Below are 126,793 nucleotides of genomic sequence, written 5' to 3' on the forward strand. Positions count from 1 at the left end.
AAGTTGTGTCTTGAGCTTCTGGTTTGGTTTTTACTCCTCCCCCTGCAATCAACCAATTGACAAATCAACAATGTAATGAAAACATAAATAATATATTTACACAATGAAGCATAATAAAATACCTTTACAAGTTACAGAGAAATGTGCTCGTTTTCATGATAGTAATAAAAATGCAAGTTTTATGGATATGGTAGAAAAGAAGTATTAATCATCATAATGTATAAGAAATACATACTTTGGGTGAAATTAGAAGGCGGCAAAGAAAGAGAAGGTTCCTCAATTTTGACATGGATGAGAATTACAGTTGCATTTTTTGTGAGGAGATTATCAATAGCCCATTTGAAAGCACGATGGCTTCCCTTTTCATTATCTATTGCCACTGCTACTAATCCATTTACACCATTAGTCTCTTCTATATATGCTTATTTTTAGCTTATAAAAAAATCGCTAGATCATAAAATTTTGTTCGAACACAAAACGTGAGCATGCCTTTTTTATGGCCATGGTAAGGTGGGGGAAAACATACCTATAATAGTAGAGGTGATATAAAAACCGACCAATTGATTAATTCTATAAGGGTATCCGTGTATCAAATCATTGGTTTAATCGTTGATCATCAGTCGAACTGTATAACTGAAACAAATTGAACTGATTTACCCGACTCTGTAAAACTATTATTTCCATAGTGTAGACAATCCAACCAGTCGATTTATCTGTAAATATCATTGGTTCTAATTGGACTGATTAATATGTCGGTTTCTAAAACTGTGGTTGTTTTAGAGGAGGCGATATAATATAGTAATAGATTGAAAAGAAAAAAAAAACAAACACTAAAAGGAACATATGCAAAAATTTAAAATGTACAAATACAAGAAACAATGTATTGCAACGTGCAATGACGTATTATTATTAGTGTTTATCTATACCGTGACAATTATAATTATTGAATGTTATGTGAAATGTGTATTTGATTGTGTGATCTTGTGAAATTATCGTGAATAGAACTTATTGTGCCTTAGTTTAGACTTAAGAGTGGAGTTTGTGGAGGAGGCCAAGGTAATCTCGTGGAGGTGGATTCTCAGGAGAACCTCTATCCCGGCTTGCATGTTTTATGAGTGGAGTTGGTGTCCCCGTCAAGTTCTGGTGCGTTAATCTGCTGCTGTTTGGTGGTCAGGCTCGTCCCAGCCGTGCTGTTATTCTGCTGACAGCGCTGATGTGCTGCTATGGTTGTGACAGTTCAGCAGCAGCTTCTGCTGTATTGCAATGTTTTAGGGGATTTGTTGGTTGCTGGCCTGTTGTTTATAAGGCTTGGCTATGGGATTGAATTTTGGTGTGGATCGCTAGATTTCAAAGACATAGCTTTCGCAATCTTAGATTCTTGGGGTGCTTGCCTGGTTTTAGTTCTTATATTTGTTGGGTGATGTTACGCTAAAAGGCGGCATCTTTGTAGTTTCCTTCTTTCTCCGGCTCGTCGCATCTTGCGTGAGTTTTGGTTCAATAATATTTGCCGTTTCAAAAAAAAAAGTTTAGACTTAAGAGTGTAGGGTAATTCGTAAAAACATTAGACTATGTTTGGATTGATGGAATATGGTGGAACGAGAAGAAATGGAATGAAATATGTTAATGCTTTATTATCTGTATTATGCATTTCACCGCAATCTAAATGGTAGGGTGCTCGCACCATTACACGATTTGAGAGGAGTGAAATAAGTAGAAACAACATCAGCTGAAGCTGAAACAACGGTAGCAGCAACAACAACAGAAATTCATACATTAGCAGTAGCAGACACATTATGCGTATGCAGTGCAGTGTCGATGCAAGCTTTTTTCGTGGACAGAATCACACACGCGTTGGTTGTTGTATTTGAGGCATAAAATGTATGTTTGTTCGAGCATTTAAAGGTTGGTCTCAGCATAACATGTTGGTGCATGAGGGAGAAGCTATTACGTTGTTGAATGCCATGAATTGGGTGCAAAAAATGGGATTGCAACGTGTGATGTTTCCAAGTGACTCATAGGTTCTTATAGATGTCGTGTGTGCTAATAGAGATGGTTTGATGTATTTAATGTCATTGTTGACAACATTGGGCATATTAGCCTATACAGAATGGATGCACAAACTCTACAAAATTTTAATGGATATACATGCAATATATGTTTGTAAAGTGAAAAAAATTGGATGTACATCTTTACAAGATTTTATTGACTTATTAGTGTTTTAAGAAATATATGTTTATCAGTTCTTTTATAAATACGTCAAATATTCTATTTAATTTTTTTAGCACAAATTAGAGTTTTAGACATGTTAATAGACTAGACGAGATTTTTAAAAAGGTTAGATCATACTTAAAATAAAGTCTTTGACGAACTAATAAGTTAAATTTATGTTTTTTTTTCTTCAACTAAGTATAACCTATTTAAGCAAAAACTATTTCGACCCGGCCAATTTCCGCCCCTACTTGTCGTGTCTTTACTCTTAGACATGTTAGACCACTGCTTCAATTAGTTTTTTCACAAACACAAATACAACAATGAAATAATGGGTTAAATATTAGTAGTACCTATAAAATCTATTTCGTACAAAATATACCGTGTGCTGGGTTAAATATTTTGTGCTAGAAAAAATCCAATTCAACTAACAACACTGATATTTTAAGATTTCCTTCAAAAAACAATGCTATTTTAAGATTCAAAATCTTCTTTTGACTTCAAAAATTCACAGCTGTTTTTATGAGTTTCAATCGTGTTTGTCAATTCGTTTTTTTATAATACTCTTAATGTTTTATCATTTCATACAATCTATTCCTCTCTTTGTAATAAATAATTATGAGTAATATTAATAGAAAAATAATTAATGTTTCATTGAGTTTTAAAATCAACAAGTAAATAAACCCAGAAAAATATATAAAAGCGACAATAAAAAATTAATCGAGGATGAAAGTATTATTTTCGATCTTTATTATAAGAAAATAAACCACGTTTATTTAATATTTGATGCATGTTGTCTATATTATAAATAAAATATATCAATTATTAAATAAACATAATTTTCTTTTCCTATAATAGTGATTGATAGTAGTAAGTAACGGTAATAATCCCTGTCGTTATTTTTTTTATTTTTTATTTTATAAAATACAACTCCCTTTAGTTTATTTTTATTTTTATAAAAGACAAATAAATCAATAAAAATTAATGAATTAAATACATCAACATTTGTTGATCCATTCATTTACCTCTTATAAAAAGAATTAGAGAGAGTACAAAAGTAGACAAATTTATAGAGTTTAAGAAGGGGACAAATATTGTTGGATTACATTTTTCATAACTTATTTATTCTTTAAGTAATAGTTTCCTATAAAAAAATAGAGTGAAATGTGTTTTTTTTTTTTAAGGATAAGAAGAAATTCTACATAATTCCAAAACAAAATCAATGCATTTTTAAAAAAAGATTGATGCTGGGTGTGTTATTAGTTGAGTTACATGCTGTATAGACATGTCTTAAATTTTATAGTAACAAAGGCTACGTCAACGTTATTTGTAAGAGTGATTGTTTGGAAGCAGTTGACCTGATTATTGCTGATCGTGATCATACCTTGTACACTTATGTCACTGACATCCTTCATACTAGAGATGATTTACACGGAAATGAAAATACAACATTTGTGCATATTTTTAAGGAACAAAATATGTATGCATATTTTATGGCCAAGGAAGGATCACATGCAATGTGCTTTGCTCACTGGAACTGCCATCCGTCTGACATTGAATCTCTCACCTTGAGAAATAAGTTTGGAACTTAATTTCAACTCTCCCTCTTTTTTCCTTTTTCTTTTTGCCTCGTTACATTATAACACTATAAAAAAAAAACTAAAAAGATAAGAGATTGAACAAGACATGTACGACACAAGAGATTGAGCAAAAATTAAAATATGTGTCCATTAAACAACATGAAAACTTTTTGTACCAAATATAGTATGTTTAAAATACAAAATAACATTTTTTTATGGTAGTTGAGGTTTAAACCTCGGACGTTACATATATTTTCTTTATCAACTTAAACTCGCACCAAAATAACATTTTATAAGACAAAAAGTTGTTGAACAATATTTATACCTTTAAAAGTTAAAAATGGGTTAAATAATCATCTACTGAATATCCCATCCACGCCAACATGATTAAAAAAGATTGGAGCAGGACAGGAGTAATACCGACCCACCCACAGACCCGGGTCCGATCCAGTTTGAGTTAGAGAGTGGGGGAGTGGATGGAGATGGATTGAGGGGAGAGAGAGAGATTGACATACATTGGAAAATGGGGATTTGGGCGTGAGACTATACGAGAAGAGAGGAGTTAGAGAGAGAGAGTGCAAATTTCCACACACCATTTGGGAACGAACCAACGAACGTCGAGCAGCAATTACCCAATCACCAACAACCACTTCTCCATCCATCCAGGTTATTCAATTTTCCCCCTTTTCTTTCCACTCCAGATTTCATTCACCGATTCGCGATTTTCATTTTCATTTCCATGATTTCGAGCTAATTACACGCGTTTTGATTCGATTCGATTCCTCTTTCTTCTTCAGAAATCAATTGATCGAGTATTAAATTAAATTAATATGCAACAGAGGCTAAAGTTGCAGCAACAACAACAACAACAAGCACTCATGCAGCAAGCTTTGCTTCAACAACAACAGATGTATCACCATCCTGGCATGCTCGCTGCTGCCGCCATGACCCAGGTACGCACTCAATCTTCTTTTCCATTTCGTTCCTCTTTGAGAGGACCTCCAATTGTACCTTCAACTCATTTTTAGCTAGAATCAATTTTACAAATTCAATTCACTTAAAATCTATTGTCAACTCTATCTATGCTTCTTATTTTTTTTTTTTTGTATTCAATTTTACACTTAATTTTTTAGTCTACTTCCGGTGTTGAACCATTCACTTAGGAATTGTGTGGTAATTTCATCCCAATTACTAGTATATTCTATGCATCACCTATAAAATCAATAGTAGATTTTGGCAACTTCATATCTGTAATACTCGTTTCTGTTTTATTTAACATTGTACATGATTTTATACAACTTTCCATTAGAAAGAACACATAACTTGCCAGCCCTTTTAGGTCTTCACATTTCAATATACCAATAGAAACAACTCAACATTTGCCAAAAGTTTCTTTAATCCATTGTAGTCTATTAAACAAATGTCAAGAATAGTTAAGCTATGGACACACAAATGGTCATTTTACAATGGATGAACTGTTACAGAATTATTTTCGTTGGTCATTATATGGTATACTAAAATTGTTTTACACAATTAATTGGTTTACAATTTGTATTATTAGTCAGATAATTTGTTTTGTTTAGAGGCGTGTGAGAAATAGTCTAGTGTTTTACTATCAATGAAAGATTGGAAGTTATTATTTTTTCCTTCTACGATTCTATTTAGGGTATCTTCCTACTGTTGCCTGGATCTTATCTTTTCCCCAATTTTTAATATTTGTTATTTTGGAAATTTTTTAGATGGAGCCTGTACCAAGTGGAAATCTGCCTCCTGGTTTTGATGCTTCTGCATGCCGTAGCGTGTGAGTGTTGGATTTCTTTTTGCGTTTACATGTTTTTTGTCCTCAGTTTTGTTGTGTTTGTTCCCAAGTATGTTGAATTTTCCTTTTGGTACATAATTTCTACCTGTAGAAGCAAATTTCTTTTTAAATATGATGCTTTTAATTGGTCTGAATTTGTGAGAGATAAGTTTGATGGTACTGATTACCAGAAGTAGTGTAGTTTTCCACTTTGATACCTAATTAATCTGAACTTTTGTGCTTTCAGTTATGTAGGAAATATTCATGTAAACGTCACCGATAAACTTCTCGCAGAAGTTTTTCAGAGTGCCGGCCCTCTTGCTGGGTGCAAGCTCATACGAAAAGAAAAGGTTTGATTTATAATTCAATCCAATGTTCTTTGCTGATGAATGATGATCATATATATTATTAGTTATTACTATTTTTAGCTCATTGCTTTCCTATTTCTAAATACCCTTGTCTTAAACAACTATAAGGACTCCTAAATTTTTCACAAAATATGGTTATTAGTACTGATGAGCAAGTTTATTTATTTTTTTTTAATGTTTATTTTGGATATTTCACTCAAATTTTCTTTCTGGGGACTCCTTGTATAACTCGTCCTTACAAAACTAACTTGAAAGGTTTGTATACAAGATTTTGCTTCAACCCCTTCTCCAACTAAAAATGGAATTATATTCTCACTCCGACCTATCCCTATTAATCTAATTCAAGACCCAATCCGTAGATGGACATCACACTAGTAGTGGAGTGAGACTACCATTTCAAGAATGATCTATTCCTTTTCACTGTAATGAATTTTTCATTGAATCCAAGACGAAAAAATTTATAGCATTTTAGAGAGCAAACCTCCCAACGCTTAGAATTTTGAATCAAACAAGTCTCAAGAGCCCTTTCCCTACACTTGCTTCCACCTAATCTTTATAAACTATTTTCAGACCTAATCTCTTTTCAACGAGGGACATGGGTAATTCCCAATATACCCTCTTATGCCTAGTATACTATTGGGCCCAGTCTGCCTATCAATATACTCTAATGTCATGTTAGATTTTTGGATTAAGAATTTAAGCCTAACTCATCCTTACAAAACCGGCTGCCAAGGTGAGGGTTTAGGGACATCTTTCTTTATTAAGTTTTTTCAGACCTTATTTCTTTTCAATGCTAGATTTGGTTTTTTCAAATACCTTGAGATCTTTATCTTGTAGAGGTGATAGGTTGTCATGGAATTCTGAATTGACATGCATCATATTCCAATAAAGAAAAATATGTCAGTACTTGGCACAAAATTTGTTTGGTGAAGGTGGCCTGACCTGTGCCAACGAAGAGTGTTCGCTGTTTCCCTTCTAGAGAACTCTACTGCTTGATGAATGAGGTGGTAGTGTCTCGTCTTTGTTGTCTAAATTACTGACCACTTATCTGTCATGATACCAGCCTTGATAGTGTAAACCCGTAAGATAGGCTTCTCTAACTTGGAATTATGCGTTGAAAGCCGAGAGCTTGAGAGAGAGAAAATACAGCTGCTAAGAAGGCTATATACTACTTAGATCCTGCTTGTGTGTTATAACTTATCAGTCAATTGGCATAGTTATCAGCCTTGCTGTGGGGTACACAGTTAAATTTCCCCAGACAGTTGCTTAGTTTAGTATCTATGTGTACTATGTTCTTTTTCTAGTCCTTATTTCTACTCCCATTCTTTACTTTTTGGTTTCTGCTGACGTGTTTGTCTTTTTTTTTGTTGGTGAAATTACTGTTTCAGTCCTCTTATGGTTTTGTGGACTACCATGATCGAGCATCCGCAGCGCTTGCAATAATGACATTACATGGACGGCAACTGTAAGCATTATGTTCAATTTGTGTTTATTTTGGTTCTGTTGCATATTTTCTTAACATGTGAATTGTGAATGCATTCTCCATCCGGCTTTTCTAGAGATAGATGAATAAAATTATAATTTTTCACATACTTGAGAATGCAAATATCATTCTAATGGCTCTACAGCTGTTCATTAATTCATTCTATCTTGACAGACTTCACCGATATTGTTTTAATTATGCAGTCTTGACTCTTGACAAGGGTCTTTAAGTTTTCCTTAATACATAGCAACAAGGTAGTCAAAATCGAGATCTTAGGCAAGATCGGAGAGGGGTCACAAGATCGTGAATCGAGGGATCGTAACACGGATCGTAAGATCCTACCAAATTCACATATTGACATATGTATGCATACAAACTCATGTAGAAGCATAAAAAATGAAAAATATATTATATATAAGTAAAAAAAAACACTGTAATTACTTGATCAATAAACAAACAAATTGTATACTTGTTAATTAAAACTTAATATAACATAAAGTATTTTCTTTTATCATTAATATTATTGTGTTTGTGTGCATGTATTTTTAAAATCACATTATTGAAAGGAAAAAAAAACAGATTAATCATTGATAAAACAAAGTATTAAAAGGTTATTTAAACTAAGGTGAGAGAGGGAGTAGTGCTATGAACCTGGGTGAAAGTTTGTCAAAAAAAAAATGAACCTGGGTGAATTGCATTGGTAAGTTTCCTCAAATTATGGGTGTATTGATAAGTTTCCACAATTATTGCTTAGTGGGTTTATTGGGATGATTTTCTATAATAAATTGAGTTATTATTTTGACTAAATAATTAATGGGTTTAAGGAAACTAACCGTTTCAGGGAATAAGAAATGAAAAAACTTGCACCAAAAAAAAAAAAAAAAGAGGCACAAAACACGTTTGGGTCAACCCGGGTCGGGTCATCAACCTCTGAACCGGGTCGGACCGATTCTGCGATCTTCCGATTTTCCTCTGCGCGCCGTCCGCTCCGCTGTCGTTTCCGATCTCCTAACCGCTCCAGATCGGTGATGGCCATCGAAATCGCAAGATCGTACGATCTTGGGTGTTAGATCGCGATTTTAACAACCTTGCATAGCAACATCACAAAAGTTAACTTTCTCATTATTTCCATTTGCAGATATGGTCAAGCACTAAAGGTGAATTGGGCATATGCTAACAGCAGCAGGGAGGATACCTCAGGTTACCTTTAAATGCAACCCATCTATTGTTGGTTTTGATGATTTTGTTTCTCCGGGACATTCTTTTTCTTTATTATTTTCAGTTGTATATTCCTTTAATTTCTAGTTCAAAATCATCAGGGCACTTCAATGTTTTTGTTGGTGATTTGAGTCCAGAGGTTACTGATGCAACTTTATTTGCATGCTTCTCAGTCTATACTACTTGTTCGTGAGTTCCTCGTTGCTTTTTTCCCCCTTTATTACATTTTTTTGGGTCACTGGAATAGGTATATTCTTTTTGATGGTGAATATTGTAGTCCTTGTTAGTGGTGAGAAGTTGAAGAAAGATAGATGATATGGGGGATTGACTTCAGAGCGAGTTACTCAGTCTTGCAAGACATTTTGGTTTTTGGAACTTACTTTTCCATCATCTCTCTTATTATCTGCAGTGATGCTAGGGTTATGTGGGATCACAAAACTGGTCGCTCAAAAGGATATGGTTTTGTTTCTTTCCGTGATCATCAGGTATTGTTTATTCTGTACGCTAGAATTTACAGGAGAGACCAACCAATGAACTGAGTAGATCATGAATATTTTCCTTAAAGACCATTATCTTTGCTCTGAAAATTTATTTTTCCATGTTTTGCTACATGAATTAGTACAAACATAAACTTATCCTTACAAAAAAAAATCATCGAACTGCACTAATAATTTGCTGAACTGGTGAATTAATGTCTTTATGCAATTAATATGCAGGATGCCCAAAGTGCCATAAATGATATGACAGGTTAGACATTTTATTGTTTACTCTCATACTGTTCGTTCATGCCTCTGTTGTTATCCTTCTATTCTTATATGAGACCATTTCTTCTAACTTGTTGCGTTTCATGTGCCGTGCAGGTAAATGGCTGGGAAATAGGCAAATAAGATGCAATTGGGCAACTAAAGGAGCTGGTGGCAGCTCAAATGAAGAGAAGATCAATGACAGCCAAAATGCTGTTGTACTCACAAATGGATCTTCAGGTATGATGCACCTTTCTAAATATCTGTGATCCCACATCTATATTTATTAATCCATGAAAATATAGATGAAGGCAACAACAACCAAAGCCTTTTACTCACTAGGTGGGGTTGGAAACAAGAATATATGTATTATAGATAAAGGTTGCAGTTTGAATTTGTTTAATTTTCCATATTTAAACTATTATATTGGCTGGAAATTGCTATAAATTCATTGTGCTGAACGATGTCATACTAATTAAAATATATGAAGGATATCATGCGAAATTTGGTTCTTCATATTTGTTATGCACAAACATTACCTTTATATAGTAAATGGAGTGGATTTCTTATTGCTTGATGTTTTAGACGCCAGTTTTGATGCATACTCTCTCCGGAATGAATTATTATAAGCAAAAGTGATCATATTACACATACGGATTCAGGACTCAAAAATGCACACCAGTAAAACTTAGATGTGTGGAGCAAATATCAATGGCAACCAACAACCAAACAGTCAGTCACAAGCAACAATAATAGATCTAGATCCAATCTAGCAACGAAGTGGAAAGCAAAACCACAATCAAACCAAAGACAACAAGATAAAGAGAGTAGAGAATAGAGAACAACACACCTAGAATTTGTTCACCCAGTTTGTCCAACAATGACCTACGTCTGTAGGAGAGAGAGATCTCTCCACTTAACAATCAATGAGTTTTTTTTTTTTTTGCAAAGAGATACAAAAGATTTGCAAGAAATTAACTTCAACACGCTCTCCAAGAGCAGACCTAATTTCTACCCTTTTCCCGAATCTCATCCTGTGACCAAGAGACTCAATGATTTCACTAAGGATCTCCTTTTTTGGTCTCTCAAGATTCAACCAAGTTGCTCACAAAGACACCACCTCACGTGTTTCCCATCCCATGAACCTCTCCCCAATAGCCCCCTCTTTTGGTTCCAAGATTCACCTCTTGACCCTTTGAATCTCACTCAAAGACCCTCAAAACTTAGCCTAAGTTCCCTAAAAGTTCCCTCCTTTGGTTTCATGAGAGTCCCCAACAAATGGGTCAAAAATTGCACTTTATATCTCCTATACCTGTTCCAATTGCGCCAGGATTAAACAAGTACTACCTCCGTCCCTAATTATAAGGCCCTTTTGAAAAAATAACGGGAATTAAGATAGTGGATATTTGTATTAAATATGTTTGTAATTACTATTGTTTTTACAATTTTATCCTTTAAGAAAGAGAGTTGGCTTATGTTTTCAACATTTTATTTATTGCTGATTGAAGAAAAAGATGTATAATAAATAGGGGCATGTATGTAAAGAAATAATTAATGTAGTTGGAAATAGAATAGGGGTCTTATAAAAAGGGACAAAAAAAATTCTCACAAGGGTCTTATAATTAGGGACGGAGGTAGTATAAATGACCGTTGCCCAAATCATGCCATGATTAGAGGCCATCATGCCACGATTTTGGACGTGAGTTCAACACTCAATTTTGAGTCAAATCTCAACAATAATTGGTCAAATTTAATCTATGCAATCCCAATTTAAAAAAGCTAGTCTATTGCCTAAATTATCCTCCATGACTAAAAAATGGAGTCCTTAGCAATAGAAAAGTTAAGTTAAATTAGGGGTAGTTTAGAGATACTTTCATTAAATATGGGAGAAGTTCTTAACTTATGCTTATAAGTTAAATTAGGGGTAGTTTAGAGATACTTCCATTAAATATGGGAGAAGTTCTTAACTTTTTCTTATATTTCATTCTAAAAAATACGAGCTAGTTTTTGCTTATATTTCATTCTAGAATTCTAGAGTAGTAGTTTAGCATATTGTGCCTGTTGTATTAATATTATGCACCTTCATTAGTGTGTTTAAAGGGCATGTGTAGAGCCAGCCAATCAGTTAATGCTTAATATAGACAACAAACAAACTTTAGTTTGAGTGAGACTTTTGTAAGTCTTGTTTATTTACATGCCGAGTATTCTAAATTTCTAATATTATTTTTGGCAATATGCGCCGTACATTACTTCTTTTGAATATTATTGTTTATAGATTTATTGAATGATGGTTGGAATTGAGACCCTATTAAGCTCTATGACTTCATTTGCTACTCTGTTTCTTGTGCACTTCTTTAAACAGGCTGAGAATTTTGGGATTGCTGAGAGATAAGTATTGCTTTTTTGTTGTATGTTTTACAGATGGAGGTCAAGATAACAGCAACGAGGATGCTCCTGAAAACAATCCTTCATACACCACAGTTTATGTTGGCAACCTTCCCCATGATGTAAGTTATATGAATTGAAGAATGAGATATTATGGGTTATTGTTTTTGTTAGAGATGCAAGTTTATGCAATTTCAGCTTGTATTTGCATAGAAACAAGAATGGGCTGTGCGCCTGTGCCCCTATTATGTTTGCGGCCTCAAGCCCATTAGTTTCTGTTGTAACAAGATTACTACAGCTTAACTGTAGATAAACGCCAAATCCACCCTGTAACTAATTTAGTTTTAACAATAATAATCAGAATATTCTGATAGATCAGAGTAATAACATGACAAAATTGGAAACTACATGTAAGTGCATTGTAATTTGAAAGAAATTCAAGAGATTGATCTCACCACAATATTTAACCAGAGCAACTGCTCTTCAGAGAAATATACCCTCTCTCTGCCTCTCCTTTTCTCTCAATTGTAAGAGAAGTTACAGAATACTCATGACATGAGTGTTAATAATTCCCTTCTCCTCTCATATAATCTTCCATAATCTAACTAACTGCCAGCTAGGCGGCTCCCCTATTCACCCCTCTTTTTCTTACACTCATACACTGTTCAAATAATGGGCTTATCACTCTTTGTGCCTACTATCCTCTGTGTAATTTCTCTTTTCCTGCATCTTAAGAAATTCAACAGTTCGTATGTTTGTAAGTACAAAACTTAATTTTTATTCACAAATATGAAAAAACATTGAAGTATTATGTGGGATTGGTTTGGTTTGTTTAGTTAGTTTAAGCTTTAAACATAGTTTTGGAGAAATTGTCAAGACATGCATTCTTATAGATGTGTTGTTTTTTCTATCAATGTTTTAGTCCATTCAAATGGTGGGTTGATACAACTTGATTGCTTGTTTTGCTGGACGACGGATTTTGGGGTTTTACTTTTTGTACATTCTGACGAACAGAGTGTCTTTAAATTTGCCAATGATGTTTCAGCTTTCTTACGAAGTACCTGAGTCTCAATGCCTCACTTAACCCACCTTCGTCTTCACTTGTTCTTAGGTCTCTTTGAACCGAAAGAATAAGCTTTTTTTGCTCTGATGAACAGAGTTATCTGTAGTGGTGTATTTTCATTTTCATCCGTCTCTTTTACCCTTATTCATTGGCCTTGTTTTGGATCTAGCCTTGATTGAAAAAAGGCACTCCAGTGGTTTGTATTGAAATCCAGCTGCAGTGTGTGATGTAATTTCAAAAGTCACTTCCGCTGTAGTATTACCATGGCAGACAGCACTAGGTGGACAGTTGCAGTGTGGCATGGCTGCAGTACTTGCAGTTACGGCAGCGTGCCTCGTATGATGCAGTATACAATTCAAAACCATGCTGAGACTAATAACCTTTTCTGACTTTATTTACAAAATCTTTTTTGGTGTGCAAATTGTAATAACTCCCTTCCTTGCATCTCTACTCTTTGATGAATTTCTGTCAAAGTATATCTAATCACTCTTTGATGAATGCCTGTCAAAGTATATCTAATCTGATCTGTGAATGACATTTAGTTCACAATCTTCTGGATATATAACTTACAACTGTGCTTGAGATCACAGGTAACACAAGCTGAACTCCATTGTCAATTCCATGCATTGGGGGCTGGGGTACTTGAGGAGGTCCGAGTTCAGAGCGGCAAGGGTTTTGGATTTGTCAGATACAATACTCACGAGGAAGCAGCAATGGCCATTCAGATGGCTAATGGAAGACCGGTTCGTGGGAAGACTATGAAGGTAAGAATCCTTTCACCTGTTGCTGGTCTTGTCAATTAATCACTTGCTGTTTCTGTGCTGGGGCTACTGTTTGCCCTATATAATAGTGCCTGGTAAAGTCCTTTTAAAAGAAGGCTTAAATAGATTGTTTGGTCCCCCTATTTTACCTGAAACTAGATTTTAGTCCGTCATTTCAAAATCCAGGTTTTGGTCTCCCAGTTCCACATATTGTTGCAATCTTGGTCCCTGCATAGTTTTTAGCCCCAATTTCGTATATGAACAGAAAATATCAGAAGTTATCACTTTTGGCCCCAAAAATTACCACTGGGTGACCAAAACCCGGATTTTGAAATGGGGGGGGGCTAAAATTCTATTTCAAGTAAAATAGGGAGACCAAGAGTGAACAGGAATGGAACTCTTTTGTTCCACCCGCCAGTAGCCGTATAATGTTGATACAAACATGCTTGCACCTATCCATGGTCCATATCACATAATTGTTCTGCAATACGCTATTTACTATAGTGGCGTTATAGCAGCACTGTAGCATACTTGGATCCTTACAAACCTCTATTTTCCACGATCCACGTTTGACAGCGTTGGTGATGACTCAATTACAGGATCACCTTTTCCACTTTGAGTATTTTCTAAAGGCTCTTGGTGAATACAATTTATTTTACTTGATTTGTGCAGTGTTCATGGGGTAGCAAACCAACTCCTCCTGGAACAGCTTCAAATCCATTACCTCCTCCTGCTGCACAACCATATCAAATACTTCCTACTGCAGGGATGAACCAAGGCTATACTGCCGCTGAGTTGTTGGCTTATCAGCGCCAGCTGGCCTTGAGTCAGGCCGCTGTTTCTGGCCTTTCAGGACAAGCTCTTCTTCAAATGTCTGGACAGCATGGCCTAGCTCCTGCTTCAATGGGTATAAACTCTGCGGCATCTCAAGCCATGTATGACGGATATGCTGGTAATTCGTCAAGACAGCAGCTTATGTACTATCGTTAATGGCTTCACCAGTCGCGTTGTTGCCTTCGGTGGCAAGTTGCGTTGTGCACCACATTTCTCTTTCCTTTTTTTTTTTAATTGCGGTATTCTGGCTTGATTTTTACTTAATTTTTAATTTGTGTTGTAATTTATGTTGTTTGGTCTAAGAGGGTTTAATGACTCGGATCTATGTTTTGCTAGAACGAGCTGCGAGTTTTATGTTTGGGTAGTTTTTATTATCGTTTAATGTATCTTTTTTATTATCATTACTGTATATTTATAAATTATTGACTCAAGTTCATCTTAATCTTAAGTAGTTTTATACCTGTTTTCCTTTCGTGCCGTGACAAGATAAAGTTTTGGAAAATTTAGTGTTAATTATGGTACGTATTAATCTTTCGTTTGTCGTTTTTTACTTTCTATGTTTTTTGGTTGATGGACACATTTTTCGCAGATTAGCATAGGCCCTTCAACCGTTTTCATTTAACTCGACTTATCACTTGGCTTTTTTTGATCTGTCAAAAATATTCTCTAGATAATTATTTAGTAACAAAAAAAAACTAAGATAATTATTTATTGACAAGTACTTTTTTGATGGGTGGAATGCATGGATGGACTTCCTGTCATGTTACCATCTATCAGTTCATGCAACCAGATGCTCATTGCATTTCGTTTTTCTTGTGTAGTTCCTGTAGAGTAATGTTATTTTGAATATTTAACACTATACTAATACATCTTTAATCTTTTCCTCTAAAAAAATACATCATTTATGATTTTTAATGTGATTAGGAGAGGTAAAAAATAATTAAAAAATCGAATGGTACATGTTTCATATAAATATAGAATTTTGGATAACTGAAAAATTGTCAAAATAACATAGGTGGTACCTGTACGCCCAAGGTTTCTTTTTGATTGTTTGCAATGTTTGTGTTGGTTTGAATTTGATTTTGGGAGAAGAAAAAAAAAAAATCAAACTGATTAATTTTTATTGAATTTGGTTTGTATTTTTATTTTTAAAGAAAACTATATTTAAATCAAAGAATCAAATTGACCCAATTTGGAAAGCTGTAAAAATCTTGTACCAAAAAAAGTTGTAAAATCAGTCTCAGTCGATTTTTTATTTATTTTTTTGTTGACAAAAGTCTCAGTTGAGTTGTCAATGCTGTATTTATTTCTTCATATAATATGTATAGCTGAAAAATCTTCCCCAACTCCTTAAGATTCCGTGTCTGTTTTAATTCACATATCTTAGTTTTGATTGTTTTAGAAGTCATTTCCTTATTCTTTCTATTTCTTTTCTTGACGCCACCTCTCTCTACTGCATCGAGGTTTCATAGATTCACATCAATACAAGTTATAAATCTGGTTATAAAATTCCTTCCACAAGAGCCACCAATGGATTCTCTTATGTGCAATTTACATATGAGAGAGTAGAATGTGCTCTCTCATCTTTCATCAAAGAGAGAAATACATGAAGAATTTAGATGAACTAAGTTTGAAGGGTCGTTAATTATAAAAACTACAAGTAATAGATTAACTTTTCTTATTGCAATTTATCAATAAGGAAAGAAATGTAAACATATTTACATGTATATCCATACAAATACATTGAGACCCTGAAGTTGTACCTTTAAAAAGGCTACGCTTTCGATGCAGGAAAGAATTAAAGAATCAAACATTCTACAAAATGAATCCTCCACCTAAGTAATTTACATTTTTACGCATTGCACATATTTATTTGGTCAACGGAATCTCTTGTTTTGACTTTGTTAGAAACCAATTGTTGTGTTTCTTCTAATCTCATCAGACCTGATTGGTGTGTTTCTTCTAATCTCATCAGTCTCAGAGTGAGGAAATAGAGGACAACTTTCATCCTGCAACATGGCATAAGCTCATCATACCAATTTGTTGAGAGTGTAAAAGATTATTGCATTGACAATGTGTATGAATTAGGTCCTATTGCTTTAAGAGTTTATTGAAAATCTTATCATATACTGGAAAAACAGTGTAGAGACCTACCAGAAGCAGTGAAACTTGTCTCTCATGGGACATATTTATAGAGCTGCTGCTACTGCCACTACCATCTGTTGAATTTTGCTCAGCAAGTTCTCTCAATCTGTCAAGTTCTGGCAGTACAACCTTACCAAGGTCAGGTCTATCTCTTCGCCTTAACTCGGCACACTGGACCGCAATTTTTGCTAATCTCAAAACATCCTCCATTGGCCAATCAGTCACTGTAGGATCCAACATCTCAGTAAATGTTCCTTTCTCAATAGCTCTGTCAACGTTATGTGCCAAACCCATTGGTGATTTTGCTGTCAAAATTTGAAGGAAAATGATTCCAAGTGAATATACATCTGATTTCACACCTAACATTCCTGTTTGCTGATACTCAGGATCTATATAACAGAATGTTCCTGCTGTTGCCGTCATGCGATATTGCGTCACACTGTCGGCCACAGATGGCGGAACAAGTCTTGCCAAACCAACATCACTAATTTTGGCTACATAGTTTCTGTCTAGCAAGATGTTTCCTGGTTTCAAGTCTCTATGTACTATAGGTTCTGGTTTTGTTTGGTGAAGGAATAACAAGCCGGTTCCGATTTCGGCTGCAATTTTGAACCTTAGCTGCCAAGAAAGTGAAGGACTGTTGCCTCGACGAAATAGGCAATCTTCCAAGCTTCCATTTGACATGTACTCATACACTAGACATCCATATTCCGGACAGGCTCCTAAGAGGAGAACCATGTTTGGATGCCGTATGCAGCTCAGTACCTCAACCTGTGAGGAGATCGTGTCAACTAGGGTGTATTTGGATAAACAGATTAATTAAAATTTTATTAAATACATTTTCTCATATAAGTGTTAAATGTATAAGTTATTTCTATAGTAAAATAGTGAATATGGTTAAACTGTTTTCGTATAAGTTGTAACCTATGCTGGAGAGATTATTGCAATAAGATGAAACCAACTTAAAGACATCATAAGCTATTCTCATTAGCTATTGCAAATACTTCTGCAAGCGCTTAGACAAATGTCTTAGAATAATAAAATTTATAGAAATCGCTTAGACAACTTAAGTTTTTGGTAATTGTTGTTATTTTATAGTTTAAAAGATATTTTTTTTATAGAATAATAAAATTTAATTTCAATAATGAAAAAGAAAGATAAAATTATAAAAGGTCTTTTACTTAATTGGAGAAACTCCTCTCAACTACTTTTTAGAAAGTTTCATATATCTAGTTTTTATACATAAAAGATAAGTTTTTTTTTTATTTATTTTTAATCATTTTAAAATTATTTTTTGAAAGAACTTGTATCTACTGTGTCTGTGTGCTTACCTCGCGTTGAAACTGCGATCGTCCTTGTGCTGCATCGGGGCGTAGAACCTTGACTGCAACAGGTGTATGGTCCAGAAGGCACTTAAAAACTGGACCATATCCTCCTTCTCCAATCTTGAGGGATTGTGAAAAAAAATTTGTTGCAGCTTCAATTTCCTCAATTGTATACTTTCTATACCTGACATCTACATTTACTAAAGCATCCATTACTTTTTTTTTCTCTTCTGCTTCTCTAACTGCTTTCATCTCTGCATGAAGTCTCTTCTGTGCTTCTAGTTCTGCTATCCTTTTTTGTGCTTCAGCGGCCTCAATGGCTGCTTTAGATTTTTCTTTCTCCTTTTCTGCAATTGCCAATGCAGATTCCTCGGCCATCCTTGCCTCTTCCAATCTCCTTTCTTCTTCTAATTTCCATTTTTGAAGTTCTACTGCCTGTCATGCAAATTTCAAAGCATGTCTCAGATTTATATACTATTTAGCTCTTCCAGGATAAAGCCAGATATACAACGGGGGTCTAGCGCAAATGGTTGGTTGGTGCGCAGGGTGCGAGAGTGCTTCTTAGTGATAAAAAAAATGATTCAAGCCAAATGTTTGATTCATACCTTCTGTTGTGCTGTGAGTGCTTCTTTACATGCTGTGTTGTACATTTCCATTGTTTGCTTGAGCTCCAACTTTAATCTTCTCATTTCAGCCTCCATGTCATCCTATAATTGCAGCACAAGACTATATTATCAAAATGGTAATTAAATCTTGAATTTAAAAATTTCCCTTGAAAAGGGAAAATATAACTAACTTAAGTCTACGAGATGTCAACTCAGTTTTAAGAGTTTGACCTTGTAACCTCAAGGGACAAAGTTTAAATTCTCCATAACAAATTGTAAAATGATCATTAGTACTACTACTAATACATGCACAGGTAATGCAAAACATATAAATTTTCAATGCAATGTTGGTTTCCTTACCACGGCCTGTGACGAAGAAGATGAAAGCCTTTCGCTATCAAATGAGAGTGATGTAAATTCGGTAGGGATGGTTGATTCCAAAGACATCCTTCCGTGAATGATAGACTCAAAGCTGTAGTTTACATCTGATTCTGAGCTACATGATATCCAAGGGCCTGGCTCTGAGTTGTTATGCAATGGAGGCAACATGCGGTCCGTACTCGACCTTCCAGAGCTTACAAAAGATATGTCACCATCTGGCTTATAATTTTCCATATATTGTTTGGTATTGTAACCTTTCCTAGTGAATGGTGACCTGCATTCAATAATTTTTTTTTTTTTGATTCAGATGACAATTACAAATTAATAGAAACTAATTAGTGCATCAAGAATAAAACATTTGCCATGTTATGTTACTAACCTGAATGAATCTGTTCCATCTTGCAATTTGCGTTGTGCAGCATCATAGGAATTCCTTGCTTGTTCTACAAGAAACCACATTTCTTAGTGAGCAAGCAACATGGTGATATTACACATAATAGAACTAGATGTGTAAAGGTGTATGAATCTAACCTTTTTCACTTTGCTCCAACACCAAATTTATGTCTGATTGGTCTTGTTCGATAGTAGTTTGACTAACTTGTAGAGGGGAAATGTTCGGAGCAGGACGAGAAGCAGATCGCATCGATTGAATCTTTCCTTTGCCAATGACATAGACTGTACAAAAATCTGGTGCCCCTTTTGACACTGTTCCAGGAATATCTGATACCTTGAATCTTCTGATATGAAAAAAAAAAAAAATTCCTTAAGAAATTGAATACATACTGATAAAAATCTCTTAACCAAGCTAGAAATTTAAACTTTTATTAATGTTTGGCGATATAAAGTTGAAACAGTGCAATCTAAAGTTACATATTGATTATTTTTCATGTTAATTATCAGAATGGATGGACGGTACAAAACTAGAAGCTAGAAGTAAAATTTGTAAAATGTGATGTTACTTAGAGAAATGGATGTATACTTGAGCAAACTAGTTTTTGTTGAAGAGCCAAGAATCAGATGCTCAATTCCTGCCTGCGAAGCATATTCAATCAACGCTTTTGACACATCTGCATCTTCTAGTAGTACATCCTTGCATTGTATCTTTGCCACCAAAAGAAACACAAAAAACAAAGAGATTATAAGATTCTATATAATGCATGGAGTTCTAAATTTACCACTATTGCAAAATATACCTGTATTTCAGTTTTATATTTTCTTTTAAGAAAAATGCAACTTACATCTTTGCGTGTACAGAAGACGCGATATGGGAGGAAAATGTTTTTGTTTTGAGCTTCTGGTTCTTTACATATTGTTAAGCCATTAGCATTTATCCCTGACCCTGCAATCAAACAATTGAGAAATCAAATCAATATTGTAGCTATTATAAATAACGTACTTAAATGCTGCCAGGAGGCAAAAAATCATAGTAAAATATTTATAAAAAGAAATGTAGTAAAATCTAAACGCACGTTGACACAAATAAAAAGAAGACAATATATCAATCTGCATGCTAGCAATAATAATGTTTACACAAAGAAACATTGTAAAATATTTATACACGTTAGAACAATAAAAAAAGCTAAGAGACGTGTCCGTCTGCAAGCCAATAATAATAATGTAAGCTTTATGCATATGGTAGAAAGAGCGTAATAATCATAATATGTACAAGGCTTACTTACTTATGGTGAAAAAAGAAGGTGATGAAGGAAGAGAAGGTGCCGAAACCCTGACATGGATGAGAATTACAGTTGCATTTCTTGTGAGGAGATTGTCAACAACCCATTTGAGTGCATTTTGGCTTCCCTTTTCTTTGTCAATTGCCACTGCTATTAACCCCTTTACCCCTTCCTTGTTCTCTGATGAATTCTTTGGCAACCACATTCCTCTTTTTCTACCAAAACTCTTAGTGTTCTTTCAATGAACACAAACCAAACTATAGAAACCAGAAAAAATAATCTCTTATCTCCCTTTTGCAACAAACCATTAAAACTCTCTTGTTTTTTGCATTTTTGAAAAATGAAAATAAAATGATAACATAACTTGTTGATTTTTGTTTTGAATCTCCTCTGTACCTCTTCTAGCAAAAGACTTTTTCGGTATGTGATTGATTTGTTTACTAATTTTCAGGTTCTTTTGTGTTAAGAACAAAATAATAGTAAATGTTCAATTTTCCTCATACAACAAATAGCAACCATTTTTGGGCTTTTTTTTAAATTACTATTTTGAGCAATTTTCACTAATGTGGCAACCACAAAGATTGTTTCATTCAAACTCTTGTCTTAGAATAACCAAACTTTGCGGGCTATCTTTGACTTCGTCCTTCGTGGAATTATAAGACCGGAGTATTATATTTGAACCATATGTAAAAAAAAAAAAAGTTTTTTTTAACCATGATATTGATACGAACTTTCCACCGCCGTTTAACATTCCGTTGGGGAAACTGTGGGGCATGCAAGATGGATTCTTTCCCTTCCAACCAGATTTAATCTTTTCTATATAAATTTATTTTAAGTTTATAAAGAATTCATTAGACTTTAAAATTGTTTTAACACATAATGTGAGCATGTATTTGTTTTGTTATGGTTATGATCAGGTGGGCATACATAGGGAAATGGATTTCTTGTTGTAAATGCATCACATATTTACATATCTCAGACATTGATTTAAATCAATGGTCCGAATCATTTAAAATTAATCTAAAAATTTCGTAATTTGAACCGTTCAATCTCTAATAAACGATTGAATTCAATACTTGATAGCTACGATGATATCACAATATTTTTAATTATTGTATTTAGAGAGAGTTGCATGATATTTTATACGTTAAACAATCTCTATAGTTCCAAAGTAGTGTTTTGGTAGGTTCATTTGTTCATAAACTAAAACAAAGTAAAATTGATAAAATTAACATATAAGTAAACTTGCTACGATTAGACTTCCTTAACTACTTTTCTAATGTATCATCGTGATCAATTATATACATTCAAGTTATCATCCATATCTTCACATGTCGTTCTTTGTACCTATTCATTTTCGACAAACGACAAGTTATCTATTGTATTGTTTAACTGTTAACCAATATGAAATCATTAACGACCCGACAATGTTATGTGACTATAAACCTATGACTGTTCCTCATATTTTGCCTTCACATATGAATTATCCAGATCCATATTTTAAAATTCCTTTCCAAGCACTAATTAAATCAAAATATTGTTTTCACGAGTTGTCAATTCAGAAATGCATTAAGAACAAGGAGAAAACATCAATATATTGAGTAACAAGAATATATATGATCGTCAAATCAAAAGTAATACATAAGAGTCATAGTTAACTACTTCTAATCTCAACAAAAGAGAAATTAGTTATTCATACTCAATACTCATGGAGTGTTGGTAGCTTTACACAAAGAGAAGAAATCATGAAGATGAAATAAACATCCAAGACGATTCATCACTCTTGAATAACGTCTCCTCCACCTTGCTAGCTTCATTTTAGTCTTGTCTCTCTGTATTTCTCCACAACATCCTCCAATGAATGAAGCTTGAGTTCTATTTACAGATGAAAGGTAAGTGGGAAATCGCTAATTGATGTAATGTTCGCTAAGCAAATTGACTTTTTCTTCATTGTGAAGTCTTTGTCAGACATACTCCAAGTTACTAAACCCACTGCAAATCGCTAAGCCGCCTGATTAGATCGCTTAGCGATTTTGCTTTTTAAGACTTCTTTAAATCTCTGACTTGAATTTGCTAAGCCACTAGTAAAACAGACTGAATTAAAATAAAGATTTTAGATAAAGAGAAGATGAACATCAAAAATATAAACAGGTTCACTATCAACCTGATAGTTAATTCAGTCATTTCAACCTGAAGAATTTTCTACTAAACAGTCCTATAGACCAAAACCATGAGAGTATACCTTTGTTGTACTACCTTACTCCCATAGAGTCAGCTAAAATTAAGGTAGGTGGTGTTGAGATGATTTGCTGAATATGTCACTTCTCACCCTAACCTTTCACATTCTTATACTTTTACTTCCTTTATTTAATGTCACTTGTCGAGTAAGCCTTAATTTAGGATTTAATTTGGGGAGATGTGATGATGACTCTAACACTAATAAATGGACGCACAACGTCTTGAAATGTGATGAGTTATACCATACAATTTCACTGCATGAAGTTATACTAGAATGTGTAGTTGCTCCAGCCTATAGTTATATCAGAGTGTCTCTCTTCGATAAGAGTAACTATTCTCTTCGGAGCGCATTTATCCATAATAATGATCTTGCTTCATAGCAAGTATTTCTTTCAGTGTGCTTCCATACGATCTTCAATAATTGCCTTTACAAAGTGTTTTACCAGAGGATCACCTTGATGTTCTTGATAGAGTACAACCATTAGTTCTTCATGTTCTTGACTGCGCACATTAAAAGACAATTTGTTCTCTTTGAGTGTTCTTCAAACCAACATGGTTTTTACAATCTCTCCATTTTTGTTGATGATAAACATGAACAATTTTCCTTTCTCAAAACAAATGTTCCTAAGTCGTTTCCGAGGCTCCCCTTAAATCCAGTATTACTCAGAATATATGTTTCATAAACACAAACATTTCAGATAATATTTGATGCAAAGAAATTATTATCATAAAGTAAGAAAGCATGCAAATTTCTAAGTCTATCATGATTTGATTGGCATTCTTAGTTTACACATGTTTCTTTTTGTTTGATTTTATTAATTTTAGTTCCTATAGTATTCTCAATAGTATTCTCTTCCTTTTGTCCCCGGACAAAGAAGTGTGGAGAATAAAAAAATAATAGAGACATAGTAAATATTTAATCATAGAAAATTACATAGGAATGAAAGATAAGCGGGCAACAACCTGCGCTGCTAATCCTTTTTGGATGACAAAACCAATCCTTCTAAAAACTACATCCATAGACCTAGGAGATACAACATTACTATGTAATTTTTTTATTAAACACAACAAAAAATAGATTACTTAAAAAATGTCACACAAACCAGCAAAATAAAAAAAAGAAAACTTCAAGAAAATTCTAAGGTTTTAACACTCCTGGGGGTTTAGAATTTTGGCCAAGATGGTGTCCAAGACTTGCTGCATCTTTGCTCTATCTGCTTCTTCCTTCTCATGTTTCTTCTTGATCACTTCGACAAGTTCGGAGAATGCCTCCTTTGTCACAAATTCCGTTTGTGAAGCAGGTTGACTTGTTGACACATGTTCTTGACCTGATGCACTTTCTAGATACTCCTTTCTGATGCGATTCTATCTAGTATTGTAACCTGTCCCAGTGAATGCCAATGGTGACCTTAACCTACATCCAGTAGCATTTTTTTTGTTGTTGCTTTAGATGACTATTTAAAATGCATCATGAATAAAACATTTGCTAAGTAATGTTGCTTACCCGAATGGATATATTCCATCCCAGGATCTACCTGGTGCATCGACATCAAAAGAATACCTTTCTTGTTCTAAAATAAATCACATTTCTTTGTGAGCAATAAACATTTTGATATTACACATAATAGAACTAGATTTGTGTCTAATTGGTCTATTGATAGTAGTTTAATTGGCTTGTAGAGGGGAAATTTTTGGAACAGAACTAGAAGCAGGTCGCATTGATTGAATCTTTCCATTGCCAATGACATAGACTGTACAGAAATCTGGTGCCCCTTTTGACACCGTTCCAGAAATATCTGTTGCCTTGAATATTCTGATAAGAAAAAATAATCCCTCGGTAATGGAATATCTTGAATTTACATGTTGATTATTGTTTGTGTTAATTCTCAGAAGGGATGGTAAGAAACTATAAGCTAGAAGTAAAATTTGCAAAATGTGATGCTACTTAGGAAAATGGATGCATACTTGTGCAAACTAGTTTTTGCTGAAGAGCCAAGAATCAGATGCTCAATTCCTACTTGAGAAGCATATTCAATCAATGCCTTTGATACATCTGCATCTTCTAGTAGTACCCTCTTGCATTGTATCTTAGCCACCAAAAGAAACAAAATAAAACAAAGAGATAATAAGATTCTATATAATGCAGGTAGTTCTTAATTGACCACTATTGTCAAAAATACTTGTTGTATTTCATTTCCACAATCAAGTTTGATCCCCAAACTTAGAATTGTTGGTCATAGATAGCATTGATATTTTCACTTTTATTTTTTCTGTAAAAGAAATGCAACTTACATATTTGCGTGTACAAAAGACGCAATATGGGAGGAACATGTATAGAGCATCTGCATCTGGTTCTTTACATATTAATAAACTGTCATCGTCATTGTCATTAGCATTTATCTCTGCATCTGGTGGCAGAATTTTAACATGGATGAGAATCACATTTGCATTTCTTGTGAGGAGATTATCAATAGCCCATTTGAATGCACGGTGGCTCTCCTTTTCGTTGTTTACTGCCACTGCTATTAATCCATTTACACCATCCTTCTTCTTTGGTAACGACATTCCTCTCTTTGCACCAAAACTCTTGATGTTCTTTCAATAGACCCAAACCAAACTTTAAATTCAAAACCAAAAACATATTTCTTCTCTTTCCCTTTTGCAAAATAATAATAAGTAGAAAAAGTAATAGTAAATATCCAATGTGTTTGATTCGTTTACTTTGCTTTTGGTGTTCAAAAATCAAAACAAAATAATAGTAAATAACTAAATATCCAATGTTCCTTGTACAACAAGTAGCAACCGTTTTTGGCGTTTTTCTACCATTACTATTATGAGAAATTTTCACAAGTAGGACAACCACAAAGCTTGTTTCATTCAATCTCTTGTCTTAGAATAACTAAACATTGCGGGTTATCTAATTTGACTCTGTCCTCCTTGAAATTACAATAGTGACCTAATAAACTGGATTGTTAGATTTTAACCAAATGTAATGTAAAAACTCGCTAATATTTATAGATTTATTTTAAGCTTATAAAAAAGTTCGTTAGATGTTAAAAATTGCTTAAACACAGAATATGAGCATGTGTTGGTTTTCTTATGGTCATGGTCAGGGGGAGCATAGATACATATATCAGCGAAATAGGCATTTTAAAAACTGACTCGATGATAGTTTCAGTAAGGGTACCGAGCCACTTATCGAACTGCCATCTACTGACCAAGTGATTCGGTCTCTACATATTGGTTTGCGCCAGTTAAAAAACAAAGAGAGGCTCAATTAGACCCCCACAATCTTGCAAAAAGCTCACCCATAATCTTGCAAAAAACCCCCATATATAATCGGAACACACCTTCCGATCAGCTTTTTTTCCACTAAAACCTATAGAGATTCTACTTTTCAATAGGCCTTTCTTCGAGCAAAATGACGAGCCTGTATAGCAATTTCCTCCATAACATAACCAACCCAACACTTGGATTGAGCCGGACCTATCATTGGTTCTCGGTTGGACCGGTCTGCACCGGTTTTTAAAACTACGGCTATTTCAGAAGAGGTTATGTAACATAATAATAACTTGAAAAATAAAGCAGCAAAAAGTACGAGGAACATATGCAAAATTTAAACTTTTCAATATAAGAAATAATGTAATGTAACCAATAAGGCACAAGAGATATTGTTTGTCTTAACCCTTTGGTTTTATAGAAAGGAGCCGTGATAATTCGGAGTTCAGAGATGAGGTAAGTTAAGTATAACCAATGATTATATCAGCCAGGATTCGAAGGCACAAGAGATGTTATTTGTTCAAAAGAATCTAGGAAATATACTGAAAAGAAAAACCATTTAAATTTACTAGAGGACATAGTAGTCGTATATTTAGCAAAATAAGTATACAAGCATGCTCTAAATATATCCCATACACTGCTAAAGGAAGGGTTTGCCTAAACTTTTCATTAAATGGTAGAGTAATTGATCTGCTCAGACATTTCCCTTACAAAAACTTACCTTTCAAATAGTAGGCTTTAACAACTTAATGATAGGAACAAAAGACATGTATTATCTTATGTTTCACAATTTGAAGTCCATCACTACCAAAGTAGCTCATGAATATAAGTGGTTGCAATCTTGTGTGATTCTATTTTCTACCAACATTGGTCATTGTTGACCTTCTCAAGACAACTAGGATGAAGATCATAGTCACAAACATCACAAGAGAATGTCCAGAACTTGCCTTGTTTCTTACAAGAATCACATACATATGCTTTGGCCATATCCAATTTAAGTAGATGTTCATGCTTGACATCCTCAACCTGTTGAGGCAAAGCCTCTCCTTCCTTTCTCAGGGCCGCTTCTAAATCTCTTATCCTCGATTCAGTAAATGGAAAAGCTTCTGCTCCGTATGAGGAGACCATGAACTGTCCATTCAAACTAATGACTTTTCCATCTGGTCCAATGAAAACCAAAGCTGGGATTTTTTTTATATCAAAGATTCTACAGAGGTCATGCCTTGTTCTGTCTTCATATGGGATAGCAAGCCAAGGCATGCTAGTTCTGTTGACATTGAATTCTTTAAGGTCCCTATCTGTTGAAACTAAAACAATCTCAAAGCAGTGGCCCTTTGTATCCTTGAGATTGTTGTATGCATCTGCAAGTTGAATGGTGAAGGCATGACAAGGAGGAGACCAGTAGGCACCGAAAAATAGCCCTACAGTTTTCCCGGTTAGTTCAGATACAAGCACCTGCAATACAACAACGAAACATGTCAAGTTTTTTACTATAGAGAGTTCCATAACTGCACTCTATGACTTGACATCAAGGTTTTTAATGTCCTCGAATAGCAACTCCTGCATCAGCCATATTTAACTGCAACCGCAATTTAAAATCTTGATTACCTACTGCATAGTAAACAAAAATTTCAAGTAGGGCTTTAAGATACCTTTCTATCATCTCCTGAAATGAGAAAGTTGCGTCCTCCATGTGTCAATAATTCATCCAAATTTACCTCTTCGCGTTTTCTTTTATCTATGGCTTTCAATTCCTCATGTCTCTTCCTTGTGAAAGGAAATGCATCAGCACCATAATCCTCAATCCACTCAATCATGTTTTTGTCAACAGTTAAGGCATCAGAACATAATGGAATGAATGATGGAATTCGATCAACCCGATATCTATCAATCAGTCGTCTATTCAATTTTGCATCAAATGGGACAGCTAGCCACGGCATACTCTTGATGTGTTCTTTAAATCCATCCTCATCATGGTCAAATGAGATGAAGATGATCTCTATATTTATCCCTCTCTTTCTCAGTGTTTCATAAAGACCAACAAGATGAGGAATGAAAAGTCTGCAAGGTCTACACCAGTTGGCAGAGAAAAATAGACAGATGATTTTCCCATTGCAATCGGACAAGGGTACCTAATCTCATGATTCAAAGATGGAAAACATTAGCTAGTTTAACCTAGATCAAAAAACTAAGCAAATTATGGAATTTGTTTTCTTAAGCCAGATTTTATCTTTATTTATTCATTAGAGTCGCAACAGGGTGAGAACACACGCGCGCGAGCAGACACACATAATACAGAACGAGAATTCTCAAGAAACTAAACTACAGTATACATAAATTTTTGAAGAAGTAAACTACAGTATATTATTATATACCTTCCTTTCACAAGATAAAAGGAACTCAACACCTTCAGCTGCAAAAACTTTCAGAACATCAAAGCTGTCAGGATATTCAGCTTCAAAATTTAGCCCTGCCATAGGAGCCTCAGAAAACAGATATACTCACTTCTTTACAAACTTTCTTGAAACCTAAATGATCAAGGATGAGCAAAATATGAGTTTTAAAATAAACACCTAAAATTGATTAAATAACCTTATCCCTAAAAACATAACCCTCACACTTGTTGAATACTTTTGCAAGGAAAGATAGACCTAGAGACAAAAGCAATTCAGATTCTTGCAAGGGAATCTTTTACTTTAAAAAAAAAATAGGACACAATCCTGCAAATTAGGAATAAAGAATACAAAGAGTTTATGATGATCACGTAATATGGGAGGATATTCCTGTGTAAGAAGATGCTTCTGCCGAAGTGTTGCCTAGAAGCCTCTACTAATGGCACATCATCACCGCCTTCTCTAAACCACATATATATCACTTGATTGATTTGTATTATTTTTATATTGTCACATCTTTCAATGGTTTTCTTAGGAAATATGGTTGATACATGATCTGATTTTTTATTTTTTTATGATCATATACATGTTATGAACATATCTTAATAAGGTGGGACCAAGTGTAATCAGATGATGGTAGATAACAAAATGCTTCATTTGTGTGGGAGTGTGTCTCAAGCAAGCATCACTTAAACAAAAACTAGATTATCGTTGCAATAAAAAACTAAAGCAATCTAAAAATAGATGCAAGTGCATGTTGTGCTGCAAATTAGTATTACTATTGTTAATAGAATTTTTGGAGTGAAAAAATTACCTTAAAGATGCGGAGAGAAAGGGAAGGAAGAGGTTGAGTCTCCAAGAAGAAATGAGATGATGTTAGAACGGTGGGACAATTAACGCTTTTAATGTTTATATGACGTGGTAGGGTAGAAAGAAGACTTTGTTCCTTATCCAATAAAATGCACTTTATTTATTTTAAAATATCATTTATTTAAGTTACACAATCTGAAATTAATAATCATTTTGACAAAAATAGCCATCTACTGACAACAAAATATACGCCATTGTGGATTTTCATCATACCCCATTTATGTTATTTTAGGATTTTCTTCTTCAAAATTAAATAGTTTGGTTATTTGTTTTTTTTTTCTTTTTATGAAGAGCTTGGGCATATGCGTTCACTACTAAAAAGGATATGCTGACAGTAACTATCTGGGCAGCTGCAAGTACGCGTATCTAGCTCTTATTTTTTTAGCAAATATCTGACTCTATCATGTGAGAATCATGTGCTTAAATTACTAATACTCTTTTTCTTTTAATCATTAAATTAATAATACTTGTTTGCTTTATATACCTTCAGCCTTTATTATAAAAAAAATTAAAATTAAATCCAATGCAATAGTTAGTTACAGTAACTTTTTAAATATTTTTACAAATATATCTTTATAAAAAAATAAAACATTAAATTACATCGTTAATATTAAAAGATAGAAGTTAAATAAGGGATACACGAGTCTTTTAAACAATAGTTATACCTTAAAAATTATGATATTTTCTTATAAATAAAAATAATTTTTTTAAAAAAATTATAATAAAGATTGAAAGTAGTGTTATTGTTATTTTATATAATTAACAAAACATTAGAATAACAATGAAATTTTATCTCACTAAGTAAGATCAACTACATAGATAAAACTACGTTATACTATAATATAATTTTGTTTAATGACTATTGCATTTTGATAATTTAAGTTATATTATTGTAAGAGTTATCTAGATGTTTTCGATGTTAATTTCGGTGAGTTGATTTAACTTCTAGAAAAATTCCACCACCATCCTATGGGATGATCCCTCTAATTTTTTAAGTGTTTTATTTATTATTTTATCATTTTTTTAAAAAAGATTTTATATCTTTTTTTTATACTAATTAAACACTTACTATTGATCAATTTATACTAACTAATTAAACACTTATTATTAAATCTTACACCAATTAAAACTCATCAGTTTACCGCATAAAGCCACTTTGTAACGACTTTTTCAAAATAACTACCAGATAATTAAAATTCATTGGACTAAGTACGCTCCCTTTCTAATTGTCACCTGTTTTTCAATCAATGTAAAACGAATGGAAGGAGGCATTCTTTGACTCGAATTTGAGATATGCCACGAGACGAGGGCTTATTTAATGGTAGGTAGATAACATATGCTGCTGCAAATAGGAATTGTTGATGATAAAATCTCGAATTAAATTAAATAGCATAACATAGACCCAGAAAAAAAAAATAGCATAAAATGAACGGTACAAACCAGGATATGACTCGGTGCTTATCCACAACTCTTGTGTCTAGAAAATGATACTACACGACAATGACCATTTTCAATTTTTCACCAATTTCAATGGAATGGTTTAGTTTCTCCTTCGGGATGCCCTGGTAAACATATCTTTGATGTTATGTGATTCTGTCTCCACTTTCATCTTCTTTGCTTGTCTACCCTTCTTCACAATTGTAGGCTTCTTATCATCACTCTGTTCCTGATAACATTAGCACTTGATTTCAGCAAACAATTACGATCCAAATTCCATAATAACAAATTTAAGACTCATTCTTCTTGTGTCCAGTAAATACCTGTGGTGCATTATTATACAAACCCAAATTACTTTCCTCAGCATTTGCTTGTGCTTTTCCTGTAACCTCAAGTATGTTTAACCTGCAAAAGCAAAATCTACTCAATTCCAATCCAACCGTGGTTATTCTTATAACTGCAAGAAATATATAAGTAAAATGATCATAAAAGACATTCTCAAACGTCATACTTAAGATGGTTACACAAAGGCTGCAACCAGTGCTCTTCATTTAAATACTCTGCTAATATAGAAACTGCATCAACCACTGCATCAGTAACATCAGTAGTTAAATGAATGGAAAAATTTGTGAAATGAAAAGATCAGATATGCACTAGTTTGAACAGAAGCATCACCTATGCACCGTCTATATTTACAATCAAGGGATTGGGGAATATTGCTAAGAAAATATGCGCACTTCAAGTATTCTAGCTATCAATAAATAAGATCAATTCATTCAGCTATTCTATTTCCATTTTCAAAGTTTAACAACCAATCTAACATTACATAATTATTTGTTTCAATGCAATATGCTGTGTAATATATTAGTGTCTGTCCAAAAGAATTTTAGCCTGCATTTACACAAAATGCAGACATCATTTTAAAGTTGCCAATGTACCCCTCATCATCATTGTGCATGTATACAGAATACAGCTAAAGGCACCAATCTGAGAGCAGATGCACAAGCACACACTTCAACGAATCCCTGTATAACTATTTTCCTTTTCCTTATACAAATATATCTGTCTTCTCAATTTAACCTGAAATAGAATAAAATTATCCAAAAACTAGCAGAACAGAATGGTAATAGAAAATTTACCCGTGTCTTTCTCTGATTGAGCAGCATAGTTTTTATCCAACTTCGGTAGTGTCTGTTTTAGCTGACAAACCTAAAATACGAGAAATCAAAATTAAAAACATCAATAACGGTGAATTTTTTTGTAGCAACAAAACAAGGGGATGGTCTAAAAGCATATACGGAAGACAAAAAGTAAGCTACAATGTAAACTCCCTATAAATCAAGCTATTTCACGTAAGGTTTATGGTATGATGATGGTGGTGGAATTACTAGGCAAATGCAATTATACTCTGTATGCTAGTTTTAGGGGGGTTGAAAGTTATGCAAACTAAATAATAATAATAATAATAATAAAGAAAATACAAGGAGATATAGACAAACCTTATAGCACAACCAACGCAGAACCTTGACATCATCGAGTCTAAAGAATTTTAAGGATCCAACTTCTGCATATGCACAAGGATAGAAGAGAACAGATTTAAAATCACCACGCTAACATTCAATTTCCGTAACTAAAGATAAAATATGATCTCATTACAGTAGAAGTCAAATCTTACAGACAGAATTACTGCAACATTAGAGAGGGAATCTATCCTATCACCTAACATAGAACTACCGATACACAGAGCCGGGAGAATTAAGAAAAACATTAGCAATGAGGTCACCATACTTGGCACTCAACCAGAATAAAAGACATAAAGCCAACCATGGACTTCTCATTTTCTTTCTTCAATATCTGCCCATTAAACTACCTAAATTGTACACATGGCCAAAGTCCAAACTGAATTTGTAAGTAGAAGGTATACAAGATACAAGAATTCTACCTTTGACTTCACAAACTACTTGCATACAGTTCTCAACAAGGGACATTAACTGCTGATAGCCTGGATACCCATCAATAAACAAGATCTCGTCCAATTGCCTGAATTTTCCAAGATCATCGCCTTTCTGCATGCATTTTAAAGAACCAGTGATATGCAATTATGCATGATACAATTTTTTCGGGGTTGGGACGTACAATTTACACCTAATTAATCCTTCACAAAACTCAAAAGTAAAGGTTTAGCAGACCTCATAGATAAGGCATATCTTTGACTATGTGTGTGTGCGTTCCTTTATCGTTATAAACTTATAGCTATTACTATTAGGGTCTGTTTAGATTAACTTAGTTGAGCTTATATACTAGAATAAGTGCTTCTGAAACTGTTTGGCAGAGCTTATGAAGATAGCTTGTAAGTGTTTATGCTAACAGCACTGAATATCAGATGTGCAATTAAAACCTTATTTGCTTTATCAGCAACAATTGACGGATGAATGACCCAAATGGGAAAGAACAGGAAAAATAAATGACTACTGTCTTGCAATTTCCAAACAAAAATTACCTTCATCCTTGCTTTCTCGAATAAGGGCAACATGATGAAAACGGGATCAACAGGTGTGGATAAATACATCCGACCATCTGTTAAAGAAAAAACATAGTGATGATAAAAATGAGAAGAATATATGCAAAAATCATTGTTTCACTATAGTTTGGTCGCAAGTGAAAGACCTGGAAAATTAACAAGAGGAATCATCATGCTTCATCCAGAGAAAGATAAGAAACAATATTTATTTTTCAAAGTGTTGGTTAGAATTACAAGAACAAAGGATAAGATGAGCATGAACAAAGACATTATTTCAAAGAAAAGCATAAGCTAATGATTTCATCAAACATGAGGCTGATGATAAAAATAATGTACCTCGGTACAATAAAAACATAAAGTGGAATAGAAAATGCATGCACTGCGTTGCATCTTAGATAATCAAACATCTACCTTCACTTGTATAATCTCCCAAAAACCAAGATCCGTACAAGTTCTTAAACCATTGAAATTCTTGAAGCACCCCATTCACAAAGAGATATTGCGTTGCATTTCCTGCCAAACAAATGATAACATATGTAAAGGATCCAAAAGAAGAGAAAGCATGACAAAGGTCAGAAAGCTCAATGAGGACCAATTCCACAAGAAAAACTAATAGCAAAGTAGTACAAGTTACAGCATTGTTAACAGAACAATATCAAGTTCTGATGAACACGTTAAGTAGTAAAGATAAACAAATTAGAATAAGAACATGTTTGGATTGGCATATTGAGCTTGTTTACCGGTATAAGCACTTATGAAACCGTTTGGCAGAGCTTATGAAAACAGCTTTTGATATATCAATAAGTTGTTTTCCGTTTTTTTTTCTTTCATAAGCTCACCATTATAGCTTAAGAAAACAGCTTAGAACTTGTATGAAAACATAATGACTTTATTGTATCTTTTACAATATAGATATTTTAAACATGAGCACTTTTTTTCTTTCTTTCTAATTCATAAGCACTTATATGATAATTGTTTAAGTTATTCAGAGCTTAATTAAGATGTTAATCCAAACCAAACATAAATCACGTGTTCTGCAAAAAAAAATTATAATAAGAAGATATGATTATTATGAATGGTGGAATATGATTTCAGTTACCGGATTTGGGATTTCGGAGCAATATCATACGTCCCAAAGCATTTCCATTTGCACCAAGATCTGCAGTTGCAAGAAGAATACAATTTTGAGAAATTAACAGCAGCAATACATTTCTGTAAATTAAACAAAAAAAAGCAAATAAAAAATGTTAAAAAAAATAAAAAAAATGGAAGAGTATTATTACCAGGGGCAACAAGAACCCGGGATTCCTGAACACCTTCCCACCAACTCATAGATAGGTTTATTGCTACTTGCTAGTCACCGTTCTTTCTTTTCTCACCTCTATAACTAGTGGCGTAAAAGGAGTGAAAACTATTTAACAACAATTAATAAGGTTCATTTAGACATTATAACAAGCATGTAGTATACGAATGAGATAAACATTCAAATTTCAATCAAAATATTAAAGATAAATAAAATATAATGGTTAAACCACCGTGAATCAGTGAGTCAGTGACGGCGAATGACAACTCTGCCCGTAACTGTGAAGAAGAGAGAAAGAAAAAAGCGGCAAAATGGAAATAATGCGCGCGCCAATTCCACTTCCTCTCGATCAATCCCAAACCGGAACAAATCCAAGGGCCTTCAGGGTCGGTTCACTCGGGCCCATTCCATTATTTCCGACTAAAAAATTGCTTTTTTGACATAGAATACTTCCTATTGACACAAAAGTAATTTATCAAAACGTTCTCAGTGGCGGTTAACAACCGTTATGCCATGCGTTGATAGTTAACTGCCGCTGGCTTCCAGCGGTTGTTAACTGCCGTTGCTTTCTGTTATATGAACAGAACAGCATAGGAGTTTCCAAAACTCCATTGTTACGTTTTTGGATTTCTCAGGTGCGTTTTTTTTTAGCAAACGTCAGTCATTCCAAGCCAATTTCAAGCACAAAATCAAGTAAGTTTTTTGAATCCTATTGCATCGCTATTTTGTGATTGATTTGTTAGTTTTTTATTTTTAAATTGCGATTATGTAGGTTTATTGATTTTATGATGTTATGATGGTTTAGGTTGTTTGAATTGTTAGGTTTAGGTTAGAATTGTTTAGATTGTTAGAATTGTAGAATTGTTATGAAATTATGGTAGAATTTTTAGGATTAGATGAATTGTTGTATAATCGTTGTGATTGGTTTAGGTTTGTTATGAAATTTTGTTGTTGAATTTGTGATAGAATTGTTACGATAAGTTACGGTATAATTTATAGGATTAGTTTAGATTATGATGAATTATTGTAGAATTGTTACAACATGATGTAGGTTTTGATCGCTGAGTTGTTTATGTAGATATGTCTCAGAATCAGGGAAACGTTGAGGTGGACAAGAAGAATGACGGTGACGACAAGAAGAAAGAAAAATCGCCGATGACATGGCACGGAATCACATGTGATGGATCCGTCAAAAAGAAGGATTCGAAAGTGCTGGTGTATAATCATTCGAGGTTGAGGAAGAGCGGGAGGACATGCTATTTTGGTCCTCAGCCAAAAGCAGGTGCCCCAGGGACTGTCGAGGACAACCCAATTGACTTGTGTGGTGAGGAAGATGAATGAATGTAATGGGTTGTAATATCTAATTGTTTTGGATTTTTTTATGTTTTTTTATGGTACATTTTGCTTGACATATGATGACTTTGAATAAATTTGTGTTTTGAATAATTTCAATTAAAATTGCATTTGGAATAATTTCGATTAAAGTCGCGTTTTGAATAATTGCGTATTTGAATAAAATTTAATTAAATCTAACGTGACACTTCTATACCTTCATTTAAACCGGCCTAACAAAAATTTAATCTTTTGACAGGAACAATGCGAATGTCGGTCGAATATTGGAGTCCTGCCGTTTGCCAAGTTTGTTTGACAATTGTTGTAGCTGGAAGGTGCATTCGTTCGGTACCTAATGACGATCTTCAGGCGGAATCAAACTTTTGATGATATCTTCAGTTTATCTCAACAACGTCACCCGCATATCTATCCACTGGAACATGTTGTGCTCCCAAAACATGCTCGTCAAGTTTTCGTCGTTCGTAGATTCCACCCAATTAAACGATACTCTCCCCTCGTCGAGCGTTGGACACTTATATCGACCGTGTCCCACCCTCCTTGTGTCTCTGGGGTTGACTCCTTGGTTGAATTGTGCATGAACGTCGATCCACCCGACCATTGTTTCAAATCTACACAATTAGAAATTAAAAATAATCAATGAAAAACTCATTCAAACACTTGTAGTGAAAATTTGACATAAACCCTAAAAATCCTAAACAAACCCTAAAAAATATTTAAAATTCGAAAAAAAATATAAATTCAAGCAATATAACTTCATTATAATAGGTTTTCATAATATATGTTAATAGCATTTCAGATCTACAACATAACTATATTAAAAGCAAATATTCAAACCCTAAAAAATATTTAAAATTCGAAAAAAATATATAAATTCAAACAATATAACTTCATTATAACAGGTATTCATAATGTATGTTAATAGCATTTCAGATCTACAACATAACTATATTAAAAACAAAATTTCAAAATTTAATAATTAAACAACAACTAAAATTATAAACATATAAACACATATACTATCTAAAATGTATGACAATAGCATAAGTGATAAGTTACTTGTGATTTAGTAGAAGAAATTTTGGATGATTTGGTAGAGTTTTTTTTTAGAGAGAGAGTGAAAATTTGAGAGAAAGATGATGATGGTGGAGTGAGTGTCTGGAATATGGCTACTGACTTGAATATATCACGAACACAACGGCAGTTAACAACCGCTGGAAGCCAACGGCAGTTAACTGCCGACGCATGGCCTAACAGTTGTTAACTGCCGCTGGGGACTCTTTGGTAAATTACTTGTGTCAATAGGAAGTATTCTATGTCAGAAAACAATTTTCTTCTGACTATCCACAATTTTTTCTTTTTTGTGGTGGTCGGAGTTTGAACCTTGGACCTTACATATTTTATGTATTATCTATACTTTTTTATTTTAATTTTAATATAAAGTTTTTTAAAGAATTTTAATTATTTTAATTTTAAAGTTATTACATGTTTTTGTTCCCTCCACAAATCGGTCAACCGTGAAAATATCAAAAATTTTAAATTAGACACTGTGATTAGGATTCAAATCACGAAGTTGTTTATTTATGTGCATAATTGTTATTTTGTCTATCTAAAAAAAGCTGCTACCTCAGTATACATTTTTTTGAGAATTTTTTATCCTTTGTTTATCAATCTCTTCTTGATATTTTCAGCTACATAAATTATTTCTTTACCGGTATACTAATATTTATTTATATTTTGTTCTTCAATCAAAAATATATATTATGTTGAAAACATAAATTAATTCTCCCAAAAACCCTACTTTTTTCTTCTTCTTCATCCATCAAAGAGGGATGATTTAAGGTCAATTTTTGACATAAAATCACCCATACCTCGTTTTTCTCTTTCTCTTTTATTGAAATAAGTGATTTTCACATCTATTTTATTTTTCTTTCGTGATTTTGTCGCCTTAGTGCGATGTTGTTTTGTTCGTTGTCTTTGTGTTTGTTGTTTGTCTTTCTTATTTCGTTCAGTTATTTGTTCGGTTTAGATTGTCAGATCAGTTTCGATCCAATGCAAATCCAATCAATAACTTTGACGTTGTCAACGTTGCAAATCCGAAGACATGAGTATTCCAAAGACTTGAATATAGTCATATGTGTAGGCTTTTGTACTTTGTTGTTTTATGTTGTTAACATGGATGTTGTGAGTTTGTTCGCATATTCATCCTTTTTGTTCTTAACTTTTAGCAAATTTGAATTGCATCGATGTACTCTGTCAATTTAAATAAATGAATGAATATCATTTATTTTTGTCAAAAAAATAAAATAAATTAACCCTCGCCCTCTTGAAGAATATAATTGTAAAAACAATACTCCATTTGATAGCAATTATAAACAACTTTTTAATCTTTAAATTCACTCAGTAAATGATGTATGTGGGTAATAAACCATGTAATTTTGCCAACTTTCTTTTTCTTTTGACTAATTACTATCAACTTTCTTAATTCTTTAATTTTGCCAAAAGACTCATGTATTTAGGGACAAATGTAATACTCACTCCGTCCCTAATTATAAGCCTTTTTGAAAAAAAATCTAGTCTCTAAATATAAATCCTTATACAAATTACTAGTCGCATTTATTATTATTTTTCTTTAACATACCTCTAATTAATACTAATAACTTGAACTGGAATATTAAAAGTCAAATCCCTTACTCTAAATGCTTATTAGGTCTAGCAACCATTTAACCTAATTTTTCCCTCTAATTACATGCAATTAATTGCTTTTAGTCACTTAACCCTCAATATTTTCCCTCCTCTTCTACGTCTAATTTGAATTTCAAAAAGTTTATGGTTGTATTTCCCTAAAATACTGCCTATCAATAGATATTCGTGTGATACATGTTTTCAAGTGGTTGCTATTAAATATGACCATTGTCATACCCTATGCAAACTCTATTAGAAACATGATAGATATTTTGGCAAGTGTACCAAATACTATCGAAGTAGTAAAAATATCGTTCCCACGAGGACTGTGTTAATCTCAATTTAGCAATAACGTTAATATCTATGATATGTAAATTTCTTTTAGTGCCCGAGGCAGTAGTTTTGATTGCATAAATTTAAATAACAGAAAATAAGATAGTTTTGGAAAAGACAAGGAGAGAGATGAGATCAGGTCTTTCGAATCATCGATGTTCCCCTAATTGGTATACTGCACCTATTCGTATTAATGATTTTCTAGTTCCACGATAGTTAACAAAATAGCCCTAATCAATCCCTTGAGTTAGGACCCTCTTCTCAAACTACAGCCCCTAATTCCTTAGGTGGTCTAATAATTCTCGAAGGTTTAAAGCACATTAACCTAATATCACTAACAAACGATTATTCATTCCTAGACTAACCATGTTTATTAGAACAATTCAATTAGGTCTAAGTCGAAAGCTAGGGTCAGTAGTCATTCGTTCTCACTAAATCATGTTTATATTTGATCAGGATATAAAAAGCATTAAGAACAATTGAATTGAATAAAAACTAGATTGTCATTAATAATAAATAGAGTTTCACAACAACATGGATCAATTAGGGTTACAAGGAATCATCTCAGACCTAATCTCTAAGAGATTTAGCTACTCATAATTGAGTTTACAATTAGCATAATCAATGGAAAAATTAAAACATACATAAACTGGATTGGAGATGATGAAATCGCCCCTTCTGCAGTCTTCTGGGTGTTAAAATCGCACCTTAGCTCTCCAAAATCGTAACCCTTGTCTTTGGAATAGACTTCCGCTTAAATAAGCACAGAATTTCGCCTAAAATCGTGCCACGATTTAAGTAAATCGTGCCACGATTCTCCTTGAATCGCAAATCACTGAATTAGGGTTTCCTCATATCGTGCCACGATTATGCCATCGTGACACGATTTTTTCAATGTCTAAGCTTGATTTTGGTCTTCTAAAATCGTGTCACGTTTTTACCAAATTGTGACACGATTCTCTTCTTTGTATTTTCTTCAGTTTTCTACTCTTTTGCTGCATAAGTTGACTTGTGAACTCCAATTTGTGAACAAACTACATATAAAAAGACTCTAAAAATAGTGAATGACGGACTGTCATCAAAACCCACTTCTCCATATTGTATCTGTTTCCAACGCATGCCAATTTGAATTCCAATTTACCTTCTTTTAAAAATAAAGCTGTAAAATATGAGGTATTTTCTGATGTTACACACCATCTCTCTTCAATATAAATACAAGCCAGACACCTAATTGTATTCCTGTTTATTATTCCCTCCCTGTCGGGTAAAGATCCTCTCCATTTAGTATAATAAATGGAGCATCCAATTTGGAGAGAGATAGAAACATAAAGTTAGAGGTGTCAAATGGGCCGGCCCGGCCCAAGCCCGAGAGGCCCGACTATAGAAATGGGCCAGCCCGGCCCGGCCCGTTTATGATTGGGCCGTGAAATCTAGAGCCCGGCCCGGGTGGGTCATGGGCCAGCCTGGCCCGTTTGTGTTTTATTTTTAAATTTTATTCACTTTTTTTATATATTTTCTTATGTATTAGTTACTCACCATTATTTTTTTGCTAAAATATGATTGGATGGACATAAAAATATAAATAATTTTTACATTAACATTGAATAATAATTAAACTCAAGATTATTCTTTCAATTAAATCAAATTAATAATTTATAAACTTTAAAATTTTAAAACTGTAAGCTAAATTCATCCATATTTATTAAGTTTATTTATTTAAATATTTTTTTGTTAATAAATTTTAAATTAGTTGATAATTTTTTAAAAAAATATGTTGTTTTTTAACAAAAATAAAATGAAATATGGGCCAATGGGCCGGCCCAAAGCCCGGCCCAACTTTTGTCTGGCCCAAATGGGCTTGGGCCAAAAAAGCCCGAGCGCATTTTTTGGTTAGTTTTTTAGGCCCGGCCCGGCCCAAAAATATGGGCCAATGGGCCGGCCCATGAGCCCGGCCCATTTTTGACAGCTCTACATAAAGTAGATAGTGGGTCCCATCATCATTAATTATTTTTTAATTTTTTTAAAAAAATTTTTGTGTCTATATCTCTACAAATGGATGTAACGGAGAGAATAATAAATGGAGAGGATCTTAACTCCTCTCTGCCATGGCTAGACGTAATGCTGAGACATTGCTGTCCTATCACGCCTTGACTGGTAAACTGTCTATGCTTTTGTATTATATGTAAAAGCTATTCATTCAAGCTATTGCATGTAAGCTGTTCTATTTGCTTCGGCAGGGCCTTCTGGTGGTTTTCTGGCAGTGTGTTGTGCCCGTTTTTTCCTCTTAGATGTGCTGCTGTTTTCTGGGTTTAGGGTGTTTTTTTTTTCTTTCTATTTTTCCTCCCTACTGTGTTTACAGGATACCTGTTGTTTGCTGTTTTGCTGTCTAGCCTTTCTCCACTCTTCTTGAGAGGTTTTGGTGGTTTAATAATATTTGGCTGTTCAAAAAAAAAAAAAAAGATTTTCATTCACATCTGTTTGTTGTGTTACGTTGTTAATCTGATAGGTCCGTTTGTTGTCAACCCCGTTTCTGAACTCAACAAAGACGTGAACATGTTGCGAATGAAGTATAGGTCATATATAGTTGCAAAATATACTATGCTGAAATGGTAGTCTCCGCCGCATAAAACACACAAAGCCTACCAGTTCTAATATTGTTTTGAAATGTTGTTTATTAAAAAATGTATGATTGCAGTATGCCCTTGACTATATCTTAAAAACAGTTGCACCGTTTAAAAAGAGTTTAAATTTTATGTAGAAGAGAAATTGAGTGTACTTTTTGAAATGATGATGGCTTCTTATTGTATCAAAGTTACATGGCTTCTAAAAAAAAGAGTAGCAGTTTGAATTTCAAAGTTACATGGCTTCTAAATTGAGTATCCAAATTACTTTTTGAAATGATGACGACTTCTTTTTGAAATTGAGTATACAGTTTGAATTTCTACAAGCTTTTTATTATATCAAATTGACATCAGTCACACATATTTTAATTTAGGATAGTTTAAGTAAATTGAATGTTGTTTTTTCAAAAACTTAAAATTTAAAAAAATTGTTGAATCATGAGGTTTATCACACGCGGTTAACAGTGTGGCTTTATAAATTCTAGGCTTCTACTTAGATTGTATGTGGATCCACAATTACAATAAATCATAACTTATAATAATAAGGAGATAGACAACAGTTGTTATTCCCTTGGCTTTTTCTTATTTTGTAAACATAAACAAAATAAATGTATTTGGCTGTTCACATTTCAAAGCATTATTAATGATTTACCGTACTTGATTTTTTAAAGTTTGTTTGTGGCATAGAATGAAAGGTTTCATATAAATAAAAGGAAGTTATAGACTGTTCAGCTGCTTCATTTTTCCAGTATAGATTTCACATAGTTCCTTTTTGGTGCAGTGAAAATCATGTAATGTCCATGGCGTGATTTAATGTTTGTTATAGAAGATATGAGATGAACAATGAAGCTTAAGTATGGATAGAAATGAGGATAACTATCCTTTCTTCTCATAATTATGCATTGCCGTTGCATATTGTGTCCAAAACTAAAGTGACGATTATGGTTGAGAAATACTTAAGGGAGTGAACTAATAGGGAGAAAGGAATTTGATCATTTAGACTATTAATACTTTTTAGCTCATTTTGAAGAAGAAAAGTTTGTATCTCAATATCTAAAGAAACTATAATTGTAAAATAAGTATCATGGAAATGAATTGTAAGTAATGACATACCATTGAATTTGAGAATTAGACATAATGCCTCTAGAATGTCTAGATTTTAAATAGTTTCTCTTGATTTTTAAAATGACTGCTTTTTTTAATTTCTTATCTTTGTTTTAAGTAATATCTAGATAGGCTCACATGCCAGTTAAAATAGTAGATCATACTTATGGAATTGAACTTGATACATCATTGACTAGAAGGATTTTAACCAATATTTTAGTGGGTTTATTGCACTATTGTTGAAAACTAATTTGTGATGCATTTTGTTTTAGAAAAATGCTATTATGTATATGTGTAATTTATCATTGTTGTTTTAGCATTGAGTGTATTCTTAGGTTTTTTTTTTTTTAGGGATCTTAGGTTGTTAGTATAACAAATTTTATGGTACATTCAATAAATTTGGGTGTATCGGTACACCAAGTTGTAAAATTAATAATAAATGAGTTGTTTTTTTGAGGAAAAATAATTATTTTCCATCATTTGACAACTAAGATAATTAAATTTTATTTACCAAAAGCTTCGACGAAATAAAATTTAATTTTTAAGAATTTTTATTACTCATAACAATGAATATTGATTATTTTTTATGACAAAATGTAAATTTTTTAATATGATCCTTATAAACAATGAAATGATGGTTTTTCTTATGAAATGATGTTTTCTAAAATATAAATATTGACAAATACCTTTTTATTTCATTAAAGTGATCGTTAATTTATAAATTTTGTAAAACAAGAATACCGGTACACTCAAAATTGTGAGTGTACCATAGAAGTTCCCTGTTAGGAGTTTGTTATGGTGTTTCCTGCATAATAAAGATAATGTGCAAAACTTTTCTAATTTTGACATTCATAAAGTATTCTCTGTGGTTTTTGACTCTTTTATTCTCATATAACTTTGCTTTTGGAAAAGAAAAAAAAATGTTCCTTTACTTTGTAGTATCTTCTCTATCATAGGAAATAAATATAACTTAACAATCATATAGAAGAGAGACGTTTCCCAAAAACAAAATTATATCAAAGAGAGGGGAAATATATCTAGCAATATCTGTGTTTTAACATTGTTAATTGAAGATATTGTTAACCAATAAATATGGTGAAGATACTACTATAACGTTAAATGTGGTCTATGAAGAAGTATTTCTCAATTATGATTAAATATGTTTTTTTTTTACAAAATTATGATTAAGTATGTTAATGTTAATACAATTGTATTCTACTATTTATTTAACATCTAATTTTTTTTTCTTTTTCTATGATATACTTTTATTCCTTTATATTACAATCAAACATATGGGTTGGAAAAATAGGTTGATAAGACCTATTGGTCTATATTCTATGATATACATTTTTCTACGATAATATTTCATTTGAGATTAAAGATTACTTATTGGTCTTTATTATAGTCGATAGGACCCGTGCGCCATTATAGTCGATAGGACCCGTGCGGCGCACGGGTTGACAATCTAGTTAATATAAACAAATGATAATTTAGTAAAATTCACACATAAACCGAACATATTAACTTTACCGCCAATTATTTTTAATATGTGTGAAATTATTCAAAGGAACTTATAATAAGGGACATTAGGGTTATTATTTTAAGGAAAATTTATTATGTTATGTGTGTTTTTATAAATGACAAAAATGTGAGTGTAAAGCAGCACACCGTCGAATGTTGGCATTGATGCAAGAGTAAAAATAATATATACATCATTCGATCATTATTATAAGTAAAAATTTATATTTTAGATTCATTCAATTAATGATGTATATGATCTTTATATAGACCACATATATCATTATTTAATACATAAATATAAAATGTTGATTTTTTCTTATAACAATGATCAAATAGCGTACTATTTAAACTTGTTTATTTAACAGCCTAACAAAATTTTAAAACACGTCCTCACCCCTAATATCATTTTGCATCTTATTCATAGTATCAATTAGATACATTATTTACACAATAAACTTTAAAAGATTTTGTTTTTCTAGACAAGACCCGAGGATATTTGTTAGGATGTTTTTTTTTTTTTTGAGAGATTGTTAGGATGTTTTATAATTTTTTTTTTGGTAGTGGGATGTTTTATAATCTAGCAAAATAGAACCGTATGACGATAAAATCTAATCAGATGGTTGTGTAAAAAAATAATAACAAATTAACAATTAATGATTATGATTGTGTTAATGTATAGAACTTATTTCATTTACATCAAAAAAATCAAAATAAATATAGAATAATATAAAAATTTTATTTCATTTACATTAGACTTTATTTTTATTTATAACAACATCAATTTATTTTTAATTTGCTTGTCTCTCTTTTATTCCTGCCTCCCCTCCTATTTTTCGTCATGTATTTACCTTTTTTTTACATAGTTGGAGTGTATTATTGCATTTCTTATGATGATGATTTTGTATGCCTTAATAATAGAAATATTATTTATTTTTATATAGAGAGGCTTTGTGTGGAAGGGATGAGTAACTTCCCAGGTAATCACGAGGAAATAATAGAAGAGTCTTTGTAAATTAAACTAGAAGCCTAGAGCTTTCCATCTTCCTAGTTATAGCTGGATTGATGTGACGAGGAGTGGTTATATAGCTTAAAGTTCAACATAGAACTAGGAACTAAATACCAAAAAATCTGACGAGTTTTCTTGGGATGGTTTTAAATTTTAACGTTGTATCGCGTGATTTTTTTTTTTTTTTTTTTAGATTTAAACTTTAAATTTTGTATATATTATGTATTTTTTATATCAACTGAGTTAAACGCGCGATTATTGCATAAACTTTTATAAGTACTGTCATTTTTTTTAATAGATAAAGTGACATTAACAACTTAAAAATACACTAAAACGAAGAATCTTAAATTAGAACCTCAATTATGATTTCAAGTTTATTATTTTACCTGTCATCCTTAAAAATTTGTTTGATCTATTTCTGATAAATAGATTGTTTAATTCAAGTCCAATTAAACAAATTAGGCTTAATTGTAAAATTAAACTATTAGTCATTCAATTATTACAGAGAATTTTGCCCTAGCCATATCTTTACTCTATTTTATAAATTATATTTAGTTTAGACCAAATTATAAACTTTTTTAGTACAAGAATCTAGTTAAAAACCCTAGCATAAAGTTGGAGGCGGCGTGTTTAATCTGCTAAAATAAATAAGTGACTTGACATTACAATTTTAATTGTATTATATTCTCTCTGGTCACATTTATAAAATAAATATTTATTTTTAAAGTTTATTAAATAACTGATATATTTAGACTACAATTAATCTAGATATATTAGTTACTCAATGGATGTGAAAAAAATGACATTTGCTTATATATGACCGGATGGAATATTTTATTGTAAGTCTCTTTTTTCAGATTTTTTAGACAAATTTTTTAACGAGTTAGATGTTGAATGTTCAGGCAATCAAAATATGCTTTTTTTTAGCACACATCAAAGACCTTTCAATATTTTAATGCCCCTGTTTAACTTACAAACTTGCATTATCAAACTCGGCGCAATCAAAAGATGCTAACGTTTGATCCGCTATGCAATGTTTTTGCACATTTTTATTTTAAAAAAAGGTTGGTAAAAAAAGGCTACAAGCCCACAAGTGTGCCAATAAAATAAAATATAGTGTATAAATGTACACATCACCTAGTGATGGAAATTCTTTTTATTTCCAATACAATCTAATTCATTATTGATTTTAATTATAACTACTATTTTTAATTTTCTCTTTACCATTAACTATTAATATAACTTTGCTCTAAAAAAAAAAAACTATTAATATAACTGTATCTTGATGATGATGTAAGTGTATATTTGTGATAAGGACCCATATGAAAATACATACATACTATAATATAAACTTTTTTATTTATGTTCAATTTTTTTATACATTTCAAAAGAAGAATTTTTTTATACATTTCAAAAGAAGAATTTTTTTTTAAAGTAAATACATATCCAAACCCATAAACAAATGGTCCAATTAAATATGAGATGGTAACAAAAATATAACAGAGAGCAAAAGCTGTCTTAAAACTCAACTTCTTATATAAGTTGTCTTTCAAATATATGGTTAGACTTTCCGCTTACATCAACTACTTGTATTTTTTTTCTTCATAAATTTCGTAATTAATAGGTTATAAATAGATTCATTTATAAATGTTCAATGAAGTTATTGTTCTTTTTAACTTGCATGAAGGTGTGTTTCTTTTTTCATAAATAAAATAAAGATTTCAACTTCTTATGATGTAATGTGGCTCTATATATGCATGAACGTCGCACCCTCGAGGAATGAAGCAGCTCTCCCCAAACGACCTTTAATATATTTAAATCTTAAAGTCTTAATTCTCCTTCATAAAAAAATCTCTAAGTCTTAATTTGATAACATTGATCGTTGAAACAAGTAGTGCGTTTGATTTTGAATGGTACAACAAATGTACAGTTTATTTGTACGAGGGAAACAGCATGTTAGGGGCCGGGGTTTTCGCTGGAAACAAAATAAGCTGGTAGCTACACCACTCAATCTAACATAAAATATATGCTTAGTAATTGATTATTTAATTAATCATATACTTAATCTCATGACCTAGTCACCCTTGATTTAAATTAATCAAAACTATGGATTTAACTTTTAAAACAAAGAATGATGAGGGAGAGAGAAGGGCTCTGACTTGCACTAATCACTCACATGCGAAGCCTCGGAAGCACAGCTTGACGTCCAACTCCCCTAACTTGGACAACATTTTTTTGTTGCTTTCTATTCCCATATGCATGTGACATATATAGGAAAACAATATGCTTCATTATATTATTTCATATAATTCAACATTTTAAATTTGTTGCATCATGATGGTAGCCTATAACATTGGGTATAGGAGCCCCTTCAACTATATGTTGCTTAACACTAGGGTTTCCATTTAATGTGGGCTCTTTAGGGTTTCATCGTGATGGACTCATTTTCAATACATGAAGTCCGTCATCTTTAGTCAAACAATTAAGTATGGTAGCACTTTTGATCCCGAGAGTAGCCTAAATCAGTGAATGGTAATCGCATATTAATGTTAGAATATTAACAATCACATAAATAAGTTAGACATACATATATTCACTTAAAATCTTAAAACATTCCATATATAAATCACCTCTGATATATATCATTCGATTAATCTATTTACATAAGTATTATATAGCATGAGATGAAATCCAACGAGCGAAAATAGTTGAAATCATGGGATGGAAAGGAAAACATGGGGAGAGAGAATTCAATTAGTTAACGGAAATATAAACATCCAAAGATGGTAATAGTTTCGTCGCTTCTCGTGCATGTTTTTGTCGTTCCATAAAGCATTTTTCATCTATTATAATCGATGCAAGACTAATCACTCAAACTTAAACTAAAAAAAAAAAAAAACTATTTGGTAAGGATACAACTAATTATACAAATTCCAGTGGATGAAATATAAATTAAATACTATTTGAGCCTATATTTAGTTTTGTCTTGATCCTAATTGATGAGCTCACGTAATCATACTCACACAATTTATTTATTATAGGAGTAATAAAAAAGGAATTAAACCTTTTAATATTGAGATTCTCAAGGTATGATCATTCTTCTATAAATTGGAGGCATTGCATCAACTCATATAGCCAGGCTTAAGTTAGCCCAAAAATGAAGAGGGAACTAAGTTCAAATAATCCAATTCCCTCATCTAACTTCATACTCTCCAAAAATATAAAGCATACATAAACCAAATCTCATAAACAGAGGCACACCACCATATATATACATCCATAATATCAACATGGATCCACCAAAGAAACCTAACAAAATCAGAGAAATCGTTAGACTTCAACAGATCCTTAAGAAATGGAGAAGAGTAGCCAATACTTCAAAAACATACAGAAGCAGCAGCATCAACAACAACAGTACTACTAGTAAAAGCATAAAGTTTTTGAAAAGAACACTTTCAATGTCCGAACGGGAAGGAGGAGGATCAAACAACGCAGTTCCTAAAGGCTACCTAGCCGTTTGTGTTGGTGTAGACCTTAACAGGTTTGTTATACCAACCGAGTATTTGGCTCATCAAGCCTTTCATATATTACTCAGAGAAGCTGAAGAAGAATTTGGGTTTGAACAAACTGGTGTTCTGAGAATTCCTTGTGAAGTTTCAGTGTTTGAGAGTATCTTGAAGATGGTTGAAGGAAAGGATAGATTTTCTACTCAGAAATGTAGATTTGGCATTGAAAAGATGATGGGATACTGTTCCTCAAACCAACTTGGTTATTATCATCAACCTCATAGTCCAATGTGCAGATAGTTTGTTATAATCACTAGACAATTTTAACCATTTTTTTTCACTTTTAATTTTATCTTTTGCTAGCTCTTCATGGAAGCCAATCTATATATGTATGAATTATATATGAGAAGAATACAACTTTATTGTCTAAATTTTGTATTTTACGGATTAATTGGTTGGTAACACTGCTACTTTTTTCTTTTTGGAACCAGTCTAGCAATTTTGGATGACAGGTGATATTAATTTGGTAAATGAAACATTTAATTGACAAATTTATGTACTATATTACACTAAGCAATCTAACCTATTATTCTAGAACTAAAAAGTATGGATGTTTTACTGAGCAATTGCTAGGATGGATAATGCAGTGTACGATGAACTAATACTTGAAAATAATTCAAAACTCTAATAACAGTCTATCACTAGGTAAAAGCTCATCTCCTCACGATTGAAACAGTGATTCATTTGGTACCAGTTTGACAAAAAAGAAGAAGAAATATTGTCATTTAAGAAAAGTACATGTGTGTGTGTATATATATATATATATATATATATATATATATATATATATATATATATAACGAAATAAGATCTTATGTTTTTACATCCTCTAGGAAACTGGGTGATAATAAGTTGACAACTCATTAGCATATATACAGAAGTTCTTTAAAAATATTTCATTGAATCAATTAAAAGCATTTAGCAGAAAAGCTTCAAAGGGAGTCAATTAAAGGCCAAAAGAAGACTAGTGTAGTTTCTAAATAGAAGAAATAGTTCAAAGATTTTTCCCATAGTACATGTTTTAAAATGTGAAAAATGGCACTACACTGTTCCTTTTTAGAACTCTGGATCATGTAGATACAAACTTTGCTGGATTAATTATTCACAAGTAACTTGACAAAACGTGCCTAAAACAATTAAGTGTTGCTAAGGTAAGTGGAAGGTATATGCTAGAGAGTGAATTTTTATTGGTTTTCATGGTCTGATTAATCTATGAGAAAATAGAAGTAATCGTCCAAGTGTGAATTTAAATAAAGGAGATCTTAGAATACCGACAAATGAAATCTCCAAAATGATAACATGATATTAAGATAGTAACACAATCTACGGATTTGTCTCATCTAAGAATCCATGCTATTGTTTCCTTTGGATTGGGTTCTAATCCCATTAACATTTCTCTTTTAAAATAGTTGAGATTGCGGGTTGCAATGTCAGTGGGCAATTACGCATGTTTTCCACTTTAAATGATGCAGTTGTACTTTTTTATGTGAAAAATATATCAATTCATATGGCTTTAAGATCAAAACAAAATCACAAGTGGTTCAGTTGTACTTAATAATAATAAAATTTATAGTCTGTCATATATCGTCTACATTTTCTAACTAACATTTTATCTAAGTTTAATTTTGTTACATTGAGTTAATAAATTACATTATCATTTGAATATATGCATTTTGCTGTCAAATTATATAAAGAATGCATGTAAGCACACACAACTTTTTAACCTTTGAGCGTAAACAAATTAAACTTTATCCTCCAGATCTTCTATTATGGGGTTCAAATTAAAATTTTACATCAATCATATTCTAATATATAGCTGCCAGCTCACATGCATTCAATTTCTGCAGCTAAAAACACTTGTAAACAGTGAAGCTTGAGAAATATGCCCTCGTTATCTGTGGTAAATCACAAGCAGAGGCTTAAACTTTAAGCTTCTGCATACATGATGCAACACATGGGATCTTATTAAGTTCAGGAAGACTTCTGTTAATCAAATGGTGGCACATGGCTTAATAATCGGTGGCTTAATTATAATATGTATTGCGCTCATCAATTATTTGGAGGTTACCACACCAGACTCATGAGTCATGATTTATGTATACAAATCAAATATAATATATATGTTAGCATTTAACATGCAATATTGATTCCATTCAAACAAGGTACAATTGTAAAGAAGTCAAAGAGCTATCTTCGGATCCTAATTAAGTCTTGGCACCATGCATGCGTAATCAGCTGGGAAAAAATCCAAAAGTATTTCTACTTGGGAGTTACATTACAGTAGTCAGATTACTAAGAATATCACATGTTCCCTCTCCATATTAAAATAGTCATCATCATTATAATATATCTGAGTAATTGCAGTTTATGAGTCAACAAAAGTTAAGACTAAGTATATTCAACTTTTTTTGTTGTGTTAGTTTTTAGTCTATCGGAGACTTCTATATTTTTTTTTTGGCCAAGGTTACCCTAGTGATTTGTACTTCTACATATCAAGTGTTCTATACTACACAGAACATCTACTCTCTTGAAGCTAGCAAACTCTAACTTATCACAGTCTCTACTAGGAAGTTACAGCACACATCTATAGAAAGACCTAAGCAAGACTTGCACAAACAAAACCAATAAGCTCTGAACTATAAATGTGAATTGATAAGTAAGCAACACATTCAAGCTCTGTTTTAAAAAAGTAAATATACAAATTAATAGGTTAAACTTCCAAAAAATTGGTTTCTTCGGAATATGGTCTTTAGTAGTCAATGTGAGTGTTTTACAGTCACATTGTTGTGGACATAGTCAGCTTGATCAAAATTGGGCTGTCTATCGTACAACTTTATATATTAGATTTGCTTTGAAAAATTCGAATATGAACCGTCCAATTAAGGTAAGACAATTGAGATTGCACGACAATCCCGACTGCAAGGAATTCAAGTCCCATAATGCAGTGCCATTGGCTATATTTTGAATTAAAAGCCACAATAGTTAATTTATGAACCTGAAAAATATGTTCAGTTGAGCGCAGAAGAATATGGTTCAGATATTTGAGTAGTATGATAACGCTCAGATAACAATCATAACTACAAAATAAAAAAGAATGCACATTAACTTTTTACACACACAGAGTATCTGTGACATTGAATTTTGACCACAGATCACAATTTCATACGTTTCCAAATTTGATAATAGCGTTTAAAATTTCAGCATTCCATTTATTTAAAAGTAAAAGCATAAAAAGTGAGCCAATTCAATAAGGTATTTGGTGAAGGTTAACAAGTGAAATTCTAATCACGAGCAACTTCTTGTTTGTCTAGCTATTATCTATCATAAAAATTCCTGACATAGTGCATGTTTGGTTGACAATAAGTTTAGTAGAATCATGGTATATTGATGTGATTTTAACAAAATCTACACTTTAAAACTTGAACACAGTCCCGGTTATATTGTGATTTCATCAAACTCATTGATCCATGATACAAACACGCACTAGTTAACTAACTCAAAGCCAGATGGAGATTAGTTTCAGTCCTTTTCAAAAAGTTGTAGTGAACTATATCTCTCTACTTGGTATGAAATATTTTGGAGAAAACAAATGAAGGCTCAGAGTGTGAGAGAAACCAAGTGAATGGTGGTCGGTGACTACACTAACAGTAAATATAGGTCCCTGAAAGCCCGGGTTGACATTCATTCACTACTTTCAGCTCTACTTTCGTCCAAATTTGATTACTTAAAAATGGAACAAAGAAGAACCATTACTTTACTTAAAATATAAATAGTAGAACGTGTATGAAGAAGAATGCATTGAATTTGAAATATACAATTTGAAATATCATATAATATCATCAAATCTGTTTGCATATTAAAGATGTCAAGGATAAAATAATACTTGTAAGTCCAAGATGTTGCAAGCATTACTAGATGAATTAGTATTGATCATTAATCATTAATCAGTAATCAATAATTTAAAAATGAATCAAACATTAAAATCAAAATTAAATTTTTCAAACCGTAGAAGCTCTCTCAATTAGTTAATAGGAGAATCGTTGAAATGAGGAAAAGTGACACATTTGAAGACCTTGCAGTTAGAACACAACACATATCCAACCTGCAACAATAATTATAGCAAATAAATAAACAATAATAGTAATATTTTTTTATTAAGTAATAATAACGTACGGCTTTGCAGGATGGACATCGACGGTAGATACGGTTGTTTGGGGCTTTGACATTAGTCTTTTGGCCTTCACAAAAGTCACAGACCAACCATCCTTTCCCATTGCAAGGATCACACATGATATTTGTTTCTTCTGTATCCACCTTCACACACTTTATCGTGATGCTGCGAATGTGTTGCTTACTACTATAAGGAGCAACAAAAAAGCTACGACTATGGCTGGAACTGGAAATTGAAGGGAGGGTCAGAAGAAACGGTGTTAATGCAACCGCCATTAATCCTCTTCTCTCCTCCGACGATTACTTCTTCCTCGTTTCTTCTCCTTATCATTAACCAACAACTTCGACCTCACTTCTCCCAAAAATAACACCCTTGCCACTCTCATCTAAAAAAAATTAATATTTATAGAATATGTTTGTTTTAAATTCATACAAAATTTATTCATGTTAAATTTAATCTTTCTAATAAGTCTTTTTACAAAATATTACATAAATTTAATAGTAAAATGTTTGGTGGACACCCATGTCAATGTGTAAACCTTGAGATAAAATGATGTGATAGATTGATGATGAAATAAAAAATATATATATAAAGAGATAAGATAAAGTGTTTATAGATTAGATAAAGTGTTAAAATATACGAAGATGTATGTGAGGTCTAAACATATTATTGTTGAATTTAATAATTAAATAAATATACAAGTCTATTTTTTTTGCTCTTAACGATTCAATTCAAAGGAAAGGGATTATGATAATGTGGAGTTTGGACTCGAGCTCGTTCTCCTAAATAATTTGTACTTTAAGTATGTAATTAATCACTTAAGTCAAATTATTTAGTTAAACACGAAGATCTACTAATGATGTGATTCTAGTTAAAGAATGAGTTAGTCTTCACGTCATGTTATCACTTATTTTAGAGGGATGTCATCACTTGTTGCGAGGTAGCGGGTTTGCTTGAGGTTTAAAAAAAATTGGGTCAAAGTTTATCCGATTGAATAATGAAATTACATGTGATTCAATTTGGTTAAAAAAAAAAATTTGAAATTCAATCCATTTTTTTTTTTACAACATGACATATAAACACATTTGGTGGTATTCTATTTTGTGTGATTTTCTATTTTATTGATCAATGTGCAACTTTAATTTGGATATGAACACCTGGGTTGTGAGGTATTATGTATCACATTATGGAATTATATGGATGATAGCAAATGAGTTAAGTGAGTACTCACTCTGTTATAACAATAAAAACATCTTTATCTTTCAATTATAAAACTTAATAACAAAAATGTCTTTCCAATATTTTTTTACGGCAACTTCTTTTTCTCATATCTTCTTCTACCTTTCTAATAATGGGCATGCTCCATTTTCTTCTTTTGCAAAATTTTGACACAATCTTTTATTGTTCTTTCGTGCTAATTTCCATTTCACTCGTAAAAACACCCATTCTTTCAACAGACCCATTATTTTCAAGAATGTGATTATTATTTTTTTCATCTGAAGAGCCACAAAAAACATGAAGCGAGACATGAAAACCGTTTGCAAATGCGGCGAGGAGGACCGCTTCTCTATTCTAAGATGGTACGTCGCATATGAGGTGATCACCAACTGTAACCACTGCACTAACCGCCGTAGTCGACAATATATTGTTACATCAGTTGTATTTTCAATGTCCATGTCTATATAATTTACATAAAGAAAAGAGTGTAATCTCTCACTATTCGCACAAGAGAGATAAAAACACTTTGAGAATTGTTGTTCCCACATCTTGTTTGACTGTGCCACATGAGTAAAATACGAAAATGTCATTCGACAGTTTGCTACCGAAGTTTTTAGGCAACCGGCGGCAGTTAACTGCCGAGGAAAACCTCGGTAGTTAACTGCCGAGGAAATCCGAACTTAAACAATTTCGGTAGTAAACTGCCGAGGAAATCTTCATCTATAAAACATTTCAAAATCATTCTAACAGTATTTTTACAGAAAGTTTTAAAATTCATCATAACAGTTCAAATAACAAATAAATATTGGTGCAAAGCACAACTTAATTAAACCAACATTTTTGTACATTAAACAAAGTAAAAAAAGCCCATGAAATTAAAAATAATGTCATCAAAGTAGAAATATACAAATATACATAACTCAATGTCATCAAAAGACTAAAACTAAAAAATAAGTCCTAAAAAAGGAAAATAGTACTACTGGTCATGATCCTGATGATGGTGCCTCCTCCTCGGCCTCTGGGCTCTCCTCCTGGTCAAAATCAGCGCGATCTGCTCCCTCATATGGGTCATGGCCTCATACCACTGCTGAGGGGTCATGCTCATGACCTCCTCCTGGCCTAACTGCGCATCAGCGTAGGCAACAGCGCCACTAACCATGTCATAGGTGTCAGGCGAGCTTCTCGCCTCATACCGCTGCCACTGCTCTGCAATGATCTGCTCTTCATTTGCAGGCCTCGGAAGATCTACTGGAATAGGTGGCAAGATCTGAGGGTGAGACACCCTAGTGTACCACAGGACATAGCCATCCGCCACCCGCCATGTATCCTCTCCTGCCTGCTCACCCCGAGCGTCCGCCTTAAGCGTGTGAGTGCGGAAGTCAACGAACATCTGCACAATGGAAGGCGGGGGAGGTCCCTAACATCAGTCGGATGTCTGGGGATGGTCTGCACGTATCCGTACTGCCTCAAAACCCTCTCGGGCAAGTGACGGTACACCCTACGGACGCCGCACATAATCCATCCAGAATACCAGAAAACCTCCTCGAAGTCCTGGATCTCTCTGTGCTCCTCGTACGGCCTCCAACATACATCATCTAACTGTATACGATCGAGCAGTGACCGATACGTGATCCCCTCCCCATGACCCTTCTGGAGCTTCCACCTCGCTGCAACCGGATAGTTTTCCAGGTAGTCAGTGTTGAGATCAACACTGAAAAACCCTGGAAAATGCGCCAAAAACCATGCCTGCACAAACCAAACAAATAACATTTATAAATTATTACGCACGGAAAAATATAACAAAAAATTAAAAGTTCACAAAAAAATAAAGTTAACATAAATATAAAATTTCAGTTTTCTTACAGTGAGCAGTGTCACGCTCCCCCCAAGCGCTCTGTGTCCAGGCCTACATGCATCCGCCAACTCGCCGTATAGGTAGGCGAGGGTCATAGCTCCCCAGGAATAATTACACATCCCTGCGTAGCCGTCCGCCATGGTCGTCAAATATATCAGCTTGATGCGCTTGTTGCTTCTATCGCCAAACAACAAGCATCCGACCAAGTACAGAAGGTAACACCGGACGCAGTATGTCCCGACTTTCTCCAGCTCCTCAACCTCCTCAGGATCCTCCGTACCCGCCAATACGTTGGCCCTACCAAGGTATGAGGTATAGAAGTCCCTCAGCCTGGGGTAGCTAATGTACCTACCGTACTCCTGGTTGCAGATCTTCTCAGCCTCATGCTGGGTCACACCAAGATACGTCATCAGCAGTGCCGCTCCCTCATGCTTGGGCATCTTCTTCCCATGGGCCAACATCCGCCCCTCAATAGGAAGATGCGTGAGACATGCGACATCATCCAATGTCACAGTCATCTCCCCCATCGGCATGTGGAAGGTGCTGGTCTCCGGATGCCACCTCTCGCATAAAGTAAGCAGCAGGGCATGAAGCACGGTGGAGTACCCCAAGTAGACCAAGTCATGTAGCCCGCTCTGCTGAAGCGCATCCCAAAACCAATTCTCATTCCCGTTAGGGCGTCCGAGAGTGAAAATCTTCGCCCCATGATTAATCGGTTTAAGCACGCGGGTCTTACGAACCTGAAATAATAGAAAAAAAAATATGAATATAATAATTAAACATAAAAACACATAACAATGTATAACAGTGTATATAATAATTAAAAACACATATAAACAAAACAATTAAACATAAAAAATAGAATTAAAAAAATAAACATATAACAGTGTATATAATAATTAAAACAAACACACATTTAAAGAAAATAATTAAACATAAAGAAAAAGAATTAAAAAAAACACATATAGAGGTGAATATAATAATAAAAACAAACACACATTTAAAGAAAATATTTTAACATAAAGAAAAACCAATTAAAAAAAACACATATAAAAGTGGATATAATAATTAAACAAACACACATTTAAATTAAAGAAAATATTTTAACATAAAGAAAAAACAATTAAAAAAAATACACTTACATTATTTGAATTATACCAGAGTGGCAACGCCACATGACCGGCATAAAAGTGGAGCAAGGACAAGTCAGCCGGTCCACCAGGAAAGGGAGGGTCCGTAGGTAACACCTCCGGTGCAGCAGCTGCTGCAATGTCATCCTCGTCTCCTGCATCCTGCTCATGTGGTATATGATCCTGGTCATATCCACCGTCCGTCACATCATGATGTACCTGATCCTGATAGTTCAGGTACTCCACCCCAGTCTGGTCAATAGGCTGTGACGGGTCAACAACCTGTGACTCCTCAGGCTGTGTAGCCTGAGAGCTTCCTGAGCCATCTCCCCTCCGACCTCTACCCCTCTTTGGGATGTGGGCACTCTGTCTCTCCCTGCGGTGGCTCTGAGTCATGGCACGCCTACCACCAATCATCCTCGATGGATCAATGGGGTCCTGATCGGTCATATCTACAAAAAATAAAAAATAAAAATTAATATCATTCAACCACTTTATCAACAAACAGTAAACCTAAACAAAACCTACACTTTCACATTCAACCTAAACATAACCTAAACATAACCGCTTTCACATTAAACCACTTTACCAAAATAAAGACATTGATTGAACCTAAACATTATCATACACATTATCATTAACATTCAAACGCAAAAAATCAAATGCATTATCATACACATTCAACTTAAACTAAACATAATTCAATATACACTTTTTCAATATGCATTCAACTTAATTCAACATACACGTTTTCGAATTACAATCAAGATCGTATCCAATACCTAAACTAACTAAATAATCAATAAAATTGTCATTGACACATTTTATCAAACACTTTGTGTGCAAAGTATCAAACATACTCAAAATGTGTTATTTTGCCACCAATCAAAACCACATTATACCCTAACATCATTCAATCATCAATTAAACCAACTACATTCAATTATAAACTACATGCACTCATAAAAAAGTCAATTCCTACATCAACCCTAACCACATGAAAACTACCATTTTTTTAAAAAAAAAACCTACCCAAACTAACATTATGATTAAAAATGAGTCAAAATACTTACTTGTGATTAAATGGAGATGATGCACTGATGGCAATTGGACCCAGATCCAATGGATACCCACAAAAAATATCCACAATGGGTAGGGTAAAACCCCGCTTTTATGGATCTGGACACGGGTACGGGTAATACCCACAAAATTAAATGGGTACGGGCACGGGTAAGGGTACTATACTACCCAGACCCGCAACCCGCATATACATATTTATATAATATATCATAAATTATTTATTTATTTTTTATGTATAATTAATTAATTTATTTAGCTATTTCAGCTTAAACCTAAACTTAAACCAAACAACTGCTTAATACAATAACAACTCCATTATGCCGGTGTATAATTTTTTAGGGATATTTTGGATGTTTTCTATTTGACTAAATACCACGATTCATATTATTTTATGAGTTAATTTTAAAAAATTGGGATCGTAGTTTTATTTCATTTGTGATATTTTTTTTTCATAGTTAAAGTGCGGGTAATGAATGCGGGTATGGGCACTGAGGTACCCATAGGCTATGGGGAAGGGGACTAAAGTTGTTGCCCACGAGGGTACGGGCACGGGTACGGGTATTTTTTATAAATGCGGGGATGGGGACGGGCACTGTAGTACCCTACCCATTGGGTACCCATTGCCATCCCTACACTTGATTTTGCTGAAAAATCGAAGTTGGATGGTTTGGAAGAAATTTTGAAGAATGAAGAAAACTGAGTTTCTGCGTTCTGGTTATGTCCAGTTTTCCTCGGCAGTTAACTGCCGAGGAAATCCTCGGTAGTTAGCTGCCGCCGGTTCACTAAAAACTTCGGCACTTAACTGCCGAAGGGCATTTTCGTATTTTACTGGTGTGGCACAACCATACTATATGTGGGAACAGCAATTCTCGAGAAATTTTGATGGAGTGAGTTTGAATAGAAATCCACTGTATTCCCTCATGTAGTGGTGTAACGGTCGATTTGGTTCGATTCTTTTGGAGAAAATAAATTTGAACCAATGTTATTTTTTTTTAAGATGCCAAAAATAAAATATATTATAAATCCTCTTCATTTTGCACAAGATGTGCTTAAATAGAAAAAAAAAATACAAAGAGTCATAATAATAAAGATGACAAAAAGCAAGAACCAAAATTACAAAGTTGGTGTACCACGTTGAAGACCATAAAAAATGAAAATCAAAAGTAAAATCTGATTTATTCGTTTTTAACCACCACTACAAATGAAGCTTAATACTATCCTAAAGTTGATCGTAACCTAAAATTTTGTTGTTAAAATTCTTAAATGACGTTCCTTTCAAACGATCTAAGGACAGACCAACCTAAAAGAGTAGGTCGTGTGGATCAATGTAGTTTTTGTGAAAATTTCTCACAAAATTCAAAACAAACCGATCAAACAGGTTGGTTTGATTATGTTCACGGAGTTGACATTTTTAAACATTTAAGAAAATTGTTTTAAAAAATCTAAGTAATTTACTTTTCATAAAAAAAAAAAAAAAAATCATAGATTTTTCGTAAGTACATAGCTACAATGAAAATACATGAACACGTGGTATATATATTTTTTAAGATAACATTGAAATAATAATAAATATAATAATTTTGTTTGGTTCTCATACGATTGGTTTTGAATGACGTAAAATTAATACCTGAATCAAGAAGCTTGATGTTCTACCATCTAAAAGTTTCTGATAATACATGGAAATGATAAAAAAGTTTAACGGTAGTTAACTACCACCAATTTTTTAATTTTAAATTCAGCAGTTAACTATCGTTGGAGTCATTTTGATCATTTTCATGTGTTATTATTAAGTTTTGGAGGTTAGAACAACAATTGTTCTGAATCAAATTGGGATTGGGTTTGATTGGGACCCAACTTGCTTGTTTAAATCTTCGGTTCATGTAGTCATTAATTCAGTTCCACACTCCTATTCTCATGTTAAATTACACGCGAGATTCATTCCCCTTGTACTTTCTTCAATTTTTATTTTTTTGGTCAAGTACTTTCTTCTATTTTTTACTAGCAAAAAGACGGTACTCACGTGCAGGGCCGTTCCTAAGTAATTGGAGGCTCGGCTCTCATGTAAAAATAGGCCCCCTAATAAAATAAAATAAAATATATTTTTTAAAACAACAATTATCTATTTAAATTGAAAATAAGATCTTTAAAGACTAAAAAAAGGTGTTTATTGTAACTAATACATAAAAGATCAATATTCTAATCAATTATATAAAAATTGAATTCAAGCGAATATCTTTATCAATCTTCTAGGTTATATTTTTCCTTAGTTTGTACAGAGCCAAAAATAAAAGGTTTGTAATGTTTTTTTAAAGAATAATTATAATGTTTGTTCTTGCAAATAAAAAAATTATAATATTTGTTGTTAGAGTTTAACTATCTTATACAATAAGCATCGGCCAAAAATTACAAGAAGTGTTCTAACAAAATAAGAAAAAAAAATTATATTATGTTTTCATTTGTAAATATATAATCAAATATGTTAAGGATAATTTGGCTAAATTGAAGAGATGATAGATAAACTTCAAATCCATAAAAAATAATGTCTAAGTCAAAGCCTTGTCATACTAAAAATATTAATTATAGAAGCAAAAAGGAAAAGAAAATCATAAAACATGAAATGTGAGTGTTGAACCCATGACCAAAGCATTAACAGCTTGCTATTGTAACACTAGGCTGCTTTAGCCAACATAATATATAATTAACGCTAAATATATTTATTATTTTTTACTGGGCTATAAATTTTTATATGAGGCCCATACCTTAGGGAGGCCCAGCTCCATTGAGCTGTTTATCTTTCCGCTTTTTTTATTGCGCTAACATTTGAGAATTAGGAGCGGTGTTCTTTTATGAAATTTTGATTAAAACTAAAAATATAATCGTTTGTTGCTTTCAAGTTATAACAAACCAAACTAACCATGATTATCTATTTCAATAACACAAAAAATATAACAAAAAAAAATATCTAGATACCTTTTTTTACGACACCAACAATAATCTTTATTATATAAAATGTTGTTTAAGGGTATAATTGAAATAATGGAAACGTATATAAATATAATCATCTAGTTTGTTACACTTTTTAAATGATAAAGGAAAAAAAAAAACAGACATATATATAATCATATCATGTTTGTTATATTTTTTTTAATATTTAAATTTATTTTTATCCTTTGTTACTTGTATTGAAAATCTAGGATATAATGTTTTCAAAAAAAAAAAACTGTCTCATTTTTAAGGAAAGGTCGCAACTTTTAAGAAATTATTATTATTTAAGAAAATTTTCTACTCTCATATAATAAATTATTCAAAATAAAATATATAATTAACTATTTAATGCAATATTGTTTTTTGTCAAGTATTCTAGTGGTTAGAATTTATTTTTTTACAGGGTGAATAAGTGGGGTGTCTAGAGTTCGAACTCTGTCCTCTACGTATAACAATGCATGTCTCTAACAACCGAGTTATGCTCACGTGAAAATTTAATGCAGGATTTCTAGTTCAAACATCCCACTTTTAAGATGTGAATTTCTAGCCATTAAAATACTTGAGAAATAAATAAACAAATATTAAAGTTATAAACGTGGCTGGATTTAGTTACAAAAAAGAGTTACACATTCAATGTGCAAGGTTTTCATAAAAGTAGTTTTAAAGCAATCAATATTGCTCGGTTTTCAATTTCTTTTGAATCAATTTGTACTTAAATTTTTCATTGATTCGGATCAATTTGGATGTCAACACTATTAAACTTCGATGAATATTTACAAAATGAAAAATCATCACTATGCTAGTTGGTTAACCTACAATTTTTTGTTTTTTGAAGGCACCTACAGATTTATCAGATAGTACTTTTATCAATTTAAAAAATTGAAACATCATATCGTTGCTTTTAGAGGATAATTTTAGTTCATTAATATTTTTCTGTAATTTAGACTAAAAAAGAAATCACAAAAAAATTTCATACATTTCAAACTAAACAAATTGCTTTCTGAGGATAATTTACCAGCATGCATGTCACACAGTAATTATGGTACCAAAATTATTCAATAGAATCATTTATCCAAACATACATATTCCCAGGTTTCATATCACATAGTGATATGCTGTTTTGTCTAAGTAATTTTAGCAGAGACACTAGTCATTTAAGAGGACAGGTGTTGCTTCTTGTACTACATAGTTTCATGCAATGCAGCCACGACATGCAATGCTTCTTCACCTCTTGCCAAGTAATCTGTCACCGGTTCCCCTTATAATAATGCTATATACCAACGCTTCTTTTTCACACAAACAACTCTACCATCAACTCTCAACACTAAAAACTCAATCCTCAATCATAATTTTTTTTTCTTGTGAATTTGTCTTGCCACCATGACTGATCAAGGAAGAACAGGATCCTACTCATCATATGGAGGATCCTACGGAGGATCACCCTATGACACCAACATCAACAACAACAACCAACCCTCACGCCAAACAGTGAAGTTCATAACAGCTGCAACTATTGGTGTGACACTGTTGTTCTTGTCTGGACTAATCCTTGTTGGTACTGTCATAGGATTAATCATTGCAACCCCTCTACTTGTTATCTTCAGTCCTATCCTAGTTCCAGCTGCTATAGTCCTATCACTCATTGCTGGTGGCTTTATGTTCTCTGGTGGTTGTGGTGTAGCTGCTATAGCTGCATTGTCATGGATATACAACTATGTCTCTGGTAACCGCCCTGCTGGTACTGACACTCTTGATTATGCTAAAGGTTTGATTACTGATAAGGCTAGGGATGTGAAGGAAAGGGCCAAGGACTATGGAAATTATGCTCAGGGTAGAGCACAAGATGCCACAACAGGCGCTTATTAATGATCGTGTGGATTGCTTCCACCTTTCTACATTTGCATGTTCCATGTTCAGTTCACTCCTTGTCACCTCATCTGTTTTGTTTTGTATCCTGTTAATGTGCCGTGTTCTATGTTGTTCTGCTAGTTTTTGTATTTCCTTCGTTTTCGAAGTTAAATATTTCGCCTTATTTGTGTAAGCATTGTGTTGGTTAATAAACACCTCTCTTTTGTAGCTACAAGATTTCCTCTTGTTTAAGATATGTAATAATGTTAATGTGATGGATTAATGTTTCTCCCCTTAATGGTGATGTTTTTCATCATGTTAATGTGATGGATTAATGTTTCCTCCCTTAATGGTGATGTTTTTGTGTCCCTTTTACAAAATTACTTTACTCGCCAAAATAAACAAATAAAAACCTGTGAACATCAGGATAAACACAAGAAATCCTGACATTCTCTTAGAATGTAGATAAACTCAACAACAAAACTTTGTCAAAATGACACATGCATTTTGGATACCATAAATATTAGTAATTCGTACTCTCCATTCCTAATCTTGAAATCAGTTATAATCATTGGCACACAATGGTGGGCAGTCCTTTGATCCAATTCAAATTCTAATATAGGGAAAAAAATATATTTATTAGGATTGATGTTCAGTCCTGAAATGCCTAAATTTTAATATAGTATCGGCATCAAAGATTCATTAGGCCTCCTGGATGTGAGAGTTGAGAGTCCTACATTGCCTAAGAAGTCCTACATTAGATCAACCCCTATTGGTTACTGGTGTCAAGCTCTTGATTCAAGCTCTTGGTATTCAATCATAATCATGGGCGGCGTAGTTTTCACCCAACTATTTTTAAGATTAACAACAAAGATCACCGTAGAATTGTAAATTGCTTGCAGACGGTGGAATCTCCGTGCTAGGTGGTGGAATCCGTTACGACTGCTATTTTTGAGTTTCCTGCTATTCAAAGCTTTCTGGGGTTTTTCTCATGTTTTTGGTGGTTTTTAATCGTTATTAGGTATGATTTGCATCTGATTTACTACAATTCTACTGTTTACGATCTTATGATCCTTTCCAGATCTTACCGAGTATCACGATTCTGAGTACCTTGATGTTGAGAGTTTTTCATCAAAGTAATTAATGTGTTAAACACTATTCCAAAATTTGAGTTCATCTTGGATTTATTGTATTACGAATTAAGTTCATCCATCTAGCAAACTTATAGAGTAAACTGATGTTAGTTGTAGGAAATTTATATTATGACTGACATTTACTTCTTTACTACTTCAGTGGAACAGTTGGTACTTGTTACATGTTAGGATTACTGGATAAATAAATAATAACTAAATAAGCAAACAGACAAACAGAAGAATGAATGTCTGGTTAATGATGGAAACACAGAAGATGAAGGATTGAAACAAAATATACGGAATGAAGAAGATATATGTATGCCTACATACATAATCAATCCCCCTCTGAATGACACGTTGTATTCTTGTTCTTGTATTGTTAGATACCGTAGTTTTGGGCATAAAATACAAAGTGTGTGGAATTAATTACTATAGTCCAGTGGCAAATTAACAACGTGACGGCCATCATGACATCTTGTTTTCTGTTCCCTCTTTTCAATATAAACAGATGTATAGCATCACAGGTAATTTAATTTATTATAAATTTAAGAATACCATAAGAAATTCTACACATCTCTTTTGAAAAATTAAGAGCTCATTCTATATAAATAGGTGGTAAATTTGGTTACATATTGCCTCTCGATTCAATAAAAGCTTAGTAAGATTAGGGGTTTATAGGTTCTAAGGAATAGTCTGAATTTGATCATAAATATATCACTACCTTGCCATTGTAAAAAAAACATTAATATACTTGTTGAAATCATCATATGTATGATTCCAAGAGAAACTGATAATTATTAAGAAAAATAGTATCATACAATACTGCACAGTAAACATAATGCAGAATTTTTACAAGCTGTAAGCATCAAGGGTCAAGTGGCTTATCGTTTTCTTGCTTATAGAAGGTTTCATAAGTCTGAACTCTTGGCTTTGATTCTGGCAATTCCAACTGTTGCATGAAGCTATCAGTCATCTTGACGAAATCATTCATGTGATCTTTTTTCCACTCCTTCGAAGTCAAAACATCAGGAAGAGAATAAGAACATTCTTCTTGAATAGGGAGTGATGCATAAAAAGATATTTAAATTTGAATCTAGAATTAGAAACGAATAAATTAAAAGAGCATGTGAAGATCAAAGACATTCACAGAAACTACTATGCAGGTTGTATGTCAAAATAAGAGACTTCAAAATACAGGACAAACTCTTCTTCTTTCAATTGATATCTATAATGAATCAATAACATAAATTAACCTTGAATAAAACCTCAAATGTTTTACTATCAAGCATTTACATACTCAGCTTTTTATTTTATAGGAGTCAAAATACAACTAACACAGTGCGATCCACCTTTTATTTTGTGCTGAAAAGAAAAGTATCCGTAAGGTGTTCATCAAGGAACTTAAATCGTTATTTTGCATTGCTGATCACTAAATATGTTACAGACAAGAAGAGTCATATCTGGTTTGGAGAATTTGTCAACCCCCAATTACCCAGAGGAAGAATTTCTCAGATTTGTATTTGGTGCAGCTTCACACAATTTTTTTTATCTCAACTCATCCAATCTCAAATTAACAGTCGAGATCGTTTAAAATTGATTTTGGTATTGTGTAATGTAAACCGTTAGACCTCACTTGAGATCGTTTACTGCATGAAAGAAACGTACCTTTCCCACTGCAGGGAATCCGGATCTAGTTGCTAAATCAACAAACAAAGTTCTTACTTACTAATGCAACCATGAACAAAGGCTTAAGTAAATAATTAAGTGGCAAATGATGAAGTAATTGTCCCAACACACAGAGAATAAATATATTGAATATCATTTCATCCCCAAAATGGTAGGAAGAATGATACAATAGAAGGAATTTGTTTGGAAAATACCTCAAAATCCCACTCAGCATATAAATCAGGATCATTTGGATTGCTCCAAACATAAGCATAAACTCTCAAATTTTCAGAATTGTCCTGTACAAATAATTTGACGTTAACATTCTTGTTCTAAGATCATGATGACTTTAGAAATCAATTAACATTGAATTGAATGAAACATAAAAATAAAATGAATTTGTATATGTAAAACTTAGTTACCATTAAGAAAACCTCAACATCAGTTTTAGTATACTCAACATCCTCAAACTCATCTAAAATATCGAGTTCAACTCCAGAGATGCCAAGAAGAACCTGAAAAATAGAATTAATTAATTAAATTTGGTAAGGTTGAATTAAAAAATGAAGAGTGTGGAAGAATTATTTGTTATGATGAATAGAATTGAATTGATTATCTTACTCTGCCAGTGACTTTCTTGGTATGAACGGGGAGGATAGCAGGATAAACGCGATCTTTGATCTTAAATCTGTGACTGTATACAAATTAATCTTAATAGAAGAGTTGAATTGATAGATTTATGAATGAAAGAGGAGAGAGTAAGAAAGAACTAACTAGTCGGAGAGGGTAGCGGGTGAAGATGGAGGGACGCGTTTCAAGAGGGCACAAACAACCTCATCGGCAAGGAGGCTTCCATAAACAAAAACGTTGTGATTGTGATTGTGATTCTGATTCTGAGTAGTGCCCGCTCCAACTCCAACTACGCTAGTATTCATTGCGACGCTCATCTTTCTATTCTCTTCTCTGCACAACACTCCACTCCCTTCACAGGAAACACGAAACTACAATCGTGCGTCACGTGCTAACGGGACTATCATTACTTTACTTTTCACCAACGTAAAAACGGAAACGTGTATCGCAATGCATGACACGTTACGTTAACTAATGCTGAGGTAAAACAAATACCTTTATTTATAGTACATTCAACGAGCCGAGTGCAAATCTATAGAAATCCAATTTTATTTCTAAAAATCAAATTCAAAAAAAAAAATTATAAATTTGATTTTGGTCATTTTTGTACCCTCAAAATATTCAAAAAAATAATAATTCAAACTGCAACTCATGATAATTTTTGTTTAAAAATTCATTTTAGCTTCATAAAAAATATTGTCAAAATTATCATTTAGAAAGAATATGCAACAAAACTATTATAACCTCCTAAAAGTGATTATTTTTATTAAAACATTGTATGAAACAAAAAAAAAAATGTAATTTTTTTTTTTTAATTAAAGTGGCACTGATATAGACTGAAAAAATCAATCTTTTAAAATAGGAAAATGGGCACTCTTTAAGGGCTATAAGTAGCAACTATTTATAAAAATGTGAGATGATGAAATACTTATAAGTAGCAAGTATTTTCTCATCTCGCAGACTGAAGCTATTTCGACTACTTTCTTACTCTGATTAAGGTTGAGATGATGAAAGAAAATGTTAAAGATGATAATTTTTAAGTGGTTTTTTTCATGCACTGAATTTCTTTTGTAGTTTGCAGTTGTACTTAAAAAAAATTACCAATAGTACACAACATGAGGATGTATAGCAACCAACAACATCTAACCAAAAGATATAATCAATTACACAAATTCGATAAATAGTTCAGAGAAAAGGTCGACAGAGGGATATAATCTAGTCGTGCAAGATTCTATAATCCCAGTTTCTTCATATGTTCATTGGCTCTGGGGCACCAAGAATGTCCAGCAATGAGTTGTGAGCCTCCAGTTCATCATGCCATATTGGAAGTTGATCACCTGGGTAGAAATTCCTGGTCACTCCCTCTGAATTTATCTGCAAGGGATTCAAAATGAAGCAGTATCAATTTATCGTGCATATTCAACAATGTAAACCTTGTCTTTAAAGCACAAATCATTGAACATGATGTCTTACAATGACTGTTCGGACAACTCCGCCACTAGCACCATCACGAGCAATGGCAAGTGAAACTGCCTTTTTGACTAGATCCTGTTGTACATAAAAATACACCGTCAGCCGTAAGTATTGAGATAGAAACCCTTAAGGGTGTTTTTGCAAGTTGGGTTTTGGAAGGGAAGGCTTTGGACTTTGGAAAAGAACAACATGATACATGAGCATTTAATATTATTATCATGTTCTTCAAAAAATAAAAAATTAAAATATCAAATATATATCAAAATATAGACTTAAGCCCTACAAATCCCTCCAAAAATCAACTCGCAAACACACCCTAAATGACTATATATATTATATACTTCTTCATCGCAGTCCCTACTCATGTCTTATTTCATCTATCTATCCAAGCCAACACAACTAAAAGATGCCAACAGACACCTCATTTTGCTAGAATAGAGACCCATACCTCAGCTTCATCCTTGGTCATACCGTCTTTCCATGCTTGGTCAAAAAATCCATACAAGTAACTGGACCCAGATCCTATAAAAAACAACTCACGTAAACCATAGGTTTATAAAAGAAAGCAACGAATCCAAAGAATACAGTAAAAGGGTAATTGGTAAGCAATTCATATAAAAATTTGCATAGATAAAAAATCTAGGCTAATTCCAATTTGACCACGAGACCAGCAAATTGACAAGCAAGTCATCAAAGCCTTAACAAATTCACATTCAACCTTCCCAATGGAAGAACCAACCTTATACAAGTCTAGCAACAAATAAAACATTTTCCTACAAAGTTGAGTCGGCTACATGGATAAAAAGATGACCTTTCATGGAAACCTTTAGTTATAGAGAAAGCATATTTATCCCCATACTATACTCTTATGCTAGTTGTGATCCCCTTGTATCGTACTGTCTTTATTTAACTGGTTTGATATAGACAATTCAAAGTTCTGAACTCCTTTCTAAAGCATTTAAAAAAACCTCTGTATGAACCAATGCCTTTTCCATGTCAATATAACTGTGTAAATATTTTTTACCACTCCATTAACTCTAGCATCAAAAAGGTACATACTGATGTTAGAAAATATTTATCAGGTTCTCATTGTAAAAATTATACTAACTTCGGACAATTTTCCCTTTTACTTTTCTTCTTTTCATCCATATTAGACCGAAAGAGAGAGCAGCCTATCAGCAATTGCTTGGATTTTATTTACTCTTCAATCTCTTGTTTACTCAAGTTTTTGAAATCTATAAACAATCTAGATCAACTTTAGTAAAAGGTTTTCCTAGCATCATTCATTCTTGGGAACAAAAAAATATATCTGCCAGATGTCAAATCTTGATATCAAGGCATAACTTTAGCAAGTGAAACAAGCGATGCATCTATAGCTGAACATGAATACAGAAATCCTAATAGAGATTGTATTCATAAACATGTTTTTAACAGTCAAATACCTCCAATAGCAAAAGGTTGTTGTACAATTGTTCCACCTAGAGGAACTCCATAAATCTGACCACCTTCGTACTTGTCCCAACCACCAACAATTAACCCAGTTTGTAAGTTATTCTGCCAATGAGAATAAATTTACATCAGAGCCAAATACTAAGTGGACATACACATACATATAATAGTAAGTTACAAAAGAAGTATCCATCAGGATGACATGATGTCGCCTGTTAATCCTCAACTCAATTGCAATGACGACAGAAGAATGCTGTGCTAATACACATTAACTTGAAAAGGAAAATACACGATAAAGCAGTTTTGCTACTTCTATTAACATTGTCAATGGAGTAGACCGAGTAATTCTCTTGCAATCTAATGAAAAGTTTTATTTCAAGATTTTGAAGGAACGTAGCATAATCTAAACTAGTATCTACTATCTACCATTGCAACAAGCATTGTGGAATTTAGTGGAAACTCAATTATACCACTCTAATTAACAAGAAAAAGACTCAAAGTCATACCTTGTTGTTATATGCGAGAAGCCGAACAAGGTTTGCAGCAACCTTGACTGTTGCAGGTTGTCCAAGCTGAATCCTGCATAAAATGAAAACTAATAGTTATGTGAACATCATCATCATCATCATAAATACACGAACAAAAATCATAATCTAAAACATCTTACTACAAAAGAAAATATTCTATTGCAGTGTATACTCAATTGAAGAAGCCACTTACGTGTGCTGGTGGAGGAAATAGCGCACATAGTCAGAGACAACCTGAGAATCTGCAGCCTGCAAAAAGAAATAGTTTGATATCATCCACAAACAAAAATCTCATCTTTGTATTGCCTTCATTGATACTTCGAAGCCCGGATTAGATTTGTTTCTAATTTGAAGAAGTTTCTTAATTAACTTAAGTTTATGGTTCTTCATTTGTGAAAAAGTCCCTATATGTGTATAGGTATTTTATTTATGCCCAATGGGAGGGTTTTTGAAAAATTTAAATGCGAAAAATTGATTAAACTCATTGGAGAAAAATGTTTTTGGTTTGCATCGAAAACAAAACCTTGAATCAGATTTTCCAAGTGTATAAACTGTAGCTACATGGCTAGAACAACCAAAAAATGAATTACAAATTCACAATCACAAAACAACCAAAAGCTCAAATCTAAACCATTTTTGCAGTTAACTATCACCACCTTTAGAAACAACAATTACGAACCCTAAAAAAAAGTTAAACCCTAATTAAGAAAAATACCGATCCAGAGCGACAGACGTAGACATTATCAGTGAGCTGTGTGATTTTGTCAGATGCACGATTGGCAACGTATACACCTGAAAGTGAGAGAGATCGAATCGAAAATTCAAAAAAGGTAAAGGTAAATTGATTTTGATTAGGGTTTGGGAAAGAAGTTAATTACCAGTGCTGGTTCGAGAGTCGGCACCAAGAACAACGCCGCCGTTGTAGGTAACGCCGATGATGGTTGTTCCCATGGAATGGGGAGCATTGAAATCGACCTTGTCCATGTTTCTGGTAAATTGATTCAGAGGGCGAAAGAGAAGAAGAAAAGAGGCTGGTTAAACTGAATCGAATTGAGGGTGTAGAAATTAAGGGGTACATGGCTTATTTCATTATTTATTTATGTATGGCTTTTTCCCGAAGAAATTAATAAAAATTGACTATTTTTCTGAAAAGAAAAAAAGTTAAAAACTTATTGGGCAAGCCATCTATCTATAAAAAATAAAACTTGTTATGCAGATATTTTTTTCTAACAAACACCAAGAGCATGGTATAGTAAGATTTAAGTTTATTTCTGTCAAGAGAACTTTGAAAAATGTCATCATGAGCATACTATATGTGAGAGTTAACTTAAAATCAGGTTTCTGCAGAATCGTGGCACGATAGCTGGGCAACGTGGCACGATGGAGGTTTTAGTTTTTTGGGCAAGGCACTGGAAAAATCGTGGCACGATGGAGTCTCATCGTGGCACGATGGTGCGCTGGCGGATAAAAATAAAACGTATTTTTGGGAGCAGATTTGTTACAGTTTTGTTACAAATTTGTTACAGATTTTAAGCAGATTTGTTACAGATTTTAAGCAGGACTTTCACTATAAATATAGACCTTGTATCAAAGCAAACTGAGAGATAGAGGGGGCTGAAACAAGGGTTTAGAAAAGCAACAACAAAACTAGGGTTTGTATAGAGTTTGTCTCTTCGGAACAAACACTAGGGTTTGTGGGTTGATTCACCTTGGGAAACACTATTAGGATTGGAGTCTCTTGGTTACGGGAAGGGATTGGGACTTTGGGTAGAATTAGGCGGAAGACTTATTCTTGTAACCCATTGATTTCTCTTTGTAACGAAACTCATCATATAGTGGATTGGAGGGCTGCTCTCTCCCCCAGACTAGGTCAGATTGGACCGAACTGGGTCAACAAATATCTTTGTGTTCTTCTTCTTCTTTTGTTCTTCTCGCCGTTGTTTTCTACTTTTGGCTTGTATTTAATTATTCCATACGCTTTGTTTTGGTTGCTTAATTATCTCTTGCTCCACACATCAAGTTGTTATTGGTGTGATTTTTCATCGAATTCACAACACTATATTTGTGAAACACGTTGAAGAAAGATTTCAATTGTCGGTCTGTGTGTGGACGATTTGATATATAAAGCAAATTGTGAAGAATTGTTTGAAGATTTTGAGTGCTCCATGAAGAAGAACTTTGCTATGACAGATTTTGGGAAAATGAGATACTTTCTTGAAGTTGAAGTAACTCGTAATGGAAAAGGAATTTTCATTCATCAGCACAAGTATTCTAGAGAAATTTTGTCTAGGTTTGGAATGGAATAATGCAACTTGGTGTGCAATCTCATTGTGCCTAACAACAAGCTCACAAAGGATGATGGTGGAAAAAGTGTTGATGCAACAAATTTAAAGCAAATGATAGGATGCTTGATGTACCTTCTAGCTACAAGACCTGACTTAGCTTACTCAGCGTGTTTCGTAACTAGATACATGGAAAGACCTATTGAGACTCATCAAGTTTCAGCAAAGCACATTCTTAGGTATCTTAAAGGTGCAATAAATGTTGGAGTATTTTATGAGAAATGGAAATTGAACTGAGAACTGAAGGGATTGTCTGATTCAAACTATGTATGAGATTTGGATGACAGAAAAGTACCTCAGGGTATATTTTCAAACTAGGATATGGAGCATTGTCATCTAAAAAACAATCTATTGTAACTCTCTCAACCACTAAAGTTGAGTTTGTGGCAACTCCTTCTTGTGCTTGTCAGGCTATATGGCTGAGAAATATCTTCCAGCATCTTGGTTAGACACAAAAGAATTGTACTAAGATCTATTGTGATAATAACACATCTATTAAGCTCTATAAGAATCCAATTATGCATGGAAGATGCAAACATATAGATGTCAGATATCATTTCTTGAGAGACCTTACAAAGGATGGAATAGTTGAGTTGGTGCATTGCAACACTGAGAGCCAAATAGCAGACATATTCACTAAGCCTCTAATGTTGGAAAGCTTCTGCAAATTTGTGGATTTGATAATTTGGATTGTTAATATTTTTAGTGTAATTGTGGGTTTAGACTTGTTTGTTTCTGTTAAGATCATTTAATCTGAAGCTTTTTAGGAGGTTTAGATCAGGGGAGTGTTTGTAATTAGTTAAATAATGTGTTACTTGTAACATAAGTTTGTAAGTTGACTCTATATAAAGCCAAGTACTTTGTAATATAATGCAATGAGACATTTACCAACTTAACATGAGGTGCATAAAGAATTACGTGAGTGTTCCATGAGAAAAAGAAAACTAAAATATATATGTGCCACATCATTTTTATAGCATATATGTCAGTGATTATTCATTTGTATATTTGAAATGAACTTGCAGTAGGAAGAAGGTGATCTATAAAGAAAAATGCATATTGTGGTTGGTTTTAATAGTTTCCTAGGATACATGAACAAATAGATGGTGTAAGGAATACTGTGTATAACCAGATTCTCTTTATTGAGAAGGCTAGTCGCAAAACATACTTTCAAATTAACTGTACATTCCTTTGGTGTGGCTTGCATAGGATTCTCCAGAAGATCCTTGACCATCCAATGTGCCACCTCCACCAACAGTTAATTTGTTAACATATCTAAAATTTATCCAATTATTAGTTGCAAATGAATCTGGATTACTTAGAGCCTTCAATAATCATTCAATTATAAAATTTATCTAAGCATTACATGGACCACTGAAGTTAACATCCTTAAGCATATATGTCCCTTGTGAAATTAAAGAGTTGTTTTTTCTTTCCATTTGCATGCATCTAGGGTAGGAATAGGCCAGGTCAAGCCGGGTTTTGCTTAAACAGGTCAGATCTAGTTGAAAAAAACTAAAGCCTAAGTCTGGCCTATTAGCTTATCAAATGCTTTATTTTAAGTCTGACCTGATCTTTTTAAAAGCCTAACCTGACCTATTAACGTGTCTAAAAGCATATTTGTACTAACAATTTTAAATATAACATTTTACTTATTTATAGAAAAGTTAATAAACAAAATTTTGTAAAGCATGTACATCCATTTCCTCCCCACTCCCACATTATCAGTGTGTGCGTGCGTGCGCGCGCACGCTCTCTCGCGCTCACACACACACACGCATTGTATGCATATCCAATAAAATTTTGTAGAACTAACACATCTATTTTGTAGAGGTTAATATGCGTGATCTATAATCTAATGATAAAACTCAAACACCTAATACTAAGTAGAGAATTGTAGTTTCAAACTTGTTCTCCAACATATCAAATGTCCATACATATTTGTATAAAAAAATGTCTCATCAAACTTTTTAACTCTTTATTTTTTGGTACACTTTTAATTAATATTATTTAATACTTTAAAATTATGACTATATGAGTTTTTTTTTTTTTTTTTGGTCAAGTAGCCTAGTGGCTAGAGCTCACACAATTTAATTGTGGAGAAGTGGAGTGTCCGGGGTTCGAACCCCGGCTCCTGCATATAATATGCAATATCCCTACCAACTGAGCTAAGCTCACGGGGATAACTATATGAGTTTTTTATTTGAAAGAAGATTGACTGTACGAGTTATTATTGAGTAAAATAATTTCTTCCTCAATAATACGCATCCCTCACTTTAGCTTGGTGTCGCCCAGATTGGATCCTTTGTGAATTTAATTTTGCTTGAGATTAGATAATTCAACTATTAATAAATAAATAAAAGACAAAATAGATAGATATAACTATAACAAGTAAAAAGTAAAAAGAAAAATTTAATTGTAGCAAAATCTGTCAACCTATGTTATTAAAGCATATAAACCTAAGCTGACCGTACAATGTTGATCTCTACAATGTTGGTTTCTGCACACCCTCATCTATAGCCGCGTCTGCCCCTGATTGAAATGGGTATTTTGCCAACTTAAAGTCTTCATTTTCTCAAAAATCATCGGTTAGAAATTAGAAAAAGATCATGCTAAGTAGTGTTTCGGGGACACTTGTTAAGGAAGCTCGAAAAGAAAATTTTAAGTTAAAAAAGGAATTTTTAAGCTTTTAATGTAATGGCTACACAACTTTCAATGCAAAATACTACGATTCATTAACTAATGTCTCAGTAGCACTAGTTAGCATTTCCCATCTGGAGGGTCAAATTACAAAACTAGTCAAAGCTTGATGGTACTCCAATGATATATAATCCTCAAAATACTTAAGCTCCTCCACTCACTCGTCTAACTTGCCAACAATAGCTTCAATTTCTTCATTCTATTTTTTTTAAGGAAATTCCTTCATTCTATTATCACTCCGTGTTGGTAAAGCATCGAATCAAACAAGTTTCATTCTTGAAACAATATTAATTTCTAACGGGTTTTATTTTTACCTAGATTAATTTCTAACTGAGTTTAATTGAACAAACATTTAATTTAATTCCTAAACTATCACTTTCTCATCAATTTGATCCCTAAATTTTAAAACCCAACTAAACGTCCCTAAACTATGAGAAATACATCAATATAGTCTCCCAGTTGATTGATTTATGAACCATATTAATGGACGAGTAAAGTTTAGGGACCTTATTGATGTATTACTCTTAGTTAAGTTTAATAGTGCATGGATCAAATTGATGGTAGAGTGATAGTTTAGGGATTTAATTAACTGTTTATTTGAGTTTAATTTTTGAAAAATGCTAAATAACACGACAAAAATTTTCGTGCTACACACGAATGCGCTATTTCTACTTGGTTTGTCATATCAAACACGTTTCTCTCTATTTATGTGTTGTGTTTTCAGCTTCATATCCTCCGTTTCAATTTTCAATTGATCTGCTATAACATCTTTCTTGCTCGTAATGCTACTAATGCACAATCCTCTTCAATTGATTATTTAGATGGTTTGATGGTATTTTTAATTGTTCCAGTAACAGTGCTCTGCTTCCTTGCCACTATCTCTCACCCTCTCACCTTTTTTGAGTTTCATTGCTCTGATCTATCTCCCTCTCTTTCTTAGATGAAACAATTTTTATATGGATTTACCATGGTATTTCGGTCTTTATAATGACAGCAATGGCGGTGGGAGGCAATGACAATTTCCGTGTAAAGCGTGTAAAGGATGACACCAAATAGAGTTGATGTGTGGTTGGCGGTGGACTAGTTATGAGATTTGGAACATTTTTCATTTGGTTTTTTATTAAAATAATTAAACAAATCTGTAAATAGGAAGTTTGTAAGTGTTCGTGTGTTTTTTACGACAAAAATGTCGTGCTATATAGCACTTCTCTTAATTTTTACGTGGGTTTTTGACTTTGTTGCAATGTAGTACGATGAAGAAATGGGGTTTAATTATTTTCCCCCCATTTTTGCATACAATTTTCAATCTATTTAATATTTGTTTATGTTTTTAACTAATTATTTCATTTTAACTCGAATAAACAAAATAGATATATAAATAAAAAATGCAAGTCAACATGCCACGTAGATGTCACATCAATTAAAATATTCATATGACGTGCTCTGTCACGAACCATTTGACATCATGGGCCAATTCTACTATCAACGGGTCGTGTGGATATGGTGGCGATGCACCCTTCCGGCAACTTCTTAAACTCTTCTGTTCTTTTTTTTTTTTTTTTTTTTTGTTGGTAGATTCCATTATTAGTTTAGTTACAGGAATGAGCGAAAGGGTTTCAATGAGCAACGAGGAGTGTGCATGGGGTTTGATGGAATTGAATGAATTTTATTTTCACAAACAAATAAATAGACTTGCCGCACAAGTTTTCGTTTGACTTTCCGAAAGTTATATAATGCTATTGTCATATAATAGGGTCACTTTGCCAACAATTGATAAATATATAAGTGGTAAGAGATTTGAACTATCTAAATAAATGGTCAGATTATTGTGTATGGAGAAAATTCAATTGAGAGAAAAGAGTGCATTGTGTTCAACGGGTTTCCTTAGAAAATAAGTCACAAGGTTTTCACTTCAATACCTATACTATGGTGTAAAAAAAAAATGGATGAAGAGAGAGATATCAAAAGGTTTATTTTTCCTGCTTACACGGTCTCACATATAAGCAAAAGTTTATCAATCAAAATTGATATACCTTTGAAAAATTACATCAACTTTTTCGATCGAATTTTGTTTATATTTGAAACCGGTCTGTAATCTCATGCTAAACAATAAGATTCCTTTTTTAATATCGGCATACCAATAACATCAAAAAGTGATGAAAGTTTTGTAATAAAAAAAAAAAAAAAAGCTGTTAACTGGTAGCCACTTTGTAAAGTAGTTGGTCTAAGAACGCGGAAAATATAGATTACCAATAGTAGTTTTGTTTTAAAGGAAGGTAACGAATAGCTAAACATCACTATAAACAGGATTTGTTCATATATTAAGGGTCTGTTTGGTTAACCCAAAAAAGAGCTTTTAGCTTTTAGCTTATAGTTTATAAGCTCGTTTGATAAAAAAAGTTTTGTTTGGTAACACTTTTTCACCATAAGCTTATAGTTTATTTCACGAGCTTATAAGCTATTTTTCAGAAGCTATTCCAAGTAGCGTTTGAGCTTATAGCTTATAGCTTCTCACTTTTTCTTCCTATTTTACCCTTATTATTTCATTTAAATTGTATTTTTATCCATTATAATTTTTATAATAAGCTACGTAATAAAGACTACTATCCCTTTATTCCAATTTTTATATATATATCAGCTGACCTCTTTTTTTTTTTTTTTTGAAAAAAATATATACCTTCATTTTTTTTTTACGAAACAAAATACTATTATTCTATTAGTGTTACTTTTTTTTTTTTTTTTTTGAGGTAAGTGTTATTTTCTTTATTCTTTTGTATTAGTATTACTCTATTAGTGCTACCTTTTTTTTTGTTTTTGAGATAAATGTTATTTTTTTTTATAAAGTGGAAACACTTAAATGATAATAAATATAAGATAAAATTTTAGTGAATAAAATTTAATTTAATTTATAATACATTGGATATATTAAATTAATAAATTTAAAGTATTTTTTTTAAAAAAAAATTAGTTTACAAAATTACAAATACTTAAATTAATTATATAATTTTTATTATGAATTAAGAATACCCTTTATATCATTTTACATTTATCAGCTAATTGAACCGCTATTTTTACCAAACACTTCAGTTAGCTTATCAGCTATAAACTATCAGCTAACTTATCAGCTATCAACTAGCTTATCAGCTAAAAGCTATCAGCTATCCGCTATTTTAACCAAACAGAGCCTAAGACTCCGTTCATCAACTAATTGAGCAAATTACATTTTTGTTTAGGTTTCATTTAGTACAGTTATCCCTTCGTGAATTCTCTTTCTTGGCATACTAGCATAGAAGCAATTTTTTAATGTTCAATTCACCAAATAGACAAGATAGTTGCTCCAACAGAATTCATTTCAGCTTATACAAGATTGCCATTGTCTAAATAGAAATTATCCTTTTTTAATTAGTACTGTAGATGTAACATTAACGCTCACATTCCAATTCAGAACATTGTCCTCTCAAAAAAAAAAAACCAAAATCAGAACATTGTCTCAACATAACCTAAGGAGAATCTCAATGGAATGGGTGAAAAAGCAGCTAAAACTAGCAAAAGTGGACAACTATATGATATTATTTAAAAAATTGATTGATGGTTAGCAGGGTCCACATCAAATCAGTTTAGATGAAGAACTGAGATCAATTTTTAGTAATCTCCAGGTCCTTAACTATCCAAAGCAATAGGTTCTGGCAGTGGGTGCAACTGAAGGGATGGAATGGGTACATGCGGCTGATGTGGAAGTTGCGTCGGTCCAACCAATTTTTTCTCGTTCAGCACTACATTCACCACTCCAAGGACTTTCCTCACTTCATTAGCAAGTTCTATTACCAAGTCGTCCTCATGACCTGTGCAAGCAAGAGCTCTCAACTTATCATCTCATAAAATTGAAGTGTATAATAGCAAGAAGGTGCTTGCAAATTTTAAATGTGATCATGTAGGAGCTATAATGAATGTACGTACCAAGATTATGCATAGCCTTTTCTAGAAGAAAAAGATAGTCCCTGTTGTTACCGCATGGGCCATTGGCGGTTGCTATTTGCCTGAATGAATAAGCACAGTAAGTGGAATACATGGTTAGGCCAAAATTTTGACATAAAAAAGGGGGGAAAGTAGTGTACAATAATATAATATACCTAGCCATATCCTCCAGTGGAGCAGGTCCCAGATAGTATATGTTGTTTTCTTTGTCTGGCGTAGACGTGAAACTGTAAACATACATAAATGAGTTCTATCAGCAAACTTCTCCTATTAGGTATGACCAAATCAAAATCACTCATGAAATGTTCATAAACAAGCTAAAGAAAATCAAATACTCTGTCAAATAACTTACACAATAACTCCAGTAAGAGCGGGATGCAGAGAATCTCCTTCCTGCAGAAAAGATAACAAATTACAAGTCAGAAACATCAATTACTCCATTAAAGACAACACTAGCAATCACTAGACATACGAAAACAAAAATATAATGGTTGCACATAACTAACCTTGTAGAAGTTTACAAGAGTCTTTTGATCATACTCACATTCTCGCCGCTCCAAATACTACAAACAAATGATAAAAATATTGAAGCCAGAAAGCACACACATAACTTGGGCCTGTGGGATTTTTATTTTTATTTTGAGCTTATGCAAATTAATCAGCTTTTATGTATTATTCTTCACGAGCTTGTCAAGGTAGCATAAGAAAATATGATTTACATAAGCTAGTTTTCAAAGCTAAAAAATAAGGCAATCCAAACGAGCCCCTAGCCTAAAATCACAAATGGAATGTCATTACCTAGAAACTCATAGATGGAATTATGTTAAAGAAATATTGGATCGATCAGAATGGGAAAAAATATAAACTTATTATAGGCTAGAGAACTAGTTTAAGTTTAGAATTGTATAGGGAAAAAATAGTTTTACCTGCATAGCCAGTTTTTCCTTTTCAGGGCCTCCTCGAACGCAATAAGCAACTCCCCACTGAAAACAAAAATGATAGTAAGAAATCAAATATAAAAATAATCACTTCAAGACAAGATAAAGCATCACAGAAATCAAATATAAACTTACGCAAATTTCCCCTTCTTTCTCCTCCAAAGTGCAAGTTCTTGCAGGGTTTTCAGGTGTTCCTCTGTGATCAATACACGCTGCAATAACAAAAATTTGAAACAGCGTGTCTAAGCAAAGTATACACAACAATGGAAATCTAAACTCGTATCAACATGTGAAGCAATGAATTTACCTAAATCAAAGACGCGTCTGTAGTCCTTAATGAACCCAAGCATTTTTTCGTCATAATCAAAACCTGGGTTCCATACCAGTGAACCATAACCAAAAACCCAGAAAACCATGGCTGCAAGATTTCTGTAGGAATAAAAAAACGAAGATCTGTATCAGTTAATTTCCATAAATTAATTATAAAAATATTAGGATTGGCAAGTAGGAATGAAAAAAAGAAAAGAATGGATTCTTACATTTGTGGATCTGAAGAGTTATTTCCCGAGAAAAATGAGAAGAGGATTAATTAAGAGAGGAATGCTGAAACAATTAGGGTTTAGCAATGAAATTAGGGTTGCAGAAATTCCCCTCTTTTTTTTTTTTTTTTTTTTTTTCTTCTTCTATGGATTTTGTTTTCTATTTCCCTCGGGTAAGGCGTGGGGTATTCCAGTTGAGAAAAGGTTGGTATTTATGGGGTAAGAAAGTATGCGAATTTAACGTCCACCAACTTGTCTGTCACGTGCTTTCTCGTCTCTTTGAGCTTGGTAAAGTCATTTTAATTAAATTAATATTACTAACTGCCAACCCTTATTTTATTTTAATATATTCTTCACAACTTATCCATTTTTATTTTAAAATTAAAAGTGATAATATGTTTTTTTTTTCTTTTAACGAGAGAGATTTGATGAATCTTTGTGATTGTAAGGTTGGATGAATCTTTCCTGAAAATTGTTTGAGATTAGGAGTAATAATTTACGGTTGGTTATTTGCAGAGATACAATGAACCTGGACGATAATTGGAGTTAAGACACTTGTGCCAGTTGTTGACTAAACTCAAGCGTGTGATTGAAGGTAAAAACGGAATCAAAGTTCAATGAACCTGGACACACCACACCCACCATGGGAAGCGAATTTAATGGTTCGCTTGTTTATAGAGTTGTTGTTAGTTGGCTTTTGATGGAATTAGGGACCAGTAGTCCACCTTTGCCATACCCAAAGTCTCCGGCACTTTTGGAATTTTCAAAATTGAAACGATCCTTCGTGTTGAATTCAACTCAATTGACATTAATTTAAAATTGAAAATGGCATGCATGTTTTCAAAATTCCCTTCAAATTAGGCCAAATGCAGGTAGCCAAAAGTAAAATATAGAATAAAACACTCAATTTAATCACTAATTTATCATTCTCTCAACAATTTAATCTTTCAACTATTAAAATTCTTAACTATGAAAAATAAATCAATTGAGTCCCTAATCTATTATGAAAAAACAACAAAAATTATTAACATTAACAGAATGACTAAATAGTTGGATGAAAAAATAACCTGATTTAAATAGTTTGTGGATTAAATTTGAGAGAGAATGATACTTTAAAGATCAAATTGATTGTTTATTCATAAATATAAATGAAAACAAACTCTACAAACAAAATGTATTCTTTCTTATAAATAAAAATAAACTCTACAAACAAAATGTATTGTGTATCGATTTTCTGTCGTAATTAATTGTGTGGGTAAATATTCTAAAAATTTATCGTTTAAAATTTGTTTTAACTTAATTTTCAGATTTCAATTTTATAGATAGATCCGTTTTAAAATAAGTCAATCACCGGCACATTGCAAAAATTGAACATGTTTTTAAATCACCGGCACTACTTCTAGCCAAATACACGTTCCTTTAGTCAAGAGACTTAAGTTTTGTGCATCACCAAGAGTATTTTTTTTACTAACACATTCGCAAGAGTTTTAAAGTTGATTATGGTATTCAGTTTCAGGCCAGCCTAATAAATTAATAATCTACGAAAGTAAATGAAGGCCACGATGGTATTACTATTCACCAACAGGTTTCTCTGGTTTGGAAAGAAGGTTTAGGTGGTTGTGGGGTTACTAATACATCAATGTCAATATATAGTTAACCCCCCAGCTCTGACATCTGGTCCAATTCAGCTGATGCAATGGCCACCACCACCATGTGCCATCTTGTGCCAGTTAACACTATCCCAGTCATTTCCCGGTCACACATCAGTTTTTTTTTTAGAGCCAAATGTTAATGTTTTTAAGGGAAGAAAGAATCTGTTAACCGGAAGGATGGAACCATATACATCCTTTCTTAATACTTCTTCAGTGTCAACTCGTACTTCCGAGCTTCACCTTTGAATCGGTTAAGAACATTAATATGCAGATGCGTCGGCTAAGTGTCCTGCCCTCTACTCTGCCTGAAGGAGCAGGGACCCTTCTCATTTTTCATCAAACTATATATTGTTTACACACTTCATAGAATTCTGCATGAGGCTGATAACCTCCCTTCTATAAGTTACCCGTTAGTGTATGCATGCCCTCGTGGATAAAATAGAAGAGCCACAATAAAACTTTGAATACAAAAGTCTAAATATATAACACTTCTCAAAATTTCACCACAATTGATTGACGCACAATCTTTCCCATTTTAACTTAGTCTAGAAACTGCAGGGCAACTGATTATTTGGATAGTGCTTTAGGGGGCAGAAACTACGAAAAATATCATACGACACTACTTGCTGAGAACGTAACTGGTAGTCATTTTGGTACATGCACATTCAATACATAAAGCATGCAACTCTCAAAGTAACAATTCATGCTCCAACCGTGGAAGCTGGAGAACGAGAAAAATTAGTCAAAACCATGCATATAAAAACCAAAGATCTGGTACAAAGGTTAACCATTCAAATCAGGTTTTCCCCGTTCATCAACTAATTCAGATGTCGAACTTCTTTAGCAAAAAGGGAAAGTTGTTGAAAATGTTCACATTCCAAATAGGACGAGCTCATATTTAATTGTGAACATCTTATATAGGTATAGGCTTGATCTTGAAGTGAAGTGAAATAAGATTGAGAACAAAGCACCTCAAATCCTGCAAAAATATTTAGTATAACTAATAGGAATAAGCAAAGGCATTATCTGATAAGAAAAATACAAGCTAAACAAAATACTAACATATCATGGCTTCATGGGGAATATAGAAATCATTATCTAAAACATGATGAAACCATTGCATAACAGCGGACTTTTAAACTAACAGTTAAATTAAGAACAGAATAATAAGATTAAAACCATTGCATAAACTATATCGGTGATTTTTAGGTTCGTGTATGATAGTGATTGATGTGTGTTGCTGGGCAAGTTTATATTTGGTTTCTTCATTTAGTTATGCGCTCTCTTAAATTCTCATAGTCCCTAATCAAGGCAAGCGTTTCAGTCTAGTTGTTAAGCGGTTTTGATATGCTTAAGCAGGTTTGATATGCTTAAATTTTAAAGAAAATTCTGAAATACAGTATGCTGTACCTAGTCAATCTTCTATGATTCATACTACATATAATTGTAGCTTTCTTTGTGTCACTAGTTACTCGTCTCCTGAGATCATTCATTGTTGCTTATGCAAGGGAATACAATTTTTTTCAAGTTCGGAGACCTCTTGAATATCCACAAGTTCTTCAAGGATGGACAGGGATCAACTTATGCTGGTCATGTTACAGAAATGATTTTATAAAAACTCATTTGATCTAAGCTTATTATAGACCTTTACACATTGTAGCCAGACAAGTTGAAAGTGAATGATAACCATTAAGTCAAAACCTTTAGTCATAAGCTTTAGGAATATGACTCCTTAATACTTATAATCATGTTCAGAGAGGTTAAAAAACAGTATGTTACTAACAATAAACAAAATTAACAAATAAAACATCAAACAGAAGATCCTAGAAATAAATTCATCAAAACAGTCAATGTGCTCAATCACCTGAACAAGCCAGTGAAAATTTTGAAGCCCCTCACTGTTTTCAACTTCCGCAACAGCCCCTATCTTGGTTGTGATGAAGGAGATATGCTCATTCCCCATCACAATCTCAAGCTCCTGACGCCCTACCCGGTTCGGTTCTGGCCAGTTGTGATCATCTTCCTTCATAATCTGAACAAAGCCACCAATATCAAACAATCAAACAAACAACAATAACCACCAAATTAAACCAAACCCAAAACACGTTTATTAAAAAACAAACAAAAAACACAATATAATAGGGTAATTTTTTTTAAAGGAACTCGACAAAAAAATTAACAATAAGATTCAAATACAGAGACATATTTCATATTATTGTTTAATGTTATGTTTGATTTGTTTTGCAATAAAATTGAAACAGAAACTTAGCAAAAATTGCAATGGGAAACGAATAGACATATAAGTAAAAAGGTTTAAATATGCCTAGTCCCTCCAAATATGCCAATGTTTCTTAGTCGTTCAAAAAATATTTGTTTGTTTATAGTCATTTGCAAATATGTCACTTTTTACCGTTTGTAATATCTGTGAGTATTAAGATTGGTCAATATTCATTTTAGTCCTTATTACAAAGAGCTACAAGCAAATCTTCTACCTATGACAAGAACAAATATGATACTAAAACAAAGCAACCAAAATCAAAAACAGAAAATTGTGTATTTTTAATGACTAGCAACAAAAATAAATAGAGGACTAAAATCAAAATTCTCGATATTTGTAAGGATCGTTTACATAAATTAGATTACCTCGCTATCTGAAACCATACGACGCCATTCATGAATAACGGCAGGAGATACATAAACCTCCTTACGAATGATGGTGTCGTTTTTGTAATTGGAGTTGTTGGCGTAACGAAGCTTGCCATTGTCAGTGAACTCAAACTCCAAGAATTCGTGACCATGCTTGCCCTTATGTCCAATGTGGTATCTCAAGTAGAACACTCCATTCTCTTTTTCACTTCCCATTTCTCTCAAACTCAATTTGCTACTAACAAAACCATCTCTCCCCTGTTTATTTACCAAGCTGGGTCATTCACTTCTAATACTCATAAATGTAATTAATTACCAATACAAATGTATCATAAAAAATCAAAATGATTTATGCTCATTTGCATTTTTCATAGCACTATAAAACCCATAGCAATATTTTGGCATAAATAAATAAAATATCCGCTATCATAATCATAATTATAAGATATGATCCGAATAATATTTTACCAATGTCATAAGAATTTTTCTTTTAACCCCATGTATTTTAGGTTACACCCAAATTTACTTAATATTTTACAATAGTACCAAAATAACCCTTTCATATAATTTTTTTTAAAACTTTGATTTCATTAATTATCACTCTAAAATTTCATCCTCTTTCACCCACAAACAATCATGAATGTTCAATCAATCTTTGTAGAAGATTAAAAGTGAATCATAACATCTTTCATCCATACTTGATTGCTAAGTGAATTTCTTCTTCTTTTTCAATGATGTTAGAGTTTCAATTTTTTTGTTATTGTTCAACATTGATATGTTATGCACAGTGCAATGACAGTTATTTGATGGTGCAACACGCAAGCGTTAATTTAAATTGTTGAGGTTAACTTAAATTCAGTTTAAGTAAGTTAATGTAAATTTAGTTTGCATAATAGTTTACATTAACCTACTTAAACTGGGTTTACATGTACATGCTTAAAATAAGATTACGTAGATTCATTAAACAAGGTTGAAGAGGTGAAAGCAAAATTTAACTTTTAGTATATACACTTAAACTCAATTTACATGACTTACTTAAACTAAGTTTACATGACCTACTTAAACTAAGTTTAAGTATGTACATACATTTTGGCTTGTTAAAAAAAAGTTTAAGTATGTACATTTAAATTCATTTTACATGACCTACTTAAATTAAGTTTACATGACCTACTTAAACTGAGTTTAAGTATGTACACTTAAACTCAGTTACTTAAACTAAATTTAAGATTAAATTACAGTATAATCAAGTTTATTTAAGGATAATTTTATCATTTTAGGGTGTAACCAGGAATGTATGGGGTGTAATTAGAAAAATTCATGTCATACTTGTGAATAGGGATGGCAATTGGACCCAGACCCAATGGATACCCGTATAAAATACCCACAATAGGGGGATAAAATCCCGCTATCATGGGTCTGGGTAATACCCACGAATTTAAATGTGTATGGGCATGGGTAAGGGTACTACCCAACCCCACAACCCCGCATATACATATTTATTTAATATCATAAGTAATTTATTTTTTTTAGTGTATAATTAAATAATTTATTTAGCTATTTAAGCCTAAACTAAAACCTAAACCAGAAAATTGCTTAATTTAATAACAACTCAATCCTGCCGGTGTACAATTTTTAAGAGATATTTTGGATGTTTTTCATTTGATTAAATACTACAATTCATATTATTTTATGCGTTAATTTAAAAAGATTTAGACCATAATTTTATTTCAATTGTGATGTTTTTATTGTCTTTTCATAGTTAAAGTGCGGGTAGTGGGTGCAGGTATGGGCACTTAAGTTCCCATAGGGTATGAGAAAGGGCACTAAAGTTGTTGTCCACGAGGATAGGGGCACGGATAGTGGTAATTTTTACAAATTGGGGTATGGGGATGTGCATTGTAGTACCATACCTATTTGGTGAGTATTGCCATCCTTACGTGTGAAGAGACTCATAATTAATTATTGCTATAAAAAAAAAGACTCATAATTATAAATGTTAATCACACCCCTGCAGTTATGACTGTACCCTATAAATATAGCATTATCCTTTTTTATCTTACGGAAAATATAGCACTATCCTAAAAAATTAACTTTGTGAAGTGTTTTTTTTCCTTCTTCACAGAAGTCGTACATTGGTTGAAAGAAGCAGGTTTTATTAGGAGGAAGAAAAAAACTTAGGTTTAGTACTTTTGAATCATGGGAATCAAAAGTGAACATGTTAATTAATTGAGTTGAATTTGTATACATGGTTAGTAAAAATAACATACATTATCAGTTTTTTTTTAAACGGTCAATTTTAGTTTTTTTTTTTACCAAAAATAACTTATATTATTTCATTCATCACAATAGAGGTAATACAAGATGGAATCAAATCAAAGATGTGGTGACGAGCGTACAACTTTAACAGCCTAGCTAATGTAAGGACAACAAAATTTGTTTGCCTCCGAATATAACTTATCTTGAAGTTGGAATATTGATCTACCAATAGACATGGTATTACTGAATTCAGATTGGTTCTTAAACCTATCAACAATACAATCCACCACTAACTTGCGATCTAATTTCCCAAGCCATAACATGGCCTCTCTCTTAATCCCAATGTCTCTGCTTCTAAAGCAGAAGGAATGTAGCCATACCACTTTGTTAGAGCTTTGAGAAAATGGTCATGAGCATTCCGAAGGGCAGTCACATACCAATTCTGAAGCTTTTTTTTTTAGTAAGTCAATTCTGAAGCATTGTTGATCATCAAAAGGATTTGCATCCACCGGGTCTGGTGCTGCACTGGACCATGTTGTTCACCCTGATTGGTCTTCTCACAGGTTGTTTTCCATTGTTGCAGCGAATCTCGAGCAAGTTGGACAACAACTCGAATACTCTACATATCCCCTTCCTGCACCTTGTCGTTCCTTCACCTTCCATAAGCACCACAACATCATTGTGATGTCGTCGACAACCTGCATAAATTAAGGGAATAAGAATATGCAGTATGTTAGGCCTGTAGCAGCAGCGCTGCAGAAATTCTCTCCCACAATCCAACCTCATTCCATACTTGTGTTGCTGCATTACATCTGAGAAACACATGTCAATCATTCTCGTAATTAGTTTCACAGCGAGGATGGCAATTTTAGTATTGTAATTGTTAATTTGTTAGTTTATGTTGAATGTGGAAGTCGAACCTGAAACCAACTTTATCACTCTATTTATTTATTTATTCTTTTGTCTTAGCCATCAGGTCAACCTTAGTCTTTCTTTTTTGAATTGTTAATTTTCGTAAGTGGATAAAAAATGAAGGATGAATACACCACTACTTGAATTAGGAACAAGTATCATCCGTCTCAATGTGTCCCTTATTACCCACCCTTATCATTTGTCTATTATCAACTTGAAATAACCACTTACTTACATATTCTTATGCACATATGGTAAGAGTTAAGACAAAAATGAGAAATTTTTATCAACCAAGTTTGAACTGTGTGATAAGAAGGTTGTACTGTAGTTCTAGAGACCACTTAGTGAGGAGCTTTGCTAGATAAAAAGGGTACGCCAAAAAAATAGCAAACAAACCACATAAAGAGAATTGCTCATGCCACTACGACACACAAAACATATTTAGACCACACACCAATTATAATTAAGCTAACCCATAACAACCAAGCTAAGCAAAAAAAAAAAAAAAACTACACCAATGAAGATACTAGCACACTTATACTATTGTTGGCAACAAAGCAAATGACCCAACGAATAACCTCACCAAGAAGAGGACACCATGATTTACTTGCAAACCAAGAAATCAAGCAACCGAATAAAATACATACTTGCACACCTATCCATAACATCAATTTTTTGTTAAGATATTTTTTTTCCTCAATTTTTTGTTAAATTCAACTACATAATCATTATCAATCAACCTTTTTGTTAGTGGGGTCGTTTACCCCATAATTTATGGTTGTCCGTCCATGTATATAAGTAAGAGTTTTTTTTTTATTTTTATGTATATAAGTAAGAGTTTAAAAACACTATATAACAGAAAGTATTTTACAGAGGTGTAGGCGTGTAGCATAAATTATTAATGGACAAAGTGTGTGAACTGAATATTCGTGATGGATAACAAAACTTTTCTTCAAATGTTTTTTGGTAATGTGTGTGAATATTGTACACTCTCAAATACTGAATTTCATTCTTAAAAACTAGAGTACTAGCTAGCTAAGAGATTTAAGTAAAAGTATTTTTTATATAAACTAAAAATATATTTAATTCTTTTTTAACAGAATTTCTGATTTTCCCAAAACAAGTAGAGCATAATTCCACTATCCTCTTGTTTGGACGTTACTTTGGTGGAAGAAGAAATACCTCAAATCGTATTACTCGTCAATGATACAACTTGTAACTTCAAGAATGTCTCAAATTTGTTGATCATTGATGTTAAGAATCAATTTGATTTACAAATGATTTTTTTTTTATAAATAATAGATTAATTCACTATGAAACTTTTTGTTTTTCTAAACAACGATTATTTTAATTTATCGCACTTTTTACCAATGTACATCTAAATCAATTCAATTTAGTTCAAATTAAATCATATTAATTTTGATGATTCAAACTCAGCCTTTGTCAAAATAGAATTATTGATTGCAGCAAGTTTATTTTATTTAGAGGAATGCAACAAGTTTATCACGCCAAGTTTTTTTTTTTTTTGGAATGGCCACGCAAATTGTTATATTATTGATTCTTTCTTTTTTTAAATAGACAAAATTATATGAATAGACTCAACAACATTAAGCACAAAGCGTGCAAAACTGAGAAAAGTTACACATAGTTTGTAATATGCTTTTGTTTCTCTTTTGACCAGCTTTTTCAAAGTAGGACATTATTTCTAACCTAAAATCTACAAATTATTGATCATAAAGTTTGATAAGCAATAATAATGCTTTTTTTGGACTGAATATAATATAATAATGCCATCTTTTGCATTTTTCAATTATTTATGTTCAAGTTCTTTTTCATCACTTAATTTTTTTTTTGAGGGATCACTTTAATTTTCTTAACATTAATTGAAACCGAAAATGTTATTTTCCAGTTCTCTTTAATCACAATATTGTTTATTTTAATATAACATTGTAATGATTTTTTTTTTGACTGAATACAATATTATAATGCTACTTTTTGTATTCTTAAAAAAAAAAACTTCTTTTCATCGCTTTAATTTCCTAACTTTAATTGAAGCCCAATTATTCATCTTCATAACTCTTTGTCAAAAAAAGCAACACTTTTATTTTTGAAAGGAAAAACAATACTTTTATATCACCTAATAAACTATGGCAGCCCAAGAAATTTGGAGGGTTTTATTCCACTTATGGTTAGCTTTTTTAAGTGGAGGAATCATGTAATGAATTCCATATTCCATACTAACCTAAAAAAAAAGTAACCACCAAAAAAAATACTAACCTAAAAAACTTAACATAGTCAAGTTAAAGGGCACTTTAACACATGGTCCTTATTTTCTATAACAATTTTCTGCATAAAACTTTTTTCACTCACATTTAGATTTCTATTCCATCTTTAACAAATTTCATTTTTATCATCAAACACAACAAATAAAGATTGTGTTAAAGTGAGTATTCATCCAAGTTCTACATTGATCAGTTATAAGAAGAAAAATATAGATAGTGATTATAAATATAAAAATTTAGTTTGAGTTTTCTTCACTACAAAAACGTCTCTAGTCTTCTGGACGTACTAGGGTTTGAATAGTTGTGTCATGAAATAGTTTGTAATTTTTCTGTGCAAAAATTATAGTTGAGAGAGTTTGTAATTTTCTTGATGAGGACAAACATAAGTCATCAAGACACGAGGGATGCAATCTAAAGCTTCGGAGGTCATATGACAGGGTCCTGTGTAAATGGTAATGTACCACTAGGTATATAACCCGTGCGTTGCACAAGTTTGATTATAATGTTTTTTTTTAATGTACTAGAAATAAGAAATTTGATTTAAAAAATACTATTAAAATACTTTTAATTTTTTTTCTATGTCAAGTGAATATAGAATATAAATAAGTATAAAATAACTTTCTTACGTAGTTTCACTTCTCAGTGATGACATTTTTTGGAATGTAGGAGATATAGAAAATTTAGAATCTCGAACTGCACTTCATGTTTGTTTTCGGAATCATAGACCAAAGATTTTGTTTGTTGCTAAAGCAATTCATGGCCATGTTCAGAATTTTTTCAGAGACTGGGTTGGCCTCCATAGGTCTCTGGTTTGTTTCTGTTTTATTTTGCAGGTTCTAGTTTGGTTGCCCCGCTTGTACAATTTTCTCTTTTTTAATAAAATTTTATGAGCATGGTGGTAGAGGATGAAGCTGGTCTTGGAGTGAAAACTTAGTTAGAATATTTTGACGCCTCCTGATGTCTTCCATTTCTTTTGATTAAGCAAAAATAAAATAAGTTATTAAAATAAAAATGTTGTATTTAAGAGGCATATGAAATATGTTTTGAGCACAAATAAAACTTTCTTATGAACATGGTGTGCTAGAGTTAAAAGGATAAACTATGTACCATGATATCCCCCTCAGTTGACTCCAGAGAAGAAGAAAAAAGACACAATAAGATCACATAAGTTTTTAAGAGTTCTTCTTCAACAATACTCTTACATACCCTCTCAAATTGAAATTTCATATACTCATATGTACTAAAGAGTTGTTCATAAGACATATTTATTAGTCTGTGTGAACTTGAAAGGCTAAGAATAAATTTAAAAGGTTGAACTCAAAATAAATCCACAATAAAACATTAAAGAGGGTGCATCCTTTCACCTTTCTTTACATTAAAAGTTGGGCACATTTAAGTCTAGAAGAAGAATGCACATCTAATATTTAAACTTATATAATTAACACGATAACTAATTTATACTGTAGACAATGATTTCAATTTATTTTGGTTGAATCTATTTTCTTAATGAATTGTCTTAACCTTTATTTGCAATAAATTTAGCTGGTGTAACTTGAATCATTTCTTTCACCTTTATCTATATATATATTTTAGAGGCACTATTCTATATTTCTCAAATCGCTGTATCTTTGACCTTTGTCTAATAAATTTGAATCCAAGTGTTTTTCTAATGATAACGTAACTTTTCAAATTTTCTTAGGAACTTTTCTTAAACAGTATATGTAACATGTTTGAGTCAGAAAAACAATATATATTATGGAAGAATTAAATGTACGACTTGAAAAGAAAATGAATAAGTGAGAAAATGGAGTGAGGAGCAATAAGCATGACAAATTTTTTTAAGAAAGAGTGAAAGAAGTTTTTTAGATGGGACACATAAACCATATTAAAACTTAGATTACTCAATACATACATATGATAAAGATAAGTATAGAAACTTTTCTACATTCAACCTTAATCTCATAATATTGAAATATATTCCTAATGAAATATTCCTAACGAAATTTACACCTTAATCAAAAGAAGACAGCTAAATAACAAATAAGTCTTACAATTGCAACTTAATAAAGTAATGATGAAAATTCCCAAAGAAATGCGAGTAGGGAAACAATTTCATGTGTTGCACTCAAATTTACCATGTTGTTGCTTTTAAATTATCAAAACGTGACTTTGTAATTCCAATTTCAAGAAGATCAAGAGCATTTCATTAGAATTTCAGGTAGATTTTTGCAACTATTCTACATTCAACCTTAACCTCATATTTATGAAATACATAAAATCGATGTAAATTTTATTAAATCAAATCTCAAAATATTCCTAATGAAATTTACACCTTAATTTAAAGAAAACAACTAAATGACAAATAAGTCTTGCAATTATTCCTCAAAATAAAGTAATAATGATGAAATTTGGCTATAGGAATGTGAGTAGGCAAACAATTCCATGAGTTTCACTCAAATTTACCATGTTGTTGATTTGAAATTATCAAAATGTCACTTTATCACTCCAATTTTAAGAAGATCAAGAGCATTTCATTATAATTCCAAATAAATGTGTGCTTTTACCATTAAAATTGTCCAATTAAGAACATAACATGCTCGCCTGAAATTAAAATGAATAAAAAAATATATTCATTCTTTATATGTTTTCTCTCATGTTTTGTAAACCCTTGTTCTGATCACAATGTTAAATTAAAAATAATAATGAATAAAACTTCAATTTCAACATAATCCTCCCTTTTCCAAAGCCTGCACATGCGAATTCAAACAAAGGATACACATTAGAGAATACAAAATATTAGAAGGAAATATATATGAAGCTTGAAGAAAATAATGAAAACTGTCAAAACTAAAATAGAAAGGATATATAAGCTGAAAAAACAAAATTAGAAGCTTTGTAGTAAACTTGTGTGAACACCCTGAATTCTTAAAATGAGTAGAAAATGAATGTGAGGTAAGTGGTTGTTATAAAGGGTGAGAGTGAATTGGAAGTTATATGATAAAGAATTCAATAAATATATAGATCATAATATGTACTATGTAGTAAGTATGTGAAGAAAGAAAAAGAAAAAAAAAAGGCACGGGATGAATATGAATATATATATATATATATGAAAGAAGATGGATAGTGGAAAAATATGAAATATATAGGAAGTTGGAAAAGAGAAGAAGATGGATAGTGAAAGAAGTTATAAAACATACATTGGCAGTTACATAATAAAGAACTATAGGAATATCTAAGAATATTATACAAATAAATGTGTAGTAAATAGATAAATGATGATTTTCCCCTTGTAAACAAAAAAAAAAAGATAGATAAATGATTCTACCAAAAAATAATAATAGATAGTGGAAGGAGATACAAAGCTTAGTCAATCATCAATTACATATTTAAGAGTTATAAGAATGAGCATAAGCAAATGTAAATATTTAGTAATAAATAGATGGAAAATAGAGAAAAAGAAAAGAGAGAGCCACATGGTGAAAGTTTAGAAAATTAGTTAGAAAGCGGGGCATTGGTGAGATGCCATGTAAGCAAAGTGTATCTTAGAATACATGTATATAATAATAATATAGAGATTTTCTTCCAATTACGCTTCATCTAGCTATTGTGAACCGTTATCACAATATTTAATATAGTAAACCCATTTGCAACCAATAGGTACACCTTACCATCAAGAAAATCAATCAAAATCCATGTAGTATTGTCTTCAAGAGCCTTAAAATCAATGTTCATATCTTTTAACCCAGTCTCTGGATTTAGAAGTTTGAGTTTAGGATGTAGGTCCAGATAAATGTGAAAGTACTAGCAATAGAAAATGAGAGTAATGTTAAAAGTACTATTTACTTAAAATATCGATGACAGTAGCGTTTATCCAAACAATATTATTATATCTAAAAATGGATAACCATTATTGGGCAACATGCACAAGATGTCATGGAGGGAAGAAAGAAGTTGTGAACGTAAACGCCTCTACTAATGTAATGGCAACTCCTCATGGACAAAAGTAAAGTCATAATCTTAGCAACTAGAGAGGAAAAAAAATGCATTGGCAAATCAAAGAATGTGAGAGTGTGTGTGAAGAGTGAACGCACTCCTTGCCAATTGCAAGCTAGTGTTGGGTCTGTGTTGGCCAATGGGTCCCTCTCCCTTATCTCCTTTAATTTTCTTCTCTCAAGTATTACTATTACTTACTAGTAGATATATCATATTACAATGCGCCTTGTCAGGATCGCACTCATCATGACCATAGTTTTGGTTTTGAATAATGTTTACACTTTAGACCAATGATAACATACAACATACTCTTTCTTTCAAAAATCGTTAACACATACTACCTCCGTCCAGGGCCGTCTTAACAAATTCATAGATCCGATTTTAATTTTATAAGGGATGCAAAAAAAAAAAATCTGGGCCCCAAAAAAATAAATAAGTTATTTAAAAAAAAACATACTTTGGTGGGTCTTGAACACATGACCTCACACTCAACAAAAAACAGCCATGCCACTAAAGCAAGTTGTATAAATTGAATAACTTTGCTTTTAATAGATATATAATCATTATTTTCGTATCTTACATATAAAAAAAAAATATTTTGGACCCCAAAAAATTGGAAGCCCGGTGTCGTCGCCCAGCCTCGACGGGCTATGGGCCGGCCCTGCCTCCGTCCCTAATTATAGGGTCCTTTTGAAAAAATAACGAGAATTAAGATAGTGGATATTTGTATTAAATATGTTTGTAATTATTATTGTTTTTACAATTTTATCCTTTAAGGGGGAGGGTTGGTTTATGTTTTCAATATGTTATTTATTGTTGATTGAAGAAAAAGATGTATAATAAATAAGGACATGTATGTAAAGAAATAATTAATGTAGTTGAAAATAGCAAAGAGGTATTATAAAAAGGGACAAAAAAAATTCTCAAAAGGATCTTATAATTAGGGACGGAGGTAGTACTTTTTAATGCCCTCAATATTTTTTACTTGAAAGTGTATACAGGTTTCACCAAAATATATGAATCTAATACAAATTTGATGGACCAACATGAATTTAAATTAATAAAAGAGTGTATTGCAAAATGTGTTTAATAAATGTATAAGTGTTATTTTGATTTCAGAGACTTACTTATCAGAATTATGGCATACCTCAAAATAAGATTAAAAGAGTGTTAAGATGTGTACATATGAATTACTAAAATTATCATGTCGACAACGAGAGTTAAATTCATGGTTTTACGGGGTATCAATTAACCCTTTATTAACTGAATAATATTTTTTAAGGGACTGGACAAACTTTTGTTGACATCATTTCCCCCCTTAATTAAAGTGTTTTTTTGTTGTTTAAAAAACTTAATTTTACAAAGAGTATTTTTAAAAACTTAATTAAAGTATTTTGCAAAGTGTGTGTGGGGACAAAAAAACAAACAATGTCTAGCTAAAATTCTCTCTTTTTTGTTTTCCACAAATTCTTTTCATTTAAAATAATTTTATCTAAGATGTGTTAAACAGTGGATATGTTTTATTCTAAATTTGAACATTGATTCACCACGGTATAAAAATCTAATTCCTCAGACTCAATCATCGTTCGCAATCTAACTCTTTATGTTAGGCCCAACCCTCATTCGTAAAAGCATATTATTTGACTCCACTCATAAACACGAGAAGAAGAAGAAGAAAAAAACTATTAATAATTATCAATAATATATATATGAATTTTAGAGGTTGGGTTGTTCAACTGATTTGAGTTAAGGAATAACGATGCTATTTTTTGTTCAGTGAATATTCATACCATTTTGGATATTCATCCTCAAATAGCATCCTTCCCTGATTTTATTTTGGATAGGATGCTATTTTTTGTTGCCTAAAACCGATCCATACCATAATGTGGACACTCCTGGATATTGTCATATAGTTAAACTTGCAATTATTTTTCGTAAACCAAGTATCCTCTGCTTGGAACTGCGGGCACTAATCCCGAGAGTCTTGTAGAATTTATTGGCAGCAAACTCTCTCTAAGAGTTTCAACGTTGTTGCATGTCCAAGACTGAATTCGAACACATGACATTAGTTAAGTTAGAAGAGACTCGCGTTATTTCAGTTTTTTTTTTTTTGAAACATCAAATTTTATTAAACAATTTGATCCCTGCTCAAGACGAACAGAGACTGGTGAAACTGAGAATACAAACAAAAGGTGTCGTATATAGGCGGAACACCCGAAAATAAACACCCTAAAAACACCCATGAGGACCACACCCAACAAAATACACCTCACCATCTAAAACAGACTCCTTCACGATACCACCACTGTAAAAACGATATCTAACGATCCATCGTCACTACTCACCTCCAAAGAAAAACACCCCTAAAAAATAAATTCCTCGTCCTGAACACCAAAGCTGAGCCACAATCAAAAACTCCTAACCAAAAGACCATTCAGCTTCCACCGCAACTCTCGTTACTTCATCTAAGCGCTCTTGAGTAAACTTGTAATTTTTAAAATAAAAAAATACGTGCAATTTTTATTTCTAATTAAATTTTAAAATCTAGAACCATTAATGGATAGAAATGTTAGTAATATTTCTTAAAAACAAAGAAATGTTAGTAATATTCTATTTTTTAAAAAAGATATTCACTGAACATGAATATTCTCATCCCTACACACAAGTGGTCTGTTATCATATATTGTCTCCAAAATGCCCTAGATGATTTTATGCATGGCTTTAACACATTTTAATAATTACGTTTCAAATCACATGCATTATTCCATATAGATTTCAATGATAGTTACAATTTTACTCCTTAATTATGTTTTGAAATTTATTATGGAATAAATTCCCAAGGAATAAAAAAGATAGTATAAATATCGGTTTTCCTAAGATCCTCTTAAAAAGTTGTGTCTGGTTGTGTAAAAAAAAAGATATGTCAACATAATTCGGTATATGTTATTATCAATCCTGTCAAAAAATAATATTATTATCAATTGATTATCTTAAAAAATAAATACTTCATAGCCCGTCACATTTTATAAATTCATTTTGATATTTTCACATAAAATAGAAAATAGGTTTTTTCAAAATAAAAAAATGGTTAAATATGTTTTTGGTACCTATATTATTTTCCTTTCTCTCTTGTGAGCCGTCACACAAACCCTAGTTTCTTCTCCTTCATCCACCAAAGATGGGTGATTTAGGGTCAATTTTTGACCCAAAATCACCCCTCTAACTCGTTTTTCTATTTCCCTTTTATTGAAATAAGTGATTTCACATCTATTTCGTTTTTTATTTTTTGATTTCGTCGTCAAGACGTTGGTTGTTCGTCGTCTTTGTGCGACGTTGTTTGTTTTTCTTGTTTCTCTCAGGTATTTGATCGCTTCAGATTGTCAGATCAGCTTCGATCCAGTGCAGATTCAATCAATGATTTTGGCGTCATCCACGTTGCAGATCTGGAAACATGGTTATTCCGGAGATTTAAATATAGTCATATGTGTAGGCATTTGTACTTTGTCGTTTTATGCTATTAACATGGATGTTGTGAGTCTGTTCACAGATTCATCATTTTTATTTTTAGCGAATTTGCATTATATCGATGTACTCTTTCAATTTGAATGAATGAATATCTTTTATTTTGTCAAAAAAAAAAATTATTTTTGATCCCTATAAAATTTTCAAATTTCAAGTTTTACTCCCTATAAGAAGAAAATCTCTAATTCATTTAAGATAATTAATTAATTACAATGGTTGATATTTCATCTATTTCATATAAAATTAATCAAATAAGAGTGAATAGTTATTTTTGTTTTTAAAATTGTAACGAGTAAACACAATTCTTAATGTATCGAAATTTCAAAATAATCTCTGATTATATATATGTACTATGTTTGTCAAAATAGTATTTGACGTTAAAATGTTATAATAGTACTATCATATATCAGTTTTTTAAAATACATATTTATTGTCATTTCAGACTCCATAAAAAATTAGTTATTGTAAATATTGAAAAATTATATTAACGTCGGCGACTATGAAAACAAACGAGTGATTAAATAAAAGATTTTGTTAACTTGAAGCATAATTAAATGTTGTACATAATTATCTACCAAAAAAAAAAAATGTTGTACATAATTATCACCCAATAAACAATCCTTTATTTAATCACTCATTAGTGCATACAATGCAACTCACAATTATTTGTAGGAGTGATAATCTATATTGCATCTGAAAAATTAAGTTCAAATTCATAACATTTCATTATTTTCCCCATAGCAATGAATAGCCAAGTCTGAACACGTGATAACTTCTTCAAATCATTCTTTTTCTATAATAATCTTGAAATCAGCAGGTAGAGAATAGAGATAAGTAGCAAACTGTTTTTAACTTCACGCTTGAAAAAAAAAACTAAAATAAAGACATGAATGGGGAATATGGACAAAAGTGGCCCCCACGTGTAGTATTATAACATAAGCTCATATGAAGTTTGTTTTTTTGAATAAACTTTTTAATTAATAAAGTTTGTAATTTAGCAAAAAAAAAGTAAGGGTCTTTCTTTTTTCACTGTGATATAGACTGAATCGAGATTCGAAACAAGTCCACATTCATTCTTTCTTGATGTGTATATAAACCGAGCTTGGCACTACCAAATTATTGGAATATCAAAGTTCCACTGAGATTGCCTACTATATAGTGCAATCAAGCATAACCTTAAGATAAGGATATTATCTAATTAACTATTTCACGTAGAGATATGGAATGGAAGAAATGTTATTTGGATGTGATATTAGTGCCATTAGCAATTCTATTAAGCATTGGTTACCATGTTTGGCTGTGGTACAATGTTCGAACTCATCCTCATACAACTATCATTGCCATCAATGCCAGTGGCAGACGGAACTGGGTTGCTGCCATGATGAAGGTACGTACCTACACACAAATGATATATCTTAAAGTTCTACTCATGAGTAAATTAGTAATAACTCATCTTAAGTTTAATTAATATATCGAACACTAATTGTTAAAGTTTTTTTTTTTTTTCTTTAAAGTTACTCAAGAAGAATTGTGGATAATTTATCAAATAATCAATAAAAATTAGCCATTTAAACAAATTTGCAAGTGAAGTAAAAATTATTTGTTAATACCACATTTTTTTTAGAGAGATTTGTCAATGTCACTTGCAAATTTACCCATGTAACTATTACGGATTTTTTTTTATTTTGAAAGAACTATTTCTTATGGATTGTTGGGTAAGTTATCCACAATTTCAATATTTTTAGTATTACAGGCTAATTCCAGCACCTAAGGAACCTTATCTTTCTGTGTCAAGTATATCGTTGGATATCAGCAACATCATGTTGCAATTTTATCATAACATTGAGTTATTTTCTCAATATTTTGCAAGTTTAGTTTTCTTAAAATTTCTATTTATTTTTTCTACTAGATGAGTTGCCATTTGAGATCATTAGATCGTGATTTGAAGATTCAAGGTTTAAAGTTGGTATTTTAGTTTAAAAAAAAAAACAAAACTTATTTTCAGTTTCTTATCTCAACCGAACGATGACAAATCGTCTAACTGCATGACTGCTTGCTCAGATAGTCGATTAAAAAGTAGGAATGTCTATTTTATTCTATCTATTTTAGAGTTAGTATGTTTGAACACCTTAACTTTTTGAACATCCATTCAACATTATATTTTTTTTTCTCAAATCATCTATTTACATTAACATCATCAACATTACATCAAAATTTAAATGTTTAACTTTTAAAATTAAATATAAAAAAATGTTAAATACAATTTTTTTTTCTTTCGCAAATTGTGTTTTCAAAAATGAGAAATAATTGTTTTTTTTATGGATTTTCTTAAATAGAAATAAAAACAAAAATATGCAACAGACGATAGAAACCGACATGATTGTCCACTAGCTATAGAGTACTTAGGTTCTAGTTGTAGGCATTCACTCTTGTTCTATGAAGCCCCGATATCCGACACGATACCGATACAATACGATACTGATACGGCGATACGGATAAATTTGCAAAATTTCCGATACGATACGGCTGGGATACATTTAAAATTAAATATATAAATGCACAATATATAAACATTACTAAAATTGATGATAAATTACCATTCAAATTACTCAAAATGAGCAAACAAGTGACATTTACATATCTTAAGTTAAGTACTGTTATAAATGGACATCATTAGTACTATCCAAAAAAATCATCATCAGCACTACCCAAAAAGGACATAGTTTAGCTATTCATAAAGAACATCATAGTCCAACATTCACTCCTTAAGAGGAAACACGGACTGTATCAGTCTCCTCTCCTCTGTTTCCATCATCAAAGAACATTGTAGCCTCCAACTTCGGTTCATCTAAAGATAACTCAGCTAATTCAATTCCAACAACATCAAGCGGGTCATGCGCATAAACCAAATCTTCAACCCCTTTTTGGATCCATTTTATTTCTTTTGAAATAATGAATAAAAGAGTAAGTACTCCAATTTTTTTCAAAACATGATGAAGAACATACCTGAACTCCCAGCAATTTTCAATAAGTGAAATCTTGCTCTAGAGTATGAACTCCTCACCTCTTTTTGACAAAAGTTGCACCTCCAAAGCTTGTTTCCATCTGCAGAATCATTATTCTGCACCACAGTGACAGTGACAAATCTCCATAGTGGTTTACTATCATCTTGGGGGTTCTTTTGAAGCAAACGAACTAGTAACACTTTCTTCAATTGAAGACATAACTATTAACAAAAGAAACAATAATAAAACATTAACAAGAGGTTGGTAGTATAAATAAAAAGAAAAAATAAATCTAGGGTTTATTGTTTACATATGCTAAAAACAATCATTAATACAAACAATCTTATTAAGAAGAAAGTAAACATTTTTTGTGAAACAAAAGAGAAGATTAAAGAGAAAAGAAGATATTCAAAGGAGAAGAACAAAACATTAGAGAGAATGGAAATAAATAGAAAATAGAGCAGTAGAGAGAAGAGAATCAAAATAGAGAACCTCAAAATGTTGATGGAGGTTTTGTTGTTGATGTTGAGATGGAGCAATCGGCAGGTTAGAAGGACTGGAGGAGAATCGCTGACGGTGAGAAACTCAAAATGGATTCCATTCCAATTCCATATTTTTTAAAATGAGAGAGAGCGCGCGCTGCACTTCCACTTATTTATATTATATTTATTTCTTATTGCTTATTTTATTATTATTCTTCTTATAAAATGAAGTGGGTTAAGTAAAAGCTAAAATAATAATAAAAAATATTGTCCACGTATCGAATGAAGTATCGGTTAGTTTAGCTGTATCAGGTGTATAAGTTAGCCGTATCCGATACGTATCGGTAATTTAAATATTTTTTAAAAAAAGTTAATTACGCGATACTTCTCTGATACGCGCATCGGGATATATCGGGACGCATCGGTATCGGATACGATTCTTCGTGATTTTTAGAATATCGGGGCTCCATGCATACAACTACCATCACAAAGCTTAGGAATTGTTTGATGCCACAATCACCACTGCACAAAAACTTGCAACTTTACTCTTTGCCTTTAAGGTCGGCTTAAGAATAAAATCACCAAAGTAATCGTCTTAAACTTCTAAATATAAAATAAAAGGGTCATGTTAACTTATGCCTTTAAAGCACATGTTAAATATTAATTTCATTCTATTAATGGTAAAAATTTATTGAAAAAAAATGATTAATAAACAATTTGAGTAATAAATTAACACAATTTCCAATACATAATTTTTGTTAATAGAATTCTTAACATATTCCAAAGGCACAAGTTAACATTTTTCAAAACAAAATTAATAAAAACATCTCATATTCTTGAAATAAAATCATAGGCATGGGATACATATCATCAGTGTAGATTCTCCACACGCATTTTGATTTTTGCGTGATGAATACTTTTGGCATTACGTACTATTTATTTCCGTTGAATTTGTAGCACCCTTAACTTTTTACAAATCTATCATATCACATCATGTACCAAAAACATAATTTATCATATTCCGAACATGACTTTTCATAATCACGTCAATGCAAATACACCCTCCGTCCATATATCTAAGGGTAACACTGGGATGACATAGAGTTGAGTGATAATGATGACATTGACCAATCATAATGTCACAATGTTTGTGTTTCTCTCTCTTTCACAAGCATCGTAACATTGTGATTGACTAATATCACCAATGTCACTCAACTCTATGTCACCCAAGTGTTATCTTATATCTAAGCACCCATTTGACTTTATTTTTGTCCTTAAATCTAAACCCTTTTTCAAATTACAAGATGCATTTATTATTTTTTTCCTAAACATACCCCTAATTAAAACTACTAACTTGTCTTGAAATTTCAAAAGTCAAATTTAATACACATACAAACAAAGGACAATTTGGTAATATTAACACACAAAATATACATATTAATTACCCCGAGAGCTTTTCTTAAGAAATGTGAAAAAAGAAAAGGGTGCTTACATTAAGGGACAGAGGGAGTATGTCCTTGTGATCGACCAAACGGACCTACCTTATATTCCATCAAGATCAGGGTCTCAAAATGGGGACAACATGTCTACTCCGGTTCGCCTCATCCTCGATCCATCTGTAATATTGTTCATTCTTTTTAATGACAAACGTTAATGATTGGATTGGTTGTTAGAATAATTTGTTCTCCTTTATTTGGATTTAAATGAGGATCTCCAACTTTTTTATCGCTTAAACTCAAACTTGTTGAGTTACCCAACCTCTAAAATAATGTCAATTAATAAAGCAAGTTGAATTAGTAAATTGGATTAAATGCACATTTGGTGTCAGATAGGGTTTGGGAGCATTTATGTTAAACCATCGTCATTTTGTAAAAGTTTATTTTTAGCAAGATTTGAGAAAGTTAGAGTATCTAGCTTTTGTAAAATCACGGTAGCTCATCGTAGTATTGACATAGTAACAGTAATATCAATAATAATGTAATAATAATACAAAAGTACTGATGAATATTTTTGCAGGACAACGAGAAGAAAAATATACTTGCTGTACAAACATTGAGAAACACAATCATGGGTGCAACACTAATGGCAACAACTTCTATTCTTCTCTGTTCAGGCTTAGCAGCAATCATAAGCAGTACCTACAGTGTCAAGAAGCCCCTCAACGACTCAGTTTATGGAGCCCATGGAGAGTTCATGGAAGCTCTGAAATATGTGACTCTTCTCACTATCTTCTTATTTTCCTTCTTCTGTCACTCATTATCCATTAGATTTATCAACCAAGTCAACATTCTAATTAACACCCCACAGGATTCAATGTCTTTGGTGACCCCATCATATGTTAGTGAGTTATTGGAGAGAGGCTTCACTTTAAACACTGTTGGAAACAGACTCTTCTATTCAGCACTTCCATTGTTGTTGTGGATCTTTGGCCCTGTTTTGGTCTTCCTTTGTTCTCTCACTATGGTTCCTTTGCTTTATAACCTTGACTTTGTCATCACTAAGGGAAAGATGGACCCAAATCAGAACACGGATTTTGTTTGAGTTTATACTTTTATGTCTGTTTCTGTCCAAAAATAATAACTTTTAAGTAAGAATTAATTGTAGTTGGTCTTTATTTCAATGATCAGAAGTGTATGTTCAATAACGAGGATTGTGTTTCATTAACAAATATGCCAAGGATTGTGTGTGATAGCAAGTTTGATTTAATTCAAGTTTTGCTCTCTTTGCAATTTTTATAATTTCTTTTTCTTACTTTGTAATTTTGATGATCTTTCCATATTTTAATTTACACAAGTCAAAAAAATATTTTAATTTCGATAATTTTCCGTAAGAGAAACGTTATAGACACTTCAATAATAATAATAATATGATGGTAGCCCCGTAGCGCGAAAATCACATTACACATACACTTCTGTAACGGTTCTACAAATTGAAGCACAACAACACTCTCTATGTTTTTAGTATATTTTTTTTAGTAGCTTAGTGGCTAGAGCTCACACAATTAAACGTGAAGAACTGGATGTCCGGGGTTCGAACTTCGACCCTTGCATAAATTATGCAATGTTCCTACCAACTGAGCTAAGCTTAGCTCACAGGGACATATATTTCTTATTTTATTTAGTATTTAACTGCCGCTTATATTTTCCAACACATCCATGATCTGTCATGAGTCGTTGTGAATCTAGTGTCAAGTGGGCATTTACATCACCCCATTAGTGAGGGAGCTGATTTTTTTTTTTTTTTTGAACAGGCCAAGTGAGGGAGCTGAATTGATTTCTACATAAAGACTAGTTCTACTTTTCTAGATATGAATTCAATTTCTTTTGTAAGTTTTTCTATGCAGGTATCTATTTTCAAGCTCTTGTTTAATTTCTCAATTGGACACTATACAATAGCAAACCAATATAGCTGCAAAATTATTCATTGTGTTTTCTTATTTGGGGTTTTTGTATGTTGAGAAGCTACACATTGTTTAGGGGACATAATTAAAATTGATTAAACATTCTAAACAATTATGCCACAATACTATTTTCATTTTTGTTTTGTTTTGCATCTTCTTGTTGGTACACTCTCTTTTGTTTTGTGCTAAGGGAGTTTAGCAGAATAACATGGTGAATCGGCAAGGACAATTTACGATGTGAGGGTGAGTGGAGAAGATGAATGATTGAAAACCAAATAATAAATAATAGGGTTATTAACGTGTTTTTGTTTCCTATAGATATATTAAAGTTTTTTCAGTTTCTTTAAAATTTTCTTTCGGCTTTTGGTACTTATAAAATTTTCAATCACCACTTTTGGCATTGACGGAGTCAGAAAAGAATGTCAGAGTGGGCCACTAAAATTAACTATTGAAAAATTGTTTAAAGTTTCACAAATTAGACATATAATTGAATTATTTAAATTTTTCGGGTGGACCACTACACCAATTTGCGAGAATTTGGATCAACCGAAACCTAAAACCGACATAAAATTGTATAAAATCTCGCAAAATAGACCTATAATTGAATTATTTAAATTTTCGGATGGACCACTACACCACTTTGCAGGAATTTGGATCAACCAAAACATAAAACCGATACAAAATTGCATAAAATCTCGCAAAATAGAACTATAAACGTTGATTTTTTAATTTTTTCGGGTGGGCCGTGGCCCACCCCAGCCCATGAAGGGCTCCGCCACTGACTTTTGGTCTTTATTTTTAATTCAACTCATGTATTTTTTTAATTTTTTTTAAGGACTCGTGTAATTTTTAATAAAATTGTGCGAAAATATATAAAATATCGTAAAAATCTCTTAAAAAAATTATAATTTTTTAAAAACATGAATTTTTAACCACTAAAAATGTAAAAATTCAAATTTTTTTTGGAGATATTTTTATAATATCATAAATAATTTTGTAAAATTTTATTCAAAAATATGAATTCTACATATGAGTTTACTTAAAAGGAGCACAAAAGTAAAAATATAAAACATTTGGGGAATAAAAGTCGTAGAAAAATTTTAGGCCCTGTTTGGATAAACAGCTTATAGCATTATGGCTTATAACATTAGAGCTTACATCATAAGCTCTTATACTTGATAAGCTATTTAAGTTTGGATATGTACACTAAAAAGTACTTACATAAATTGAAGTGTTTGGTTGTGACATTACATAAGCAATTATCGAAATTTTAAATATTTTTAATTTAACAAAAAAATCAAAGAATCGAACCACAAATATCAAGATTTTTTTTTATAAAATTAATCAAGATGTAAAAAACAATATTATAATATATTAATTATAATTATATATATAATATAATCAATATTCGTCCTTAAAAAAATATCAATATTCATATAAGACAAAATTAACATTCGAGGTGTAAATAAATAGTCTAAACATCATTATACACAAGTATAATAATATATGATAAGCTTTCTTTTAAAAAAAAGTATAATAATATAAATATAAACTTGAGAAATTATGATTGTAAACTTACCATATATATAGATATTAATTTACAATTTGTTACAAAAAAAAGACAAGTTAAGTTTGTTTTTTTATTCAGTTTCGTTTTGTTACATAACAAAAAAAATAATAAAAATCATCCTTAAAAAAAAATCTTAGTTACGTGTGTTACTTTAGTAAGATAAGTATATAACAATTTTGTTGCTCATGCACAACCAAAGATAACTAACATTATAATTAAAATATATGTTTTTTTTCTAAAAACAAAAAAATAAAATAAAAATATATGTTTTGAAAAAGTGGATCCAGATAGAATCGAATGAGGTTACATAAATTCATAAGCTCCTTGTTAAGCTATTTAGGCCCCGTTTGGATTGGCTTATTTTGAGCTTATGTGGGCTTATCTACTCGCATAAGCCTTTTTGAAGGTGTTTGGGTAAATAAATAAAAACAGCTTATCATAGTTTCATAAGCTGCTTATGCCATATTTTAATAAGCCTAAATTTTCAGCTTACCTTCCGGCTTAACAAGGAGTTTATGAATTTATGTAACCTCCTTCGATTCTCTCTGGATCCACTTTTTCAAAACATATATTTTAATTATAACTTTTTTTGAAGGAATATTTTAATTATAATTTTAGTTATCTTTTGCGGTACATGAGTAACAAAATTGCTATATACTTATCTTACTAAAGTAAGACACCTAACTAAGATTTTTTTTTTTTGTTACGTAACAAAATGAAACTGAATAAAAAAAATAAACTTAACTTTTTTTTTTTTTTTTTTTTTGTAACAAACTGTACACTAATATATATATATATATATATATATATATATGATAAGTTTATTTACACCTCTAATGTCTTATATAAATATTGATATTTTTTTTAAGGACAAATATTGATTACACTATATATATATATATATATATATATATATATATATATATATATATATATATAAATAATTATAATTAATATATTATAATATTGTTTTTTTACGCCTTGATTAATTTCATAAAAAAAAATCTTGATAACTGTGGTTCAATTCTTTGATTTTTTTGTTAAATTAAAAATATTTAAAATTTCAATAATTGCTTATATAATGTCACATCCAAACACTTCAATTTATGTAAGTACTTTTTAGTGTACATATCCAAACATAAATAGCTTATCAAGTATAAGAGCTTGTGATGTAAGCTCTAATGTTATAAGCTCTAATGCTATAAGCATCTATATAAGCTGTTTATCCAAACGGGGCCTTAGGCTCATTAAAATATGGCATAAGCAGCTTATGAAACTATGATAAGCTATTTTTATTTATTTACCCAAACACCTTTAAAAAGGCTTATGGGAGTAGATAAGTCCACATAAACTCAAAATAAGTCAATCCAAACAGGACTTTAAAGCGGCTAAAACGAAAAGTTGATATATTTATAAAGTCTAAATACATTTTTAACCCTAAATAATGAAAAGACTAATATCTCTTAATTTGATATCCAATTTCCAAATAAAAGAAATTGTTTTGCTATAAATCAAATTCCGGTTCTTTTTTATAAGAAGAAGAAAAAAAAAAAAACATTAAAACGAAGACAATGATTAATTGCTGAACCTTTATAAATGTTTTTGCAAAACATACATTCATAAAAAGTTGTAAGTATTAAATAGGTCAAATATCATTTTTGATCCTTTTAGTTTGACAGAATTTTCAACTTAGTCTTTTAAGTTTCAAAAGTATTAATTAGGTCATTTTAGTTTGACAGAATTCTCAAATTTGTCCTTAAGTTTTAAATAGGTCATTTTAATTGATAAACTATTTCACGTCCTTTTAGTTTGAAACTTAAAGGACTAACTTAGAAATTAAGTGAAACTAAAAGGATCAAAAATGGTATTTGATCTATTAAATATTAAACGAAGACTTGAAAAATCTTTTGAACAATAAATACACGTTAAAGTCGTGATTTTTTCTTTTTATAACAAGGGCACTTGTTAAGGATTCAAAAAATAGAACAAATGACCCTGCATTTTTTTTTTACTTCTCCTGTTTTTTTTGACTTGAATGCTATTTTAGTCCCTTAAGTATTTAATTGGTATCGCTTTGGTCCCTTAACTAAAAAAAAGATTGTTTGAGTACTTTAAGTTTTTTTTTAGTCTCGTTTTGGTCCATTATGTTAGGTTTCCGTTAAGGTTTAAAAAAATGTTAACTCCTGGACACATGTCACCTTGTCATTGGCTCTGAGTTTATTTTTTTTAATTTTTTTTAATATATATATTTTATTTTTTTGTAAAAAAATTCTAGAACCAATGACAAGGTGACATGTGTTAACTTTGAGACACATGTCACGTTGTCATTGGCTCTGAGATTTTTTTAAAAAAAAAAATATATTTTTTTTTGAATAAAAAAACTCAGAGCCAATGACAATGTGACACGTGTCCAGGAGTTAACTTTTTTTTTTTTTTTTTAACCCTAACAGAAACCTAACATAAGGGACCAAAATGAGACTAAGAGAAAACTTAAAGTACTTAAACAATCTTTTTTTTAGTTAAAGGACCAAAGCGATACCAATTAAATATTTAAGGGACCAAAAGAGCATTTAAGCCGTTTTTTTTATAAGTTTGGTATTAGAATGAAATTTTTGAAGATTGACTTGCTTGCTATTTCTTATTGTATTTTGTACAAAAGGATCTTGATTAATTCACTTTTTCATTTGTCGGAGAATACTTAACTTTTTTATATTTGAAAAATGTGTCAAGGTTATCTCTGAAATAGATGATGTAGATGATGGTTGATAAAATAATCCTTGATTATAATTGCTGGTATGAGTACTGCGTCAATTTGTGGTTCGTACTAAAACATTTATTCTCTCGTTGATAACAAATTTGATCTTCATAGATTTTTCGAGATATTTTCTTACGAAGTTTTGTTATAATTTTTATATAAAAAAACTACTTTTTAATGTTTCAATTTGTTGAATACACAAATTTTAACACAAAATTTTCATTTTAAATTTTTTATCAAGCGCCCGGTTAACATTTCCAAAAAACATAAACAAACACGGCAATGGTCGTGGATCTGTGAAAGCGTGACACGACATGAAGATTTTGCACTTTACCAAAACCGAAAAAACAACAACAAATTCATTTTATTTCTCTTACTTCCCAGGGTTTCATCTTCTACTACGATATTTTTGATCTCTCGCACCCATTTGCCTGAAAGCAAGCAATGACAACCTCTTTCCCTCGCTTGCTCTCTACCACCGCATCCAACCCTACTCTCTTCCGCACCGGATCCGACCACCTGACTCGTTCTGTTTCCAACTCAGTCACGCGACTCCTCTTCTCCTCCTCCTCCTCGACTCACCACCACAACGAGAAGGAACAAACACAGACACCGAAGCCAGAATCTCTCCACGACGACGATAAACAAAGCCAAAAGGAAGAAGAAGAAGAAGAAGAAGATAATGATGATGATATTGATATGAACAAAGAAACAGGTGAGGTCGGTGGGCCTAAAGGGCCTGAGCCCACTAGGTATGGCGATTGGGAACGCAATGGTCGCTGCTCTGATTTTTGATTTATTGCTTACTACTTTACAATAACCAATACCATAACATAATAAAGTTGTAAGTCATAAATTGTGTACGTATTTCTCATTCAAATTTTTAAGAATCACTGCGTATTCTCTTGGTTCTTTATTGCTTATATGTATGAAACTGAGGTTGGGTGAAGTTGAACAGATCAACCCTATGATTCTTGAGGAATGTTCAGCTAAGTGAAAATTTGCTTTATTTATTTTTTAATAAACCCTCAATTTCGTCCCTGAACTATTACTCTTTGTTCAAATTGTTCCCTAAATTATTAAAACTTATTAAAAATCCATGACTTATTCCCATCCATCTCCGTCAAATTAGTACCTACTGGTTAATGTTGTATGATTCTGATTTACCAGTTTAATGAATTATAGTTTTCTGGTTTAATGTTATATGAATTCTGATTTGCATAAGGTTTTGTTGTTGAATTAAGCACTACTGCAAGCAGCTAGAATCAACCGTGAGTGGTTGAGCTCCCACTCATGCACCATGTTCCCATACTCGTGATTTTCATTTCTGTCATTTTTACGTAGGCACATTCTTCACAAGTGGATAAATTGCTGTTCTTATGAAACTTTAGGGACCGAATAATCAAAATATGTGAAGTATTGATCTAACTTAGTAGACAGATGAATTGCCAGCATGACAATTAACACTATCCATTCTGCTCAGACTGAGGGACTAAGTGGATGGATAAAGTAATAGTTTAGGGACCTTTTAGTAGGTTATAATAGTTTAAGAATTAATTTAGAGAGAGAGAGAGAGAGAGAGTAATAGTTCACGAACTAAATAGAGAATTTGTTATTTACTTTTAATGAAAATCCTTTTATTTGTGTTTGGGACAGTTCAGTTAGGATTTGAGTTTACAGAACTGTAAGTGAGCTTAGTTAAGGGGGGAAGTGGTTTTCTCAATACCTGGAATTTGAAGGCACGTGGCTTTGTTTATATTGTGATGGTTCTATAGGTTTCTAAATGAATATTGTGTGAAATGAGTACAATAATTTACGGTTCACTTTTTGACATGTGTTGTGTTCATTGTAGATTGTAAATTCGTAACGTGATAGTTGTTTGCTTGGTATGGAACTTTCATAATTATGGGTGGCATATGTTACTTAGGTGAATAGTGGTTATGCATCAATCATTAGCTTTCTATTCCCTTTAACATTTGGTCTCATGAGAATTCCATTAATTAAGGGACTGTTGTAGTGTTGTGAGTGATAGTTGTGTAATTAGATTTGAATATGCTTGTGTGAGTGAATGATGTTGATGATTGTGAGTATAAGAGATGTTGTAAGTTTCTTATAAATAGAGGAAAGGGTCCCGTGCTTATTTCTGTGTGGTTGGCTTGCTTCCTAATGATATTAGTCAGATAGGTGCTTACATCAGTGTTATTAGCAGCCACATTTCCATCATTTATCACTCTGGTTTTGCTAATCTTATGCTCTGCAGGACATGACTTCCACTGCTTGATTGCTTGCTTGTTGTGTCATGTGTGTATATGATGACACGGTGTTCTTAAATTAATAGTTTTATAATGTTGATGGTTCATGCTTCTTTACTTATTAAAAGAAATTTACTGACTAAACCACTTATTTACCTGAGGCAGCTTTGCCTTGTATGTAGTTAAAATTGTGGAATTGTATGTTTCCACAATAGGTAGGCAAACAAGTTGGCATGTTTGTGGACTCGATTTAGTAGTGACTCGGTTGAATTTGAAAATGCAAGTTCATGCTCAAGTCAGAACATGGAACCTGGCAAACAAGTGGAATCAAGAGTTTAGGGATGACAGAGATTTCGATTTTTTTTTTTTAAAATCTGTCCCAAATGATTTGCCCAGTTTGGGAAACGGTCAAGAGAAGACTATATATGTCTCCTTCTCTGCTCGTTGCAACCGTCCAAAAACAGGGTTACTAAACATCACAGAGCCTGCTCCTGTGGATGGCGCAAATGAAGCCTCCATCTCCGGCGATGAAAACAATGCCTCTAGCACTAACAATGCCTCATGTGCCAGCGTACGAGCTTCAAACAAGATCCTTATTTATCTGTTTCTTGCCGGCTGCAAACAGAACAGTTCTGCTAGTTAAATTTCTCCATTCAATGATTGTGTTCTCACTTCCTTTATTTAGTGTTTCTGATTCCTTCAATGATTGTGTTCTGGTATTGTTTATGTAGACACACTAAAAAATATTGGTAGCGTTCAATGTGGGTTGTCTTATATATGGCATTTCATCTTGCGATATTTAAGCATGGAATGAGATCTCTGTGTTTGTTCTCTCTGGGGTTTTTAGGTTATGAATTACAATTGAGGGTTTAAGATTCATTAGAAATGGGTAAATACTCAAGTAACTCAGCCATTTAAAGTTGTAAGATCTCTGGTGTAGAATTTTATTTCACATGGTTTTTTATTTTCTTTTGGGTCCTTTCTCTTGATGGGTTATGTTATTACATGGCATGTAATGTAGCCTTTTCTACAAATATGTACAAGCAATTTGTGAATTCAACATAATTCTCTTGTACATCTTTACGACGAAGGTGTATTATCAGAAATCTCCACAATATGAACGTATATTGAAGAGGAACAAGAATGAACAAAATGCATGTGTTGCATTTGTTTCTCGCTCTGGAATCTGCCCTCAAAGCAGCATGCTCATGAAACTGTTGAGAGAACTATGGTGAAAATAATATTAGAATGCAAACGATATGATGATGAGGCTTTTGATGTGTATGATGAGCTCTTCCCATATGCATGTCACAAGAAACTATTCCCTAAGACTTTGTTTGCGAGTTTGGAGGGGAGGGGAACAGAATGCTTTGAGTGGTGGAAAATATGAGGGAAAATGGAGAAATCTTTCAAAAAATTTAAATGAGTAGTTTTTTAGAAAATGATAAACTAATGCATATGATTACTATATTTTTAATTTTAAAAATAATATAACAACATAAATTAAATTTATTTGAAGAATTCATATAAACCCTCCAAAAATCCTTCTCCAATACAATTTTTTAGTTCCCCTAAATGAGGAGGGTTTAGTATTATGAAGTAAAGTTAACCCCTCAAAGCCTTTCCTTTTCATTTTCCTCTATTTCTTCTATTTGCTCATTCCTTTTTTCTCATGTCTTCTCCTCCCTTCCCCTTCAAACTCGCAAACAAAGTCTAAGAAAGGAGACGCCTAGTGCGTTTGGTAATAATGCAGAGGAAAGAGCATGACAAAGCTCATGCAACCGAACAAGAGACTCGGAATTTCTAGCTTCCAACTTGACAAGAATGTCGGCACACCCATTTAAAGTAGATATAAATAGTGCACCTCATTTACCTTTTAGTATCTTACCAAACAACAAAAGATCATCGACCAACATTAAGTGAGGTATTGAAAGCTCAAATATACCTAACTTTGAAGGAACCCACTCTCCATCTTCTACTCCCTGTGCACTTAGGTGAGTTACTTATTTATACACCACCAAAAGGTAAGGAGGCGTATGAACTCCTTGTCTATTGCCTCAGTTGAGGTAATTTCACTTCCTTCGAAACTTGATTGATAAACGACCATCTTAAACGATCGTAAGTCTTTGCTAGATTCAATTTAATAACAAAGAATATGGTTCTCCATCCACCATATATTCTCACGAATACTTCTAATTTGCACAAAACCAGTTTGATACGGTGAGATGATATTCAGAAAAAGTAGAAGTCCATGGACTACCATTTTAGTGATCCCATTGTTGCTAATGTTGCATAAAAAAATTGTTCGAAATTGGGAAATTATTTTTATGGCTTTTCTACCTTTGAAATGAGGGTTTTTTTTCTTTCTAAATTACCCTCTCTTGTTTATAGGGTATTTACCCTCTCATGATATCAACCAATCAAAATGTAATATACCTTGACAACATTAAATGTCATAAATGAGTCAATTTTTCCTAAAAAAAAATCAATTACAATCATTAGGTAACTTTTAATACTTTTAATTTTTATTTAATTATAGACATGATTACATTAGAGATCCTTTATCTTATTTATTTGCAACACTTTAATCCTTTATCTTTATTTTTTTCGTTTAGGTCTTTTGATATTTTATCTATTTTTTTTTATGAGTTGACCTATTTATTTATTTATTTATGACGTAACAATGCTTATTACACATATTTTTATTGACAATGATATTCAGTGTGGTCTAATATACACATTCTCACGTTATAAATTAATATGTCACATCATAAAAAATTAGATGATGACCAAAATTTGAGAAAAAGTGAAATAGGGGTCTAAAAAATGATTTTTAAAATAGGGATCAAAATTTCATTCTTTTTTATAAAAATAAATAAATAAGTGCATCTAAGTCAATTTATTTTTATCTTTTTCATATGTAAAAAAAAGAATTACAATTGCAAAACCTTTAATTGATATAGATAATCAAATCTTCTAGTCACACGTTTATGTGCAAATTGCTTTTTTTTTCGTTAACAAGATATCTTTTATGTCTCTCAAAAAAAAAAAAAAGATATCTTTTATGCACAAGTGAATATGTTGATTTGTAAAGTCATATAGGACTGTAATCAATACAACAAAATTAATACTTCTGAATGAGGTCGGTGTATTCGGATCTTCAATATGATTGGTTTTTTTTTTTTTTTTTTTAAAGTAGTTTAGTGGTTAGAGTTCAAACAATTTAATTGTGAAGAAATGAGGTGTCGAACCCCGACACCTGCATATAATATGCAATATCTCTACCAACTGAGCTAAGCTCACGGGGATGATTGTGATTCTTTTATTTGGTCTAATATTTTTATATTGAAAATTAGTAAATTAAGATAAAGAATTAAATGAATTTCCTCTTTATTAAAAAAAATAATTAAATCAAATCTTGACGAAAATAAAAAGAAAATCAAATATAAGACGGGACTGTAATCCAGCAGAACCCAATTTCTTTTGAAGAAGTCCACCGTTAAGTGCCGCTTTGCCCTAAACGGGACTCGAATTGAACTCAAATTTCCAGGTTTTTTCTTTTATCTCTCTCTTTATTTATTTGTTTGTAATTTTGCGTATTTTCCTTCACTCTGCACCGCGATTCACAAAGTAGCCAACAACCTCGAACAAATCAATCTTGTTCGTTTATTCATATAGTAATTGTAGCTTAATATTGAATCCTTTCTTCTAATTTCACACACAATTTGTTTAGGGTTGAATTTATAGGGTATGGTGCAAAGATCTCTCTCTCTCTCTCTCTCTCTCTCTCTCTCTCTCTCTCTCTCTCTCTGTGTTCTATTTAGTCAATTATGAAAATTAAAATTATTGGATCTATATTGAAATTTTTGTACACATTCTGAAACTTGTTTTTATCAGTTCATGTTGCATAGTATTGAAGCTGTGTTATGGAATACAAGGGTCCTTCATTGCAACTTCTATTTCAAACTTAAACAAAACCATAGCTTATATAGTTATTTTTTTTTATAAAAACTGAAGTAAAAAGATGAATTTATCTTTTTAATTTTGATTAGTTGTATTAGCTAATGGTTGATCTTGATCTTCTCGTATAACTATTTTCTTCTTAGGCTGTTTTCGCCTTTTCTGTTTTAGCGAAACATTGAGACACGATCTTACTAGCATTAAACTGAGAGGAGGTGAGTTTTTCTGATTGGAGAGATTATATTCTCCACAACACAGACACTTCAACAATGTCTGCTTCCATTGGTAGAATGGTGTTGCAGCTTTGGTTTGGTGACACTAAGATGTTCATTTGATTATTATGCTTTGGTGTCTCTAGATTGTTGAACAAAAAATGACATGCTTTTGCATATTTTAATTATTCGCATTTTTATCATGATCGGCTAGTTAAAACTTTGTTGAAAAGAACATGAACAACAGTTCAAGAAAAAACACTGGAGAATTAACTCTCAAAACTCCAACTACATTGTATTTTGGGGGATAAACAGATGCATTGATAATCATTTTTCTTTTAGAATCAAAACTGACTATTCCAAAGATTAGGAGTGCTTAAACATTCTACAAGACTGATTTCTTCAATTGCCGGTTTTTAGTTTCAAAGGAAACATATTTTTGTTCTATGATGCTTTTTCATGATGTATGAATATCCCTTTGTTTTTCTATGATGTATTTATTAAAATTTATATTATTTGTTGTTGTATTTCAAAACTGGCCATGTTGTCCTGCATTGACAGCTGCCATGTCACTTGCCATGCCATGCCGTGCCATGAAAGCTCTTTTGGGGCATGTCATCAGTTGTTACCAATGTTATACACGTCATCAGTTGTTACCTATGTTATACACATTGCGATAATGACAACAATGACTAAAATTATATATTTAATTAGTACTTACTGTGACCAATTTGAAAACAATAGGTGACGGGAAATTTTGTCCACCTCAATACAAATTTTACTATAGGGGATGGGAAATTTTGTCCACCACAATACAAGTTTTAGTTTTTGAGATTTGCACATTCTGCCTGTCTAACCCATACGAGGAGATAACAATGTAAAACACATTCAGTTGGCCTCATCATATATTTTTGTGCAACCAATTTTCTCCCTTTCTCCAGAAAGCAGTATCCCTTTGAATGATTAATTTATGAGCATTCAATTTTAAGGGGATAATTTGCACTCATAAAGCTATTGCCTGTAATGTAGAAGCTGCTAGTTTTAATATTTGTCCTCATTTTCTATTTTTATTTGCAGAAGCTATGTCTACATCTTATCTTCCTGCCACAACGGATTCAATTGCTCAGGCATTGGAGGCTAAAGACACTTCTGGCGCGATCTCCATTCTTTATCGTGTACTTGATGATCCATCTTCTTCACCAGAAGCTCTGCGTATGAAAGAGCAGGCTATCACAAATCTTACTGACCTTCTCAGGCAAGAGAACAGGGGAGAGGATCTGCGCAGCCTTCTCACTTCATTGAGGCCCTTTTTCTCCTTGATTCCCAAGGCAAAAACTGCAAAGATTGTAAGGGGAATAATTGACTCAGTTGCTAAAATACCAGGGACATCTGATCTACAGATTTCACTGTGTAAAGAAATGGTGCAGTGGACTCGTGCTGAAAAGCGTACTTTTCTGAGGCAACGAATTGAGGCAAGACTTGCAGCGCTTCTGATGGAAACTAAGGAGTATTCAGAAGCTTTGACTCTTCTTTCTGGGTTGGTCAAAGAGGTTAGGAGATTAGATGACAAACTTCTTCTTGTAGACATTGACTTGCTAGAAAGCAAACTGCACTTCTCATTAAGAAACCTTCCAAAGGCAAAAGCTGCCCTCACGGCTGCTAGAACAGCTGCAAATGCTATTTATGTGCCTCCTGCTCAACAAGGGGCCATAGATCTTCAGAGTGGAATACTTCATGCTGAGGAGAAGGACTACAAAACTGCATACAGCTATTTCTTTGAAGCCTTTGAGTCTTTCAATGCTCTTGAAGACCCTAAGGCTATTTTCAGCCTGAAATATATGTTGTTGTGTAAGATCATGGTGAATCAAGCTGATGACGTGGGTGGAATTATTTCTTCTAAAGCAGGATTGCAATATGTTGGGCCTGACTTGGATGCGATGAAAGCTGTTGCTGATGCTTATTCTAAGCGATCCCTTAAGTTTTTCGAAACTGCTTTGCAGGACTACAAGGCACAGTTGGGGGAAGACCCAATTGTTCACAGACACATTTCATCCCTGTATGATACCCTTCTGGAGCAGAATCTTTGTAGGTTGATTGAGCCATTCTCAAGAGTTGAGATTGCACATATTGCTGAGCTTATCGAGCTTCCAATTGATCACGTTGAGCGGAAGATGTCTCAGATGATTTTGGACAAGAAGTTTGCTGGAACATTGGATCAAGGTGCCGGATGCCTCGTTATATTCGATGATCCCAAGACTGATGCAATATACCCTGCAACTTTAGAGACCATTTCCAATGTTGGGAAAGTGGTTGACAGTCTTTATGTTAGGTCTGCCAAGATCATGGCATGAGCTCTCTTGTTAATTTTACTCCAGTGCCGCATTACTTCTTGCTGTTTTCTTTTCCATGCTGACTGGTATATCATTTGTTTAGTTTCCTTTGTTAAAACTCAAACCTTTTCTGGTGTTGTTGAGTCGAAGAACCAGGAAGGGTGTGATTTTAATTAGGTGTTCTCTATGGTTGACTGAGATGAGAGGATAAAAGGGGAGGGAGGGGAAAATCACTCTCATTTTATGGCTCGCATGAGATGGAGAATTAATATAATTTTATGCCTTCATATCTTTTTTTCTGCGTTACATCTGAGGATATAGGGCCCCTTTGGATTGTCTTATTTTTGAGCTTATGAAAAATAGCTTATGCTTTTTGTTACATTTGTTTTGATGAACTGCGTTACATCTAAGGATATAGGGCCCCTTTGGATTGTCTTATTTTTGAGCTTATGCAAATTTATGTTAATTTATAGGTTGTCGTTAACGAAAATTGTATCTTCATTTTTTCATAAATTACATTTACAAACTTATAAATAATAGCGACGTAGGATTTATGTTTAGGAGGATGGTTGAAAATAATGTGTTACATCTCTGTGTTCGTTCCAACTGGGGGTAATGTTCAGGAGATAATTGATGTCATTTAGTGTAATTGGTTGCATAATGCTTCACTTTTGTCGAATTTCAAACATTTATGCAACATTTCAAACATTAATGTATTGTCCTATTTGGGTAATGTTAATGAATCGTTGATAAATTATGTAATGTTATTGTTGCATTGGTAAAAAATTTATTTGAAATTGCCGTTTGAAATATAAGTAAAAACATGTCAAATATGGCTGGTGTAAGAATGCAGACATGTGATCTGTATTTACTGGTGTGAGCGGTAGTTAACTACCACTAATTAAAACTGTCATTTACATGTGTGTTTAGGAAATAATTGCGTAAGAAAAACAATTTTCATGAAATTTTGATGGATATTGGACCTATACGTATTGCAGATTCACAATGGGTCTAGCTAAGCTTCCATATCTCAATTTTAGCAATTCCTTCCCCCCAACCCCCACTTTTCAGAACCTCTAATTTATCCGAATTTTAAAGATAAAGATAGACCAAACTCAGGTGAACAATTAATCACATAATTAACTTCCATATGCCCAATTATTATTACGGTCTTTCGATATGATATTTAGTAAAAACAAAAATTATAGTCTTTCAATAAATAATATTTAAAAGTTACTTTTATTACTTGAAAAAAAGAAGAAGTTATTCTTGATTATGTCTCCCACCGTTAAATTTAATGGCTAAAATGAATAATGTAATATAAGATATATTCGATAATATAAAAGATATTTGAACATTTATTTTGTAACAACTATTTTGGGAATCCTAATATACACTATGCCGATATATCATAGGCTATTTTGACAACTAGTATTTTTAGATTTTCGAAAAAGTTATCCAAAAGTGATGTCGATATATCACAATTTATTCAATAATCAACTAACTAAAAAAAAAAGGATTACATTAAAAAACTTTAGCAACGGTGTCGCATATTCAAAATTAACTTGACAGTTTATTCATCTTATTCTCTCTTCCTTACATATCTCCACTAAGATATCTTCAAATCTCGTCTAAAAAAAAAGATATCTTTATATCTGTAGATTAAATATCACTATATTTTTAATATTTTTAAGTTGGCCAAGAAAATGCGCATAGAAAGAAATGTTAGAGAAGTAACTTAGGGAGTAAGAAAAAGGCCAAAAAAAAAAGAATGATTTTATTATTATTTGATATATAAGATAGAAATGTCTTCTCTTTTTTGGTATTTAGTTGGTTGGAAAGTAAGAATAAAGATATAATGTTGTTTAAGACAAAAATGTCCCTAACATAATAGGTGGGTCATATATGAGTTTTAATCAATAAAAGAAAGTGTGTTGAAAACTGTAGAAATAAAATAAAAACTTTCCCTTTCTTCCTTTATCTTAATCTAGGGATAGAAAAAGAGTTTGAGGATCCTTATGAATTTAGCTCAGTTGATAAGGATATTGTATAATACATACAATCTTAAAACTTATCACAACACTAATCATCTTTCTACTAAGAGAAATGATATTGACATCATAATTCTAATGCCAAATATAATATTATCTGGGTTCTATGTTTATTTTTAAAATGTGTGTAAGATGTTTATAGAGATGCACATATATAACGTGTTATTATTTTGATGTTTCAATAACGCAACTATTCTATTTAATTAGTTTTTCTTGTTTACCAGATGACATTATTCTCCTTCTCTTTTTTCTTTTATTCTCTTTCCCTCATTTAATTTGTTAATTTTTTAACTAGAAATTCAACTCACTTTTTAAGATGAGTAAGCGGAGAATTTAGGGTTCGAACATCGGTTCTTGTATAATGTGTAATGTATCTATCAACTGAGTTATGTTTAGAGAGATTAATTTGTTAATTCATTATAAATGTTTAAGTGAGTTGTGGTTCATATATCTTTTAAACCTCATTATTTAAGTAAACTAGCGTGGAGACAGACACTACCATACCAATTTGTATGTTTTTCTCGGTCTCTTGTTTTTTAACTCTTCTTTTATCCATGATTGAGTAATAAATTACAAAATTGTAAAACAAAATACCAGTTTGAATAGATGGTAAAATTAGAAGAAAAATTGTAACTCCCCTTAAATATAACAAAAATTCAATTATTTGATTAGGTAAAACGGAAAAAAATTATAAATACAATAGACCACTTAATTATTTGTTGTCCTGTTTTTGGTGATCTTTGACAACAAATTAAAACTTGGATTGACGTGTTTTCTGTGGATCCTAATCAAGTTTTGGACCATTATTATCAGTTTATTTATTTTTCAGGTGGTTATGCTCCAAGAAGATCTTTTCTTCATTTGATTTGGCTTTGTGGTATTTAGGTTCTTTGAAATGAAAGAAATAAAAGATTGTTTGTCAACACAGCTAAAACAACAGAGCAACTTCTTGAGAAGGTTAAGATTACATCTCTCAAATGGTTGAAAGCAAAAAATATGTGCTTTTCTTTTTATTATCATTTGTGGTGGCAGCGTCTCATTGCTTGTTTAGGGATTGACTGATGTATTTTTGTTGATGTCTTTTGTGGTTTGATTGGAACTATTTTGTAACCTTGTTTTGTCTCCTTTAGCACTCCTTGTGCTAGGGAACAAAACTCTGTTATTATATCTCATTTTGGTTTGTTAAAAAAAAAAAAAATTGAAGATAAAAAAATATATGCCAAAAATTAATTCTCCGTTTGTATAGGGAGTGACTGAGTGTGTAGATTAAATAAACTATTCGGATATAAAATCGACCTTTAGCCTTTAATTACTTTTAATCTTTTCATTCTTTCCCGTCAAGTTCATCGGTTTATATATAGTTGTTTTTTATTGATAAAAAATTATAGTTTTTTTTTTGTTAAGTTTATATATAGTTGTTAGCTCATAAAAATTAAGAAACCTTGTTTTTTAACTCTTCTTTTATCCTTGATTGAATAATACATTACAAAATTGTAAAACAAAATACTAGCTTGAATAGATGGTAATTTTTTTTTTTGAAGAATCAAAAATGGAATATATATTAATCATCAAAAGCAACTCCTCTAGCATAAGGTGCGTCAAAGGAATCACTAAAAAACAATTAATTCAGTCAAGCAACCAGAAACAAACCATTAGGCGATGCCCAAACATTGGAAGGGACTTGAACACCACCTATCTGTACCAAACCTACACACAACCTTTTTGGCTTTCAACCAGGCTAAAGACATATATTTAACTTTATCTAACAACCTGGGCATAGAAGTGACAACATTATTGAAGAACCTATTATTACACTCGTTCCATAAAACCCAAACGCACAAAAGCCAAATAAGCTGAAGGAAGGCTCGAGTTGCTTTACCACCACCTGTCAAGTTCACAAATTGAAGAAAATGATCTAGTACTACATTGGTGTCAACACCTATAATACCCAGCCAATGGCGCACAAGCGGCCATAAAGATGAAAAGGTATCACATGATAAAAATAAATGTTGCGCCGTTTCACAAAAGCCACAATCTGAAACACACATAGAAGCATCTGTGTCTAGCACCCTTCTTTGGACCAAATTCACTTTAGTAGGCAATCTATCACGAAGCAACCTCCAAGCAAATATAGAGACCTTCAACGACGGCACCTGGTTTTGCCAAATCAAAGATGCTGCATGATCCGCAAGAGGAATGTCCTTTGTAGTCAACAATAGATAAGAACCGCGAACTGAGTAACCCTCACCAGGGTCTGGCAGCCACACCCATCTGTCTGAAACAAATTCTTGCAGAGAAACATCAGTCAATAAAGTCATACACTCCTCTAACTCCTCTTCCTCCCAAGCCCACAACCTCCTCCTCTAATTCCACGGCTCCCCACCCTGCTCAACTCCAAGAGAGAACAAATTGGCCACCGTAATGGATTTGTTCTCATAAAGATCAAACAATCGAGGAATCCGGTCACAAAAAGAAACCGATCCTAACCACTTATCATACCAAAACAAGGTGTCAGAACCATCAACCAACTTTTTCGACACACACTCCCCAAACCAGCCTCCACCAATAACACCTCCCCCATCTCTAATCCGCCCCACCTCCCTCCATCAAGAAGAACAACTCCGGCCCCCGACCTCCAACCTCCCACCTACTTCGCCAAACGGGCGACTAAAACTCGATAATAAAAACCACTCCTATCAACAAGCATCCTCCAACACCACTTTCCTAACAAAGCCAAATTAAATTCCTTCAACTGTGTCACCCCTAAACCTCCAGACTCCTTGTGAAGGCATACATTATGCCATCCTATCCAAGAAATTTTCCTATGGTCCCCACCTCCCCCCCCCCCCCCCCCCCCCCCCCCCCCCCCAAAAAAAAAAAAATTATTAAATAAAGATTCAATGGAAGAGATTATACCTGATGGACCTTTGAAGAAGGAAAACGCATAGACGGGTAGAGAGGTCAGGACAGACTTTAAAAGAACCAGACGGCCGCCAAAAGATAAAAAACGACTATTCCAACTAGACAACCTAGCTTTTATGCGAGACACAATAGGATCCCAAAAACTCAATCGCCGAGGATTTCCTCCAATAGACATACCCAAGTACATAAACGGCATCTTACCCACTTTGCAGCTTAAGACAGACGCCGCCTCATTTAACCAAGAGGGAACTATATTTACACCAACCAAAATGCTCTTATGAAAATTCACCTTCAAACCGGACATAGCCTCAAAAATAACAAGAGCGGCCCTAAGTGCACGGACATTTGCCCAACTTTTAGTTCCCAACAACAAAGTGTCGTCAACAAATTGAAGATGGGATACCACAACCGGATTAGCCACCCAAAACTAATTAGAAGAAAAAATTCTAACACCAAAATTTAGTATCCCCTTAAGTATAAAAAAATTCAACTATTTGATTAGGTAAAATGGACAAAATTATAAATACAATAGTTTAAATAAATGGTAAAATTGAAGATAAAAAAAATATATGCCAAAGGTTGATTTTCCGTTTGTATATTAGTGAGTGTAGATTAAATAATCTATCCGGATATAAAATCGGCCTTTAGCCTTTAATTACTTTCAATCTTTTCATTCTTTCCTGTATAGTTGCCTTTTTTTTTGTTGTTTATATATAGTTGTTAGCTTATAAAAATTAAGAAAGTTTGTTTCTCACATACATCACAAGACAAACTCTCGCACATATATTTGAATTTTTTCAAGGTGGTGTGATTTATCTATTGTACAAAGTTAGGCATTGCGTGATGATATGAGGGAAAAAGTGAAGTTAGCAACTAAACAAATAATGTAAACGTAGCTATAGTTACCTTTAAACTTTGAGAGAAAGCGAGGGTTAACCTGCTTTCTTAACACAACCCATAAAGCATGTACATATGGTGGCAACTTTTTGCTTTGGATCGGTGCTTGTCCAAATCAAACTCCATTACTTTAACAAAACCAAAAAAACAACTTCCACCTTAAGTAACCTACTTTTAATTGCTCAAAACACCTCCTCAATATTTGCAGATACCACCTTCCCCACTTCTCTTCTTGTCCAACCTTCTGTTTACAATGGTGATCCTTTTCATATTTAAAAAATTGTATATGTAAGAGGTTCTATGGGTCTATTTTCATTGATCTTAGAGCTCAAAACCACACTTAATTTTTATTAAATAAGTTTGTCTTACACATTTATAATGCTCTAATATGATTTCTCTATAAGTTTGAACCCTCTCATGCTTTTGCAGTATATTAAAGTATCCATATGCTACTGCTGCATCTTAGAAAAGCTTTTCGAAATTGAAAGTGTGAAAAATTAAAATCTAGTGGTTTTTTTCTAGATTACCCTCTCTTATTTATAGGGTATTTTACCCTCTCATGATATCAACCAATCAAAATGTAATATACATTGGCAACATTAAATGTCATAAATGAGTCAATTTTTTTTTATAAAAAAGAATCAATTATAATCATAAGGTAACTTTTAATACTTTTAATTTTTATTTAATTATAGACATGATTACATTAGAGATCCTTTATCTTATTTATTTGTTACACTTGAGTCCTTTATCTTTATTTTTTTCCGCTTAGGTCTTTTATCTCTTATAAAAGCACATATTCATCCTTTTTCTCATTTTTTTATTAAAAAAAATACATAATTTTATTTTTTAAAATATCTTTTTATTAAAAATGAAACAAATCTAGAAATACGATGAAGATGTTCATCATCTTCATCTTCTTCCTTTGAATCTTCATCATCTTCATTGAATCAAAAAAATATTCTACACAAATATATCTCCAAATATCATGAATTAATGTTATATTCACCTCAAATCTTCTTTTAAACACAAAAATCAAACCCCTATAGAGAAAGAGATTTAGTTTCATCACAAAAAAAAAAAAAATAGTTATATAAATTGTCACGCTGTATATTATTATTATTATTATTTTCTAACTCAATATTCAAGCCCGACATAAAAATAACCTCAAAAATTGATAGCAATTTTGCACATCAATTTTGTTGTTTTCAAAACAATCTTAACTTTCGTAAAGCCTAACCCTTCCGCTAGTGACTAAGCCTCCACCATCCGCCTTGCAACATTTGTGAAATTAAGGTTTTGATTTTTGTGTTTAAAATAAGATTTGAGGTGAATATAACATTAATTCACGATATTTGGAGATATATTTTAGTATAATTTTTTATTTATTTAAAGAAGATGATGAAGATTCAAAGGAAGAAGATGAAGATGATGAACATCTTCATCATATTTTTGGATTTTTTATAGTTTTAATAAAAATATATTTTTAAAAATAAAATTATGTATTTTTTAATACAAAAAAAGATGTATATGTGCTTTTAAGAGAGATAAAGGACCTAAAGAGGAAAAAATAAAGACAAAGGACCAAAGTGTTACAAATAAATAAGATAAAGGATCCATAATGTAATATTGCCTTAATTATATTTAGATGTTCAATCTTAATTAATTTACACTACAGGTATGGCTTAGAACAATTAAAATTTCACATCAAATTTCTTTCATCTGAATGTCCTTAAATTTATAAGTTATATTCCTAAAATTTATTCCTCCCATTTTGATTGTTCAATTTTGTCGTTCCCAACTGCAGCATTTTTCAATTTTCGTGAGAATCGTCATGATTTCAAATATCGTGAGAATTGTCGTTATTTCCAGTACAATATCAGGTATGATGACTTGATTTTTCTTTTTGATTTGATTTTTCTTGGTTGTGAGGTAGTTAATTATAACAATTGAGTAAATCATCCGTTGTACTTTGAGGGCTGCTAGCAGGTGTTGCCGCTGTGATGTTGTGGGCGTTTGCTAGCATTTTTTTGGTTGCTGCTGAAATGGTTATGTGATGAGGCTTTTGTTCTTTTATTTGGACTTAAATGCTTTTGCTGATAGTAAGATAGGTCTATGCGTGTTAACATATTTTATTATGTTGGCTGCTTAAATAAAAAAAATAAGTCACGATACCTGACGTGATTCTAGGAACAACGACAATTCTCACGATAATTGGAAATTGCGGCTATTTGGAACGACAAAATTGAACAATCAAAATGGGAAGAAGAATGAAAAAGAAACAAAAATTGATCAATATGGAAGAATAAAGAAGAAGAAATTTGAAAGAAGAAGATGTTTTTGTTCTCACGTTCGGGGTTCTGGAATGGAAGAAATTTTATGAATGTAAATGATGAATTTAAGGACATCCAGATGAAAGAAATTTGATGTAAAATTTTATTTGTTATAAGTCTTATAGTGTAAATTAATTAAGATTGAACACCTTAATATAAAAAAAAAAAATTAAATCATTTTATGTTTCAAAAAAAGAAAAATTAAATAAAAATTAAAAGTATTTGAAATTACCTTATAATTAAGATTAACTCTCTAAAAAAATAAAAAATTAAGATTAACTCTTTTATTTTTAGAAAAAATCTACTCATTTATTTGACATTTAATGTTACCTATGTATATTACATTTTGATTGGTTGATATCATGAGATGATAAATTACCATCTAAACAAGAGAGGGTAACGTAGGCCTCACCAAATTTAGTACCGTATATGTCACAAGATCTATTAAATCTTTTTGCATTGATTTCTATATAAAATATAATGAGCTTTTGAATAACTCTGAACATGAATGGTTAATAATGATTTTGGAGTAAAACTATAAGGAGAATAATGTTCAAATAACTGTTAAATTAAAACAATATTTTCTTAGTTAGCACACACTTAAAAATCTCCTTGTTGCTATTAGGGTAAGTGGAAATAAATTCTCTCAACTTTATTGCTCTCATCTGCTATCAATCTCATCATTTATTTTTTACTCTCACTTTTTATATAAAAACTCGTCTTACATTTTTCTTTTTAATTGTGAGATTGATAACACGCATGAGAAAGAAAACTTGGGAGAATTGGTAAATCGTATCAAGACACATGAAATATGCCTTTCATGCTTTACCAAAAGTAAAAGTTAATTCCTACGGTTTTGTTGGGCATGGAATTTGGACCGCATCTAATTGGTTGGTTGCT

General features: G+C 32.3%; 17 protein-coding genes and 1 long non-coding RNA gene across 23 annotated transcripts; 6 read left to right on the plus strand and 12 right to left on the minus strand.

Moving 5' to 3' along the window:
* Nucleotides 1-4,268: 4,268 nt before the first annotated feature.
* Nucleotides 4,269-14,908, plus strand: LOC11433546 (RNA-binding protein 208). Of its 2 annotated transcripts, none has more exons than XM_024779611.2 (13): nt 4,269-4,454; nt 4,586-4,741; nt 5,528-5,589; nt 5,834-5,936; nt 7,343-7,419; nt 8,576-8,637; nt 8,757-8,844; nt 9,065-9,140; nt 9,372-9,402; nt 9,516-9,638; nt 11,820-11,905; nt 13,437-13,610; nt 14,280-14,908. In XM_024779611.2, exons 2-13 carry the CDS (start codon nt 4,619-4,621, stop codon nt 14,595-14,597), a joined length of 1,323 nt encoding a protein of 440 aa, XP_024635379.1. In that variant the 5' UTR covers nt 4,269-4,454; nt 4,586-4,618; the 3' UTR covers nt 14,598-14,908. The 2 variants fall into 2 exon arrangements, with proteins under 2 accessions (XP_024635379.1, XP_003603560.2); XM_003603512.4 differs by having other exon boundaries at nt 4,628-4,741.
* A 1,006-nt stretch (nt 14,909-15,914) lies between these two features.
* LOC11436091 (U-box domain-containing protein 52) lies at nt 15,915-21,038 on the minus strand. The gene is made up of 10 exons (XM_039832009.1): nt 20,577-21,038; nt 20,136-20,236; nt 19,877-19,998; nt 19,429-19,631; nt 19,277-19,340; nt 18,877-19,171; nt 18,517-18,618; nt 17,918-18,346; nt 16,596-17,357; nt 15,915-16,450 (listed from the first exon to the last, which is right to left on the minus strand). The coding sequence occupies exons 1-10, from the start codon at nt 20,776-20,778 to the stop codon at nt 16,346-16,348; spliced, it is 2,385 nt and encodes a 794-aa protein (XP_039687943.1). The 5' UTR covers nt 20,779-21,038; the 3' UTR covers nt 15,915-16,345.
* Nucleotides 21,039-23,720: 2,682 nt separating this feature from the next.
* Nucleotides 23,721-26,526, minus strand: LOC11436092 (uncharacterized). The gene is made up of 4 exons (XM_024779448.2): nt 25,104-26,526; nt 24,777-24,898; nt 24,316-24,624; nt 23,721-24,225 (listed from the first exon to the last, which is right to left on the minus strand). The coding sequence occupies exons 1-3, from the start codon at nt 25,374-25,376 to the stop codon at nt 24,477-24,479; spliced, it is 543 nt and encodes a 180-aa protein (XP_024635216.1). The 5' UTR covers nt 25,377-26,526; the 3' UTR covers nt 23,721-24,225; nt 24,316-24,476.
* A 125-nt stretch (nt 26,527-26,651) lies between these two features.
* Nucleotides 26,652-29,370, minus strand: LOC11427353 (putative protein-disulfide reductase). Its single transcript, NM_001417828.1, has 4 exons — nt 29,298-29,370; nt 28,466-28,618; nt 27,743-28,222; nt 26,652-27,545 (listed from the first exon to the last, which is right to left on the minus strand). The coding sequence occupies exons 2-4, from the start codon at nt 28,565-28,567 to the stop codon at nt 26,949-26,951; spliced, it is 1,179 nt and encodes a 392-aa protein (NP_001404757.1). The 5' UTR covers nt 28,568-28,618; nt 29,298-29,370; the 3' UTR covers nt 26,652-26,948.
* Nucleotides 29,371-30,468: 1,098 nt separating this feature from the next.
* Nucleotides 30,469-35,033, minus strand: LOC112420388 (ribonuclease H2 subunit B). 4 transcript variants are annotated; one of them, XR_003010422.2, is made up of 12 exons: nt 34,847-35,032; nt 34,595-34,722; nt 34,411-34,470; nt 33,723-33,824; nt 33,291-33,367; nt 32,733-32,856; nt 32,290-32,354; nt 31,930-31,999; nt 31,302-31,377; nt 31,114-31,195; nt 30,794-31,019; nt 30,469-30,695 (listed from the first exon to the last, which is right to left on the minus strand). XR_003010422.2 is itself a non-coding variant. In XM_024779447.2 (11 exons), exons 2-11 carry the CDS (start codon nt 34,641-34,643, stop codon nt 30,894-30,896), a joined length of 831 nt encoding a protein of 276 aa, XP_024635215.1. In that variant the 5' UTR covers nt 34,644-34,698; nt 34,847-35,033; the 3' UTR covers nt 30,709-30,893. The 4 variants fall into 4 exon arrangements, 3 of the variants coding, with proteins under 3 accessions (XP_024635215.1, XP_039687941.1, XP_039687942.1); XM_024779447.2 differs by lacking the exon at nt 30,469-30,695 and having other exon boundaries at nt 30,709-31,019; nt 34,595-34,698; nt 34,847-35,033; XM_039832007.1 differs by lacking the exon at nt 30,469-30,695 and having other exon boundaries at nt 30,709-31,019.
* Nucleotides 35,034-48,358: 13,325 nt separating this feature from the next.
* On the plus strand, nt 48,359-49,187 carry LOC11428857 (auxin-responsive protein SAUR72). The gene has a single exon (XM_003603518.4). The coding sequence runs from the start codon at nt 48,525-48,527 to the stop codon at nt 49,038-49,040; it is 516 nt and encodes a 171-aa protein (XP_003603566.1). The 5' UTR covers nt 48,359-48,524; the 3' UTR covers nt 49,041-49,187.
* Nucleotides 49,188-52,708: 3,521 nt separating this feature from the next.
* Nucleotides 52,709-53,352, minus strand: LOC11436641 (uncharacterized). Its single transcript, XM_003603519.3, has 2 exons — nt 52,974-53,352; nt 52,709-52,902 (listed from the first exon to the last, which is right to left on the minus strand). The coding sequence occupies exons 1-2, from the start codon at nt 53,244-53,246 to the stop codon at nt 52,822-52,824; spliced, it is 354 nt and encodes a 117-aa protein (XP_003603567.1). The 5' UTR covers nt 53,247-53,352; the 3' UTR covers nt 52,709-52,821.
* On the minus strand, nt 53,301-61,034 carry LOC120579623 (protein MAINTENANCE OF MERISTEMS-like). The gene is made up of 5 exons (XM_039832115.1): nt 61,014-61,034; nt 57,187-57,456; nt 56,053-56,784; nt 55,578-55,935; nt 53,301-53,356 (listed from the first exon to the last, which is right to left on the minus strand). Exons 1-5 carry the CDS (start codon nt 61,032-61,034, stop codon nt 53,301-53,303), a joined length of 1,437 nt encoding a protein of 478 aa, XP_039688049.1.
* A 1,504-nt stretch (nt 61,035-62,538) lies between these two features.
* On the plus strand, nt 62,539-63,437 carry LOC11442284 (oleosin Ara h 15.0101). Its single transcript, XM_003603520.3, has one exon. It carries the CDS (start codon nt 62,620-62,622, stop codon nt 63,103-63,105), a length of 486 nt encoding a protein of 161 aa, XP_003603568.1. The 5' UTR covers nt 62,539-62,619; the 3' UTR covers nt 63,106-63,437.
* Nucleotides 63,438-64,918: 1,481 nt separating this feature from the next.
* Nucleotides 64,919-66,959, minus strand: LOC11431538 (AIG2-like protein D). Its single transcript, XM_003603521.3, has 5 exons — nt 66,660-66,959; nt 66,507-66,579; nt 66,308-66,400; nt 66,101-66,184; nt 64,919-65,229 (listed from the first exon to the last, which is right to left on the minus strand). Exons 1-5 carry the CDS (start codon nt 66,830-66,832, stop codon nt 65,086-65,088), a joined length of 567 nt encoding a protein of 188 aa, XP_003603569.1. The 5' UTR covers nt 66,833-66,959; the 3' UTR covers nt 64,919-65,085.
* Nucleotides 66,960-67,535: 576 nt separating this feature from the next.
* Nucleotides 67,536-71,046, minus strand: LOC11432004 (proteasome subunit beta type-6). Its single transcript, XM_003603522.4, has 8 exons — nt 70,843-71,046; nt 70,680-70,756; nt 70,158-70,213; nt 69,944-70,016; nt 69,431-69,542; nt 68,437-68,510; nt 67,989-68,063; nt 67,536-67,889 (listed from the first exon to the last, which is right to left on the minus strand). Exons 1-8 carry the CDS (start codon nt 70,946-70,948, stop codon nt 67,764-67,766), a joined length of 699 nt encoding a protein of 232 aa, XP_003603570.1. The 5' UTR covers nt 70,949-71,046; the 3' UTR covers nt 67,536-67,763.
* A 7,292-nt stretch (nt 71,047-78,338) lies between these two features.
* On the minus strand, nt 78,339-80,655 carry LOC11427354 (gamma-glutamylcyclotransferase 2-1). Of its 2 annotated transcripts, none has more exons than XM_039832022.1 (9): nt 80,460-80,655; nt 80,227-80,353; nt 80,055-80,131; nt 79,908-79,964; nt 79,488-79,544; nt 79,334-79,374; nt 79,137-79,208; nt 78,964-79,043; nt 78,339-78,848 (listed from the first exon to the last, which is right to left on the minus strand). In XM_039832022.1, the coding sequence occupies exons 2-9, from the start codon at nt 80,333-80,335 to the stop codon at nt 78,667-78,669; spliced, it is 675 nt and encodes a 224-aa protein (XP_039687956.1). In that variant the 5' UTR covers nt 80,336-80,353; nt 80,460-80,655; the 3' UTR covers nt 78,339-78,666. The 2 variants fall into 2 exon arrangements, with proteins under 2 accessions (XP_039687956.1, XP_003603572.2); XM_003603524.4 differs by having other exon boundaries at nt 80,227-80,348; nt 80,459-80,655.
* A 1,896-nt stretch (nt 80,656-82,551) lies between these two features.
* On the minus strand, nt 82,552-85,026 carry LOC11423378 (protein mago nashi homolog). The gene is made up of 3 exons (XM_003603526.3): nt 84,754-85,026; nt 83,975-84,142; nt 82,552-83,089 (listed from the first exon to the last, which is right to left on the minus strand). Exons 1-3 carry the CDS (start codon nt 84,970-84,972, stop codon nt 83,024-83,026), a joined length of 453 nt encoding a protein of 150 aa, XP_003603574.1. The 5' UTR covers nt 84,973-85,026; the 3' UTR covers nt 82,552-83,023.
* Nucleotides 85,027-98,823: 13,797 nt separating this feature from the next.
* Nucleotides 98,824-103,922, plus strand: LOC11423379 (uncharacterized). Its single transcript, XM_003603528.4, has 2 exons — nt 98,824-99,111; nt 103,228-103,922. Exons 1-2 carry the CDS (start codon nt 98,944-98,946, stop codon nt 103,750-103,752), a joined length of 693 nt encoding a protein of 230 aa, XP_003603576.1. The 5' UTR covers nt 98,824-98,943; the 3' UTR covers nt 103,753-103,922.
* Nucleotides 100,292-101,393, minus strand: LOC120579592 (uncharacterized). The gene is made up of 2 exons (XR_005645353.1): nt 101,222-101,393; nt 100,292-100,950 (listed from the first exon to the last, which is right to left on the minus strand). It is a non-coding gene; the product is annotated as an uncharacterized lncRNA (long non-coding RNA).
* A 5,335-nt stretch (nt 103,923-109,257) lies between the features above and the next one.
* Nucleotides 109,258-109,981, plus strand: LOC11433547 (succinate dehydrogenase assembly factor 4, mitochondrial). The gene has a single exon (XM_003603529.4). The coding sequence runs from the start codon at nt 109,381-109,383 to the stop codon at nt 109,729-109,731; it is 351 nt and encodes a 116-aa protein (XP_003603577.1). The 5' UTR covers nt 109,258-109,380; the 3' UTR covers nt 109,732-109,981.
* Nucleotides 109,982-114,600: 4,619 nt separating this feature from the next.
* LOC11436093 (26S proteasome non-ATPase regulatory subunit 11 homolog) lies at nt 114,601-118,071 on the plus strand. Its single transcript, XM_024779563.2, has 2 exons — nt 114,601-114,738; nt 116,438-118,071. Exon 2 carries the CDS (start codon nt 116,443-116,445, stop codon nt 117,709-117,711), a length of 1,269 nt encoding a protein of 422 aa, XP_024635331.1. The 5' UTR covers nt 114,601-114,738; nt 116,438-116,442; the 3' UTR covers nt 117,712-118,071.
* A 3,231-nt stretch (nt 118,072-121,302) lies between these two features.
* LOC112420288 (uncharacterized) lies at nt 121,303-122,059 on the minus strand. The gene is made up of 2 exons (XM_024779072.1): nt 121,512-122,059; nt 121,303-121,351 (listed from the first exon to the last, which is right to left on the minus strand). Exons 1-2 carry the CDS (start codon nt 122,057-122,059, stop codon nt 121,303-121,305), a joined length of 597 nt encoding a protein of 198 aa, XP_024634840.1.
* Nucleotides 122,060-126,793: the final 4,734 nt, after the last annotated feature.

The sequence above is a fragment of the Medicago truncatula genome, chromosome 3 (genome assembly GCF_003473485.1).
Source record: "Medicago truncatula cultivar Jemalong A17 chromosome 3, MtrunA17r5.0-ANR, whole genome shotgun sequence".
NCBI lineage: Eukaryota > Viridiplantae > Streptophyta > Magnoliopsida > Fabales > Fabaceae > Medicago > Medicago truncatula.

What these genes read in the sequence shown, in the direction of transcription:
- LOC11433546 (XM_024779611.2), top strand. Translation starts at nt 4,619, where the DNA reads ATGCAACAGAGGCTAAAGTTGCAGCAACAACAACAACAACAAGCACTC. An exon ending in TCAGTCTATACTACTTGTTC is followed by an intron (nt 8,845 to 9,064) that starts GTGAGTTCCTCG and finishes TATTATCTGCAG; the next exon opens with TGATGCTAGGGTTATGTGGG. An exon ending in TTTCTTTCCGTGATCATCAG is followed by an intron (nt 9,141 to 9,371) that starts GTATTGTTTATT and finishes ATTAATATGCAG; the next exon opens with GATGCCCAAAGTGCCATAAA.
- LOC11436091 (XM_039832009.1), bottom strand. Translation starts at nt 20,778, where the DNA reads ATGTGGTTGCCAAAGAATTCATCAGAGAACAAGGAAGGGGTAAAGGGG. An exon ending in ACAAAAACTAGTTTGCTCAA is followed by an intron (nt 19,632 to 19,876) that starts GTATACATCCAT and finishes TCATATCAGAAG; the next exon opens with ATTCAAGGTATCAGATATTC. An exon ending in CTTCTTCGTCACAGGCCGTG is followed by an intron (nt 18,619 to 18,876) that starts GTAAGGAAACCA and finishes CTGCAATTATAG; the next exon opens with GATGACATGGAGGCTGAAAT.
- LOC11436092 (XM_024779448.2), bottom strand. Translation starts at nt 25,376, where the DNA reads ATGTCGTTACCAAAGAAGAAGGATGGTGTAAATGGATTAATAGCAGTG. An exon ending in TCTTTTGTACACGCAAATAT is followed by an intron (nt 24,899 to 25,103) that starts GTAAGTTGCATT and finishes TTGGTGGCTAAG; the next exon opens with ATACAATGCAAGAGGGTACT. An exon ending in GCAAAAACTAGTTTGCACAA is followed by an intron (nt 24,625 to 24,776) that starts GTATGCATCCAT and finishes TTTTCTTATCAG; the next exon opens with AATATTCAAGGCAACAGATA.
- LOC11427353 (NM_001417828.1), bottom strand. Translation starts at nt 28,567, where the DNA reads ATGGCAGGGCTAAATTTTGAAGCTGAATATCCTGACAGCTTTGATGTT. An exon ending in TTTTATCTTGTGAAAGGAAG is followed by an intron (nt 28,223 to 28,465) that starts GTATATAATAAT and finishes TCATGAGATTAG; the next exon opens with GTACCCTTGTCCGATTGCAA. An exon ending in TTTCAGGAGATGATAGAAAG is followed by an intron (nt 27,546 to 27,742) that starts GTATCTTAAAGC and finishes GTTGTATTGCAG; the next exon opens with GTGCTTGTATCTGAACTAAC.
- LOC112420388 (XM_024779447.2), bottom strand. Translation starts at nt 34,643, where the DNA reads ATGAGTTGGTGGGAAGGTGTTCAGGAATCCCGGGTTCTTGTTGCCCCT. An exon ending in TGCGTTGGTTGTGCTATAAG is followed by an intron (nt 32,000 to 32,289) that starts GTTTGTCTATAT and finishes CTCGTATTTTAG; the next exon opens with GTTTGTCAGCTAAAACAGAC. An exon ending in TGTATAATAATGCACCACAG is followed by an intron (nt 31,020 to 31,113) that starts GTATTTACTGGA and finishes TAATGTTATCAG; the next exon opens with GAACAGAGTGATGATAAGAA.
- LOC11428857 (XM_003603518.4), top strand. Translation starts at nt 48,525, where the DNA reads ATGGATCCACCAAAGAAACCTAACAAAATCAGAGAAATCGTTAGACTT.
- LOC11436641 (XM_003603519.3), bottom strand. Translation starts at nt 53,246, where the DNA reads ATGGCGGTTGCATTAACACCGTTTCTTCTGACCCTCCCTTCAATTTCC. An exon ending in GATGTCCATCCTGCAAAGCC is followed by an intron (nt 52,903 to 52,973) that starts GTACGTTATTAT and finishes TTATTGTTGCAG; the next exon opens with GTTGGATATGTGTTGTGTTC.
- LOC120579623 (XM_039832115.1), bottom strand. Translation starts at nt 61,034, where the DNA reads ATGGAGCTGGGCCTCCCTAAG. An exon ending in GGAGCGTGACACTGCTCACT is followed by an intron (nt 55,936 to 56,052) that starts GTAAGAAAACTG and finishes TGGTTTGTGCAG; the next exon opens with GCATGGTTTTTGGCGCATTT. An exon ending in CCGCCTTCCATTGTGCAGAT is followed by an intron (nt 53,357 to 55,577) that starts GTTCGTTGACTT and finishes AATTTTTTTTAG; the next exon opens with ATGAGAGTGGCAAGGGTGTT.
- LOC11442284 (XM_003603520.3), top strand. Translation starts at nt 62,620, where the DNA reads ATGACTGATCAAGGAAGAACAGGATCCTACTCATCATATGGAGGATCC.
- LOC11431538 (XM_003603521.3), bottom strand. Translation starts at nt 66,832, where the DNA reads ATGAGCGTCGCAATGAATACTAGCGTAGTTGGAGTTGGAGCGGGCACT. An exon ending in CCCGCTACCCTCTCCGACTA is followed by an intron (nt 66,580 to 66,659) that starts GTTAGTTCTTTC and finishes ATTTGTATACAG; the next exon opens with TCACAGATTTAAGATCAAAG. An exon ending in CCAAGAAAGTCACTGGCAGA is followed by an intron (nt 66,401 to 66,506) that starts GTAAGATAATCA and finishes TCTATTTTTCAG; the next exon opens with GTTCTTCTTGGCATCTCTGG.
- LOC11432004 (XM_003603522.4), bottom strand. Translation starts at nt 70,948, where the DNA reads ATGGACAAGGTCGATTTCAATGCTCCCCATTCCATGGGAACAACCATC. An exon ending in CGACTCTCGAACCAGCACTG is followed by an intron (nt 70,757 to 70,842) that starts GTAATTAACTTC and finishes TCTCACTTTCAG; the next exon opens with GTGTATACGTTGCCAATCGT. An exon ending in ACAACCTTTTGCTATTGGAG is followed by an intron (nt 68,511 to 69,430) that starts GTATTTGACTGT and finishes TGTTTTTTATAG; the next exon opens with GATCTGGGTCCAGTTACTTG.
- LOC11427354 (XM_039832022.1), bottom strand. Translation starts at nt 80,335, where the DNA reads ATGGTTTTCTGGGTTTTTGGTTATGGTTCACTGGTATGGAACCCAGGT. An exon ending in CAGACGCGTCTTTGATTTAG is followed by an intron (nt 80,132 to 80,226) that starts GTAAATTCATTG and finishes TTGTTATTGCAG; the next exon opens with CGTGTATTGATCACAGAGGA. An exon ending in AGGAAAAACTGGCTATGCAG is followed by an intron (nt 79,545 to 79,907) that starts GTAAAACTATTT and finishes ATTTGTTTGTAG; the next exon opens with TATTTGGAGCGGCGAGAATG.
- LOC11423378 (XM_003603526.3), bottom strand. Translation starts at nt 84,972, where the DNA reads ATGGGAAGTGAAAAAGAGAATGGAGTGTTCTACTTGAGATACCACATT. An exon ending in GTATGGTTTCAGATAGCGAG is followed by an intron (nt 84,143 to 84,753) that starts GTAATCTAATTT and finishes GGCTTTGTTCAG; the next exon opens with ATTATGAAGGAAGATGATCA. An exon ending in ATTTTCACTGGCTTGTTCAG is followed by an intron (nt 83,090 to 83,974) that starts GTGATTGAGCAC and finishes ATATTTTTGCAG; the next exon opens with GATTTGAGGTGCTTTGTTCT.
- LOC11423379 (XM_003603528.4), top strand. Translation starts at nt 98,944, where the DNA reads ATGGAATGGAAGAAATGTTATTTGGATGTGATATTAGTGCCATTAGCA. An exon ending in GGGTTGCTGCCATGATGAAG is followed by an intron (nt 99,112 to 103,227) that starts GTACGTACCTAC and finishes ATATTTTTGCAG; the next exon opens with GACAACGAGAAGAAAAATAT.
- LOC11433547 (XM_003603529.4), top strand. Translation starts at nt 109,381, where the DNA reads ATGACAACCTCTTTCCCTCGCTTGCTCTCTACCACCGCATCCAACCCT.
- LOC11436093 (XM_024779563.2), top strand. Translation starts at nt 116,443, where the DNA reads ATGTCTACATCTTATCTTCCTGCCACAACGGATTCAATTGCTCAGGCA.
- LOC112420288 (XM_024779072.1), bottom strand. Translation starts at nt 122,059, where the DNA reads ATGACTTTATTGACTGATGTTTCTCTGCAAGAATTTGTTTCAGACAGA. An exon ending in GTTGTCACTTCTATGCCCAG is followed by an intron (nt 121,352 to 121,511) that starts GTTGTTAGATAA and finishes ATTGTTTTTTAG; the next exon opens with TGATTCCTTTGACGCACCTT.